We start from the raw sequence: 124591 nt of genomic DNA, 5'->3' as shown, positions 1-124591 counted from the left end.
ACAAGAATGGAAGGTATGGGGATTTATCCACCACATGCACCATTCCTGCCCGATAATCGGTCTTCGATTCCAAAAGCTAACTCTTTTAAATTTATTTTAAATGGCTCATTCAACTCTATGTTAATATGTTATCTACGGGACATGCATCCTATGATTTAATTTCAATGTGAATCCTAAATGTGTATTTTGATTTCTTGATTTGTCTGGATTCAATCTAAGTGCAAGTTCTCCTAAGATTCTAATCTCATAGAAGATCCTAAGTGATTTAATTAAAAATTTACAATAAAATTAAAATACAAAACACCACAATTTGTTGTGGTGCCGACTCGCGGTTGGTATGCCATCTGACATCCAAGCTGCCTACGTACCCAAGCCTCACTGGGATCAGAGTCGACGTAGTTCGGTGCACCTAAGCTAAGCTACATATGCCTAACTCAACTAGGACACCGACTTAGACGGATTTGACTGTTTCAACAGTTTTAAGAGGAATTATTTAATTCAAGTTGAGGATTTTATTATCTTAGGATTTCATCTAAGATGCTATATGATTCTTATCTGAATGCAAGTTGTCCCTTAGACTAATGCAGGTTTTGCCTACATCCTAGTTTACTAGGCTTGTCCTAGGGAAAGATCGGGTGACTAGTGTAACTAGACATATGGTACGGTTGCTATTCATAGCAAGCGTCCGTGATGAGGCTGGACTCCTAACTCTAGGACTCCCTAAAACCTAAGACACGGCACGACACCAGTGTTCCTAAATTGGGCTCTAATGGTTCTTAGATTGGAAACCATAATCCAATGGTTCCGAAAGACACAAGATAAATCGATTTAAGTTCTCGAGGTTAATGAGTTTCAGATTTCGAAGATTTTCAGTTTCTAGACATTTAAGGATTACCAATGGTTCTAGGGTTCACCAATTTCGGCCTTGAATGGCATCCAAAGGAGGGAATCGTGCGCTCTTTCCTTGTGCAATTTAATACTTAGGTTATAGCATCTTATTGCCTGGCAGAATCTCAGGATTTCCGTGGACAATAACCTCGGAGCCAACAACATGCTATAACTTAAATATTCAAATTGTCAAAGATCAAGTTGCAATTGGGATACGATTATGGATGCACTGGCCATTTTTCCAGGAAAATCTAAAGATCCTAAAATTTCTGTTTCAATGGATTAAGGAGTGAACATGTGACAGAATTTTAAAGTTCTTTAGGAATTTTTATATGATTTTCAATTAATTTCGAATTTTCCATGGATTTTATCAATTTTAAGCATATGAGCGGTTTTACAAGTGAAATTGTTGCAAATAAATTCGAAATGATTTGAAATTTCTACAGCAGCAAGATGAAAATGTATGTAGCTTACAGGATGAGTTTTGCATATTTTTACATTAAATTCACATTTAATCTTGATTAAACCATTAAATGTCCAGATTGCACAATTAACACATAAACTAGTAGAAATATAACTCTAAATTCTATGAAATTTCTACAGAAATACTATATGAATCAAAATAGCATGCAGTGAGATTTTCATGAATTTTAGAAATTATTTACTACCAATTTCGGATTTTACAATTTCCAGACCAGATTATAAATTAACACTACATCCCATATTAAAACAGATCCAAATAACACGAAAACTTTACAGTAACAAGTAATATGGAAGATAAGACTACTGTAAAAATTTTATGAATTTTAATGATGATCTGATGTTAGTAAAAAGTCTCCTAAAATCTGATAAGTTTCAAAGAAAATATTAAATAATATACCAAATAAACTCCACAAATCTTTATAAATTCATGGTAAAATGAATCAGTAACATATTATTTTCCCACGAAATTTCATTAATTTTAGAATCTGTTTGGTATATAATTTAATTTTTCTTCGTCAAAAGATGTTTTTTGAAGAGTTTTCCATTTTTAAAACACAATTTGCGGAAAAAATCAGAAAAATTCGGAAAAATACAGAAATATTTTGAGAACAATGCACCTACCTGTGGTGAAGATCTCCGCCCAATCCAAAAAAATATAAAAAATCCTGCCGCCGCCGATCCGCTCCGCCGTCTTTCGCTTTCTCTGGAGTGTTTAGAGGGAGTGATTGAGGGAGTGAAGAGATAATGGAAGAAGAATATTAGGGAGAGGGATGGAAGAATATATTGAGGAAAGGGATTGGAGGGAGTGATTAGAAGAGATAATGGAAGAGAAAGAGATAATGGAAGATAAATTTCTTTTTTTTTCTTTTTATGGATGGGAAGGAAGATATATATAGGGAGAGAAAGAGAGAGAGAGAGATATGTTGGTGGAGAGCTCATCATGTTGTCCCTCTTAGTGGAGAATCCATCATTATTGTTCTTAGTGGAGGGCCCATCATGTTTCTTAGTGGAGAATCCATCATTATTGTTCTTAGTGGAGGGCCCATCATGTTTCTTAGTGGAGAATCCATCATTATTGTTCTTAGTGGAGGGCCCATCATGTTGTCTTAGTGGAGAGCTACCATCATTGCTCTTCATAAGAGGCCTCACAAGAGGCCCCATTGAGGCCCCACAACGCGGGCCCCACAACGCGGGCCCCACAACGTGGGCCCCACAACGCGGGCCCCACAATGTGGGCCCCCGGTTGATTCAATTTTAAACAAATGTTCAATGCGGGCCCACCAAACGGGTACAAATTCTCCCTTGCTCGGATTCTCACGAATAACCCTTCTCCGCACTTTAGCGGAAAAAAATCAGAACATTGCAGAAATGACCAGAAAGATTTGAGAAAGCGTAAGGGACGAACACCGGAATAGAAAACACTGAAAAATTGACAGCGAAACCCTAATTTCTTTTTTAATCAAAGCAGAGCAAAATGGGGTGTCTACAGATGCCCCTCTTTGGTAGAGATGACGTAGTCATCGAATACCAAAGTCAAAATGACAGAACCATTTTGCGTAGCTTTAATCGACAAAAGACTCTACGGAACCTAGACGCAAGCATTTACTACCTAATGTAAAACCCAAAACGAAGTCCTAGAATTGGAATGTAGTAAAAAAATCCCGCTGCGGTGCCGCTCGACATCACATTTATATGATGTTCAAAGAGAAAAGACCATTTTTGAATGGACTCAGAATGAAATACCATATTTTTACGGCTTCCAAGGAAATGAGACATCACATTTGTATGATGCTCAAAGAGAGTAAGAGACCATAGTTGTATGGACCTGAAGAGAATGGAATACCGTATTTTTACGGAGTTCCAAAGAAATGAGGTATCATATTTGTATGATGCTCAAAGAGAATAAGAGAACGTAGTTGTATGGACTCGAAGAGAATGGAACACCGTATTTTTTACGGAGTTCCAAGGAAATGAGGTATCATATTTGTATGATGCTCAAAGAGAATAAGAGAACATTTTTGAATGGACTCAGAAGAGAATGGAATACCGTATTTTTACGGAGTTCCAAAGAAATGAGGTATCATATTTGTATGATGCTCAAAGAGAATAAGAGAACATTTTTGAATGGACTCAGAAGAGAATGGAATACCGTATTTTTTACGGAGTTCCAAGGAAATGAGGTATCATATTTGTATGATGCTCAAAGAGAATAAGAGAACATTTTTGAATGGACTCAGAAGAGAATGGAATACCGTATTTTTTACGGAGTTCCAAGGAAATGAGGTATCATATTTGTATGATGCTCAAAGAGAATAAGAGAACATTTTTGAATGGATTTAGAAGAGAATGGAATACCGTATTTTTACGGAGTTCCAAGGAAATGAGGTATCATATTTGTATGATGCTCAAAGGGAATAAGAGAACATTTTTTAATGGACTCAGAATGAAATACCGTATTTTTACGGCTTCAATCTTCGGTTGAGATTAATGAATTTGGAGGTTTTTTTATGAATTTGAATTTGACGTAGAATTGGATTTGATGAATTTGGGGAATTTGAATTTGACGTAGGATTGGAGTTGATGAATTTTGGGATTTTGAATTTTGACGTAGAATTGGACTTGATGAATTTTGGGAATTTGAATTTAACGTAGAATTGGATTTGATGAATTACGGAATTCCAAGGAAATGAGGTATCATATTTGTATGATGCTCAAAGAGAATAAGAGAACATTTTTGAATGGACTTAGAAGAAAATGGAATACCGTATTTTTACGGAGTTCCAAGGAAATGAGATATCATATTTGTATGATGTTCAAAGAAAGAAGACCACTTTCAAATGGACTCAGAGAGTATATGATAACAGAGATTATCAGGAAAGGGGGAACTGGAATCTCCAATTAACAATTTTGGAAGCAAATGATTCAATACCACCATGCAGCAAAGGTCTTTCAAGGCTTGAATATGAGATGCCACTTTATTAGCAACCTGCCCCAGTTTAAGGCCTTCTAACCTTCTTCTATTCATTGACCAGAGATCATTCTTGCAACGATTTTTCACCATTCGTGACAGTCGCACCTTTTCCAAGTTTCTCGGAATCCGTTAATGAACCTGCCTTCAGAGTGATTGCACCCTACAACAATTCTTTAAAATAGCATTTGTAAATTTTTCTAAAAATAGAACCACAGACATTGGTAATAAAAAGACAAAATAAGAAAGATTACTCAAGTGATCTCGTGATGCTTCTGACTTATCAGTATTTTCTTTTGGGTTAGGTTAGCCTCTTTTAAAGAATGTTTCTCCACTGATAAACATCTTCACTTATTTTTTAAGACAGTGATACTTCATATATCCTTCTATCAACTTTCGGATTGTTTTGAAATTAATGCCCTTAGTTTCGGGAATCATTGTTATTTTTGCCTGACCTACTGAGAGTTCAGAGGTCGATGTAATTCTTCTGGCGTGAACCCCATCTTACCACGACCAAGTATTCCTTTTTAGATTTTCAACTTGGCGGACCGTTCAACCTTAACTTTTGCCTGAATCGCCTTTTAGGTTTTCAACTCAGCAGGCTACCCCCTTAACTTTTGCCTAAGCTGCCTTTTCAGGTTTTCAACTTAGCAGAGGAATGATCCTGAATTTTGCCTAGATCGCCTTTTCAGGTTTTCAATCTAGCGGATTTTCAAGCTCCATTTTTTTTTTTTTTTTTTTTTTTTTTTTTGAACACCAAAAGGACTTTACAGGTGAGGTAGAGCTTTTCAAAGAATGGCTTAAGGTTTTGCAAGAGTTTCGACCGAACCTGTGAACAGGTTGCCTACGTATCCCAGTGTAGGAATCAGGTCATGCGTAGTTCAGGGGAATGCCCCTAGTACATTGGGTTTTGAAGGAAAATTTTATGTAGGCTCGAAAGGGTTTGCAAAAGGTTATATATTTTTTGATTTTGGGTTATGAATTTGGGTTTTATTCGGCCAAAAGACGGCCTTCTGGTGTTCAAGCATAGAACCTCTTGAGTTGATCAAGATTTGTTGGTTCCGGCAATATTTCTCCATTTAAATTACGGAGCTTGACGGCTTTTCCGGGTAAGATTTGGTCCACGATGTATGGCCCTGACCAATTAGGCTTGAATTTGCCTCTTGGGTCAAGCACTGGTGCTCGATTTTCTTTTAGAACAAGATTGCCTTCTTCGAGATCTCTGATTTTAACCTTTTTATTAAAAGCCCGGGCTATTCTGCGCTGATAACCCTGCACATGGTAAAGTGCTTTTAACCTCTTTTCATCTAGCATGTTCAGCTCTTTATATCTGGCGTCTGCCCATTCATTTTCTGGCAACTTGACTTCAGTCAATACTCGGAGCGAAGGTACACGGATCTCCACAGGTAGCACTGCTTCCATACCATAAACAAGAGAGTAAGGGGTTGCCCCAGTTGAAGCTCTAATTGATGTTCTGTAAGCCCACAATGCGTACGGCAACTTATTCGACCAATCCTTATAAGTTTCTGACATCTTGCTAATGATAGTCTTGACATTTTTGTTTGCAGCTTCCACCGCTCCATTTGTCTGCGGCCGATAAGGTGAAGATTTATGATGCTTAATCTTGAACTCTTCGCAAAGAGTGATAACTTCTTTCTTGAAATGAGATCCGTTATCTGAGATAAGTTCATGGGGAATTCCATATCTGCATATGATGTTGGTTCGTATGAATTTAGCAACTGATGCGGATGTAAGCTTTGCATAAGAAGCGGCCTCAACCCACTTAGTGAAGTAGTCAATTGCAACGAGTATGTACTCGTGACCACTAGATGACTTAGGGGAAATTTTGCCAATAATGTCAATTCCCCAAACCGAAAACGGCCAAGGAGAAGTAAGAGAATGCAATTCGGTAGGTGGTACATGGATGAGATTCGCATGTATCTGACATTTATAGCATTTCTTCACAAATGTGTGACAATCTGCTTCCAATGTTGGCCAATAGTACCCCAGACGTAGGATCTTCTTTGACAACATCTTCCCATTCATATGAGGTCCACACACCCCTTCATGAACATCTGCGAGAATTTCTTCTGCCTGATCTTCAGTGACACATAAGAGTTGAATTCCGTCGAAGGACCGTCGATACAGCTCTCCTCCACAAATGACAAAGTTAGCCGCCAATCTCTGCAAAGTCCTTATCTCCTTATTCGACGCCTCATTGGGATGCCCCTGGCCTGAGATGTAGTTCTTTATGTCCGTATACCATGGTTTACCATCGGGACATCTTGCAGCTATCTCTATAGCATCAACATATGCAGGAGCCCATTGCTCTTGAACCGTGATGGGCCTCATTTTCATATTGTGAGGTATGTCAATCATAGAAGCTAACGTCGCTAAGGCATCGGCGAATCTATTCTTCAACCTTGGCAAATAACTGAAAGTGATGTGCTGGAATTGCTTAGCGAGAATATCCAAGTATTCATGATATGGCAGCAACTTTTCTTCTTTGGTTCTCCATTCTCCTTGGGTTTGGCAAATGATTAACATTGAATCTCCATATACGTCAAGATTCTCTATGCCTAAGGCCAATGCTGCCTCAAGCCCAACAATGCATGCTTCATACTCTGCCATATTGTTGGTGCAATTGAATTGTAACTTAACTGCAAGGGGAACATGCTCATTTCGGGGTGACACAAGCAATGCCCCTACTCCTTGCCCTGTTTGGTTTGCTGCTCCATCAAAATAGAGGGTCCAACCAGTTTCTGGATATTCATCTTCTACCATCATGATCTCTTCATCTGGGAACATCGTCTTGAAAGGCTGATTTTCTTCTCGGGGTGCTTCTGCCAATTGTTCAGCAATGACTCGGCCCTTTACTGATTTTTGGGTTACATGGGTGATGTCAAACTCAGACAACAACAATAACCATCTGGCAGTCCTGCCTGTCAAGGCTGGTTTTTCAAAGAGATATTTCAGAGGATCCATCCTTGACAGGAGCAAGACCTTATGTGATAAAATGTAATGCCTGAGTCGCTGAGTAGCCCAAACCAAGGCTAAGCAGGTTTTTTCTAGGACAGTATACTTCTGTTCATACTCCAACATCTTCTTGCTAAGATAATACACAGCCTTTTCATGCTTGGTTTCTGGATCTTGCTGCGCTAACATACAACCCATTGTGGTTTCTGTTACTGACAAATAAAGCAGCAATGGATGTCCCGGTATCACTGGTGCTACTATCGGTGGTTCAGACAAACTCTGCTTTATCTTTTCAAAGGCCTGCTGACATTCCTCTGTCCATTCTTTGGAAGAGTTCTTCTTTAAAAGCTTAAAGATAGGTTCACAAGTTGATGTCAGATGAGCGATGAATCGCCTTAGGAACTGTATCCTTCCTAGGAATCCCCGAATTTCCTTCTCGGTTCTAGGCGGCGGCATCTCCTGGATAGCCTTAATCTTCTGAGGATCCACCTCTATACCCCTTTGACTCACCATGAATCCTAACAACTTACCAGAGGTAACCCCGAATACACACTTGCTAGGATTCAGGCGAAGCTGGTATTTGAGTATTCTTTCAAAGAACTTCTTGAGGTTCGGGATGTGATCCCTCCTTTCCCTAGCTTTTACAATCATATCATCGACATAAACTTCGACTTCTCTATGTATCATGTCATGGAGTAAGGCTGTAGCTGCTCTTTGATACGTCGCACCAGCATTCTTAAGACCAAATGGCATTACCCGATAGCAATATGTCCCCCATTGTGTAATGAACGAGGTCTTAGCCATGTCCTCGGGTGCCATCTTAATTTGATTGTAGCCCGAGAAACCATCCATGAAAGATAGTAATTCATGCCCGGCCGTATTGTCCACCAAGATATCGATATGTGGTAGAGGGAAATCATCTTTTGGACTTGCCTTGTTCAAATCCCTAAAATCTACACACATTCTCACCTTTCCATCTTTCTTTGGTACAGGTACTATATTTGCGAGCCATTCTGGATATTCCACCACTTGCAGAAATCCAGCATTCAACTGCTTAGTAACCTCTTCTTCTACTTTCAGGACCCACTCAGGCTTCATTCTCCTTAGCTTCTGCTTTTTAGGTTTAATCCCAGGCAACAAAGGTAGCTTGTGTTGAACAATGTCTTCGCTCAACCCGGGCATATCTTTGTAGGACCAGGCAAAAACTTCTTTATATTCCTTAAGTAGGTTTATTAATTCATCGCGCTCTTCAGATGATAGAGTATTTCCAATTCGTATTTCCTGTATTAAATCTTCTGTTCCGATGTTTATAATTTCGATTTCATCTTTAAGAGGCTGGGCTCGGCGCTCCTCCTCTTGTTTGAGCATATGCTGTAATTCAAAGGGAGTTTCGTCGATCCCCTCTTCCTCGTCTGAGGAGGGAGTGTTATCATTATTATTAAAGTCAGAAGCAAACACAGAGACATACTGAGAATCAGATTTCATTGAATTGAAAGAAGTTACATCATTATCATTGGACTCATCCTGAACAGGCTCAGGATTCACATAGTAAATAAACTCAGAAAATGACTCGCCTGGACTAGGCACTGACACCGATTCACTCGACTTGACTAGACTTGACTTAGCAATATAATAAGGTGGAAAAACATCAGAACTCCAGTTTGAAAGATTTTCTGTTGCAGGTGCAATCTGACTCTGAGGTTCAGTAAAGGTATCATTACTCTGAATAACTGCCACCAGCACATCTTCACAGTCAGTCTCTTCTTGCTTTTTAGAATGATCTAAAACGGGCAACTCCTGACAAACAACATCAGGCACATCTTCTTCGAACAAAGACCCCAACATATCTGGCTCAAGGCAGACTATCCAATCCTCAACAGTTTTTTCAACACAATATACCGGCGGTTCTGTTTCTGGGAGAGCAAGGCCACTGAATATTTCAAAACCTGGTATCATGATCCCTGTTACTGAGTCATACCATGGTTCAGAAAACCCATAGTATGGAGAAGTCTCACCTTCTTTGATAAAGTGACCATTCATTGATAAGGAATATGGAGTCATCGGGAGTATCCTTCCAGTGCGGCGGATTTCTTCCTTCAATTTCAACAATTCTTTCATGGATTCCTCCTCCTCCTCAGTAGGTATATACCCAAGACCGAAAGCTCCAGAGTTTGCTTTGATTGGGCGCCAGTGAGACGCTTTGCTTGGATCACGGCCTAAATTCATACCCGGAAAGTAGTTCATTTTTCTCATCATCTTGGCAACCACAGGACTGATGGCAAAAGGCAAATACAACTCCTCCCGAGAGGCATCTTCATAGGAAATAGCAGTAACATCGAATGCGAAACCATTCAAGTTGTAATCATCTGCTTTTGTAACTGGCAGAATCCGAGTTTCTCCTGTTATCTGCCCTATTTCTGGCTCTTCGTCGCCTCTGACAGTGATCAATTTTCCTTCTTTAATGAACTTCAGTTTTTGATGAAGGGTTGAGGCAACAACACCTTCCTTATGCAACCAGGGTCGTCCCAGAAGTATATTGAACGAGGCCTTGATATCAATAACTTGAAATTCCACCTCAAATTCTTGACCGCCTATAACGATCCTGGTGGTAAGGACTCCGACCACATTTCTGCGGGTATTGTCATATGCGAGGATACCAAGGGTTGATTCGGCAAAATCAGTGGGACCGAAACCCAAGGTAATGGCAGTTCTTAATGGACATACATTCAACGCGGATCCATTATCTACCAGCACAGACGGTACTTTCTTGCCTTCGCAAACAACAGTGACATGAAGAGCTCTAGCATGATTCCGACCTTGAGGAGGCAGCTCCTGGTCTGAGAAACTAATGGCCCTGGTGGCGTGTGTCAGAGCGACAACTTCAGCTAGTTGCTCTGGAGATATTTCTGAGGACACCTGTGTGGTATTCAGTTCTTTCAACACAGCCTCTCTGTGTTTCTTCGATGCTATCAACAACCCCCAAACAGATATGACAGCCTGAGTTTTCTTCAACTGCTGAACAACTTCATCATCTGGGTCCTTCACGTATTGCGGCTCCTCTCCTCGAGCCAATGCCCCTGGATTTTCGACTCTTAATTCAGCAGGTTTGAAAATTCTTCCACCCCTTGTCACATGTCTGACTTCATCCAATTCTGGCTCACCATAGGTGATAATTTGAGGGACTTGTGGCTCATAGGTGATTACCAAGGGAGGTACAGACTCCCTCAGGTATGATTCATCACAGAAGATGATTTGGGGTTCAGAAACGGGTTCTAAAGCACATATGAGGGTGAGAGGGTCAAACTCAGGATCTCCTATGGTTATGGCATTAACGGCATCGGGAGGATTAGCATGACCAGGTAGCGGGTTTTGGGTAACATTGGGTCTTGGCTGGAATGCAATGACTTTTTCATCAATAAGTTTTTGGATTCTGAATTTCAAAGCGATGCAATTGTCTGTAAGATGACCAGGACCCCTGTGATACTCACAGTGTAGGTCGGCTCGCCAATTGGCAGGTAAAGGATTGGGGGGAGGCCGGGTGGCAGGTAGGGTTATGCGACCTGAAGCCAGACATTGCTTAAGCACCTCTGAAGATGGAATGGGAAGAGGAGTAAATTCTACCCGGGCTTGTTGCCGAGGTGCGGTCGCGGGTTGAACATAGTCCATTACTAGAGGTTCTTGGGATTTAGAGGATTGAGCATTAGAACGGGAGATACTACTGACTTGGGCTGGTGGGGATTTTTTGAAATCTCTAGGATTTGGGTTGCTACGGTTGAATACACCTTGAGCCATAGCCTCCTCTATCTGGGTGCCAGCCACAATGAAGTGTTTGAAGTCTGGATAGTATTGCAATGACATGTGATACTGGAGCTGGGGGGAAATATTTTTCATGATTATCTGGACTTGCTCCTCCTCAGACGGGCGCTCCATCATCTGAGCTGCTATTCTCCTCCATCTTTTCACAAAAATCAGAAAGGATTCTCTCGAGTCTTGTTTTGTTCTCTCTAAATCCTTTCTAGTGATTTCTGTCCCGTCATCATATTTGAACTGCCTGATGAATTGCTCACCGATATCCTTCCATGTCCTGTAACGAGTCTTGTCCAATATCATGAACCACCTCCTGGCAACCTTGGTCAGGGAAACCGGGAACAATTGAGCCATTTGCTCAGAAGATAAGCCTTGAGGCTGACACATGATGGTGAACATTTGCAAATGTGTAATTGGACAACCCACACCATCATATTTATCAAAGTCCGGCATTTGAAAATTGGCTGGGAGACGGATTTCTGGGAACAGTGTGAGATCACTCGGATTGAAACCACCTTGGTCTTGAAATTGGATGTCTTGTACCTTCCTGGTAAGACTTTCTAATTTTTCCATAACAGACTTATCAACCATGGACTGAGAAGGGTTACTGTGGTCCTGACTGTACTGCTCTTTTTCCAGATCTTCTTCAATTTTATCAGTAATGGGGATAAACGCCGGCTGGGCAGGTGCGACTGAAGTAGCTGTATGGTGCATGGGCCTTTTATCTTTGGACAACGATTGTCCGAACTTCTCAGAAAGCTGAGCCTTGATAACTTGGTTCTCTTCCTTGAGTTCTTGAAGCTGCCGGAGAATCAAGGTAAGAGTATCGGTGATAGCAGCGAGTGGAGGACTGTCCTGGTTTTCTGCCATTGGTGAGGATGAGGACGGGAAAGAATGAGATGCTGGGGTTCTCAGAGAAGGTGGCGGGGATACAGATTTCCTCTGTAATCGAGAAGAGACCCGAACCCAAGGAGTATTAGGGTTAGCTATGGTGTCTACGGCCCTGTAATATTTGAAAGACATATTTAAAATCAGAAAGAAGTAGACACTGATGTATGCATAGACGAAGATACTGAAAGGAAAAGGTGAACTTTTATTGATAGATCATTAAAGCTTGAGTACATGGTTCGATCTTTCAAAGATAGACTGATAAGAGAAAACATGACATTAAGCACTCTTTCTAGACTTCTTCTTTGGACGACTATCTTCCTCAACTGACTCCTTGAAAGATTTGATGACTCGAACATCCCAAGCAGATGAAACGGCTTTGACAATCTTGGGCTTGAGATCCTCAGGCGGATAGAAATGACGAAGGGGAGGCACAATGGATTGCTCCCTTCCATACTGACGCTGAATCCTGGCAGGAATATAAAAGGAAGTCTTTTTGAGGCCAAGAAGGCGAACGTAGTTAGCTTCTCCAGTATTGAAGACAGCTTCTTGGATTCCAGGGATTTGCCAATAAATCTGATCTTCATGGCGAGAACTCAACCACTCAGCCCAATCGCCTTTATGATTGAAAGAAACATCATGACGCCATTCACTGAAGGTGTATAACGTATGATCAAAATGCACAGGAGCTGCAATTTTTAGCTTGTGGCATAACCACACGTGAAGTAATGCAGGACATCCTGAGAAGGACCCAACAAAAGATCGAACATAAGAGCCTGGACCTGAGCTGGCACGAAGACGAGCCATCTCATCCAATCCATTGAAGGTTTCTGCAAGCATAATAGGAATTGGATTGGCGCCACGATCCATCTGATCAACGAGGTCCAAGAGAACAGCTGACGCACAGCGAGAAGGCTGGACAGTGAGGAACCTAGCAAAGGAGCAGAATCTCAGAGCGCGACCTCGGGCTTTTTGAATATCAACAGCACCAATATGCCCAACAGGAGGGTAAATGTCAATCAGTTGTTGCATGGACACTTCCTGGTCTTTGATGAAAGAGTTCATGGATTCATCTGGATTATTCATCAAGCGAAGGAACAAAGGACGATAATCCGACACGTAAGATGGCTTCACCAGAGGGCCATCTACAGGATATTCCAATAAGGCACACCATTCTTCAAAGGTGGGACACATTTCTTGGTTGCCAAAACGGAAGACATGATGATCGGGATCCCAACACTCTGATGCAGCATAGAGTAATCCCCAATCGAGCTTGATGGTGGCCACGTAACCGAAGAGATTTTTCTCTTGCTCACTTATGGCATAGATATGGGATTCTCTTAATGTACCACGGATCCAATCAAGAATTGTACGAGTAGACATGGTGTCTGTAAGCCAGGAGAAAGGATACAGGGATAATCAGGATTACATGAACATGAGATTAGGATGAGTTCCTACCAATATAAAGGAAGTATGGATACTCGATCGAATCAGATAATATAAGATTAAAAATCGTACGATCGAGATGAGATGAGATAGCATAAGATTGCTTTCAACGGATGGATCATGAATGACTAATCCTATGAGATCTTTGGAAATGAATGGGATTTAAATCCTAACCCCAAAGGGAAAGTTTTTTAATCTTTGCACATTTTATCAGTGTTACCTGAAGGCATCAACCCTAATCCTAATCTAGCGGAGTGGAGAGAGGATCTCGACTCATGACTTTGTTTGTGTACCTAGGACCGATCGTAGCCATTAGAAGATGGTCTACGGCCTAATCTAGACACAAATAGGTAGGATATCCTAAACTAGGCTCACACACGTGATGCACATGTGTTCGTATACTACATGCATGTGTGGGTTAATCTAGGGGTAAGGCCAAGAGTTCCCTTAGCGCGAATCCCTGTTCGATATACTGTACCAGTGTCCGGCGTATCAGTACGTGAACAAGAGATCCGTTTACGTACCATAAAGGTACTAGGCTAAGGGTGGAATGCTTCTCTAGCACAGAGGCACCAGGTGATGAAATCCCAGTCAACCATGCTAGATAACACTCCGGGTTCCTAAAATAGGACGTGTGTGCATGTGAGATGCAGGGGTTTAGATGAAAGTGATGTAAGTGTGTGCAATAAGTTCGCGCAATCTATGATGCCTTCAGGTTTTGTTAGATTAAGTTTGAGTATATGTGATGAGAAAATAAAGCATACAAACTAATCTAACAAGCATAAAAGAGATAGAGTTTTCATGAGCCAGTTAAAATAGATTCAAATGAGTTATCCTTTGGAATTGTAATGAAGTTAGGTGGTCCCCAGCAGAGTCGCCAGACTGTGGGACACGATCCCGCGAGAGGGGTGGGGCGCGAGCCGCCATGCACTCTCTTGGTCTCTAATACCCACGCGATTGGCGTGTGCTTCTTAGTGTTGATTTAGATTCGTCTTTTATGTGAACTTGGGATCACTAAGGCAATCCGAATTCCACATAAAAGAGACTGACAGAGTCGCCACCTAGATATGGGATCTAGGACCCGTAATTAACCAGAAATCTAGACTCGCTACCTGGTAACAAGAATGGAAGGTATGGGGATTTATCCACCACATGCACCATTCCTGCCCGATAATCGGTCTTCGATTCCAAAAGCTAACTCTTTTAAATTTATTTTAAATGGCTCATTCAACTCTATGTTAATATGTTATCTACGGGACATGCATCCTATGATTTAATTTCAATGTGAATCCTAAATGTGTATTTTGATTTCTTGATTTGTCTGGATTCAATCTAAGTGCAAGTTCTCCTAAGATTCTAATCTCATAGAAGATCCTAAGTGATTTAATTAAAAATTTACAATAAAATTAAAATACAAAACACCACAATTTGTTGTGGTGCCGACTCGCGGTTGGTATGCCATCTGACATCCAAGCTGCCTACGTACCCAAGCCTCACTGGGATCAGAGTCGACGTAGTTCGGTGCACCTAAGCTAAGCTACATATGCCTAACTCAACTAGGACACCGACTTAGACGGATTTGACTGTTTCAACAGTTTTAAGAGGAATTATTTAATTCAAGTTGAGGATTTTATTATCTTAGGATTTCATCTAAGATGCTATATGATTCTTATCTGAATGCAAGTTGTCCCTTAGACTAATGCAGGTTTTGCCTACATCCTAGTTTACTAGGCTTGTCCTAGGGAAAGATCGGGTGACTAGTGTAACTAGACATATGGTACGGTTGCTATTCATAGCAAGCGTCCGTGATGAGGCTGGACTCCTAACTCTAGGACTCCCTAAAACCTAAGACACGGCACGACACCAGTGTTCCTAAATTGGGCTCTAATGGTTCTTAGATTGGAAACCATAATCCAATGGTTCCGAAAGACACAAGATAAATCGATTTAAGTTCTCGAGGTTAATGAGTTTCAGATTTCGAAGATTTTCAGTTTCTAGACATTTAAGGATTACCAATGGTTCTAGGGTTCACCAATTTCGGCCTTGAATGGCATCCAAAGGAGGGAATCGTGCGCTCTTTCCTTGTGCAATTTAATACTTAGGTTATAGCATCTTATTGCCTGGCAGAATCTCAGGATTTCCGTGGACAATAACCTCGGAGCCAACAACATGCTATAACTTAAATATTCAAATTGTCAAAGATCAAGTTGCAATTGGGATACGATTATGGATGCACTGGCCATTTTTCCAGGAAAATCTAAAGATCCTAAAATTTCTGTTTCAATGGATTAAGGAGTGAACATGTGACAGAATTTTAAAGTTCTTTAGGAATTTTTATATGATTTTCAATTAATTTCGAATTTTCCATGGATTTTATCAATTTTAAGCATATGAGCGGTTTTACAAGTGAAATTGTTGCAAATAAATTCGAAATGATTTGAAATTTCTACAGCAGCAAGATGAAAATGTATGTAGCTTACAGGATGAGTTTTGCATATTTTTACATTAAATTCACATTTAATCTTGATTAAACCATTAAATGTCCAGATTGCACAATTAACACATAAACTAGTAGAAATATAACTCTAAATTCTATGAAATTTCTACAGAAATACTATATGAATCAAAATAGCATGCAGTGAGATTTTCATGAATTTTAGAAATTATTTACTACCAATTTCGGATTTTACAATTTCCAGACCAGATTATAAATTAACACTACATCCCATATTAAAACAGATCCAAATAACACGAAAACTTTACAGTAACAAGTAATATGGAAGATAAGACTACTGTAAAAATTTTATGAATTTTAATGATGATCTGATGTTAGTAAAAAGTCTCCTAAAATCTGATAAGTTTCAAAGAAAATATTAAATAATATACCAAATAAACTCCACAAATCTTTATAAATTCATGGTAAAATGAATCAGTAACATATTATTTTCCCACGAAATTTCATTAATTTTAGAATCTGTTTGGTATATAATTTAATTTTTCTTCGTCAAAAGATGTTTTTTGAAGAGTTTTCCATTTTTAAAACACAATTTGCGGAAAAAATCAGAAAAATTCGGAAAAATACAGAAATATTTTGAGAACAATGCACCTACCTGTGGTGAAGATCTCCGCCCAATCCAAAAAAATATAAAAAATCCTGCCGCCGCCGATCCGCTCCGCCGTCTTTCGCTTTCTCTGGAGTGTTTAGAGGGAGTGATTGAGGGAGTGAAGAGATAATGGAAGAAGAATATTAGGGAGAGGGATGGAAGAATATATTGAGGAAAGGGATTGGAGGGAGTGATTAGAAGAGATAATGGAAGAGAAAGAGATAATGGAAGATAAATTTCTTTTTTTTTCTTTTTATGGATGGGAAGGAAGATATATATAGGGAGAGAAAGAGAGAGAGAGAGATATGTTGGTGGAGAGCTCATCATGTTGTCCCTCTTAGTGGAGAATCCATCATTATTGTTCTTAGTGGAGGGCCCATCATGTTTCTTAGTGGAGAATCCATCATTATTGTTCTTAGTGGAGGGCCCATCATGTTTCTTAGTGGAGAATCCATCATTATTGTTCTTAGTGGAGGGCCCATCATGTTGTCTTAGTGGAGAGCTACCATCATTGCTCTTCATAAGAGGCCTCACAAGAGGCCCCATTGAGGCCCCACAACGCGGGCCCCACAACGCGGGCCCCACAATGTGGGCCCCCGGTTGATTCAATTTTAAACAAATGTTCAATGCGGGCCCACCAAACGGGTACAAATTCTCCCTTGCTCGGATTCTCACGAATAACCCTTCTCCGCACTTTAGCGGAAAAAAATCAGAACATTGCAGAAATGACCAGAAAGATTTGAGAAAGCGTAAGGGACGAACACCGGAATAGAAAACACTGAAAAATTGACAGCGAAACCCTAATTTCTTTTTTAATCAAAGCAGAGCAAAATGGGGTGTCTACACATCCATTTGACGAGCCACAATGTAAATAGGTTGTGCCCCAAGAATTTTAGGGGTGGGATTATGATATTCGGGCCCTCGACCGCACCTAAGCTTAGGTGCGGTTGACCGCACAATCTTATTCCTATATATATATGAGGAAACTATTGGTGCGCTTAAGCTCACCAAACTTATGGTGAGCTTAAGCGCCCAATCACATGGGGGCCCACTTTGTTAGGATGATCCAAAGCATTCATTTGAAAGTCCCTTACATAGATGGGGGGTGTACCAAAAATTAGCTCCATAGGATCATCCTAACTCCTCCATTTGTGAAGGACAAAAATGGACAGACACATTTTTTCTCCTCCACAAATGGAAGGGTTAGGATGATCCTATGGAGCTGATTTTTGGTACACCGCCTATCTATCATAAGGCCTTGCAAATGAATGGTTTGGATCACCACAGAAAATGTTGGACCCATGTGATTGGGGAGCTTAAGCGCACCATAAGTTTGGTGCGCTTAAGCTCACCAACAGTTTCCTATATATATATATATATAGAGAGAGAGAGAGAGAGGAAAAGGATTGTACGCTTGAGCGTACCAAGCTTATGGTACGCTCGAGTGCCCAATCACATATGAGCCCACTTTGTTACGATGATCCAAAGCATTCATTTGAAAGGCCCTATCATAGATAGGGTGTGTACCAAAAATCAGCTCCATAGGATCATCCTAACCCATCCATTTGTGGAGGGCAAAATGGACAGACCACAAATCTGCCTATTTTTGCCCTCCACTTTTGGAGGGGTTAGGATGAATCAATGGAGCTGATTTTTGCGTACACACCCTATCTATGATAGGGCTTTGCAAATGAATGCTTTGGATCACCACAAAAAAAGTGGGACCCATGTGATTGGGGCATTCGAGCGTACCATAAGCTTGGTACGCTCGAGTGTACAATCCTTTTCCTCATATATATATATATATATATATGAACTGCATAGTCTGCATGTTATGGAAACCTCTAAAGATTGGGAAGGCTAGGGTCATCATGCGGAAATAATTTTTCTGGGCAAATCCTATCTAGGGCCATAGGATGATCAAAACCATCCATTTGACGAGCCACAATGTAAATAGGTTGTGCCCCAAGAATTTTAGGGGTGGGATTATGATATTCCCACACCCCGTTGATTTTTAGAGTTTTTATATGGTGTAAGCTTGCTGCTTGCATAGTCAAGTATTTTTCAAAAGTACTACATTGCACACCATAGGATGATCCAAACCATTCTTGATGGGCCACAATGTAAATAGGTTTTGCCCCAAAAAATCATTACCATAAGATGATCCCAGCCTTCTGATCAACAGAGGAACCACATGTTATGGAAACCTCTATAAATAAGAAGGCTAGAATCATCCTATGGACATAGTTTTTGGGGCACAACCTATTTAGGGCTATAGGATGATCCAAATTGTGCATTAATTTGATGGGCCTCAATGTAACTAGGTTGTACCATTCAAAAAAAAAAATGTAAGTAGGTTGTGCCCCAAAAATTATGCTCTATAGATTGGAAGGCTAGGATCATCCTATGAAATTGATTTTTTTGGGCACAACCTCTTTACATTGTGGCCCATCAAATGGACAGTTTGGATCATCTTATGGTGTAGGCCATACGTACTCTTCCTGCATCTCTTTGCCTCCCTCTCTCACGAGTGGATTAGGGAAATAGAACATGGTTTTTCGTTTTGGGAGTAACAGGTATAATTGTCATTTTGAACTTTGAAACGCCTTCCGTATGCTTTCCGTCAAGAGATACCCACTTTGCAAAGGGAAATGATTTCTGCGCTCTAGTGTTTTGATAAACATGCGCTCCACTTGCCCCTTTAAATACTGCACGACAAACAAGTGAGCGCATGTTTATCAAAACATTGGAGTGCTGAAATCATATCACTTTGCAAAATATGGCCAAATACCATTAGGGCCCGTTTGGGTACCCCTTGGATTTGGATTTGGAGGTGAATTTGGATTTCCAAAATCCATGGACTTGAAATCAAGAATTTTAAAATTCATAAATTTATAAATAATACTGTTTGGATGACCACGGATAGATTTGGATTTCAAATTTAAATTATTTTTTTGTTTGTTTGGATGCTCTTTGGATTTGAATTTGAAATCTAACAAAACCAAGAAGCCCTAAAATACTTGATATAGGGGCATTTCAGCCATTTTTCATGATCCAGGGGTATTCTAATCATTTCAACCTAGTATTTTGATTATTTTTATGTCATAAGGGTATTTTAGTCATTTTCCATGACTCGGGGTATTTGGTCATTTTCACCCGATACAGGTGTATTCCGGTCATTTTGCATGACCCGGGGGTATTCTAGTCATTTTACCTAATATGGCATATTTTTATTATTTTTATCTCATGAGGGTATTTTTAGTCATTTTAGTCATTTTTCATGAGCAATAGGTCATTTTTACTTGATATAGGGGTATTTCGATAATTTTTCATGATCTTGGAGTATTTTAGTCATTTTACCATATATGAGGTTATTTTTTATCATTTTTATATCATAAGGGTGTTTTAGTCATTTTGCACGACTCGAGGGTATTTTATCATTTTTACCTTGTATAGGGGTATTTTTAGTCATTTTACCTGAAATGGCGTATTTTTATCATTTTTATCTCATGATGGTATTTTTAGTCATTTTAGTCATTTTTTATAAGTCATGGGTCATTTTTACTTGATCTAGGGGTATTTTAGTAATTTTTCATGATATTGGAGTATTTTAGTCATTTTACCCTGTATGAGGTTATTTTGATCATTTTGATGTCATAAGGGTATTAGTTATTTTGCACGACTCAGGGGTATTTTGTCATTTTTACCTGGTATAGGGGTATTTGGGTCATTTTGCCTGACTAAGGTTTTCTAGTCATTTAACCTAATATGATGTATTTTTATCAGTTTTTAATATCATGTGGGTACGTAAGTCATTTAACACTTTTTTGGTATTTTTGGGTCATTTTAACCCCTTACGGGTCAGATTTAGATTTATAAATAACCTCTCGGAGAGACGATTTATAAATCAAAAAAATTACACTAACATGTAAGCCTTTATGACATCTAGATTTGGATTTGAGTGAAATCCACAATATTTACAAATTCCTCATGTTAGTGTAATTTTTTGGATTTATAAATCCTTTCTGCGAGAGGTTATTTATAAATCTAAATCGGACCCGTAAGGGGTTTAAATGTTCAAAATATACCAAAAAAGTGTTAAATGACTTAAGTACCCACATGACATTAAAAACTGATCAAAATACATCGTATTAGGTAAAATGACTAGAAAACCCCCGAGTCAGGCAAAATGACCGAAATACCCCTATACCAGGTAAAAATGACAAAATACCCCCGAGTCGTGCAAAATGACTAAAATACCTTTATGACATAAAAATGATAAAAATAACCTCGTACAGGGTCAAATGCCTTGAATACCCCAATATCATGAAAAATTACTAAAATACCTCAAGATGAAGTTAAAATGATACATGGCTCATAAAAAATGACTAAAAATACCATCATGAGATAAAAATGATAAAAATACGCCATATTAGGTAAAATGACTAGAAATACCCCTATACCAGGTAAAAATGACAAAATACCTCCGAGTCTTGCAAAATGACTAAAATACCCTTATGACATAAAAATGATCAAAATAACCTCATATAGGGTAAAATGACTAAAATACCCCAAGATATTATCGAAATACCCCTATATCAAGTAAAAATGACCTATGGCTCATGAAAATTGACTAAAATGACTAAAAATACCCTCATGAGATAAAAATGATAAAAATACGCCATATTAGGTAAAATGACTAGAATACCCCCGGGTCATGCAAAATGACCGGAATACACCTATACCGGGTGAAAATGACCAAATACCCTGAGTCATGAAAAATGACTAAAACACCCTTATGACATAAAAAATGATCAAAATACCCACATATAGGGTAAAATGACTAGAATACCCTGGATCATGGAAAATGGCTGAAATGCCCCTATATCAAGTATTTTAGGGCTTTTTGGTTTTGTTAGATTTTATATTCAAATCCAAAGAGCATCCAAACAAAAAAAATTAATTGAGATTTGAAATCCAAATCTATACGTGGTCATCCAAACGGCATTATTTATAAATTTATGAATTTTAAAATTCTTGATTTCAAATCCATGGATTTTGAAAATCCAAATTCACCTCCAAATCCAAATCCAAGAGGTATCCAAACGTGCCATTACTCTATTTGCAAATTAGTAAGCTATGTTACTCTTTTTGCAAATACTGCATAATGGAGCATAGACATATGCCGAGAAGCTGTCGAATGATGTCGGGAGGATGTAAAATTAGTTTTTAGACAAAAAAAGGGACGCAAGATATAAATGGATTTGAATGATGTTCTTAAGGTTGATGGATTTTTTAATAAATATTTTGGTAGTTTGTGTAAAAGATAGGTGTAAATTAATGCAAGAGAGATTTTAGGTGAGATTAATGTGAGTTTGGGATTCCCGGGAAGGTAATTTATGGTAAAAACCAAAAAAAGAAGAAGAAAGAAACATGAAACCCAGGGAAGATCGAGGCATCACATCCACACAATTTTTGGTAATTGATGGCTTTGTTGCTTGATCATTTATTTATTAATTCACTGTATTTTGTATAACCACCACCTCTCTATTTATTTTTTCTATATTACAACCTTTTTTTTTAATAAGCTACTTATCTAGAATTTTTCCATGCACGGTCAGTTGTGTAAAGCTGATTTCTAATCTTTCTTAAATGTGTCTTCCTCATGAATGGATCTTTTAAAAAAAAATTAAAGCATACTTCTTTTTTCTTGCCACCGTGCATCGCATGGGTTTCCCACTAGTATAATGTATATTTCAAGAAAAATTACTTAGGCCCACTTCGTTCGAAGATCCAAACCCTTCATTTCTTGAGCCCAATGTAAATAGGCTTTCCCCAAAAATCATCTCCATAGGGTGATCCTGACCCTTTCAATAGGTAGAGAATTACATATAATGTCGTCCATTGACAAATTGGAGGGCTAGATTCATCCAATAGAGATAATTTTTGGGACAGTCTATTTATATTGAGGCCAGACAAATGAATGGCTTCGATCTTTGAACAAGGTTCGCGAACACCATCTAAAATCTTCTATTTTATGCGATATAATAGGTGGGTCCCACATTGTTTGAAGTCCTTCTAGCAATAAAAACAAAAAAAATATGCCCATCTATGCGAAGCTGCCATATACAGTGGGACACCACTGTGTTCGAAGGCCTTTCTGCAACAAACAATAGGTGCACATATGCACTGATGCCATATATATGTACGGTGGGGCCACCTATTATGTGGTATGTGCACCTAATTATGGGACGCCATATAGGATCCGAACAATTCACTTGTTTGGCCCCAATGTAAATAGGTTGTGACCCAAAAATCATCTCCATAGGATGATCCTAACTCCCCTCCTATCTGTAGACACGGTCTTAAATTTCGTCCGAAATCTGAAAATTCGGATTGATTTCGGTCAACCCCGAAACCGAAATCGCAAATACCCGAAACATTAAATGATTTCGACTGAAATTCGAAATTTCGTTTTTTCTTAAATATCGTCCGAAATTTAAGTAAAATCATACGAAAATCTAGATTTTTTAAATTATTTAATATTTTTCCGAAATTTGGTATGAAATAAAATACTTTTTAACGGTTTCTGTTAGAATATGTGAGATCTCATAAGATCTCATTGGTGGATTATATGGAGATCTCACCGTTGGATGATCTTATTATACTAGGCAAGTTGGCTAGTAGAGGTAACCTATATAGATTAGGAAACTAGATTTGATTAGTAATTAGGTTAGAATATTCTACACATATCTCCTTCCATAGTTATCTTAATTTATTTCAATGTTTATCATGTAAGTGCTCTTTATAAGCACCATAAATTCTCTTTGTAATTTATCCAAGATATTCAAGAATAATAGAAATTCTCTAAATTTCTTCATGGTATCAAAGCGGTCGATCCGAGCGACCTGCTGATCACAACATTCGTGAGTGCGTCCTCCGGCGGATGGCCGATCTAGCCATCCGCCGGGTATTGCACCCATCATCAACACTTCTAGTAGTTGCACCAATCCTACATCTTCTTCCTTAGGTTTTCTTTCCCTACTCTTAGGTTGCAGTCCCTGTCCTAGTATTTCGTTCCTTTTGTTTTCCTTGATCTACCATTCTCCATCTCCATAATTGCATACCTTCTTTTGGTATTTCAAAATCCAGTCTTTTGATTAATGCACCCCTTGATTTCATTTTCTATATTTGTAAGCCGAATGGCTATCGATCACCAATGTTTCGATTGAACTAAACCCATATTGATTGAATATGTCAAGTTGCTTGTATATGAGATGAACAAGTATGATTCGCAAAAAGCAAGCAAGACATCATGGATAGTACAAGTGATCTATTGAACGAAAGTGAACAAAGATTGAAGATCCTAGATAGATTGATTGAAGCCATCAACAAAATTGATGAATCAAGCAACCCAGAAGAGAAGCTGCACTCATGAAACTTAGTCTGTATACTCTCTCTTAGTTGATTGTGTATTTGGCACTTAGGGAGTCCTAAAACAAATTTAGATAACTCTAGGAATCACAGTCCCTTTGGTTGATTCAAGTCCGTAGTAAATTTCCTCAAAAATCACTAGTTAAAGTATCCGGAGGAATTACGGACGTCCGGGATATTGGCGGACGTTCGTCTGCACCTCAGAAAAATAACCAAGGAAAATACGGTCGTCCGACAAACTTGCGGACGTCCGTCTGAACCTTGTAATTTCAAATGAAATAACTGAGAGAAATGCGGTCGTCTGGAATTTGGTCGACGTCCGTCCGCACCCAAAGAGGGTGAGTAAAAATAACCGAGAAAACGGCGGTCGTCCGGAATATGGCGGACGTCCGTGGACGGACTTTGGCGCGCGTCTAGAATTCAAACGGCCATATTTTGCGGTCGTCCGGCACTTCGTCCGCGACGCGTTTGAAAGCCAAAAATTAGGTCTTTCTTTGTGACTTGCTATTTAAACAACTTCTTGAGAAACCCTAAAGACAACTCTTGCATTAAGAAACCCTAGCTACCATCTTCAAAGCTTGAAATATTCTCACTTACTCCAATCTTGATATTGAATGTGAGATTCCTCCTCATTGATTTCTCTAGTGTGCCATTACATTAAATCTTCCAAGAGAGATCTTTTTAGGGTTGTTTTCATTTAGTGAAAAGCAAGAGCAATCACTAAGCTTGTACATTTGTATATGCCTATTCAAGAGGCTTGAGAGCTTTTATTCTTTCATCTACAATTTTAAGAGAAAGGTTGCTACCCTTGATGAATTTAAAGACTCGGAGTTTAAAGACTCGGTGAGTTTAAAGACTCGGTTTTGTAAGGAGACTTGAAGCCGGGCATTGTGTGGTCTTCAAATAGTAGATAACCTTGAGTGCGACCTCAAGAAGAGTGTAGTAGGTCTCGTTTGTAGACCGAACCACTATAAATCGTGGTGTTATTGTGGTGTGCCTTCTACTCTCTCTTTCATTATATTCTTGCAATCACATTGGTAACACTCTAACCCTATTTGCATTATAAATACTTGTATAGATAATTATTTCATTGTTTACTAAGAACATAAAACAAGGGTTTTCTAAACTATAATTTTTATAAACTTAATTCACCCCCCCTCTTAGGTTGCCTAGCTTTCAATATTTCCCCTAGTATTTTTAATGCACTCATTTTCTTTCAAGACCCCATATTTGAGTAATGGTAAGCGGCATTGTAGCCAATATTTTTTGTTAGTATTTTTTAAATCAAAATTTAGAGGGAAGATTCAAATTAAAGTTTTCCCTCTCTTATGTGGAAGGCAAAAGTCTTTTGCTTGAATGGGGACTTGAACCCAAGACCTCGATGTGTGTGTGAACATTGTGCTCTCTAAACCAATGCAAAATAAATAGTCCCACATGGGAGCTTGAGAGAATTTTTCTTATCCATATAAGATGGAGAGTTGGAGAAAGGCTTGAGCCTTCAAGTGGCTTTAGAATTTGTTGGGTCTTGGGCTTTTAGAAGAGCACAAGCCCATGTTTAAAAAACACACACGCGCGCGCGCGCCTCGCCTCGCCGGGCCGTGGCCCGTGGCCCGTGGACACACCACCTTAATTGCAAATAACCGTTTAGAATCTCAACGGTCACAAAAATGACTGTTGGGAGAAAAAAATGTTTCTGGCCTTTAAGGGTGTGTTTTAATGGTGGCTCTCCCCAACAGACACTTTCAGGTCTATAAAAGGGGACGAGACAGATTGTTTTATACACAGAAAAATACACAGACGTTTTTGCACTCAAGGTTTTCTGTTCTTCTTCCTCCTTCGTTCCGTTCTTTCTGAGCACAGTTCTGTTGGTGATTCTGGGTGGGCCAGTCAGCGAGTGCACGTGGACTGGGGCCAATTTCGGCTGTTTTATCTTGGAGCGTCGGTTCGCAAATCCCGGTTGCACCGGTAGGGGGCGGATACGATTCTTAAGGAGAGTGACCAGTGGCACGACTCAGCCTTATTCTTTTCAATCCAATTTCCAAAGGGTTTTCAACCAAACAGATAAGTTCTATTTTATTTCTGATTTCCAAACAGAAAGAGTTTTTCATTTCAAGTTGCAGATTTGGGTTCGAATAAACCATAGATCAGATCCATACTCTAACTATTCCAACAGTCTTAAGAATCGTATTAAAACAGATCTGATCTTATGGCTTCTGATCATCAAAACCCAATTTCTGTTCTTCCCATCTCTAGTGAGAATTCCAATCCAAATTCTGTCGTTCGAACACCTGTTGGGAACAGAATTCTCAATATTGTTCCTGATTTTTCAAAAAATCGAACGACTAACTGGTTTGAATTACAAAAGGTGGAAACAACAGATCTTGTTTGCTTTGCAACAAATTGGTGTTGCTTTTGTCCTTACCCAACCAAAATCAAATGAAGAAACTGCTGAATGGGATAATGCAGATTATATCTGCAAAAATCATTTGTTGAATGGTTTGTCAAATGAACTTTATAATATCTATTATTCCTACGAGCATGCTGCTAATCTTTGGAATGCCATAGTAACTAAATATGAATTAGAGGATGCTGGAAATAGGAAATATGTGATAGGAAATTTTTTAGACTTTACTATGGAAGATGTGAAACCTATTTCTGCCCAAATAGATGAGTATCAGTTTATTATTGGTGAATTAGCTAAGGAAGGTATGAAATTACCTGATACATTCGTGACTAGTTCTCTCATTGAGAAATTGCCTTTGTCTTGGAAAGATTTTAAAATCGGAATGAAACACAAGACAAAAGAATGGACCTTAGACCAAGTGGTTGTTCGGGTTAAAATTAAAGAGAAAAACAGACTTAAGGATAAGCAACTAAAGGCCAAAGAGTACACCTCTAGGGCAAATATTGTTGAAACCAAGAATGATGGATCTAAGAATCTGAAACCGAAGAAAGATAAGAACTTCAAGAAATCTGGACCTAAGAAGAAAGGAGTCTGTTTTGAATGTGGGAAACCCGGACACTACAAGAAGGATTGTCGACACCGAAAGACTGGTTCATCCAGTGTTAAGGTTAATCTAACCGAGGCAGATATGATTGCAGCAGTTGTGACTGAGGTGAACTTGGTGGAAAATCCAAAAGAGTGGGTGCTGGATACAGGTGCTACCAAGCACATATGTGGAGAACGAAGTTCCTTCTACAACTTCACTAAAGTTGATGGAGGAGATCAGGTCTATATGGGCAACTCACAGACCTCGAAAGTCATGGGCAAAGGCAAGGTCCTTCTGAAGTTAACTTCAGGAAAGATACTTGCATTGCAAGAAGTGCTGTATGTGACGGATATACAGCGGAACCTGGTGTCTGGCGCGCTCCTCAACAAAAATGGACTGAAGCTCACTTTTGAAGTAGACAAGGCGATCCTTAGTAAAAATAATGTATTTGTAGGAAAGGGCTATAATGCCAATGGTTTGTTTGTACTAAATGTACTTGAAATTATGAATGAAAAACCATCTTCTTCTGCTTACATAGTTGAATCTTTTGATATATGGCATGGTAGACTAGGTCATAGAAGTGCACCTTATATTAAAAGACTTTGCAACTTAGGTTTAATAAATGAAAAGATTGAACCTAGTAAAGAAAAATGTGAAATTTGTGTTGAAGCAAAATTCACTAATAAACCTCACTTTAGAGTTGAAAGAAAAACTGAATTATTAGAGCTAATTCATAGTGATCTAGCTGATTTTAGAAAATTTGAATCTAGAGGAGGTAAAAGGTACTATGTAACCTTTATAGATGACTACTCTAGATACACTAAAGTATACCTTCTTAGATCTAAAAATGAGGTTGAAGAAGCCTTTATCAATTATAAAAATGAAGTGGAAAATCATTTAGATAAAAGAATTAAAAGACTTAGAACAGATAGAGGAACAGAATACTCTATAACTAAGTTCTGTGATGATAATGGTATTATCCATGAAACCACAGCCCCGTACCAACCTGAATCAAATGGTATAGCAGAACGGATGAACAGAATCTTAAAGGATATGTTCAATGCTATGTTAATAAGTTTTGGTTTACCCTTAAACTTGTGGGGGGAAGCACTCTTGGTGGCGTGTTATATATATAACAGGATACCTCCAAAGAAGAAGGGTCAAATACCATATGATTTATGGCATAACAAGATGCCTAGTTTATCGCACTTAAGAGTTTGGGGTTGCTTGGCTAAGGTTGGAATACCTGAACCTAAGAAAAGAAAATTAGGACCTAAAACTTGTGACTGTGTATTCATAGGATATGCTCAAAATAGTACTGCCTATAGATTTCTGGTTTTGAAATCAATTGAAAATATCCTAGAATATAACACTATAATTGAATCTAGGGATGTTGAGTTCTTTGAACATCACTTACCTATGAAGAAAGAAATTCCTAAAGAACCTAGTAATGTTTCAAAAAATCAATCTGAAACTGAAAAGGAATTGGACTCTGAGTTTCAAGAACTCAGAAGAAGTAAAAGACAAAGGAAAGAAACAAATCTAGGTGATAAGATGTTCACCTATCTAATAGATAAATATCCTGTAACTTATACTGAAGCTGTAACTTCTCCAGATGCTGTATTCTGGAAAGAAGCTATAAAAAGTGAACTAGACTCCATAATAGAAAATCACACTTGGGAACTAGTGGACCTTCCTCCTGGAACTAAAGCACTAGATAGCAAGTGGATATTTAAAAAGAAGCTAAGACCTGATGCGACAATTGATAAGTTTAAAGCAAGGCTAGTAGCTAAAGGCTTTAGACAAAAGAAGGATATAGACTACTTTGATACTTATTCTCATGTTGCTAGGTTGTCCACCATTAGGATTTTATTAGCTATAGCTTCTATTCATAAATTGGTAATACATCAAATGGATGTAAAAACAGCTTTCTTAAATGGAGATTTAGATGAAGAAATCTACATTAAACAACCTGAAGGATTCATTGTAACTGGACATGAAAATAAAGTTTGTAAATTAATTAAGTCACTATATGGCTTAAAACAAGCACCTAAACAGTGGAATGACAAATTTGATAGTGTCTTAATTACAAATGGCTATAAGATAAATGAATCTGATAAATGTGTTTATAGTAAGTTTAATGGTGATGAAGGTGTGATTTTGTGTGTATATGTAGATGATATACTGATTATGGGTACTAGTTTGAACATAGTTAAATCTACTAAGAGATTTTTAATGTCAAACTTTGAAACCAAAGATATGGGTGAAGCTGATATAATTCTAGGAATGAAAATCATTAGAAAAGAAAATGAAATAATATTGTTTCAGTCTCACTATGTGGAAAAAATTCTTAGGAAGTTTGGACAATATGATAGTTCACCTGCAAAGACACCTTTAGATTGTCAGGTTCACCTAAAGAAAAACAAAGGTGAGTTGGTATCCCAAAAGGAATACTCAAGTATTATAGGTTCAGTGTCATATTTAATGAAATGTACTAGACCTGACATTGCACTAGCAGTTGGAAAACTCAATTAACACACACATAGACCAGGACATGAACACTGGCGGGCTTTGACTAGGTTGTTGAGGTACTTAAAAGGTACAATGAACTTTGGACTGCATTTTAGGGGGTTTCCTGCTGTCTTAGAAGGCTATAGTGATGCGAATTGGATCTCTGATTCAAGAGATTCAGTGTCTACCAGTGGATATGTATTCACCCTTGGTGGTGGTGCGATTTCTTGGAAATCGGTTAAACAAACATGTAGTACAAGTTCCACTATGGAAGCAGAATTTATAGCCTTAGCCCTAGCAGGAGCTGAAGCCGAATGGCTCAGGAATTTTATGGCAGATGTGCCTTTATGGCCAAGGCCAGTTCCCTCGGTGTTTCTACACTGTGACTGCCAAGCTGCTTTAGCCAAGGCAAAAAATAAGACCTATAATGGCAAAAGAAAGCATATTCGCCTGAGGCATAATTTGGTAAAGCAATACTTGAGTGAGGGAACAATAGCACTCGACTTTGTAAGGTCGGAGAGGAATCTGGCAGATCCTCTGACAAAGCCACAGATAAACAAGGTGGTTTATGAGGCATCGCAAGGAATGGGGTTAAAGCTCGTAGCATGAACCATTAGTGATGGACACCCAACCAATGTGAAAGGAGATCCCTGGAATTTGGTTCAATGGGTACTAACAAGTCACCGGATGGTTTGTTAACACTATCACCCCCTACTCCTAGGTGCAAAATGTTGGAAGATAGTGTTCACTGCAAATGAGAAAGGATGAGTTATATGCTCTTAATCAGTTCATAACCTATATTGGGTGGTATGTTACTTTCAGTGCATACTTGATGACTGACCTAAGTGAATGTGGAAGTAAGGCCGCCTCCTATGAGAATTTGACGAGTAATTCTCTAGAACATTCATGAGAACCAAGAGGGGAACAAGGCCAAAATGTTCCAAAACTGTGATTGAATCACCAAGGAATCGATGGTAGGGTGTGGGTGACAGGTTAGTCGGTTACACCTACGAGGAAAGGTTGAAGGAGTCTAACTCTACCCGTACTCGGTAACGTAATCTGTTTATCCTAAATATCGGTTGAAGTCCAAAAGACACCGGTATGAATCCGCTCTATTATTCTAATGTGCTCAGATACTTCCGTTTTCAAAACTGTAACTGTATTTTGAATCTTGTGGGGGATTGTTAGTATTTTTTAAATCAAAATTTAGAGGGAAGACTCAAATTAAAGTTTTCCCTCTCTTATGTGGAAGGCAAAAGTCTTTTGCTTGAATGGGGACTTGAACCCAAGACCTCGATGTGTGTGTGAACATTGTGCTCTCTAAACCAAGGCAAAATAAATAGTCCCACATGGGAGCTTGAGAGAATTTTTCTTATCCATATAAGATGAAGAGTTGGAGAAAGGCTTGAGCCTTCAACGGGCTTTAGAATTTGTTGGGTCTTGGGCTTTTAGAAGAGCACAAGCCCATGTTTAAAAAACACACACGCGCGCGTGCGCCTCGCCTCGCCTCGCTGGGCCTGGCCGGGCCGTGGCCATGGCCCGTGGCCCGTGGTCCGAGGTCCGAGGTCCGGGTTCGGGTTTGGGTTTGAGACCCGGGTTCGGGTTTGGGTTTAAATGAAAAGGTTATTTTTATTGCAAAAAACCGTTTTGATTTTTACCCTATGGTTTTGATATGGACACACCACCTTAATTGCAAATAACCGTTTAGAATCTCAACGGTCACAAAAATGACTGTTGGGAGAAAAAAAACATTTCTGGCCTTTAAGGGTGTGTTTTAATGGTGGCTCTCCCCAACAGACACTTTCAGGTCTATAAAAGGGGACGAGACAGATTGTTTTATACACAGAAAAATACACAGACGTTTTTGCACTCAAGGTTTTCTGTTCTTCTTCCTCCTTCGTTCCGTTCTTTCTGAGCACAGTTCTATTGGTGATTCTGGGTGGGCCAATCAGCGAGTGCACGTGGACTGGGGCCAATTTCGGCTGTTTTATCTTGGAGCGTCGGTTCGCAAATCCCGGTTGCACCGGTAGGGGGCGGATACGATTCTTAAGGAGAGTGACCAGTGGGACGACTCAGCCTTATTCTTTTCAATCCAATTTCCAAAGGGTTTTCAACCAAACAGATAAGTTCTATTTTATTTCTGATTTCCAAACAGAAAGAGTTTTTCATTTCAAGTTGTAGATTTTTTGGGTTCGAATAAACCATAGATCAGATCCATACTCTAACTATTCCAACATTTTTAATGCACTCATTTTCTTTCAAGACCCCATATTTGAGTAATGGTAAGCGGCATTGTAGCCAATACCGTTATGTGCGCTAAAGCCAAATTTATTTTTTTGGGATCTTGTAGCCTCAAAAATTTCATATTTGTCGACTAGGATCTGCTTTTAGAAAATAAGTCGCTCACAATCCTAAAACAAACTTCAGTTACTTTTCTCTTTTAAAATTTTTAAAATGACATAATTACCAACTAATATCCCTCTCCACGGTTCACTCCCACTACCAATACTAACATCCCTCTCCACGGTTCACTCCCACAACCAATGCTCTCTCTCTCTCTCTCTCTCTCTCTCTCTCTCTCTCTCTCTCTCTCTCAAGTGAACCCTTGGTGGGGCAAACAACTGAATTGTTTAGGTGATGTGATATATTCACCCTCCTTTTCTTCACCATGCCAACCCATCTAGTGTATTCCTAGTTAGTAAAACTCCGTTTTAAACGGCGTTTTTTTGAAGAAAAAAAACTCGTTTTATTGGTGTGCCGTTTAATACTCGATTAAAACTTTTACGATGAAAAAAACTCTGTTTTTTTAGGGCAAATGTTTTAAACACGTTTAAAATGCGTTTTAAACCTTTTAAACACATTTTTTTGGCCAACTTTCCAATTTTACCCCACCATATTTTGTAAATGACAAAATTGTTAACTCATTTTTTTGTGTTTCCGTTTTTTTGAACCGGTACCATATTAAACTCAGAATTTTTTCTGCCCCATTTTTTTGCCGAATCACATTTTGCTAACTATGAGTGTATTTAAGACAACTCTATATATCATTTCCCTTTGTTTAGATTTTTAAACAAGGTTGGCCCACCATATTTAAAAAAAAATATGTACATCAATGAGGAGACATCATATAATGTATATATTTTGAAAAATCACTTGGGCTCACTTTGTTCAAAGATCCAAACCATTCATTTGTTGGGCCCAACATAAATCAGACTTGCCCCGAAAATCATCTCCATAGGATGATCCTAACTCTTTCAATCTGTAGAGAATTATATACATTGTTGTTCATCTACGACGTGGTTTCAAATTTCGGTTTCGGAATGCGCTTTAGTCCTCACCGAAACTGAAATTTCGGCGAAATCCGATGAAACTGAACAAATTTAGAGAATTTCTATTATTCTTGAATATCTTGGATAAATTACAAAGAGAATTGATGGTGCTTATAAAGAGCACTTACATGATAAACATAGAAATAAATTAAGATTACTATGGAAGGAGATATGTGTAGAATATTCTAACCTAATTACTAATCAAATCTAGTTTCCTAATCTATATAGGTTACCTCTACTAGCCAACTTGCCTAGTATAATAAGATGATCCAACGGTGAGATCTCCATATAATCCTCCAATGAGATCTCACATATTCTAACAGGACCCTCAAACGTATGTGGATTGAAAAATCAAACAATGAAATTCCCCAATAAGAAAATAAAATTTTCTCCCCATATGAAAATAGAATCTTTTGATTTGAAGAGCACTGCTGAAGATTATTGATGAATATCCCCTGATGTTGTTACTGATGATAACCGATACTGAATGCCGAAGAAAACGCCGCTTGTTCATGTGTCGCGAAGAGGGCTTATAAGCCAATAAATCATAGCCTCAAAGGAGCTAGATGATACTCAAGCTTCGATGGGCGAGTAGAAATGGGTCACTATGGACCAATGCCGGAATGGGCAAGAAAGGGGTCAAAATAGACCAATGCCGGAATGGGCAAGAATGAGCCACGATGGGCAAGAATGGGCCACGATGGGCGAGAAATCATGGGTTAGTCAAGTACCGATCCTCATGAAATTTGAGAGCTCAGGCACGAACCTCAAAGAATGGAGGCTCCTCAACTGAGTAGAGTAATAAATTTCAGGCACACACCTCGAAGACGTACCTCAACTGAAATAGGACAAAGAAAAAGGGATGGAGAAGGAAAAAATGACAACAAGCGGCTTAGATGACAGATATCGAGACAATACGTGAAAAACAATTCCAATTTGAGGCGATGGCATTAGAAAGTTCATTAGTAAACTCTCGCGGAGGATACAAGTGGGTGATTGGTTCAATAATCTCCTGCCCAACTCCATATTGGCGCATGATGCGGCTTGGGATATAAAAGGAAGTGTCTTCTAGACCTCTAAAACAAGGGCTTGCCATTCCTACAGTATGTAATCATAAAATTCTATTTCTAACACTCTCCGTGTCGTCTGATATATAAATAAGGACAGATGATATAAGTCAAGCTCTTTATAAGTATTTGTGAATATTCATTATTAAGTATCAGTTTTCTATAGCTTAAAACTAATACTCCTATGCCAATATAATAATTCAGAACATCATTAAAAAAATGATGTAAGCAGTTAGTATTTACATCACTACATCTTGCTGACAGAGCTATTGTCATATATAAGTAGTGACCCTAAGTGACAGTATCTCTAAAAAAAATCATTTTGAGGTCAAATTGCTTATAAAGATGACATAGCAAGTGCCATAAGGTGAGTAAACATGAATGTAAAGCTATGAGGTGAGTGAAGGAATCTGTAAATATGGCAAATGAAATCCCAATCCCTCTGCAATGCATGTGTATATCATGAAATATTTTAAACCAAAATAAAACTGAAATAAAAAAAAATGTCATTTTCCTCTTTTCCAAACAAAATCACATGTTACCCTTGAATATCCCAATTTTAATTACATAGTTCCCAATATATTTCATATACAAGTAATTTGTCATATTACAGCTAGGATAAAGAGATTAGAAATATCCTAAATTTTATAAACCATGGTTGTGCTAACTTTATCTCTCAATAGGCACATATAAAGAGGATTTAATTCATGAAGAAATTAAACAAAATTGGTCAAATATATCAAACACTCACCTGCTCCTCTAACTGATTGGGAAAAAGAATGAACAATTACCATGTCTTGGTATTTATCATGATCATATAATCTTTTAATATTTGTAAGAAAGCATGACCATGTCTTGTATGAGGACACTCCATGGACAATTTAAATACCGGAATAAGGAATTTGCAACAACGCTATTTGAACTCCAAATCAGCTAGAATTTGATTTCAACTATGATAAGAAGGATCTAAACAAATTTCGAACAAGGGTAGTTAAAATTAAATAAGCTGGTTGACCTCATTTTTTTATTTAATCTATCCTATTTATAGGCCAAACAAGGATACTAAAAGAACTGATATGAGCACCGCTATTTTACTAATTACACAATCTCATCTCGACTCATGTCCTCAGCCATGATCCTTATCTTTTTTATAACAACAAATGTAAATCAAAGTTCAGACCCCAACTTGGTGAAAAATAGAGCATGGGAGTATACAATACATGTACTCATGGGTAGCTAGCTCCAAAAATCAAGATAGACATCAAACACATAGATTTCTATGGGAAACAAATCAAGCGCTCTAAAAAATAGGTGATTAATAACATCCAAAGAGAATGAAGTCCACTCGTTTCATTGGCATCAAAACTATTGAAATAATCTTATTATGTCTTAAAAATATTCTCAATCACAAAGCTGAAAGCAAGGATTGCAATTTATAACTAAGATTTAATCTTTGAAACTTCATACAATACAGAATATGAAATCAAATTGATAATGAAAATGGAAAGAGATATGACACAAATCTAAAATAAAACAAAACCTAAACCAGAAACAGTTTTGTTGAGAGGAGAAGAGATTAGAGAGAAAAGGAAGAAGTGGGGTTTACTCCCCCTTACTTTAGTATTTATATATAAAGAGAACATACAAAGACCACTATGCCCTTAGGCTATGCAATACACCTTCTAACACTCCCCCTCAAGCTGGAATGTATATATTGTACATTTCAAGCTTGTTACATATGTCACTCAATTTTGTATAGCTTAAGGGCTTTGTGAACACATCTGCTAACTGATCAGCAGATCTCGTGAAAGAAACATGAATCTCGTCTCTTTGTATCCTTTGGCGAATGAAGTGGCAATCAACCTCTATATGCTTGGTTCTCTCATGAAAGACCGGATTCGTAGCTATATGAATTGCAGCTTTATTGTCACAATACAGCTGAGCTGGAGTAGATGAAGAGAAACCAATCTGTGAAAGGAGAGAACGTAACCAAATAAGTTCCCCGCTAGTATGAGACATAGCACGATACTCTGATTCGGCACTCGACTTGGAGACTATGTCCTGCTTCTTACTTTTCCACGACACTAGATTGCCACCAACAAAGGTGCAATATCTAGTGGTAGATCTCCTATCTGCTGGAGATCCTGCCCAGTCTGCATCACAGAAGCCTTCTACCCGGGTATGACCATGCTTCTTGAATACGAGTCATTTCCCTGGTACTTCTTTCAAGTAGTGAAGAATCTGAATCACTGCTGCCCAGTGAGAAGTACAGGGTGAGCTCATATGTTGGCTGACTGAGCCAACAGCAAATGATATATCTGGACGAGTGACTGTAAGATATAAGAGCTTACCCACCAGCCTCCTATATCTGTGTAAGCCCAAGGGTCTACTCTCCTATCTTGTTTTGCTGATTCTAAACATAATTGATTATGTTATTGAATACTAATCAATTTGCCTTGAAGTGTTGTGTTTAAGATAGGATTGATCATTGAAGAAACCAACACACTACATGGTCATGCTTGAAGATGTACCACACAAGAGTCAAATGAGCTAAGTGGAGCTCACATCATCTCTCAAGCAAGCATACACAAGATGGAAGACCAATTGAAGACCAAGACTAAAAGAGAAGTTGAGGTTTACCTAGAATTCAATGTACATCTTTTCTCCTTAGATTTCTAAGTCAAGGCAAAGTATTTTTAAATAGTTTTTCAAAATCACTTAAGAACTTAAAAGGTTTAGTGAATGGTTATGTGGTGGACCAACATGTTGGGACCCTCATAAACATTCCAAAATTATCATAGGAGTTGAGTTCCAAAAGCCCAAAATCAAATAAGCAATAAAAACTAAAAAATCTGCTTATTTTAGGCTTCTCGGAGCTCCGAGCTCGGAACTCCGAGAGTTTCCCTTGGAACTCCGAGAAATGGTCCAGTAGTATTTTTCACTTCTGGTCATTTTCTCGGAACTCCGAGAAATGGTCCAGTAGAATTTTTCCATTCTCTAGCCGTTCTCTCGGAACTCCGAGAAATTGTCTCGGAGCTCCGAGAATGGTTCTCGGAACTCCGAGAACCTCATGACAGCACAGAAAAGAGCCGTTGGGATTTAAATTGAATTTTGATTTTTGATATTAACACCCCTAAACGGTCATATTTTGTCAAGTGCTATAAAAACACATTCAAGAGGATTATTTCCTCTCTCTTCAATATTTGAAAAATCATCCTTAAGCTTTCAAACACTTGCAAATCCTTTGAGCTTGAGAATTTGTTTTTCTTCTCCCCAAACTTGCCTTGCAACTTGCAAATCTTTTGAGTTTGGATTTAGAGCTTTCACTTGCAACCACTATTGAAGAGCAATCAAGGGACTACAAAGTGCATCAAGCTTTCAAGAGAAGCCAAGCTTTCATCTTCTATTTCTTGTAAAGGTGGCTAGGGCATCCTATCTTAATACCCTAGAGAGCAATCGCTTAGAACTCGGCGAAGAAGGAGAGTCGGTGTAAAGGTGTAAGGGCATCCTCATTTAATATCCCTTGGAAGTGTAATCGCCTCGGAGCTGGGCATCGTGGACGTCTCGCATAGTGGAAAACCTTAAGGACGATCTTAAGAAGAGTGGAGTAGGGCTTTACCCGAACCACTATATATCGGTGTGTTCTTTCTTTTTCTTGCACTTTCATTCTTGATTTTGGTTTGGCATTTCATTTTATTTTTTATCTCATTTGAACTAACCAAAATCTAATCAAGAGAAGAAAATTCAAACTAGGTTCATTACTTAGATTTTAAAAAGGCATAATTTTAGTGTTATAATCAATTCACCCCCCCCTCTTGTTAATTTCAATTGGTATCAGAGCCTCGTCTCTACTTTATTTAAAAACCCTAACCGGTCTAGAGAAAAGATTCTAAAAATGGCAAACTATCCTCAACACCATGAAGGTTACTCAAACACTAGGCCACCTTATTTTGATGGAACAAATTATGGATTTTGAAAAACCAAAATGAAAACCTTTTTAACCCAAGATTACCAAATGTGGAGAGCCATTAATAATGAATACACATTACCCACTAAAAATCTAAACGATTGGACCGAAGCCGAACAACAAGCCTCAAACTACAATGCCAAAGCCATGAATTCCCTAATTTGTGCTTTGTCACCCGGTGAATTCAATAGAGTGTCAAATTTAAATTCGGCTAAGGAAATTTGGGACACCTTAGAAGTCACCCATGAGGGAACCAACCAAGTTAAAGAATCTAAAATGAATCATCTATTTAGGCAATGTGAACTCTTTCAAATGACACCCGATGAAACTATTGCCGACATGTACACTAGATTCATTAACCTTGTATATGGACTAAGGAGACTTGGAAAACAATTTTCAAATAGAGATTTAGTGACCAAAATCCTTAGATCCCTACCTTTGTCATGGGAATCCAAAACCTCGGCAATCACCGAAGCGAAGGACATGAATACATTGAACCTAGATGAACTAATAGGGTCCTTGATAACCCATGAGATGATCTTCAAAATAAAAGCACCCGAAATTGAAAATAAAATTGAAAAAGGAAAAGGTATTGCTTTTGCTTGTAATGTAGGTGATAACAAAGAGGCAAAGGAAGACATGGAAGATGAAGTTGCCCTCCTAACAAGAAGGATCAAGTTTTTGCAAAGGAATATGGGAGGCATGAAAAATAGAATAACCAATCCTCCATTCAAGAAGAAAGAAGAGCTCGGTGACGGATCTTCTCAACCCCGATGCTACGGTTGCAAGAAGCTTGGACACATTCGCCCGGATTGTCCACTCAACAATGAGCCTACCTCAAATAATCGCTTCAAGAGAAGAGAAGGCAAGAAAGGAATGACCGCCACATGGGATGAGGAAATTGAAAGTGAAGGCGAACAAAATGATGGAGAAGATTGCTTGATAGCAAAAAATGTTTGCTTCATGGCCTCAACAAACGACAATCAAGAGGTAAATACTTTAAATGATGTCATTGTTTTAAAAGAAGTTCTAGATTCCTTGCAAAATGCACATGATGAACTTGAAATTGAATTTGATAAAAATGCACCACTTGAAAATTCTCTTTCTAACATGACAAAAGAATTTGGTTGGTTAAAGAAAGACCATGAATTTTTGGATGATGAAAATGAAAAATATAAAGTTGAAATTCATGATTTAAATGCTACCATCAAAATCTTAAATGAAAATCGACAAGAACTATCTATTGAAAACAACAAGCTAAAGCATGAAAATAGTAAACTGTCTTATGAATATGATGAACTAAAGAAACTTTTTGAAAAATTTGAGCATTGTTCATTAAAATTGGATAGGCTTGTTAATATTCAAAGAATGTCACATGATAAAAGTGGACTTGGACATAAATGGAATACTACAATATCAAACTATAAAAACAAATTTGTAAAGGCTTCTTCTAGTGGTACTAAAACTTGTTTTTATTGTGGTCTAGAAGGACATTATAACTTTGCTTGCATATATGCTAAACAAGATAAAATCAAATTGAACTCCAAAGTGAAAACAAATGAACTTAGCAAGATTAGAAAGATTTGGGTACCTAAAGGATCTCACTTACCTATTCATATGTAGGTATGCCTTAAAAGCCATAACAAGAAGAACACATGGTACTTTGATAGTGGATGCTCTAGACACATGACAGGAGACCTCACTCAATTTGCATCCCTATCACTCAAGGATGGTGGAGACGTTACCTTTGGAGATGATAGGAAAGGAAAAGTCAAAGGAGAAGGCACCATAGGTAACTCTACCTCTCCCATACATGATGTACTTTATGTTGATGGCTTATCCCATAATCTTATTAGCATTAATCAATTGTGTGACAATGGTTTTGAAGTAGTCTTCAACCCTGACAAATGCATTGTTAAAAATAAGAAAGATGAAAAAGTGAAATTCATAAGTTCTAGAGACAATAACATTTACACTATTGGACTAGATGATCTTAGACTCCAAAATGTGACTTATCTTAATGCCATTATGTGGACCCCGATCCGAGAGCGAGGCGGCGGGGGACGAGCCCCACACGCTAAGGCTCACTGGATCATCCACGTGAATGGAGAGCTCTACCAAGGAACTCTCGAAAGAAGTGCCTCTCACAGCATGAGTGGCGATACAAAGGGAGATACCTCTCGATTCGGGAACTAGCCCAGATTCGAGGCGTACCTTAAACAAAGAAGAGTCGCCATCCAAGGAAGTGGGCCAAGGATCCCATACTATGCTCTGTTGCAACGGATAACCAGAGATATAAAAGAGGGTTCGTGCCTGGTTACGAATTCGGAAGGTCTGAAGAGCACCTCATCCGCCCAAGTGCAAGCACCTGGTCTCTTATGCCATTTGTTATTGATTTTGAAGAGTTTTGAGCGAAAGTCATATGAAATGAGAACATATATCTCTGAGAAGACGTCTACCTAATCATGCATGTCTTAGAGATGAATAATAAGCACACATAAAAGAAATGAAAGATGCGTCACCTAAGCAAAACTAGGTTATAAGTGACATGCCTAATGGGTGTCTAAGTTCTGGTGTGCAAACACATGCATGTTACAGCTAAATGTATAGGATCTGTACATGAAAGTAAGAAAACACAGCGAAAACATACAACACAAATCAACTCTATACCTGACTGGACAAAATGAGTCCTAACTCTAATGCGACCTGACTCGAACCAAGATGGCCGTCCATCCCAGCTGCTCTACGTATCCCAGCCTCGGGAAGAATCGGAGTCAACATAGTTCGATGACCTATTCTAACTACGATGCCTAACCATCTAGAACCGCTATCCTAAACTCGATTCCACTAGACTCGACTGATTTTTAAAGATTTTTGCACAATTGCTTAAATTCAAGTGAATTGTAATTTTTAGGACTCTCTATATGCCCTAACTAATGCAAGTTGATTAGCCTTAAGCTAATGCAGGTGGGTCCTACATCCTATGTGTAACTAGGCTGTGCAACCTAATGAAAACCATGGGCTGACTATATGCTTCCTAGTCTAGCCATCGGTTCAACTAAGTGTCTAACCGATCAACTTGAGGCCTCCTAACTCTAGGGACACTCACACGATAGGAAACACCATATCAATACAAATCAGGACAGACTCCTAACTCTAAAACACCTCAAACATCTAGGACAGACTCCTAACTCTCGGGGAAGATCTTTTTGAAAAGGTTTTGAAGTTTTTTGTATTTTTTGGAGATTTGAAATGTTTATTTTTAAAGGTTTGGCTGGACTTGGGATGTGGATCCCAAGCTGCACTACGTACCCCATGAAAAGGGATCAAGCCAACGTAGTTCGGAAACAGATTTTCCTAACTACTCTTAAAAGACTCAGATTTTTGAGGATTTTTGGTTTTTAGATGTTTTTGAATTTTCAAGTGTTTTTGAAATTTTTGAATGTTTTTGAGTTTTTGACACAAGAGGACAAATCCCTATCATCATAAGGGGAGGACAGACTCCTGATATCCCGCAAATGTTGGACAGCATCCTATGCTTTGCGGGGGAATGAACAGAAACACGACTCTGCAAGGGTTGGACAGCATCCTATACCTTGCAGGAGCGGATAAAAATCACATGATTTGACGAGAGGTTGGATAAAATCCTAACCCCTATGATGATAGAATTTGATTCTTGAACAAGAGGACTGACTCTCTAGACTAAGGATGGATTCCTATGCTAGTAGACTATCAAACCAAAATAAAGCTCACAAGTAATAAGGAAAAAAAAAGACATGTGCATATTTGGCAAAGGAAAAACACCCAGCCGGGCCGGACAGCTACCTAGCCCTAGGGTGCAACAAATGTGCAACCCAATACCCATAAGGATAGGGGTATGTTGCCAAGCCGAGTAAGGTGTTCTCCCAAAACTAAACGACGCACAAAGAGGAGGTTTAGCAAGAGAATGAGACTGGGTAAGTTGGGTAGGCCTACTAAACAAAAGAGGGGAGTGCTACTTGGATTGAGCGAGTCCCCTAAAGATAGGCTTGAAATGATAAAGGAAAGAAACCTGAAAGACTTAAACAGTCTCATAAAATGAAGAAAAGATTAGAAGGGAAAACACTACTAGGACTATGCAAGTCCTCTAAAATAATGGGCTCGGGATGACTCCTTCATAGCCCTTGCAATGAGAGGGGATTCTAGTATCTAAAACAGAAATCTATAAGACTGTGTTAGTCTATCAAAGAGAGAAGAAAAGGCTACCAGATAATCGCAAATTCCATTCTATTCTTATAAAAATAAATCAAGTGCTAAGCAAAGAAGAATTTTCAATAAAAAAAATCTATAACAATCATAAAATGATAAACAACATTAATTAGTCCAGACCAGCCGCTGGATAGCCTAATAAAGTAAAAAATATTAATATCAAACACTTCTATACCGAACCACAAACACCACCCCAATATGGGGATGAAATCAGATGATGCTAAAGTAATCATCTGATATCATATACACATGATAATATTTCTATATCCCGCCTTGAAATCAGACAGTACTCATGTCGATAATATCGAATAGAGTAGTCATCTGATCTCCTTCTTCCTATTAAACAATTTATTTAGATAAAAAGGAATGAGTATAATAAACTTTGAGATAATCTCACCTGAACAATCCATTTATTACCGTCTTCGAACCCTAACTCAAAGCTTAGTATGAAAGAGAAGTATTAAATTTATAAATACTGGACTATAGGCTTAATTTTGGAAATTCTTATCGAAATCTTCTCAAATTTTATTTCAAAGTACTCTTTATTCAGTTTTTTTTATATATTTATCAAGACAAAGAAAAATGATTTTCTCTGCACGAGACATAGCTTGTCTCCCTAAACAGGGGCTCTAGATGACTCTTTCATCGCCCTGGCAATGAGAATGACCTTATGCTTTAAGGGATACAAAAGACTGGGCAAGTCTTAAAATAAACGAGGGGAGTGCTACTTGGACTAAGCGAGTCCCCTAAGGATGGGCTTGGGCTAGCGCCTTCATCGCCCTATGCGATGATATGCAAGGAAAGACAAATGACTAAGAAGGATATCTAAAAGACCAGAAACTCTCTATATAAGGAAAGAGAATGAAAAGAGTACTACCATAGCTAGGTAAGTCCTTCTAAAAGAATGGGCTTGGGCTAACGCCTTCATCGCCCTATGCAATGATAAGGCTACTAAATGACAACAGCAGGTTGGATCAAGGGGAAATTGTGTTTAATTCTTCAAGGTTTTGATCATCTCCAACCAATGCTTCCATACTAGAAGATCTACAAGTAAAGTAGAACACTGCACTCATCATAGAATCAATGAGCACCACGAAGGAATACATAATCACCAACAGAGGTCCCTCCCATATCCTGGAAGACCCATCTCCATAGCCCAGAGTCTTCACTCGATGCTCAAACAACCCCTCCACAAAAGCCATCCCGATCGTGGATCCAAGAAATATCAGAAGCCCCACATGAGTCTGACCCTTTATCAGAAAAACTGACCTAACTAAAGCCTGTGGTCCTGATACCTCCTCCAAAACAGATATGACACTGGCAAGACTACAGACAATAATCGCATGAGCGAAAACCACTTAAAATACAACTGCCACTACAAATGCGGGGTAGAGAATTAGCTCCGAAGGAAAACCTAACATTGCAAATGTGTTGCAGACAGTGACCAAGAGAACAAGAAACAAGACTAGGCAACCCACAACCATCATACACACCCATAGATATGTTGAAAATACACGCCTCCAGATTTTGATAACAACAGCAAAGAACTTGGAAGTAACAACCTTTCTACCAGAATATGTGCAGGCTACTAAGTAGACAATCGCGACTTTGGATAACAGAGAGAATGAGATGAATAGAGGGAAACAGAATATGTGGGAGACAACCATTTCAGATAAACGTTGGCAGGACTGCTTGACTATATGATTCAAAGGAAGTCCACTCGACCGAGCGATCAACAAAAATCTAATGGATAATCTCTTTACAAAGGACTGATTGACTAGTGCATTTGAGAGGATGATTGCAGATATGGGGCAAATAAGCACTGCCACTATCACCATGAAACCTATGGAATTAAAACGAAGGATCCTAATGGTTTCTCTCAAGATCTCCAGTGCATTCATTGAGTAAAAACGTTGGCCTGAACCAATGCTCTGCGGGATACCACATCCAGAGAATTCGAATTTCGGGCTCTGTAACCCTGATTCTTCAGATTCTTCATTTTCCGAAGAATCCAAAGCAACTCTACAAATATTTCCACTAGAAACCTCCATCTTTTACAAGATCTTCACAATCCAAAGTATATTTCAAACATACACCAGAAACTTCTGTAGAATCAAACGCTTAATCTACATTAGCTGACTCTCAACATAACGAATTCTTGTTTCTCGGAAAGATTTCTCACTGTGTATATCCAATTTGTCTAAACAAACTTCCAGTACCCAAGAACATCGAAGAAACTCTCCATTTACAAGATCTATGGAGGATTCAACGAAAATGCAGATAGAGATCGATAAAATCTCCGCATTCAAATTTACATCACACGGCAAGAAAAAAAAAAGAAGCATGAAAACGAGATTTATACGATGTTCTGTTCAAAAAAATGCGTTAGATCTATAAAAATTTCAACGAGAATTGCAGGTAAAAAGAGAAAAAGAACCAGATCTGGAGAAGAGAATGACCTGATTTTTTTTTACGAATTCAACGCAAGATCTGATTCCCTTACTCTTCCACCGTGATAGCCAATCAAAGAACTTCGATTCCCGGAGCACACCGGAGAAGATGATCGGAACACACTTTCTCTCTCTTTCTTTCTCACAGATCTAGTAAACTTGTGGGAAAAGATGATCGGCCGGAGCTCAAGCTCACCGGAGGAGGTGGATTTGCCGGAGAAGAAAGGGAGAGAGATTAGGGTTTATGAATTTAGGGAAAATTACAAATCTAAGAATTTCAGAGGAGCTAGGGTTTAGATCTTGATAATAGAATAGGTTACAAAGGTTTGTGGAAGAAGAATCTGGTCAAAAAATGATCGTAATCTCACCGGATTTAGATCGGAAAAGAAGCATGAAAGGTTAGGTTTTCTCAGCTGAAGTTAGAGTTACAGAGTAATGGCTGAAGAGGATAATCGGACATCATGGTGAAAATGAACGAAATTCCAGTGACCTTGCCGGAGAAAATGGATCATGACCGGAGCTTCGCTGGAAAACAAACGGAGAAGAAGAGGGAAATGGATCTAGGGTTTCAGATTTTCTCTTTTTCTCTCTGAGATTTTTCCTAAATTTTCAGACGAAAATGAACTCTCTCCCTGCCCTTGCCCAATGGATTCCTTTTATATTAAAGTGATAAATTCGACCTTTTTTCTTATTTGGACAACCACTTTTCGGATAATCCACTCCTCTTTTGCTATACTATACCCTACTACACTATGAACTATACTCATCTTGATGGGCAAAACTCCACGGATTTCAACGAAATTTTGCAGAGACCTACAGGGAATCCTAACCTACCTTGGGATGAAATTTGGAGTGTTAAAATATTGGTTTGGTTAGGTTTTGCTCAAACATGAGAGGTTTAGGGTATGGTCAAAATGAGGTGTCTACACATTAGTGAAGATTCTTAGTTGTTGCATAGGAGGTTGGGTCATGCCGGAATGGATCTCATTTCGACCCTCTCCTCAAAAGAAATTGTTAGAGGATTGCCTAAGTTCAAATACACCAAAGATCACATTTGTAGAACTTGTCAATTAGGGAAACAATTGAAGAGCTCATTTGCCTCTAAAAATATGATTTCAACCACCTACCCCTTGCAACTACTTCATATGGATCTTTTTGGACCAATGAAGACAAGTAGCCTAGGTGGAAAGAGGTACGTGTTTGTAGTTGTGGATGACTACTCACGATTTACATGGGTCATATTTTTAGCACATAAAGATGAAACCTATGACAATTTTCTTAAGTTGTGTAATCAAATACAAAATGAAAAAGGTATTGCCATATCTTACATTAGGAGTGACTATGGAACGGAATTTGAAAATGTTCACTTTGACACATACTGTAATGAACATGGCATCAAACACAATTTTTCGGCACCTAGGACACCTCAACAAAATGGGGTTGTAGAAAAAAAGAATCGAACCCTCCAAGAAATGGCTAGAACAATGTTGCATGAAAATGATCTCCCTAGATACTTTTGGGCGGAGGCGGTTAGCACCGCTTGCTATATCATAAATAGGGTATATATAAGGCCAATTTCGAAGAAAACACCTTATGAGCTTTGGAAAAACTTGAAACCAAATATAAGCTATTTTAGAGTGTTTGGTTGTAAATGCTATATCTTGAACATTAAAGATAACCTACACAAATTTGATAAGAAGTCGGATGATGGCATATTCTTAGGGTATTCTACACATAGCAAGGCATATAGAGTGTTTAATAGAAGAACCCTAGTTGTAGAAGAATTTATACATGTTACATTTAATGAGAGAGAGCCAACACCTCAAGAAATGCCACATGATGAGGATGAACCTATTGAATACCTCTCACCTAAGACAAATGCTCCTCCCCATGCATCTACAAGTAATACATTACCTAGTGAGGAAGTAGAAAATGAAGATGATGACTCATTACCTAGGGATAGGAGAATATTGGTAGATCATCCTGAATCCCAAATCTTAGGTGATGCCACATCGCCAGTAAGAACTAGATCATACTATCGAAGTGTGAGTAACAACTTGGCGTTCCTATCCGAATTAGAGCCTAAGTCCATCAAGGAAGCCGAAAAGGAGGAATATTGGTTGATGGCAATGCAAGAAGAGTTGAGTCAATTCGAAAAGAACAAGGTATGGAGGCTAGTGCCTAGGCCTAGTGACCATCCAGTCATTGGCACGAGATGGGTGTATAGAAACAAATTGGATGAAAATAGAATTATCACTAGAAATAAAGCTAGGCTTGTAGCACAAGGGTACAATCAGGAGGAGGGAATAGACTATGATGAGACATTTGCTCCTGTTGCCCGTATGGAAGCTATTAGGATACTATTGGCATATGCATCTCATAAAGGATTTAAACTATATCAAATGGATGTCAAAAGTGCCTTCCTAAATGGCTATATCCAAGAGGAAGTGTATGTTGAGCAACCTCCAGGTTTTGAAGACTACAAACATCCAAATCATGTCTTCAGGCTTGATAAAGCTTTATATGGATTAAAGCAAGCTCCTAGAGCTTGGTATGAGAGGCTTTGCACATTCCTAGTGGAAAAAGGTTTTGAGATGAGAAAGGTGGATAAAACATTATTTATCAAAAGAGAAAAACAGGATATCCTCCTTGTCCAGATTTATGTGGATGACACCATCTGTGGCTCAACAAATCAAAAAATGTGTGATGAATTTGCAACTCTAATGAAAAATGAATTTGAAATGAGCATGATGGGTGAGTTAACCTATTTCTTAGGACTCCAAATTAAACAATACCAAAACGGGATATTTATAAATCAAGAAAAATATACAAAGGAGTTATTAAAGAAGTATGGCATGGATAGCAGTAAGACATCAAGAATTCCCATGAGTACAACTGCTAAGTTAGAAAATGATGAATTTGGCAAATCTGTGGACCAAAAGATGTATAGGGGTATGATAGGGAGCATACTCTATTTGACAGCCAGCAGACCAGACATTATGTTTACTGTCTGTCTCTGTGCTCAATTTCAATCGGATCCAAAGGAGTCTCACCTATCGGCAGTCAAGAAGATCTTCAAGTACTTAAGAGGAACCCAAAGTCTGGGACTATGGTATGAAAGATCTACTGCCTTCACTCTCATTGGATATTCAGATGCAGACTTCGCTGGATATAGAGTGGATAGGAAAAGCACTAGTGGGACTTGTCAATTCTTGGGCAAATCACTTGTTTCATTGTTTAGCAAGAAATAAAATTCAGTAGCCCTCTCCACAACAGAAGCAGAATATGTGGCAGCTGGAGCTTGCTGTGCACAAGTCCTATGGATGAAAAGCATATTGATGGACTATGAAATTAAAATGGAAAATATTCTCATCCAATGTGACAATACTAGTGCTATAAGCTTAACAAAGAACCCCATACAACACTCAAGAACAAAACATATTGAGATTAGGCACCACTTCATTAGAGATCACTCACAAAAAGGGGATATTTGCTTAAAATATATCAACACTGAGGATCAATTGGCGGATATCTTTACAAAACCCCTTAGTGATGATAGAATTTATTATATCCGAAGTGCCTTGAACATTTGGAGTGCGGATCAAGTCAAAGAAATTGCCAAATAAATACTTTGTGCCTTTCAACAGCTTATCTATAAAGTATACATATATATCATCCTTGTTTGGTAGTATCTGCATGAATGAGATGTCAAACATTAATCTTAAAAATCACTCAATTGGTACACTTAGCCTTCTTAGTTTTCTAAGATGGAGATGTACCTTAACCTTAATTAAAATACCTAACAATTTGACAATATGTCAACATCTCGATCATGAACAGGTATATGTGCATTACTTGGCTACATATTTTATACCATAAGCATTGATTTAGGGGGAGTACTTAACTCAATCTTTATTCACTCTTAATTGCTATACATTTTAGTTCACCATTTCTGTCGATGACAAAAGGGGGAGAAGTTTGAAATTGATTATTTATTCAATTGCCTATATGCGCTATATGCTTTTACTTTTTATCATTTATCAGTGTGCATATATTGAGAGGGAGTTCCTGCATTCACTTGCCTATTATGTCACTCCACACACTCCTCATAATCGATTTTGTTTGTCATCATCAAAAAGGGGGAGATTGTAAGCCCAAGGGAACTCTCCTAACTTGTTTTGATGATTCTAAACATAATTGATTATGTTATTGAATACTAATCAATTTGCCTTGAAGTGTTGTATTTAAGATAGGATTGATCATTGAATAAACCAACACACTGCATGGTCATGCTTGAAGATGTACCACACAAGAGTCAAATGAGCTAAGTGGAGCTCACATCATCTCTCAAGCAAGCATACACAAGATGGAAGACCAATTGAAGATCAAGACTAAAAGAGAAGTTGAGGTTTACCTAGAATTCAATGTACATCTTTTCTCCTTAGATTTCTAAGTCAAGGCAAAGTGTTTTTAAATAGTTTTTCAAAATCACTTAAGAACTTAAAAGGTTTAGTGAATGGTTATGTGGTGGACCAACATGTTGGGACCCTCATAAACATTCCAAAATTATCATAGGAGTTGAGTTCCAAAAGCCCAAAATCAAATAAGCAATAAAAACTAAAAAATCTGCTTATTTTAAGCTTCTCAGAACTCCGAGAAATGGTCCAGTAGTATTTTTCACTTCTGGTCATTTTCTCAGAACTCCGAGAAATGGTCCAGTAGAATTTTTCCATTCTCTGGCCGTTCTCTCGGAACTCCGAGAAATTGTCTCGGAACTCCGAGAACCTCGCGACAGCACAGAAAAGAGCCGTTGGGATTTAAATTTAATTTTGATTTTTGATATTAACACCCCTAAACGGTCATATTTTGTCAAGTGCTATAAAAACACATTCAAGAGGATTATTTCCTCTCTCTTGAATATTTGAAAAATCATCCTTAAGCTTTCAAACACTTGCAAATCCTTTGAGCTTGAGAATTTATTTTTCTTCTCCCCAAACTTGCCTTGCAACTTGCAAATCTTTTGAGTTTGGATTTAGAGCTTTCACTTGCAACCACTATTGAAGAGCAATCAAGGGACTACAAAGTGCATCAAGCTTTCAAGAGAAGCCAAGCTATTCATCTTCTATTTCTTGTAAAGGTGGCTAGGGGATCCTATCTTAATACCCTAGAGAGCAATCGCTTAGAACTCGGCGAAGAAGGAGAGTCGGTGTAACGGTGTAAGGGCGTCCTCATTTAATATCCCTTGGAAGTGTAATCACCTCGGAGCCGGGCATCGTGGAGGTCTCGCATAGTGGAAAACCTTAAGGACGATCTTAAGAAGAGTGGAGTAGGGCTTTGCCCAAACCACTATATATCGGTGTGTTCTTTCTTTTTCTTGCACTTTCATTCTTGATTTTGGTTTGGCATTTCATTTTATTTTTGATCTCATTTGAACTAACCAAAATCTAATCAAGAGAAGAAAATTCAAACTAGGTTCATTACTTAGATTTTAAAAAGGCATAATTTTAGTGTTATAATCAATTCACCCCCCTCTTGTTAATTTCAATCTGCCGGGTCATCTAATAAATCTCCTTCTTCTGGAATAAGTTTCCCATTTGGGTCCATGGGAGCAGACGCAGGTTTCACTCCAAGGTGACCTGTCTCCTCAAGAAGATCTAGTACATATTTCCTCTGTGAGAGGGAGAGACCTCTAGTAGAATATGCAACCTCAATGCCAAGAAAGTATCTGAGACGACCCAAATCTTTGGTTGAAAACTCGTTCTGCAAGAAGGTTTTCAACTTGCGTATCCCCTCTGAATCATTGCCTGTAATGATGATGTCATCGACATATACTATCAATAGCACACAACCAGTGGTGGAATGAGAACTGAAGACGGAGTGATCAACTGCACATTGCTTCATGTCATAGTGCATGATAGCATCACTGAATCGTCCAAACCAGGCTCTAGGAGACTGCTTGAGACCGTTTATAGACTTCTGCAACCGACATACTGAGGAGGACATCGCCCCCTGAGCAACATACCCAGGAGGTTGCTCCATATACACCTCCTCAGTAAGCTCACCATGTAAAAAGGCATTCTTGACATCTAACTGATGCAGAGGCCAGTCATGTGTAACTGCAAGAGATAGAAGAACACGAATAGACAGAATCTTAGCCACCAGCAAAAAAGTCTCTAAATAATCAACACCAAAGGTCTGAGTATAGCCTTTTGCCACCAACCACGCCTTAAGGCCCTCAATAGTACCGTCAGGTAAGTGTTTGACAGCATAAACCCAGCGACAACCAACCGGTCGAGCCCCAGGAGGAAGAGGAACTAACTCCCATGTCTTATTGGCCTGGAGGGCCTCCATCTCAAGATCCATGACCGCACGCCATCCCGAATGATCAAGTGCAGCTGGCAAAGACTGTGGCAAAGAAACAGAGGACAAAGAGGAAACAAAACTCTGAAACATCGGGGTGAGAGAATCATATGAAATAACAGAGGAAATAGGGTGAGCAGTACTGTGAGAACGAGTACGAGAAGCAATGGGAGAATCTGAAGTAGGAGTAGGAGAGATAGGTACCTGAGATGTGGGGGGTGTGATCTCCGGCTGCAAACACGATGGCGCAGGCGGAGGAGGATGAGCTGTAGATCTCGGCCGACAAGGATATGTCTGCGGAGGAGCGGAAGGAGGAGCCTCAGTAGCCTCAGGAGCCTGTAGTGAAGAGGAGGGATCACAAACAAGAATAGTCTCAGGAACTAATACAGGAGGGGAGAGGAGAGGAGCTGGAAGGGTGGGGAGGGGAAGAGGAAGGTCCGAGTCAGGAACTGTGGAAGGAGTTTCATGAGAAGATACAAAGTAGGACTTAGACTCGAAGAATGTGACATCGGCAGACACAAAGGACCGACACAGGCGAGGACTGTAACAGTGATAACCTTTCTGGGTACGGGAGTACCCAAGAAAGATGCATCGTTCAACCCGAGGGTCTTGCTTCTCAAAGCCAGGACCAAGGTGGTGAACAAAACAAGCACACCCAAAGACCCTAGGGGTGATAGGAAAGGGGTCATGACCAGGGTATAACACATCAAAGGGGGAAGAGCCACCAAGAACCGAGGATGGAAGCCGGTTGGCAAGGTGGCATGCAGTAAGAACAGCATCACCCCAATAGCTCTTGGGAACTCGCATCTGAATAAGAAGAGAGCGAGCCCCATCAAGTAAAGAGCGCATCTTCCTTTCAGCCACACCATTCTGCTGAGAGGTGTGAGCATAGGAAGACTGATGGAGAATACCCCGACTGGAAAGAAAATCTTGGAACCCATGGGTAGTGGAGAAATATTCTCTAGCATTATCTGTGCGCAAGCATTTTAGGGTACAATCAAACTGATTTGTAACCTCAGAATGAAAAGTACGAAAAGCAGAGAAAACCTCAGAACGATCGTGAAGGAAATACAGCCAAGTCATGCGAGAATAGTCATCAATGAAAACAACAAAATATCTATATCCAAAAATAGAAGGAGTTCTCAGGGGACCCCATACATCAGAGTGCACTAAAGCAAAAGGGTATGAGGCCCGACTAACAAGCCTAGAGGCAAAAGACACACGGTGGTGTTTTCCAAGTTCACAGGCCTCGCACTGAAAAGACTGAATAGGAACAGAAACTATAGAGGTGCGCCGTAAGCGCTCAATGCATGGATGACCAAGGCGGCACTGTCACTGGTAGGCATCGACAGAACTGTGTAAAATGGTACGGGGGGGACCTCCATCCAGACGATACAACCCATATACCTCACGTCCTTTACCAATCGTCTTCCCAGTCGCAAGATCCTGTAATAAGCAATAAGATGGATAAAATGAGACATAGCAGTTATGATATTTAGTGAGCTGACTGACTGAAAGTAAGTTAAAGGGAGACTGGGGAACACAAAGCTCAGAGGAGAGGGTAAGACCAGGGTAGGGAGAGGTACTCCCTGTATCAGAAATGAGAGTAGTACGGCCATCGGCGAGGGTCATAGACTGAGAGGAAAGAGGGTGAAAAGACCTGAGTGATGATAGAGTACCTGCCACATGGTTTGAGGCTCCCATAATCAATGATCCAGGAGCTCGAGCTACTAAGAAGAGAGGCAGGAGTGCTATCTGGCTGTGTAAAGCCAGCACTGGGAGGATGGGCAGCTAAGCGTAGGCGCTGGAGCTCATCATAGTCGGCCTGAGTGAAAGACGGTACAGCTGGGCTGGAGCCAGAGGAAGATGATCGAGGATCAGAGTCTTCCAGAGTAGAAAGGTGCGCTGATCGCCCGAACTGAGATGGCGGCGGGGGACGACGCTCAGGATGTAGCACATAACAGGTCTCATCACGGTGGCCCTCGCGCCGGCAATGTGTACAATATGGACGAGGTCGGCCACCATATCCCCTGCCACTAGAGAAATCCGTACCCATGGTACGTCCGCCACAGCTAGAGTCACGGCCACGGCCTCGACCAAACACCCCACCACCACGGGCAGGACGATCTCCTACTGCATATGCCGCGGTAGCATGACCATAAAAAACAGCAGGAGTAAGAGAGGCTCCACCTAGACACTGTTGTGCCTGCTGATAGACCTCCTCGAGGGAAGGCATAGTGCCAGAACCATAAATATGCTGGCAAAAAAACATAAACTCGGGGCCCAAGGTCTCGAGAAACTGAACAACTCGAAGCTGATCCCGCTGCCAAGCGGCGACGGCTAAGTCTGTCATCAAGGGCAGAAAAATGTCGAGCTGCTGACAATGAGAGACGAACTGACCATAGTATGTAGAAAGAGGGGTGTCACCACGCCGAAGATGCATCCACTCAGAATATGTGGCACTAATACGGGAGAGGTTACCGACGCCTGAAAACATAACTGCAGTATGATCCCAAATCCTCTTTGCAGTCGGAAGCTGCATCATAGTCCCTGAAATCTGTGGGATCATACTCTGCCAGAGTAAACTACGGATATGAGCATCATCCATTTCCCACTGCTCATAAGTGGGATCCAAAGCCGCAGGAGGGTCATGACGTATGGTGTAGACCTTCCTTTTGGCAATGAGATAAACTTCCACCGCCACTTTCCAATTCATGTAATTGGAACCATCAAGCTTGACCGTGGTCATCGGGAGGAAGGAGGCATCACCCGATGAAGGGGAAATAGGGGTAGAAGAAGAAGATGTTTGCCCGAGAGAGGGATTGTCTACAATAGGAGGATCCATAGAAGGAACGAAGGCGAAATATACAACACACGACGTCAAAGTAAGGGACAAGAGAAATGAGAAGGCCTCTAGAGCATAAAGAGACCACTATGTGTGGTGAGAGAATGTGGCGCGACTCCGACGAATAAGAGGAGAAAATAAAAGACATAATAGGGCCTCTAGGGCATAAATGGAGAAGATGAAAGGTCGGAGTCGCGGAGCGAAGAAGAAAAGAGGGGCGGAAGAAATTTAGACCATAGAGAGAAAGAGGGTTAGAACTTAGGGTGGGAGGGTTAGGGATTTAAGGTTTTATGAGGGATAGGAAATGGGATTAGTAGGGAAAAATGAGGGTTTTAATGAGGGAAAGGAAGGGAAGGGTGAAAATAGGAAGAAAGAGGAAGAGATTGGGGTGGAAGAGAGAGAGAGAGCGAGGGAGGAGGAGCAGGAGCAGGGGCGGAAAAAAAAAATTGGCTGGGGCGAGTGGGAAGGGTGGGCGAGAAGAAGGAGAAGAAGGAGGAGCGTGATGGAAGGAGGGAGGGAGGAGAGAAGAATGAGAAGGGGAGCTTCTCCAATGGTCCCTAGGGCACAAAAACCCCTACGGCTCTGATACCATGTTGAGAGGAGAAGAGATTAGAGAGAAAAGGAAGAAGTGGGGTTTACGCCCCCTTACTTTAGTATTTATATATAAAGAGAACATACAAAGACCACTATGCCCTTAGGCTATGCAATACACCTTCTAACAAGTTTTAACTAAAGCAAAAATAAAACTCATATAAAGAATAATCAAGGGAAACACATAGGGAATTACACTTTTTCCTTGAATTATTTCATAGTACCTTCCTCCTTCAATCCTATGCTCTTTTCTGCAAAATTTCTATGTATGATGAACTGATTTAGGCTTTCCTTGCTCAGATTTGAGAAATTCCAAAGAAATTGAAGAATGTCCCGCTCGATCGAACAATTGACGAAATTTGGCCGGAATCTATGATGAATAATAAAGAAAAAGGAACCTATGACCGGCCGGAAGCTCGGATCTGCCGGTAGGAACGATCTCGCCGGAGCTAGGGTTTAGTCAGAGAAGATGAGTTTGGGGCTTGATTAAGGGTTTTAAAAGAAGTTTTTTTTTTTATATGGCTGGAATGTGAAATGAAGTGAAGAGAATAAAGACGTGTAGTAAGGTTCACACGAAGACGATAGGGAATTGGCCGGAATCTGGTCAGGCTCGTCGGAGAAGAAGGATTGAACAGATTAGGGTTGGATCACACGAGCTCTACTCTCTCTCTCTCTCTCTCTCTCTCTCTCTCTCTCTCTCTTGCTTTTCCCTCTCTCTCTCTCTCTCTAAAAGATTAGAAAATCTTGATTAAAATTAAATAAGGAGGTTAGCTTGGTATTTATAGGCAATATAGGCTGTGGATAATGGCACAACAAATGGATTAGGCGCGCGGTTTTTGCGCGAAAAATTGATGGGTGCGCCACGGATTCTTGTCCTATTCGGCCAGTGCACGTCCTTTCCGGGATAAATTCGCCCCCATCTCAGGATAAATTCAACCCTCTTCTGAACTTGTACCACGACACTGTCTTAGCTCGTTCACTAGGCAAACGTGCTCAGATCTTGACGAAATTTTGCGGACACCTTGGTAAGACCCCAACCGAGCTTAGGGTTAATTTTGGGGTTTTAAAACATTGGTTCGGTGGGATTTTGCTCAAACAAGGGAGGTTTAGGGTACGGTCAAAATGGGGTGTCTACAGGAATGTTCATCAACATGGGGACCATGACCATGTGGGTCCCCTCTTGCAGTTAACAAAATCAACGGTCTCAATCAGGGTCACATGTGCCATCTAAGACCTTGGATTGATCGTTAGAATCAAATTCTAATGATCATTGTTTAGATGGTGATCTGTAAAGGGCATGCTCGGCAACCATGAAAAATTATTCCATAGAATATTTGTAGGCCTAGTTGTGAGAGATGGACAAAGATATAAGAGAGGGAGATACACCATAGAACATTTGTAGGCCCAATTGTGAGGGATGAACAAAGATGGAAGAGCAGGAGATACTTGACAGAACAAAGATATGTGAGAGAGCAAGAGAAATCCCCAAAAGCAATGAACTTTCTTGGCCTATTTTCAGGGGCTTTTCATCCCCCCAATACACACAAAAATAAATTAATTAATTAACCAGAGATATGAATTCCTAATTCAACTCCTCATTTCTATCCATGCGATAGATAAAAAGTAGCCACTATTTTTAGAAGGCTTATATTAAAACCAATTTCCTAGCTGCCCATAATATGGACGGGGAAATGATAAATCCGCACCTATTCTTACATGGGACAGCCAACTCCAGTGTAAGTGGCAGTCAGGGCCGTTGAGTCCTTCCCACTTGAAGTAAATCAGCCCCTTTGCAGTCATAGATACACCATGTGGCTGTCCCGAGTAAACAAAATGAGGCAGATATGTCACTTCCCTATGCATGGGTATAAAATGGTGGGCCCCACCTCATCAAAGCCCCCACTTATGGTTGGAAATTTTTTTATTTTGGCAAATAATTTTCATGCAAAATGAGTTTAGAAAAGGGAAATGTTATCAGCACTACTCTATTTTGATGAGGGCACTCCTCACTTTTATTAAAAGTAAGGTATGGCCCGCACCATAGGATGATCTAAACCGTCCATTAGATGGGCCACAACCTAAATAGGTTGCGCCCCAAAAATCATTTCCATAGGTTGATCCTAACCCTCCAATCTAATGGACAGTTTGGATCAACCTATGGAAATGATTTTTGTGGCCCAACCTATTTAGGCCGTGGCCCATCTAATGGACAATTTGGATCGTCCTATGGTGCGAGCCATAACGTACTTTTAATAAAGTGAGGACTGCCCTCATCAAAATACAGTGGTGCTGACAACATTTCCCTTAGAAAATGCTAGAAAATTTATTTTCTTTTAAAAAAAAATTTCCAATAATACAAGGTTAAAGAGAAATTCATTACATATGAAGGACTTCAAAGACCTGATCGCTGAGAAGTTTTGCTGAAGAGTCCCAGACATTTCCCAGAGTAATTCAGTCTGCTACACTTCTCTAGAGCGACCAACTGTCCGCAAAGTCCACCTGGGATTTCCGGGTGAATGTAGAGAGAATTCATTCAACAACATCCTGAGGCCACCTTAGTGGAGGTCAATTTCCATGGAAAGAAATTCAAGGGATTAATGTGTTGGAACCTGAGAACAGGTTTCATTGGTTTTGAGTTTGGTTACTGGTTTGCCCAGGACATAAAGGAGTCCTTTCTCTTAACCAGGGGTCAATCCAAAGCCTCACAAATTCAATATTTCCAATGACCAATGCATTCCCGCCATCACAACTCTGCTGCAAATCTTGTATTCCTATCTTCCAATATTTCCAAAGGAATTTTCTTTGATAGAGGAGTTCATACCCATTGCTCGTTTCTAATACAGCTGTGAATGAACAAAATGTAGCTGTATACACCACTAATAAGATCAAAGACCTTAAAAAAATCAACCTGGCTGAACTATAAACAAGGCAAAATTAAAATGTACACACCACTAATAAGATTAAGACCTAAAAAATCAATCAGCCTGAACTCTAAACAAGGCCTAATAGATGTCTTGCTACGATCATTGGATGCAGGTCTGATCAGCAGTAACAGGTAAAACTTTTTTTGCCAGCCAGATAAATGCAACCACCCCCCCCACACACACACACCAAAAAAAAATGATGCACCCATTGCAGATGTGAGGCCTGGAAACCAACTCTTAGATCTGTTTGGATTGCATGAAAAATATATCTTTTGGAAAATAAATTCTTAGGAAAAGTGTTTTGTCTCAACCCTTTAGAGGCAAATGATATAGTTATGGCTTATTTGGGGGGATATCATCATAAATTTAAGGTCCATCTAAATAAGACTTGAACTGTTGTGGTAAATGTTGCGTTTTCATTTGTAATTAAACAATGGGAAACTAAGAGATTTTTGAAAAAAACATTTCTTTTCCGAACTTGTCCAAAAAATTCCTGAAATCCAAACAAGGCTAGGAAAGAATCCAACACTTGCTCTTCTAAAAAAATTTCTTTGGACAATGAAAGTTGTCAGACAGAATCAAGCCCATTGATCGTACAGACGAATTCAAGTCTAATCCAACCCTGTTTGACCCACCTTGACTGGATGGTCCCACGGCTAAGATCTACTAGGGCTCTTTTAAGGTCCCTCCAAGAGAAGCTAAAGCAATATCAACTCAATATCATCCCCAATAATAATTAAATAAGGGCATCAGAATCTATACCTAGATTAAGACACAGCCAAGGCTAAAATGCTTGCATCTTTATTTGAAGCAACAGACAACAGCTACCATAATGACATGAAACAAAACTCAATATGGTCTTTCTTGATGGTCTTCAACAGTCTACTGAATTAAGAAAAGATAAGTCATTTGAATTGATGTAAAGACATTTTCTATGTACTCAACTTGGGCGAAACCAGGGTTCCAGAGTAAAGGGTCATGCTCCAAAACATCCATCCTTTTCCCCTACCAAATGGTATCTCAATGCTGGTAAACCTGTTGTCATCAAGATTGTACGCACCAAATTCTTTTACTTCACCGTCAATGATGGTAAAAACTCCAAGATGTCCCCAAGGCCCTAGAACTCTTATAGGATGCTCTGGCTGCTCATGAATCAAAGTAAATACTTTGGTCCAAACAATATCCTGATGGTCCTTCAACAACCATATCTCAGTAATTTCTTCATCCACAAAAGTAAGGTGTTCTCCCAATGTTATTAGAAACCAATAATTAGGATCATTTTCACTGTAGATAATTGGACCTGAGATCTTCCGAAACTTCTCATCCTTAAGATCAAAAGAAACTATGTACATAGAGTGCGGTGAACAAAAATTAAAATCTACCATCCAATATAAAACTCCATTCACACACACAGCATCACCCGCAAGTGGATCAGGCACGCTTTCAATCGCCCTCCATGACTCGGTACCAAGAGTAAGAATTTCACCCACAAATATATCTTCATCAGATGAATCACAATAGAAAAATCGAATCACTTTATATTCCTTGGTTAGGGGATGAAATCCAAACGCACCTGCTTCTGTAAATGGATAATGTTTTCGAAATATTTTGTAATCCTGTGTAATTGGATTGCATAAGTAGATTAACTCCTGTTGTTGTGATTGGTAGGATTGATCGTCCGGGCAATTGGAATAACATAGCAAACCATTACTAGAACCCCACATACTCTGAAGACCTAGTGCATATCCACAAAGCACACCAATCTTCGTTGTCTTGAATCTACCTTCCTCTTCCTCCATGATGTACATGTTTTGATCAAGAGAATTTCCGATGAGGTATGTGGGCTTTTGGATTGTCTGCTTAAGCTGGACGTCAATGAAACCAGGGCTATTGACTATATCACACCAGAGTTTACAAACACACCTGACTTTTACAAGAGATATGGCAGGCAACAAGGACAAGATGTTGAAAATGATCTCATATGGGAAATCTTGGAATCCTCTCCCAATGATGGAAACGTCCATACTTTTCCTTCCAGCTTGGGCCATTAACTCCTAAGCATTTAACAGGAAGTTCATAAAAATATATCCTGCAAATACACAATAAGACTGTACTATTAAAAAACAGAACTAAACATAGTTCTTTTTTACAAAGTGAGCAAGAGAACCAAATAAAACTCAACGTTTTTAAGAAATTTTTAGAGAAAACAAGTTAGGAAACAACTGAACAAGTAGGGGTGATCTATCTAAATTCTAAGCAATAAAAAAGTAAACATTTTGTAAAACTATCTCAAAAGATCTGCAAGAAACATATAAGAACTATAAATTTATATTGCGTGACATCGTATGTTTTAATAATGTCCATATGTAGGCTGGTGACCGGTTAGCTTTGGGTGTTACTCGTTCCCAAGAATTACAGACATGATTGAATCTAGTAAGGTGAGCATTTGGGGTCACGACTCCAAAAAAATTGCTTCATCTTAATAAGGTTGCAGTCATGGGTAATGAATATGTATGTCCCTACATGACTAGGGCATGTGCTAGGACCATGTAATGGGTGCATTACCACCAATTCGTAACGCCAGCTTTTATGCCCAGCTATTGACTTCAGAGTTTGTTGCAAACAAAGGCACACTAAGTGGAGGCTATAAATTGGAACATATGCCACTATGGATTGAGGGTGACAATTAGGTGACAATGTTTGTTCCAAAAACCAGTAGAGTGACAAACGTCGCAAGGCCTACAATTGTATCACACTGCATGCATTTATTTTGTGATCAATTTTAAAGAACATGTGAAGTACTCAAATTTATAATACATATTTTTTGCAGTCCAATAATTTAAGTGACACATCTCAAAATACAAACCAATCACTAAGCGAGAGAGAGAGAGACCACAACAATTCATCCCAGATAGCATAAAAAGTGGACGTAATAACTACATATTTGAAAATAGTTGATGAGAGTTTGTGAATTGCCACGCAAAAGGGTTGGTACCATAGCTACATGAGAGCCATGTGGCTCCTCCTATCGATTACTTGATGCCTTAGGAAAGGATATGTTTTACGCATGCAATATAGATTAATGTGCACATAATCACTAGGTTAATCATTGACTCGCCCATAGTCGACTTGGCTTGGCCTATCTAGTCAATAAAAAACTTAGTAACGAGTCACTGGCTAAACTAGGTGAACCCAATTTTGCTTAAGGTAAGTTCTTGACTGTTTATGGGTTTTTAATTATAGGTTTTGCTAGCGAGTGCCCTAAGGGGGCACTCGTTAAGGTGCTTTGGAAAAGAAATTGTACACATGTTTTGATAGAAAATCCAAAAAACATTTGTAGAAGTCTCAAACAACGTGAAAATTGATTGTAAAATTTCTTTTCCAAAGCACCTTAACGAGCAAAACCCTTTAATTATTAGTGTAGATTTTCATGAGACTTTGCACGACCCACATAAAACATCTTGCACCTAGATTCCATTGAATAACCAATGCTCAACATATGGTTGAGCAAACACACCCATATTGAAAGCTGTCAGACTGGCTGGTCAGCGGCAATAGGTGGATGCCACATGGTGAGTTTCATAGGGGCTTGCCAAATTTTTTTCATTTTATTAATTTAAGATCTCTAATAGCCTATGATTTAGCCGACACTTCGAATTTATTGCTAACACAAGTGTCCTGCCATGTCCGACACGACACGCGTGTCCACCTGTGTCGACACTCCTTTGGACACTTTTAAATGTACTGCTGCAAGTGAGGAAGCACAGGTACTCTCCCAGGGCTCCCGCACCCGCACCCGACACGCATGGGGTGCGGGTACGTCCGGGTACGCCCCGGGTACGTACCCCATTTGTTTTAAAAAAAAAAAAAACCCAGTTTTGGCGGTTGGGTGCGCACCACGCGTACTAAGTAAATGTCTTTACTATTTTATTGTCCATTTACTTAAGATTTACATGTAAATAACGGAATACCCCCCTTTTGGATTTATTAAAAATAGTTTCAAGACCCAAATCTAAAAGGAAAAAAAGCCAACTCTCAAGTTCTAGTACAAAATTCAAAGAAAAATGGTCGGGTCAAAATTTTAACTTTCTTAACTTCCAAACGGTGGGGTATTTTTCAAATTTTAAAAATTCATAAAATCTATTTTGTCCAAACATTATTAAATCCCAAAAGTCAGGTAAAAAAAATCTCATAATTTGGTCTCTAAAAATTATTCATCTTGTCAGGCACTGGTCAACACACTGGTCAAAGACTTTTTTTTCTAATGAATGATGTATTGATGCCTCATGTTATGAAATATGGAACTTAATCACTTATGAAATGAAGAGTAATATTAGAATTTTCCATTTTGGTGATGTTATTGTTATTTGATTGCTCTACAATTATTATTTTTTTAATTTTTATAAATATATAATAAAATATTAAAATATATTATTATATTCGGCGAACCCGAACGTACCCGCACCCGGTTTTTTTGGCAAATCACGTACCCGTGTCGTGTCGTACCCGCACCCCGTACCCGTGCTTCCTAGGTTAGAATTAATGTGGGTGTGTGGACACATTTTTGTCTCATGTCAAGTGTGACATTCTGTTTTATTATTGCATATTGTGTTATAAACTCTTTTTAGCTCTTCTTTAACTAATATTTGTTGTTGTATCATATATACTTTCTATTTTAGTCGTATCAAAGTTTCTAAATGTTGGGGTTTGTAGTGTCCCGCAATCTATGTCCGTGTCCACAAATCATATCTAATAGCCAAACTTTAATAATAGATTCTAACCCGCAAGAGGGAAAGATAATCCCCTTGCAATTCGAAGCTCCATTTTTTGCTACATAAGAAATACTTCATTGGTGAAGGAAAAAATACAAGAGTTAGCGTAGGCCAAGGCTTAGAGCCAAAGAAAAAAAAAAATTACAAAAGATGGAGCATAGATTGGGAATCTATAATAAGGCATTTCATTGGCGTCATCGGCAAGCTGATGAATGGAGCCAAAAAGACTACTATTACTGCACAAGCAATGATTTGCGAGAAAACCCTATTTAAATATTGATGTGATCCGACCTTCCCGGCAGACCATCTTTAGGGACTTTCCATTTATATAGTTTTTTTTTTATTTATCTTGGGCTTTATATTTCATTATATTGTTATTAAGGGCCTAGATGTGGGGGCTGTCCACATCACCTAGGGCCCATCACCACCTCACCACTATCCCTTTACCTTGACCATGATTTCCATTTCGACCTTTAAGCTTTAGCCTACTTGTAGGGTATCAAATCTTGTCCATTTGTCTTGATTTTGGAGTTATTAAAAAAGTTTTTCGATTACCTATCTAACGAGCTCGAGATGATGCAATTCGGATGTGATTTGAGGAAGTGATGGACTATTTATGGGGGCAATATATGTTTATGATGGGATTTTTATTTCAGAGTTGTTTTGCTTTAAGTGTAAAGGTAATTAAGTCTTTTGTTAACTTAAGTCCAAGTTATAACATATCTTATTGGTTTATGGAGGGCCCACATTCTCACTTAAAACTCATTTAAAAGGCCTAAGGGACAGAAGTCTCAAGTTTTTGGAGAAATTGTGAGCAACCATTGGACGCCCGGGTTAGGGTTTCTTTCTTCCCCTCTTCTCCTTCTCCTTCTCCTTCCCTTCTTTCTTCTCTCTCTCCTACTTTCTTTCTCCTTCTCTTCTCTTTTCCTTCCTCCTCCTCTCTTCTTCTTTCTATCTTTCTTTTCCTTTTACCTCTCCTTATCTCCCTGTTGACTGCAAACAGTAGGTTGCTATTCGACAGTGCCAAGGGATTGTTCATAGCAGATAACTTCCCTATCGTATCGACCAAAAAAATAAATAAATAAACTTCCCCTATTACCTCCTCCTTTCTCCTTTGGTCTTCCCCATGTTCTCCCTTAGTTGTTGGCATCTTCCTCTTTCAACAGTCCAAATCTGTAACCTTCTGACAGTAGGTTTACCTCCTGGTTTTCCTCTGATTTGTCCCTCCTCATTGGACAACCAGCTATTAGAGCTGCTACCCCTAACCATTATTCCTGCTTCCTCCATCTGGACTTCCTTGCTAAGACTAGAGTTAGAGCAATTTCTAGTCCAAATCTGTAACCTTCTGTCAGTAGGTTTACCGCTTGGTTTTCCTCTGATTTGTCCCTCCTCATTGGACAACCAGCTATTAGAGTTGCTACCCCTAACCATTTTTCCTGCTTCCTCCATCTGGACCTCCTCGTTAAGACTACAGTTAGAGCAATTTATAGTCCATCTTCATCTAATTGTGGCTGCTACATGCTGCACTTGATGTCCAGTGTGTTCCACTGCTGTTTTCACCATTTTCCCGCCATCACTATATCTTACCAATGGCTGGCTTAGATCCATTGACAGATCGAGCCAATGCGATTGCTCCTCCTCTGGGGCCTTTACACCACAGGATTTGAGGATGACATGCACATCATTGTGTGAAACCTTGCCTATTTCTTCTTGTCATATCCCTTCAGTTAGCCTCATCCGCTCACCCCCATATCTGTTTTGACATTATCCTACTGTAGTTAGGTGTTGAGGACCTAGTCTTGTTTACTTTTGCATTATTTTGGATTGTTCTAAACCCTGTCACATGGCTAACCTTATCTATTGATCTGATTTCAGATGATGTGATATTATTGTTGCATGCTTACTTGGATTGAATTAAGTTTGTTGATGACTTGTCTTTAAAGCTAACACATGTGTGAAGACCCTAGTTCAGACTTGATCAAATTTCTGAATGTTATTTGGGACTGTTAATGCTTATTTTAAACTAAACTATAGACACCTTGAGCCCCAAAATCAAATCGGAGCTCTCCAACCATGCCCTAGAAGACATGGTGCGCTAATAGGATTCATGAGACCCGTTAAAATAAAAAAAGAAGCAACCTTCTATTCTTTGATATTCCGACTTTAAAATTAAAAGAGACAAACATTCTTTCTTTTTTTATTAAATTTGGAAATCAGTATCCTCTAAACTTAGACCATAGATGCACCCTTACCCTAAGTTTTTCCCATAAAAGAAAACGAATGTGACAGGAAAAGAGTTGACTGCTAGATGTAGATAATTTGAATTGAAGGAGGACGCAATGGTCAATCATGACATCTTAATGAATTATAGTAGTGATTACTGATCATGGTTTTAAATTTTGACCGAAATCCGAAATTTCGGACCGAAATCACCCAAAACCGAAACGGTCATTTATTTCGGCCGAAATTTCGGTTTATCCGAAATTTTCCCCAAAATATCTGTTTTTTTTTTAATATTAATTTAATATTTCGCCGAAATTTAATATTGAATAAAATATTAATTTCGGGTTTTGTACCAGATTTCGACCGAAATTTCGAAATTTCAAGGTCCGAAACCGAAATTTTAAACCTTGTTACTGATTAGTGAGAAACAAAAATACACAATCCAGCAAAATTTTACAACGCATTCAATAGTTTAAAATGACATTTGGAACTTCTTTTAGTACCACATCTTATGGTGTATGTGAAGACAAAGGTTGTACAAGAAATGAAAAGTTCAGGCACAAGATATTATAACTTTTTCAGTAAATGAGAATAGAGAAACTAGTAACGATATAGTCTAATAACTTCTAAATTCTCTTTCCACCACAAATAACTTTCCCCAACCATGTGATCATGCAAGGACAAGGATGTTTTTCTATTTGCAATCGCAACTAATCTACATTTCATACAAGATTGTTCTTGCAACTAGCTCTATCTATACAAGATCACATTACATTCCTTTATACCACCTACCATGTTTTATGGAAGATATTGGAATCTCTGTCACAAATATTGCCGAAAAATTGAATTTCTCGCTAGAAAATACGAGATTTTGACTAAACGATATAAACACAAGAAGTTGAATTTCTTGTGAATTTATAGCGAAATATCACGATGAATTGAGGGCTTGACTTTAAAATATATCTTGATCTTCTCATTTACTTTAAAAATCTCCCGAACATCCTAAAACCTTCAGCCTAACCCGAATTTTGGGTTAAAAATTGTATATATTTGATATTTTACCGCTTTTTCCCGATATAAACCTGAAAAAAATAATTTTTTTTTTTAAATATCCCGATATTTTCCCTTGCCGAGAAATTCCTGAGAACAATATTTGTGACAGATTGGAATGTAACTAGCTCTCTTCCTTTGTTGCAGAGCTAATATAACACGGAATTCGTCGGAATCTCCTATTTAATAATATGAAAAAAGCATGATACATCAGTTATATGTATACATCAATTTGATGTAGAACCGTCAATATATTATTAATGATAACTGACAAAATTTTAAGGCACTGCCTCAACTTGAGATATGTCACTCTAAACGGCATGAAGTAGTCAATCAATTGAAAGTTGGTGAGAACAGCATTTTCATGAGAACAACATGACAAGGCAACACAAAGGAAGAGAGAAGGGAGAGGAAAAAGAAGTTAAGGATGACCAACCAAGAGAGGTTGGTGATTTTTTAGAATGAAAATGGGAACAAAAGAAGATGGAATGCCTATGGAAAAGTGTATAGAGGATAGAAAATAAATCCAACAAATGAGGATTGACCTGGTGTTGTCGAGCTGTTGTCGAGCTTTCATAGGAGTCAATAATGTTTTCTTTGCGTGGTGGGAGGGGGTTTGGGTTCATGGCATCAATAACCATTGGTAGCGGTTGGGAACATAGGTCGCTCGGTCTTCCCTTTTCTTTTCGTTTTTCCGGGAAAAATACTGATACACCCCTCAACTATGGCCAAATTCCACTTCTAACCCTGTGGTATCAAAGGTACCAAAGACACCCCCTTAGTTTTCAATAATGCTTGTTGTGTGATGGGGTGGACGGGAACGAAGAAATTGTTAGGGAGTGTCTTTGATGAATTTTGAACTATAGCATGAAAAGTCAGGGGGGTCTACTTAAAAATGTCATAAAGTTGAGGGGGTGCTTTGGCACCTTCGATACCACGGGGTTAGAAGTGGAATCTGGCCATAGTTGAGGGGGTGTATCTGTATTTTTTCCTTCTTTTTTTGAAAGGTAATGTATTTGAAGGATTACTAGCTAGGGAAACCATGGTCATAAATTCCACAGAAACAGGCACGAATCAACTGAAATGTTTCCAATTCCATGTTGATGACGAAGAGTACACACAGTAGGACCAAATATTCTAGCAACTTTTAAATTAGAGCAGAATCATGAATTTGTGAGCTCTTCTTGATGGATTCTTCATAAAATTGTTTGAAATTCAGCAAGGGCATGCTGAATTTCAGTAAAGATGGATGAAACCTTGATTTTCAAGTCAAAAGATGCTGAAATTCCATGGGGGAGCTTGATTACCAAGCTCATTTCTCTCTTGGACGAAAATTCTACAAGAAAATCCTCTTTTGAGAGAGGTTTTCCTCCAAATCCCACTAGATCTAAGATCTAGATACAATTCTCTTTTCAAATTCAAATTCAAAATATAAACCTTTTACAAACGGAAGGAAAAGTCCCTTTTATAGACCACTTACAAGCAAAATGACTTAACTACGCATAAGTGGAGGGAAATGACCAAAGATGACCAAAAAGTACCATGAGTAACCACAAAATAACCAAACTACTCCTACTAATGAAAAAGACCACAAAAACATATGAGTAGCATAATGACAAGCATGACCCTAGACGAAACCAAAACAACACTACCCTAAGAGGTATCAAAGGCCGATGTAGAAAATCTAGGGGATGCTCCTCATCAAATTCCCCTTCTTGAAAGAACTTGTCTTCGAGATCCCATCAGAGAGAGGTGAGGCACCGTAGGCCCAAGCTCGGCAGCCTCCCAACTTAAGGCGTCATCCAAGGAGGTAGTGGAATTTGGCTCTCTACACTTACTATTTATCAACCTCAGTCTCACGAGAAAGAGACATGATTCGTAATACAAAGAAAAAAGATATTTGAAATAAACCTAAGCTTGGTGAAAGTGAAATTTGGAGATAGAACAATTCCTTATGTCGTGTATCCCCGATTGATGCAGAGAAGATAAGAAAGGGCGGGCTGCAATAGGAGATGGAGGCATTCAGAGGCTTGAGAATGATTGACCAAGGATCGGGGGGGCTGAGGCGGAGAGCTGTTGGGAGGATTGTTGGATGAAGGAGGCTCAAGAGACCAAGGAACCCTAATCACAGAGAATATCTCTCCTCCAAACCTTCCCCTCTGAAGTGGGTCAGTCTGGTTCGAATCAAGGAACTGAATTCAGTTCTATAGGGTAGCGTTCGCCCGACTAAAAGAAACGAAAGCCTTTCCAACTAGCGAAGGCATTCCAAGAAGCAACTTCCTATGGGAGGGTCCCCTATTGATGAATCACTCGAAAGGAATTTCACTGCTCCGTTGGATGAGTGCCAAATGGCACAATCTGGACCATTGATGTAAAGTCAAAGGCCTATACCTAGGGGAGTCCCCATCATTTGGGGATCAACTCTCAAACTTGTAAGCTTCTCCATGTTGCAGTACAAAGCATGCTTCGCCATCTCACTCTAGTGTGCGCTGTACTAATTGATGTTATGCGGGATTACAATATGGGGTTCTGGTGGACTGTTTGTTTGCAAAGGCCGGAGGATTGGAATAATGTTTTTGGTGTTATTGGACAGAATTGTTGCCATTTCCCCACACCTCATTTTCCAGAATATGAGATTATGAGCTGCAGAACGCTTTCAGCTGGAATTTGAGCAATGAACGCAGAATTTGTGCTGATTACGCCCCTAATCCCGCCTCTGGAGTTCTTCCTTTTTCGGGTTGTCTGGAGCGACGAGGGCAGCTTGCCCTATTATGTAAGGGTGAAGACCTATTACGTAAGGGGGGCGCCACCTCCTATCCATGGCGCGTCCATCTTGCTTATCCAACAGGCACATACAAAGTAACAGGAATATCTCTGGTAGTCAGTCCATTTCCATCAGCCAGCTGGGGGGAGCGAGAAGCATGGGATATGTCTGGTGTTCCTTCCATCAATCATCCGGATCTACGATGTCCTTGCTACCCCTGTTAGTGTAGCGGCATTCCCTTGTCGTCTTGTTTCCGGTTTGTCTTGATTTCTGATTGATGAACAAGAATGAAAATGAAACTATTGGATTTTGTGACTCGGCCCTCGCCCTCGGCTAAGTGTTCTTTGGACCCTTCGCCCGCGCGCCACTAGTGGAAGCAAGCTACCCCTACTGAAAAACGGATGTGCGCGACATACTAAGAAGGGCGTGCGTTTAGGGGCGCCTTACAATTGGCTTCTTCAACAGATGCTGGTGGATCAACTTGGCTGGCTAAAGTTATAAGTTTGTGGGAGCGAGCGGAGCGAGGTTGCACTCGCCATCTAAGACTTGCGTAATCAACTTCGTTCACCATAAGGCCTTGAACTAGAGATGAAGAAAAGGCCTTTAAAAACAGCCCTCAGCCTTACATGGCTCGATACGTCTTATGTTCCGACACTCCAACCCTCACCCCAAACAATGGCAACTAGTCCTCCATCTACCGATCCATCCCTTGCTCTGGGTACCACCTCTCCCTCTCCCGAGGGCATCTGGTAATGGTACCCTTCTTGGTACGAGGCTTCTGGCCCAGTCTGAGGGCGAGTGCCACTGGAGAGTTGGCCAAGTCAATTGCCCTCCCTCCTCTTTTCTCCGATGGGGCCTCCATGTCGAGCAACTCCTCTATTCGAATTGCCTTACCGTACCGAGATTCAAAAGCTGAAATTTCACCTCTCCCATCAATAGGTTTAACCAGAGCATTTTTAACACGACCCAAATAAGCCTCATTCAGCCTGACAGTAGGTCTCCGCTAGGGTAAAAAAATGTAGATGATCCACTCCACTAGTAGTAGTAGTAACCCATTGAAGGTGCTCGTATGTGAAATGGCTAGTAATGCCCGTGAAGATAGGATAACATACGAGTAGAATAAAGGTGCAGGCATCATTAATGGAAAACTACAAGAACACAATCCCCTCAAGGATAGCACAAAAGCTGGAAAGATCGTCACGTACTCCTCTTGGATTGGCATGATAAATGAAGATAACACCAATCCAATATCAACATCAATACGATCATCTGCTGATAGCTCTCAGTATGCTCAATTGGGTCCTCAATATGGCAATCCTCCACAGTAGCCTCCTGCTCAACTAACTCTGGTAGTGTCGCATCAGTCACTACATTCTCTAACTCTGTCTTTGCAGGATCTACAATAAGCTTTGTGACAAGTTCAGCATCGACATGCTCCATAGTATGCTCAACATTAAGGGTGTCAATTTTGGCTCGGGCTCGTAAGCTCGCTCGAGCTCGGCTCGAAAAAAGCTCGGCTCGAGCTCGGCTCGAATCCTTAACGAGCCGAGCCGAGCCGGCTTGCCAGGCTCGTTAAGCTTAACGAGCCGAGCCCGATTTAGGCCAGGCTCGGCTCGGCTCGGCTCGTTAAAGCTCGTTAATAAAAACCGTATAAAATAATAGTAATAAATATAATAAAGTAGAAACAGCTGAGGCGTAATTATCATAAGTCGTAACTTTTTTCCGTAATTTCCGTAATTGTCATAACGTCGGAACTTCTGTTGGTAAATTTTTAGTAATTGTAATAACTTTTTAACTTCAATCGGTAATTTTCCATTTAAAACTATACACATTCAGCTATTCACTTTTTTTTCCGTAATGATTACTTTTTTTCTTTTTTTGCTTTTGCTAGCGGCGTTTGCATGTGCGAGAATCTCTGCAAAAATGATGTTCACATGCCCGAGAAATGCAATAGTAGAAGTTTGCTAGCAAATTTCTTTTTAATATAACGCAACCAGCCAAGCTCGATAAGGCTCGCGAGCGGCTCGCGAGCCAAGCCGAGCCCTGACCGAGCCGAGCCTAGTTCGAGCCCGAGCCGAGCCCGAGCCTAACCTTTGACCTTAACGAGCCGAGCCGAGCCTGGCAAAGCTCGGCTCGGCTCGGCTCGTTTACACCCCTACTCAACATCATCAAATGAATCATAAATTTCACTCCTTTAGAATGATATGGCTGCACTAGGCTCATCACTACACTCCTGAAGTGTCTGGCTGCACTAGGCTCATCACTACTGCACTAGGCCCACGCCCATCTAATCCTACCTTATCTAACAAAAAAATGGATTTTTTCTTTACAATGAATGTTTTTTTCCTTAATTTTTCCAGGACAGTTTTTTTTTTTAATTATTTTAATAGTTTAGTTTTCTCGCATCCCTCCCTGCATTTACTTCCCACTCTTGCAACCTTAGTGCAAGACAATTTAGAGAGTCAAATAGGAGATCAAATGTGACCAGGAATAGCTACAATATGATGTCAAAATTAAGTAATGTACTTTCATGGGCCCCACATGACTCATGCTAGCAGGGGAAGGTATTTCCAAGCTTAAGGAAGGAATTTCAAATATCAATTGAAGATATTGTGCTCTGCCCTTGGTCTCAACTAGATGAGCACAACCTCAGGAAATATAGTCCCTTCAATTGTCTTGCAAGTTAAGACAGTGGAACTGATTGGTCAACACTTGCTCTTTATCTTTGACACTAGTAAATGTTCTCTACACGGTGTCCATTTATCTTGATGTATATTACATATTATTTTACAAGATATTGTGAATGGTGCTCAACATGATCAGACATGGTTTCTCTACCTTTACTCATTTATTGTAAGCATCTATGACCTACTGACAAGCATTCATCCAAGTTCAGAAATTAAGGGATGTTGACCACAAAATATTAGTCTATGTTGGGTTTTGACAAATATGTGGGTTGTATATCTCTCAAATCCATGAGTCTAACCCCTATAGTTATCTGAACCAATCATCTTCTGAGGGACCAATCTTTCGAATTTCCAGCAACACCAGGAAGATACTTGAGTCTTCTCTTTATAAAGTCTTCCCTATACTCGTGTATTGTAGGCATCTATAACTTACTGAGAAGAATTCATCCTATGCTCAGAAGGTTAAGGTGTGTTGACAACAAAATGGCACTCACTTATTGAGTTTTGACCAATATGTAGGCTATATCTCCTCAAGTTCATGAATCTAACCCCTCTAGTAATCTGAGCACATCATCTCTAAGGACCAATCTTGCAAATTGTCAACAACACTTGCAGACCCATTCAAAAAAAAAGACATTTAATTGTTCTCTTTATAACGTCTACGTAAAATGCTAGGTTCAATTTAAATCATAAGTTCATAACAAAAAAGCAAGGGTATCATTCCTAAAATATGACATAAATTTTTTGTTGGCACAAGAAGGGCAGAAATGTTTAGACTGAGTTTGAGGACTTACATCCTTTGAGAAGGTCTAAATTGGTTGGCATGAACAAAGTGCTATAGTACTCAAACTCATTGTTAAGAACTTTATGCCCGAAGGGTGTGTGTGTGTGTGTGTGTGTGTGTGGTGGACTCATGAATGAAGAAGAACAGAGAGCCATGGTTCAAATATCAGCACACATGCCCTAATAGAAGAATCAAGAACCTTAGATTGAAGAAACAGGACCTTGGTTTTTGCAATAGTAAGGAAAAAAACGAATAGCAGAGATCAAAATGAAAGATTCTTCATGAACAGAATTAGAAAAGAAGAAAAAGAAAAATACAGCAAAGTAACATAGGCTAACATGAGAAATTCTCCATAATTATGACAGTAATTTGGCCAAGTTGAAGGTAAGAAAGATTAGAACTCACCTCTTTCTCTCTCTAGGGTCCACCTGACAAGGAGGAGATGGAGGGGGCAGTAGGGGAGAGAGCAAGAGAAATCCCTAAAAAAGATGATAAAAAGGGGAAATTGATTAAACACAACCACTTTTTAATAATTGCACAAACCCAACTTGTCTTTTCATTTTTAATTGGTTTGGACTACAACTTCCACCGTATAAAAACTGTCCAGTATTTTTTTTTTAATTACTGTACAGACCACACCATAGGATTATCTAAACCATCCATTTGATGGACCACAACTTAAATAGGTTGTGCCCAAAAAATCATCTCCATAGGATGATCCCAATTCTAAGGTGAGGTCCCTTACAGTATTTGTTGAAAAATACAAGACTACACGGGGTTTTCACCGTATAAAAACTCCTCTACTATAGGGCTGGCAACGGGGCGGGGCAGGGCCGAATGTTGCATTCCCCGTCCCCAGGGTTTTCACCATATAAAAACTGTTCAAAGCCAACATATGTCTCTCTCTCTATATATATATAGAGAAAGAGAGAGAACGGTTTCTACACACAAGTGTAGATAAGTTATCTACATACTAGCTTAAAATACAGTTGAGGGCATATTGTTTGGGTGATCCAAACTATTCATTTGATTGGCTCTCACATAGATAGGGTGTCCACAAAAAATCAGCTCCATAGGATCATCCTAACCCTTCGAACCGTGGAGGCAAAATATGGACAGATTTATGAAGGTTTATACACGTCCATTTTAACTCCACAAATCGTAGGGTTGGGATGATCCTATGGAGCTGATTTTTTGTGGACACCCTATCTATATGAGAGCCAATCAAATGAATGGTTTGGATCACCCAAACAATATGCCCTTCACTATATTTTAAGTAGACCTGGCAAACGGGTGGGTCGGGCCGGGTCAACCCGCGGGTGATGCGGGTGCGGGTCCACGGGTCGGGTGAGAAAATGACCCGCATTTTGGCGGGTCAAAATTTACGTGACCCGCGCGGCCCGCGGGTGGCCGGGTCAACCCGCGGGTCACCCGCAAATATGCCGCAAATATGGGATTGTAATAATTATTTTGATTTGACAGCCTCTATTTGCCCGTAATTGTCATAACCTCCAATATGTGATTTGGTATTTTTTTTGTAATTTTAAAATTTTATAACCCTTTCTAGGTAACTTTTCATTCAAAACTTTATAATTTAGCTAATTTACTTTTTGTGGTGTAATGATTACTTTTTTACATTTTCTAGGAACATTTTAGCAACATTTGGATGCGCGCATCTTTGCATACACAAAGGCCACTTGCCGAGAAATTGCCAAAGGAGAAGCTTGATAGCAAATTCTAATAAAATAAAAACCACATTTAAATGTTATCAACACTACTGGGCACTCTCACTTTTATGTATGGCCCACACCATAGGATGATCCAAACCGTCCATTAGTTGGGCCATAGCCTAAATAGGTTATGCTCCAAAAATCATTTCCATAGGATGATCCTATCCCTCCAATCTGAATATTAGAGGGTTGATCCTAACCCTCTATAGATCGGAGGGATAGAATCAACCGATGGAAATAATTTTGGGGCATAACCTATTTAGGGTATGGCCCATCTAATGGACGGTTTGGAACTTTGGATAATCCTACGGTGCAGGACATACCGTACTTTTTATAAAGTGAGGAGTTACTCATAAAAAACAAACAGCAGTGATGATAACATTCTCAAAAAGATTAAAAAATACTGTAAAAATGCGGGTGCCCGCGGGTTGGTTTTTGACGGGTCACGGAAACTTAGACCCGTGCCCGCAAATTTGCGGGTGGGCCGGGTTGACCCGCGGGCACGGGTCACTTTTCCGAAATTTCATTTTTCGCCATTTACCAAATTTCAATTAAATGCCATATTTATTATAAAAAAAAAAGTGTTACAAAATTTCGGAATTTCGAACCAAATTACCAAATTTCGGCTTTCGGTGGGGTCCGAAACGGTTACCGAAACCGAAATTTTAAACCATGATTCTAACACTCCCTAAACCTTATTGGAATACATTTGGAGTTAGAAAACACATTTGAGCCTCTCTTGATTCAAGATTAAGGATTGGATTAGGAATTTCATTTTATATCTTTTTCATCCATCCATTGTAGCCTCTTGAAGGCATTTTGTTTTCTTTCTTTCTTTGATCATCAATTGTATTTGGAAAGTGCTCGGAGATGCGTAGCCATCTTCATGGGCAAGTGTTGGGAGACGAGTAGCCATCTCCAACGGTGAGCTGTGAGGAGCACAGCCAACCTCGGATTGTAATCAGTTTATTCATCACCCTTAAGAGGATTGGTTTAGTGAAGCCATCAAAGACCTTAGTGGAGTTGATGTTGGACTTAGTGTAGATCTAAGGACCAAACCACTATAAAATCCTGGTGCACTTACATTCTCTTTTCTATTCTTTACTTGCACTCTCTACTTTCTCTTTTCTATTCTTTACTTTGTGCACTTGGTGTTTTATCTTCTTTGTGCTTTATTTATTCTAACCTTTCTCTTGTGCGCTTAAGTGTTATATTTCTTATTTGTTTTTTATTTATAAACAAACATCTAAAAAGAGCAAGAAATTTTTGTAAAACCCAACTCACCCTCCTCTTGGGTTACCAAACCAGGATTCCAATTGGTATCAGAGCTTGGGGCTCTTGTGTTGCAAATTTAACTGGTTAGAGTTAAAAGATCAAATCAGGTGGCGACCTTTCCCTTAAACCTAGAGGGTCGTTCTACTACTAGGCCTCCCTACTTTGTTTGAACAAATTATGAGTAATGGAAAGCTAGGATGAAAAATATATCTTTTCCAAGATTTTCGCATTAAAAAAAAATCATCCAATTAAGTAGGGTATACCGAACCTAACAAAGACTTGAACCTTTGGACCAGAAGTGAACAATTGGCCTCTAACCAAAATGCCAAGGCAATGAATGCCTTGATTTGTGCCTTGTCCCCGGAAGAGTTTAACCATGTATCATCCTTAGGAACCGCTAAGGACATATGGGACTTGCTAGATGTTACTCATGAAAGAACAAACCAAGTCGAAGAAACTAAAATGAACTTTTGTTTAGAAAATATGAGTTATTTGAAATGGAACCTAATGAACTACAGCGGATCTACATACTTGGTTCACAAACATAAAATTGGTCTAAAAGGCTTAGGTAAACAATTCTCTAACACAGAATTGGTAAACAAAGTGTTAAGATCCCTACCTAAGGATTAGGAATCCAAAGTAACCTCTACTATTGAAGAAAAATATCTATCTAAATTATGCTAGAAGAACTAAGGGGTTCCTTAATTACACATGAAATGATGTTTAAGGGCATAAACACTTTAAATGAGACTAAAAAGGGAAAAGAGAAAATTGAACTCGCCTTTAAAGACAAATCTTCAAGTGAGTCCGAAAGTGAAAATGAACAAGAACTCTTGAAGAAATTAAAAAAATTATGGAGAAAGAAAGGAAAAGGAGGAAAGCGAAAGTGAAAATGAAAAAGAGGTTCAAATGCAGCAAGAAGGGACATATCAAGCAAGAGTGCCCAATATCCAAATCGTCCCCCTCTAAAGGCAAAGAAAAAGTGAAAGATTGAAAGAAGAAGAAAGGCGTGGTTACCACTTGGAGTGACTCGGAAAATGAAGAAGCTAAAAGCCCAAGTGGAGAGGATGCAAACATATGTTTCATGACACTCACCCAAGAAGATGATGCAAGTATGAATAATAATAGTGATAGTGAGTTAGAAGTTTTTAAAATGAATTGTTAAATATGTTAGAGAAACAAGTTTCAAATAATCAAGTTCTTAGAAATGCCTATGTAGAAATTGGAGAAGAACTTGAAGCTTTGAAAAATGTGTCTTCTTCCATTTCTCAAGTAGAAGAACACTTGGAAAATCAAAAACTTCTGAATAAATCACTTAAGAATGTTTTAGATGAACTTAGATGACAAATTGGAAAATTTGAGAATAAGGCAAGTTCTTCCAAATGTTTTGAAGAAGAAAAGAATGAATTTGTAAAACATATCAGTCTTCTTCAAATTGAAAATGAGACTTGTGTTGTGAAAGTTGCCTTGTCTCTCACTGTCTAGTATGAATTTTTCTTTAATTGTGTTGTGAAAGTTGCCTTGTTTCTCACTATCTAGTAGGAAGCTAAATTAGAAACAAGTTTTTTAAATTTTGTAAAACCTATGAAATAAATAGGGAAGCGAGCAGCAGTTTTCTCTTGAAGGGAGGGTCTCTGTGTGGCGACTACAAAGAGGAGATAACAAAGAAAAAGAGACAGAAAGAGAAAAAGGAAGAGAGGAGTACTTCTTGGGTTTTTTGCTATTGGCGTTTTCTCAAGTTTTGTCAGGTTTCTCTTATATACAGTCTTGGCTGAGAAGCAAGGGAAAAGGTTGCGGGTTTGTGGGTTTGGGTTAATCCATTGTAATCCTTGTATTTTGTTTTCTCGTAGTAGAAAATCGTGGTCTTTCCCGTGGACGTAGGCATCTTGGCTGAACCATGTAAAATCTCGGTGTTCATCTTGTGGCTTGTGTTTATCTTTGCTTTTTCATTTATTTGTGCACAATCAGATTGGATTTGCCTAGCAGATTTTCTCAACAAGTGGTATCAAAGCTCGGGTTGGAACAATCATTGAGGCCAGGTGGAGTGATCATAGGTGTTATAATTGGATCGATATTACGGTGATTGTCGAAGGGTAGAAAGATTATTTGAGAAATTATTGTTCAAGGTGGAGCTCCGCAACGAGGGTGGTTTAAGATGGCGGTAAAATCAGTTCCTACTCAATTTAACATCAATAGGTTTAACGGAAAGGTTACCTTCACCCTATGGTAGATGAGGGTGAAGGACATCCTTGTTCAATGTGGCTTGGCTAAAGAGTTGAAGGAAAAGGATAGGAAGCCAAAGAAGATGACAAATATCGGGTGAAACGGATGCTATCGTCTAGTCAGGGACGTGGTAGCTAGTGTTCCTAAGATCTCGATGGATAGTTGGAAACGAAGTAGCGCGCGCATCCACAAGGTCTCTTTCACAATTAGTGAAAAAGACGAGTTTCCAGGTTGCAGAAAATGGTGAGGAGGTGACGGTACCTGCGATGGGGAGGACGGATCAAGATCCCTCTCCATGATTGACTAGGTGAATCAACGAGTTGGCAGCTACACATGTGCATTGGCTATATTGATCAAGTTGAGAGGAGTCGGAACTACGATGATTCAATGGTGGGTAGCTGGTACTTCCGAAGGCCAATGAGGGTTTGCGGCGACAAGACCGGTGACTACATCAATAGAAAATCGTCAGGTGGGAGGAAACAAGCCAAGGGGGAGCTTGTTGTGAAAGTTGCCTTATTTCCCATAGTTTAGTGGTAAGCTAAATTAGAAACAAGTTTTTAGGTTTTGTAAAACCCATGAAATAAGTAGGCAAGAGAGAGGTATTTTTCTCTTGACAAGAGGCTATTTGCGTGGCGGAGAGAGAGAGAGAGAGAGAGAGATTTCTTGGGGGGAGGGGGGGGGGTTCTCTTGGGTTTTTTTTGTGTTTCTCTTGTGTACGGCTTTAGTTGAGAAGCAAGGGAAAGGGCTGCAGGTTTGTGGGTTTGGGTTAATCTATTGTGGTCCTTCTATATTGTTTTCTCATGGTGGAAGAACGTGTTCTCGCTCGTGGACATAGTCAGGACCATGTAAAATTTGTCTTCATCTTGTGGCTTGTGTTTATCTTTGCTTTTCCATTTATTATTAGTGCATGATCAGATCGGATTTGTCCAGCAGATTTTATCAACAAATTGGATGCTGGGATTCTCTGATTGACTTGATTTTGGGCCATCGAGATCCAGCATAAAGGCTTGGATCAATCAAAGATGGGGCCTACCATGATAATACAGGGAATACCTTACTGTACTACAATCAGGTCACGCCCTACCGAAGCATTCCTCACCAGCTAACGATGTTTACAGCATACCAAGAAAGATTGTTATTGAGAATATTGCGACCCCACTGTTAGGTGGTGACCTAACAGTTGTCCATTGTAAGTGCACCATAATTCAGTACTGATGCCTATTGGATTAATGTGGCAAGCAAATTGCATGTTCGTGTGCAAGATTTTCTACCTATGCACACATCTTTGCATGGATTCATCTTATATGAAAAAATGATAAAATAAACCGCTTTTTTGGGGCCCACATTTGCCACTTGTATGCGAAGCATTGATCCAACGCGCCAATTTCATTCTGATCACCTTGATTGGATGATCGAAGCCCATCAATCCATCAAGCATCGTTTAGGGTGCTACTGAGAAAAGATACACATTTTTTTTGTAACCCTTTATCTTACTCATGGAAGTTCATTTGGCATGAGACCAAGACCATACGGTGTCACCTCATGATGCTGTGCAAGATCAACGGTCCCTATCATACCTCTCTTGGTGGGACCCAAAAATTGATCCTTAGTGTTGATCAAGACACGGGCAATATGTATGCCACGTGCCCATTGATTAGCCGCGAAAATACATACATGCACATATATATATATATATATATAGACACACACACAAGGATTGGAAGGATTGGATAAATGGGATGGTCCATGGAAGGGAAGGAATAGTTGGGTCCTTGGCATAATTAAAGAGAATAAGAAAAGGTGGTATTTCCATTGCTTTTGTATACCATAAAGTGTTGAAACAGGTTGGAGTCGGCCCCTCTTCTTTTTGCTTTGCATAATGCAAAACCAGCTTTTGCCACCACAGGTTATCATCACCCATCAGCCTTAACCACTTTCTTCTTTTCCTCTTCCAGAGCATAGGAACCCACTATAACACTTGATTCTGTAACAAATAAACCCCCTACCCATTTGATCTTTACACCCACATGAGCAATAAAGAGCTAGTGTAAAACCCCATGGGCATTTGTACCCTAGTTGGTAGGACTCATGGTTTCTGTTGCCAAACTGGTCACATAACACATGATAGAGTAAACATCTCAGCTTCATAGTTCACTTCCTCCATTGATATTACAGGAAAGAATTCAAATGACCCAAGAAGGTTTCAAAATAAAAATGCAAAATGGCAAGTAAAAAAGGGAGAGGAAGCCATTCAACAGTTTTCCAAGTCATCTGCATCATTTATTTCAAAGGCTGAAACATGGAAAAGAATAGTTAAACAACTATTAGAGTCAAAAGGGAAAAAAATGATACACTCATTTTTAGAAAAACTATTGACTCTCAACAGTCCCACAATTTCTCAAACTAAATTACACAACAGAGAAAATCAGAAGTAAGAAAACAGAAACTAAATTCCAGTTTATCACCCAAATCAACATGAATAAAAACAAGAAAAAGAATAAGTTTTTTTTTTCTTTACCCGTAGAAAAATCAATAGAGGAAGGGAGAAGAGAAATTATCAGTGAGCCATGGCAACTGGAGGTGAGAAACAAATGCTCCTCTGACTTGGGAATGCAAGCATTGCAGTGTGATCCAAGAAATCCTTAAGTTCAACCACAGACTGTAAAATCGTCCTAAGATCATCAGCGCGCGAAAACCCATTGACACCTACATGCCGGACTGCATAGAGATAAAAGGTGATACATCCCTTTCTAAACTTAAACCTCGCCATTTCGCACCCAGAAAGCCCTTTGATGAGCTTCTTATTTACTTCTCCGAGTGGAATTAACGATGGCCAGAGGCGGTCTACGTCCGATTTCATGGTTTCGGATTCGAAAATGAAGAGGAGAACTTTGGATTTTTTGGTGCCTAAGCCTAGGGTGAGGGTGTGCCAGGCATGGTGGGCTAAGATTGTGAAGTTGGTAGGGAGGAAAGTGATGGTTGAAGGGAAGGGAAAGGGGGTGTTGGGTTGTTGGTTGTAGTGGGAAGGTGGGAGGGAGAGGAGGCGTAAGAGTTCGAGGGGAATGGCGCGTCGGACTGTGAAGGATTTTACGATGAATTGGCCGCCGAATCGGAGGCCTTTTACGTCAGAGCTCGGCTTGAAAGAAGGATCTGTTGTTGATTTGTTGGATTGTTGTTGTTGTTGTTGGTTTGGGTTTTGGTGTTTCTGTTTCTTCTTCTCTTTCTCTCCCATGATATGGGAGGTATTTCTGGTGGTGGTGGTGGTGGTGGTGGTAGAGGTTTTGTTTTGTTTGATGATCAATCACTGAGGGGTTTTGGTGAGAATGGTCTTCATTCTTTTCTTTTTCTTTTCTATACCATTTCATATAGTCAAAAGGTAAGGGTTCTCTACTTTACACATATATATCTCTCCCTCTCCTTTGCAGATGCAAAGTTTGCTGTAAATGTTGGGTGTTGGGACCGTTACTATCTTAGAGAGTATGCATTTTTTTTTGGACTGAAGTGTATACAACTATAGATTTCCTTATTATTATTATTAGGGAATTGCTAGCATCCATCCAAAAGGCATTTCGCGGCTGGTCTGTCACACGTCATACCAGCCGCGAAAAGCCTTTTGCGATGGACCTTAGCAAATCCCTTATTATTAAAGCATCCTAAAGGAAAGTAGGCTGGCTTTCTTAAAATACACATTTTAACAGCCATGCCACTTCTTTTTCATGTACATATAGATGTATTTCTCGCCCTGTTACTCTGAATTTTTTAGTAATGATTACTCATATGCCATAGAAAACAATCAAAATACAGGCCCATGTTAAATACCTCTTGAATTTGGCAGAGGGTAGAGCATTTACCTAAAGGCCTTCGTATCTTTATGGACTGTTTTGTGGTAGATGTATTTTATAAGGGGATTCAAAAGTGGTTATAGCATGGGCCAAAGGAGTGACAATGGGTCCATGGAAGTTAGCATTTATAATCTTGAGAATTGCTAATCTAAGCAAACTAATTGAACCTCAGTTACAACATCAATGGAGATCGGCCAATTCGGATGCGGGCACCTCGGCTAAGCAAGGCATAGACCGGAGACCGGAGCTAGCTTATTATTAGCGACGGTTTTTACTATTCTATAGTTACTTATCTTTGTGCATCTGTGTTCCTTCCTCTTCTCTGTTTTTCTGTTTTTAGGGGTTAGTTTGTACTTAGTTTTTCCATTGCAACGCAATTAGCTTCTTCGAAAATAGATGTATCTGTAGATTTATATGAAAACGCAGAAAAGTTAAAAAAATATATACAGTCTAGATTTAGCCATGAATACTATGAAAATGAAGGGGGAAACACAAATTTTACCCTTGTTTATGCTGCTAGGATTAAATATTTCAGATGCAAAACATATGTAGAGTTTTGGGGGAAATTGCTGGGCCAGCAATTTGCTTGTAGCAGGTGGTCAAAAATCAGGATTTGATTGAAGAAGATAGGGGGAGTAAAATGTTGTTTTCTTGACAGATGGAACTTCTTCGCTTACTTCAAATGAAACCAATGAAAAATTTCATCTTCACTTTGCTTTTTTGATAGTGATCTATGCCTCGTTTGGTCAGTCTGTTAATCTGCCTTACCTGTTAGAATTTCTTATGGGTGTCTTATAGTTATCGAATTGAGTATTATTCTAATAAAGAACATGATTATAAAGGTATTTCTCAGTGCTGATTAAATCATGGGATTAATTAATAAAAGTGATTTTCATTCAACCTGAATCCGATTTGACAGAATCATACACAGAATATTTTTTCCTTGGAAAATATTTTCCATACTTTTATGTGAATGCATGGAATTTTTTTCTATTCAAATTTTTTCTTCCATCAAAAAAGAATTTTCCAGTGTTTGGTAATCATTTTTTATGGAAAAAAATTTCCAAAATTGAAGGATTTTCTTGTTTTCAGGGAAAACTGCAAACCTACTAGATCCAAGAAATTAATTTTCAATGGAATGCTTTTTTCATGGAAAATACTATCTTCGATAATTTTCTTTTCCCTAAATCAAGACACCCCGTGCAACACAGTAGGACCCATGGTTCAATCACTGAGATCATCATCAGACTCAGTACCTATATGTTTGAAATCCACCCATCAGAGATTGTGACGCCTATTCATTCCAGCTAAAAGGAAACATTTCCATCAAACAACCTCTTCTACATACATATCATCATCTCATCTGCCATGAAATGCCTAAACCTATCAGAGATTGTGAAGCTATTCATTCCACCTAAAAGAACCATGTCCATCAAACCACCTCTTCTACATATATATCAATTCATCTGATATGAGCTTGTCTTTGATTATGGAAAAAAATATTAGCAAAGATACACAAACCTTGAATTTTCTGTATGTTATATCAGGAAATGGTGCCTCAGACCTCACATCAAGGGGTAAGTAAACAATCACCCCAATCACTGGACTTGTATCCATTTTACCAAGAATACTAGTAACAGTAAGGACATCCTAATATACGGACAATTGAAAATCTAATTGGAGCCACAGAATGGACTAGAACTACAGTATTGTAGTTTCAAACACTATTTAAGAACTCCCCGAGTCAATCCTCTACTTGCCCGAGTCGACTCCCTTTATCTTGGATGAGTTCTTGTCTGACTTTGCATTTTGCCCTACTAAGTCGATCAAAACTCCTTTTTATCTTGGCCGAGTTCTTGTCCGAGTTTGCATTTTGCCTACTAATTCATCAAAACTCGCATCTAACATTTACACACAATAGTAGACTCCCTTTTACCTTGGCTGAGTTCCCATACGAGTCTGAATTTTGAAACAAAGGTTTCAAACCCATGTCATTCTTGAGTACGCGGCTAAATCCCTTGTTTCCAAGGACCACCACTAACAGACTGAACATCCTCAAAAAAGAGAATGAATGGAAAAATGTCTGGACCACACTGATGTCTAAGAAGTGGCCCATTGTGGTTTTCAGTTGGAAGCACTAATGTTAAATCCACAGGAAACATGAATTTTTTTAGGAGAAAGCTTAATCCAAAAAATCACCAGGACATCATGGGTCACATCTCTGTAGCCTGTAAAACATTGTCCAACCTGTAATCTATGGTAACAGTACTCGAAATTTAGTGGAGTTCAAGCTACTGATAATTTCTTATATCCGAGATGGAAAATAGTCATGCAAGAATATACAGTTTTATACAAACATTCTCACCATTGCATTTTGATACATGTAACACAGGCCTACCCTAAGTCGAGTTCATGATGGAGATGATTCGGCGCCATCATGGAGAGCACAACAAACGGTGGCTTTGTGATGTCCTTGGTACACTCTGATGGCTTCCCCTGTCGCCATTGTCCATAGTCTTGCAGTTGTATCAGAAGAAGCTGCAATTGAAATTTTTATTTTTTTTAAAAAAGGAAGAAAAACCCTCATTATAAAGGTAATGGAGAATCAACTACAAAGAGAAACAATTAAGAGAACATATGATCCATATTACAAGACTTCGCAAAATGAGTGCAGTGACCTATACCCGTAATTAAGTAAGCCCCATCTACAGAGAAAACACAATCCCATACCCAGCGCTGATGACCTGTGGAGATATGATCCAAAAACACCGAAAATAAAATAAAGATGACTCGAGATGGGGCTAGGTTAGAACAAAAAGATGAAACCATGCAAGGATTCTGATTCAAGATTTACCTGTCAAAGTTTGCTCTAACGTGAAACCGTCAACATTCCATATCTTAACAGTGTGGTCAGAAGATGCAGTGGCCAGATACCTAGAAAAATTCCAATAGATTCATGTAAGAAACCTTACTTGAATCCCTCATAGAAACCCACAAAATATTGTAGAAAATAAATATGTTTGATCTAGATTTAATGGATAAACTTTAAGTAAAGAAGTGCTTCAGGACAAATGAAAATGAGATATTGAACCTGTGAGGTTCACAGAACTCCGGCGACAGTAGACATTTTAGGATGTAGCCATTGTGTGCTTGTAGTTTATGCAGTGGTTCAAAATTCGTCATAGTCTGTAGCGGAAGAGAATTTAGGGTTGCATGAAGAATGATTAAAACTATAATAATATTAAAGGTACAATTCTACTATCAGGAGTGATAGAATGAAGGGCGCCTGCCTTGCAAAAGCCAGTTTCCAGGGCGCCCCCATTGGTCAGTTTCAGCAAAAGTCAAATAAGATGGCACCGAAAATAGAGGATGGCACAGGGAAAAAAACGTAAAGGCTTTGACTTTTGCTAAAACTGACCAATGGGGGCGCCCTTGAAACTGGTTTTTGCAAGGGCGCCCTTCATTCTATAATTTCTCTTCTACATTCTATCATTCCTCTTCAAAAAAAACTAGTGGATTAAAGCTAGCAGCATGCATAAAATTTAAAAACTAAGCACATAGTACAAGGATACCTGTGTTCCGCGTAACAAACGCCAAACATAACAAGTTCCACGATTATTTGCAGCAACAACTAAGCTCCCATCCCACATTACTGTCAGAGACCTCACAGCAGTATCTACCTCTGGAACCTACACAAGCATTCATTTTCAAATTCAATAAATGATGGGTCATGAATACAACAAGAAGGCCTCAGAATCTGAAAGTTCATATCATTGGAAAAGTGCACTACGTCAGTAACTTACCAACTCACAGCTGCATGAATTTGCGGTCAAATCCCATACACGTATATTTCCATTTTGGTCGCCGGATATTAGTTCTGTCTGCAACAGCTCACATAAATGGACAACGCCAATGTCAGATTAATAACCGGAGGTGTTTGTATCTTGATAAAGCATTAAATCAAAGCAAGAATAACCATGCCACAACTTCAGGGAATCAGATGGACATAACATCAGTCGGGTTTAGAAATCATGGGTCTTGGGCTTAGAAGCAGGAATCTTCCCTCGGGGTGCCGCTCCCACCTAGGAACCTCGATTCAGCGCTCCTTAGGAAGGAGCTTCCAGGGAGCGCGACCCCAAAGTGACAGGAACTGCTCTCATGACGCTCTCACCTACTTCTATTACTCCATAAGTCTCACCACTAACTTCCTTGCATCGAACTTCTCCAACTCTTCAAAGTAATTCATTGGAGCAAGCACAAAGGCTTGTGCATCTTCAGAAGGTGTGAGGAACAAGTGTACGTAAATGAAAATGGTGAAGATAGTTAGAAATTACTGCTATTTTATGTACTTAAATTTTGAAAGATACATATAAAAATGGTTTGAAACTATTATTTTTTGATGTGCTTGAATTTTGAAAGATATATAAATAAAATATTACATGCACACTCCCATGGCGCTCCCAAACTTAGACTCTTCTAGACCCCCCGCTTCCCCGCCCCCGCTCCCGCACCCGCTTCGTGCTTCACTCTTGGGTTGGGTAGGGTTTCAGGTTGAAAACCCGACCCAATCACTAGTCGGGTTTAAAGAAGAAAAAAAACCTAAAACCCAATCTGACTCTTGTAGGTGTGCTATGATTTTCATAATGAATGTTTGGAATCTTGGAAGATGAAGTGACAGAGATGGTGCCAAAAGTAAATATAGAGAAGGCCTATGACCATGTGGAATGGGAGTTTGTTAATTTCAAAAAACAATGGGTTTTGGGGCGAAATGGAGAGGTTGAATGAGGGAATGAATGACGAGCTCTTTATTTTCGATTAGGATCAATTGAAGTCGTAAAGATTTCTTTCAGAGCTCGAGGGGCTTGAAGCAAGGGGATCCGCTATTCCCTTCTTGTTCTTGATAGTTGGAGAGGCATTGAATAAGATCGTGGAGAAATCTTGTCAACTTGGTTTTATTGAAGGTGCGTTCATTAGGGAGGTGGGGCACGATTTCCCATCTTCAATTTGTCCACGATACTATTATTTTCTCTATGGCCTATATTGATCAAATTGGTATGCTTCGTACCATTATGAGGTGGTTTGAGGTTGTGTCAAGGTAAAAAGTGAACTTGGGAAAAACCTTTGTAGAGGGGTTGATTCTTCTGTGTCACAGTTGGCAAAAATATTTGGTTGTAGTATGACAGAGGTTCCAAGGACATATCTTAAATTACTTTTTGGTTTGAGTATCCTCTCTAGTGCCCTTGGAACCCAATTATCAAGAACATGGAGAATAAGCATGCAAGTTTGAAGAAACCCTTCTTTCCCTTGGGGACAGATTATTCATATTAAGGCGGTGTAATCTAACTTGCCTATTAACCTATGTCCCTATTTAAAAGCCAGATGTGAGCGGCTAAACACCTTGAGAAGTTGCAAAGTAAATTTCATTAGAAAGGGAACGAATAAGCCAAAAGGATGCATTTAGTAAATTGGGAGGTCGTTTGCTTACCAAAGAAAAGTGGCTGTTTGGGGGTTGGAAATTTGCTGGTTGTTTACCAAATAAGGATCTCCTTGATAAATGGCTTTGGCTGTTTGGCAAGGAAAGAGAATAGTAATTAAGGGTAAATATGAGAAAGGTAAGGATGGGTCAAATATAGTTAGGAAAAAATCAAAGCTCGGGATCTTGAAAAAATAGTTTGTCATGTTCTTGAGCAGTTTACCTGTAGTACTAGGTTTAGGGCGGGGAATGGGAAAAAGGGTGAGATTCCGGCATGATATTTGGTTCAGTTAGTGTCCATTGTTTCAAGCTTTTCTCAACCTCTTTAGGATAATGATAGATCAAAATGTGAGTGTTCATGATTTCGTTTAAAAGAGGATGGGTAGTTTTTAGGAACATTAAGGACCCACAGATTGATTTTTCAGCGTCATCTCATTTGTTTGCCCGAGGATTGCTTTATTTCACAGGCGTCGACAGATCGCACCTCGACATTAGGGTTCTTTCTTCATCAATTCATTTTTTTGTGTGTGAACTTATATTCCCTACGTGAAGTGACCTTCCCTTGGAAGAAGGTTTGTATGGCGCCCATCCCAATCAAGATTCAACAGTTTGGACCGTGATGTTGAAGAATATTATATTGAAGATATACTTAAAAGGAGGTACTCATAAGGCGAACAGGTGTCCGGGTTAGGCTTTGGGTTTTTTAAATGTTTTTTAGGTTGCCCCGACTTCGGTCAAGGAGTTTATGGAGATTTATCAGTTCCGTCATTTGTGTTCTCTGGGTTAGGCTTTGGGAGATGATTCCATTTGAAGTTTTTGGAGCAAGGAGGGAGGGGGGGAGGGGGGGCACATTCTCGGTAGCTTCGTAGGCTCTGTAGGAAACAGAGGGCCAAATCATTGGTCATTGGCGTGATATTCTAGAGATTCGAAATCCTAAAATGTAAACTATTGATGTGATTGAGCTTAACGTTGATGATTCATCCCCTGGCAACCCTGGAGCAAGGAACATTGGAGGCGTCTTTAGGGATAGTGAGGGGACTATATTTTATTCTATTCTGGGTCTGATTGGCCATGCAAATTCTTCAACGGTAAAGGTGACAAGTCTCTGGTTTAGGGAAGCTTGGGGTGGACGGTGAGTCACAGAGTCAGCCAATGTGAATTCTTGGGCGAAGTATATTAGTGCGAGGCCCGTGGTTTTAAATATCCACTGAAACTGGCATAAAACGATCGAATTGTTTCAATTTCCATCCCCACTTAAAGGCATACTGAAATTGAAATGCATCCCAAAACCAAAACTGTAAGTGTATTAGTGGTATACTATGCCAGTATGTATCACATATTTATATTTATATAATTTGCATGTGAAATGTGATGTATGCATTATGCATAAATATTTATATGAATTATTTATGCATAAATATTTATATGAATTATATGTGAAATGTGGTATGTACTGAATTATCTAACATGAGTGACAATGCATGTTACTAGGTGTTCGATGTTGTTAAACCATTATGGATGGTTGTCTTGCTTATGTGATGGTTATTATGTATGTATTTGTGCTTACTCTAGCATTTCCTGAAGTTTCATCTTAAAAAACAATCATTTACAAATGTTTCCGTATGTTTTCGTAATTTAACAAGATTTCCACTGAAATTTCCAACCAAAACCAAAAGATTTATGTTTTCTCGTCAACCGAATCCAAAATTTAAAACCTAAGTGGGGCCATGGAGGTTGGCACGGTACATTGACGAGATCACGGATTTGGTTTGAGGAAGAGATATTGTTTCCACATACATTCCAATGAATGCTAATGGCTCGGCAGATAATTTGGCTAAATTGAGGTTTTCTAGGGATGTGGTCCGAGTCTCCCGCAGATTTTATTTTGTAATTTTTTCTCTTATTTTATTAATAGGGGACTGATATCCACCCGACCATGTTTTGATAATGAGACAAATCCCCTTGTTTTTTAAGAAGTTGTCAAAAGCTATTACAATTCCCAAATAGCTCTCAGCAGCCAATTCGAGACGTGTAAAACAAGGTGATTTGTCCCATTATCAAATCTTTGTGCAGATATCAGTTCCCTAATTCTTTGTCGTCTTTGTCAAAAATAAAAATAATATAACTGCAGCAGTGAAAGAAGCTTCACCTGATTTGGATGTAGAACGACAGTGTTAACAGCTGCACGGCTTTCATATTCCCTTTGACAACCTGGAGCCCTGAAAACGGATTTAAGATGAGAATAAAGCAACAAAAAATGCACAATAATGGGTTTTTTTTGTTTTGAAAGGTTCTGCATAATGATGGGTAGACAAAAATAAGCACAAACTAAATTGTTCATGAGAAAACCCAAAATAGTATCCAGAAGACAGTAGTGTAAATGACCATATTATAATATTTGCAGTCAAAAATAGCATAGAAAACACAAATTAAAATAACTGTTAAATAACTAGCTACCATGGGAGCAACAGTAACAGAGAAGCAGATTTGGCCATTAAAATCAACAATGCATCTTATTCCTGTCAGATTTTTTAATGGTACATTTCAGTCACATATTCATTTCACTGTGATGTGTGAAATGCACAACTTTGTCGAAAGGAGCCTGGTTGGCATTTATTAAAACATTTTCTTACAATAATAGAAGCTGGAAAAAAAATGTGGAATTCGGGTGAAAAAGAAAAAGAAACAGCTATCATGAATTCCTTGAAAACCAAAAATAGATAGAAGACTGTCCACGTCTGGAGGATGCCCCAGAACAGGTAACAGTCTACTTAATTACCACGCTTGGGTTGCTTTCATTTAACAGAACTAAAACAATAAAACAGCTGTAAGAGTTTCAATTTTATCATTGTGTGGGCTACCTCAACAATTAAGAAATCACTGTCAACCACATTCAATTGTCATCTTGGGTAGGAAATGATGAAATCAGAATGAGTGCTATATCAATTTGATACGATATCTATATAAATATGAGTATTTACAAAACCATCAAGATGGTTTACGAGTATCAGTCTAATCAATTATCTGTTATTTTCATTTGAAAAAAAATAGTCTAATCAATTACCCAGAATTGGGTTACTTTTCAATATTGTCTTTATATAGGTTTCTACGAGGACAAAGAAATTACCCACCCTTTTACTTACTGTATTAACCATATTCCGTAATTACATTCACCTAACCTGGAATCCAGATGGAACAATCAGCAATGAAGCTATTGGCTGTCTTTATTCTATGCCCTCTTATCCTCTGCACTAGCAAAAATAGCATGAGCATAATGAACGGGCTCTTTAAGTGATGGGGCTTTGATTGCAAATGAATATATGGATTTCTATCACCGAAGTGGGAGAAGGGGGTTATTTCAGGGTGGATATGTAGAAAACTAATGATAGTGGAATGGGGCTACATGGCGCTCTTGGATAAGTACATTGTGTCGTCAGCTTGGTGCTCAGTATTGGTGAATGGTTCGTCCTGTTGTTTCTTCAAGACTTCTTAGAAGCTTCACCAGGGCGATTGGTTTTAATTTATTTTTTTATTTTTTTGAAAAGTAACAAAATTTTATTAAAACAGCAGCCATAATACAATAAAATGACACGCACAAATAAGTCCAGGGCGATCTGTTGTCCCTCTTTCGCTTCACTATTATGGCTCATCCTCTTTAACCGAATGATTTAAAAGGCAAGGGTTGGCAACCTTATTGAGGTTTTAGGGTGGGTTCCTCAGGGACAGAGATTACTCATTTGCAGCATTTTGACCAGAGACTCATAGGCTTTTGTTTTGAAATATGAATGAGGTGGTGCGGTCCAACCAGAAACCTCATCTTTGAGGAGTATTCAATCGGACACTCACCCATGTCACTTTTTCCTCCTTTTGGATCTAGCCAATCAGACTGCTTTTCCACGAGAAGTGATCGATTAGAAATCCCTTTCTTCCTGAATATGCCTTTATTCGTTTGAAACTTTGTCTAATCCATGGCAAATTTAAGTTCCTTCTTCAGGAACTTCAAGATCAAACAATCCAATGTTCCTCTAACCGATCCAACCCCCCTAGCAAGATCAGTTTCCAGTCTTTGAGCAACAGATTGCTTGCCCTAGTGATAAATATACCTTCACCAGATCTAGTCTTTGATAGTTTGCTTGCTCTGGTGATAAAGATACCTTCACCAGTACTAGTCTTTGAGCAACAGATTTGCCCTAGTGATAAAGATACCTTCACCAATTCTAGTCTTTGAACAGATTGCTCGCCCTGGTGGTAAAGATACCTTCACAAGTTTCCAGACCCTGAGCAATAGATTGCCCGCCCTTGTGATAGAGAGACATTCACCAGATTCCAATCGTTGAGCAATTGATTGCTCGCCCTAGTGACAAAGATACCTTCACCCCTTTCCAATCCTTGAGCAATAGATTGCTCGCCCTAGTGGTAAAGATAATTTCAACGGTTTCTAGTCTTTAGCAATAGATTTCTGGTGATAAAGATATCTTCATCATTTTCTAGTCCCTGAGCAATAGATTGCTCGCCCTAGTGACAAAGATACCTTCATCAGTTTCTGGTCCCTGAGCAATAGATTGCTCAATCTAGTGATAAAGATATCGTCACCAGTTACACTGTTTGAGCAAAAAATTGGTCACCTTAGTGAAAAAGATGCGTTCAACAGTTTCCAACCCTATTTTCCCTTAACATTGACAATCGTTAACCCTAACCCTGGTCCTTTTTATGCTAAAAAGTCTTGATCTGTCTCTGATTCAAGTAATGCCATAAAACCCTACTTGCAGCCCTTAAACCTATATCCTTTCCACCCAAAACTCCCCAATATATCCCCTACTGCCCTACTTTGTCAAAACCCCTAAAAATCAATCCTTTCTTGATCTGTTACAGATCTAAGAAAAGTATAAAACAACCTATGATTTGTGGACACGGACACGGACACGAGTGTCGCGTGTTGACACAGACACGAAGTGTCAGACACGGCGAACTCCCAAAATTTAGAAACGAGGACACGTCTAAAATAGAAAGTACATACAATCATGATTTGTGGACACGGATTCGTGTGCCGAGTTTCGACACGGATATGAGGTATCTGACATGGCAACCCCTAAAAATCTAGAAATAGTGTCACGCTCGTACACATACATACATATAAAGTTATTGACACTTCTAGCATCACACTTAAAAGTGTCTAAAGGAGTGTCAACACCTACGGACACAGGTGTCGTGTCGGACACGACACGACACGTGTGTCGGCAATAAATTCAAAGTGTCGGCCAAATCGTAGAAAACAACCCAAATCCTTCTAGCACTGCCCCTGCTTCTGTTACATGTAACAGTTCTGAAACCTGCTAACAGACCCTAAAAATGTTATGTGTCAATTCTGAAGCCTGTAGCCGCAGTCCTAAACTCTACCACATCAGCCCCCATCATTGCCTCTTCATCTACTAAATCAGTCCCTTTTAGTCTCTGAAAACAGTCCCTTTTAAACGCAACCAACAGTCCCATACTAGAAATGCTAAACAGTCCCTAAACAAAACCTACAAACAGCCTTAAGCCGGTACCCAACCCAGTCCTTAAACCTGTTCACGTACAACCATGGTTTTAAATTTCTGCCGAAACGGGCATAAAATGACTGAAATGTTTCTATTTCCACCCTCACCGAAACCGAAACCCAAACGACTGAAATGAATAAGCCAAAATCATAAGTGTAATAATGATATAATATATCAGTATGTATTGCATAATTATATTTAAATGAATTCTATGAGAAATGGGGGCAAATATTATGTAAAAATATTTATTTGAATTACATGTGAAATTTGGTAGGTATTAAATTATTAGACATACACAACACTGCATGTCACTAGGTTTTGAATGTTTTAAAACTTTTTTTTTTTTTTTTTGAAATGATAATATATTAAAGAAGGTGGGCCGAGATGGACCGCCAAAGATACAAAGATAATACAAAATAATCAAAAACAGCAAAGACAGTAATGGAAACAACAGGACACCACACGTCTCACGGAGGAAGGAAAGCAAAACACTCCAACCCCTCTTTGAAAACACCATATCTTTGTAAAACTATTATGATGATTGTCTTGCTCATGTGATGGGTTTTTTTTTTATTTGAATGGTGCTTATGTGAGGGTTTCTAAGTGTATTCTTATTCTAGCATTTTCTAAAGTTTCATCTTTAAATTTTACCATTTGCATATGTTTCCGTGATGCCACTGAAATTTCCAACTGAAACATTCTGTTCCTGTGCCAACTGAAACCAAAATTTAAAACCTTACCTACAGCCTTATGACACCTGTCAAAGCCCCTTGACACCCGTCATCAACACTAAACACCAAAACAGTTCGCTTCATGTGATCATAGAAGTTGAGCCAATGGGTGGATTACAACTAATTTTGGGGTTTCCTTTCTTTCTTTGATTTTTCTCCCATCCTAAAATTTCAGGCTGATCCAAAAGTTGTAACTAAATTGAGATCAGATCTAGGCTGTCGATCTCTAAGTTTTTACGGATTTGTGAATATTACCAAATCTAAATTCCAATGGTCTGATTGACCTGATATTTGAAGATCTTCGTCATCTTAACCAATCCTAGCAAATATCCAAAAATTGCGAAAATCCAACAGGTTGGATCTTCTCCAATTCCCTCGACCGGTTACAAAAGTTGTAACTAAATTGAGATCAGATCTAGGCTGTCGATCTCTAAGTTTTTACGGATTTGTGAATATTACCAAATCTAAAATCCAATGGTCTGATTGACCTGATATTTGAAGATCTTCGTCATCTTAACCAATCCTAGCAAATATCCAAAAATTGCGAAAATCCAACAGGTTGGATCTTCTCCAATTCCCTCGACCGGTTACTAATGTTAGTGTGGTTATCCTATTCTGAGAGTTTCCACCTTCCTTGGAACATCTTGCATCAATTTGATAGAGGAGTTACAATATTTAGTTGTTTCCCCTTTTGGTCCAGCATCAATTGGTATCAAAGGCTAGTTTTTTATCCCCTGTGGCAACTAGAACCAGAAGGGCTAACAAGGTGGGACTCACTGATAGTGAAAGAGATTATATACTCTTTAAGCTGGTGGAGAGGATAAAAAACTTTGAGATTCATTGGAGGAAGCGTTTTATGGCAAAGGACAGTCCACAATGTTGGAGGAAAAGGCAAGCAAATTACACCATCACCTAAGACCAATCCTAAGCTTTCCAATGTCAAACAAAGCTCGCAACAACCTCCTACAAGTTGGCTAACTCGTGAGACACTATAACTAGAATAAAACAGATTGGAACCTGTTATGTCCAACAAAAAACATTAACAAAGTGGAGGTGCGAGGTATTGAATTAGAACAAGCAAAGAGAACTAGCCTGTCTGAAGCTATAGAAATATGTGTGGATGTATATTGCAAAGAAAGCGTACAAAAACTTGATTCCTTTGGCGACCACCATTTGATGCAGAACAATACCTAATTTAGGGAAAATCCTACACTCTAATGGGATTAAGACTTTAGGACAGTTTAGGGCTTACGCGGAAAACTAAAAGGACACTTAGCAACTAACCTAGGGCTAAATTAACGCCTAAGTAATCTATGGACAACAGCAATAATGAGACTTAAATAGCATAAATAATTGTAAAGATTGTAATTAAGCATGAACTAAACCTTATACAAATCAATCAAAGCGATAAGGATTCGTAAGATGAATTGATAATAGAAGGATTAGTCTGAAACTAGGCATACGCATGCAACCAATTAAAAGAAGTAAAAGATATTGTAATGCATGTCAATTAGATATAACAAAAGCATAGAAATTAATAATAATCAATGAAGAAAAATATTAAAAAAATGTACAGCAGCAGCAGGAATTTGGTCAAAATAATCCATATTTAGGCCATAGAGGTATTTTGGTAATTTCTACAAATCTGAAAATTGAAGGAAACTGCTGTCCAGATCTTAGGTAAGGTTTTAGATAGGTAAAAGAAAGGTAATTCTAGGGTTTAGGTTCTGATTTGATGGTAGGTTTAGGCTATGGATTTTTAAAAAGGATTTCCGGGCTTGAAAAGAGTGCGAATTTTCAATTGACTGCAAGAGGGGTTTAGAGCTATGGATCTTGGATGCTTTGGCTGAGGTGTAGTCCCAAATAAAGTCCTTCAAAGTCAAAAGATGAAATCTTAAACGATGTAGGAGATATTTGCATTTTGCGTTTTTGTATTTAGGGTTCAAGAGCACAAAAAAAAATTTGAAGAACTAATGACTTACTTGTTTATGGCTGATTTGAGAGGAGAATAGAAGTGGGAAGATGAAAGGGGATTGAGAAGAATGGCTCCAAGCCACCAAGAAGAGAGAAGAGCTTCAATAGCTTCTTTTGCAAAAACGTTAATTCCTTATTCAATATTTAAAAGTCCCTTACATTGCTTTCATAAGATGTATTTATAAGAAAATAAACCCTAGAAGATAACTTAAAACCTAAGCAACTAATCTCAACCATTCATCTAATCCAAAGTAAACTAAGTAAAGTTAAAGATTGACCAAAAATAGTAATCCCGTAATAGACTTATACCACTTCCTAAAAACACTCATAACTTGCTCAAAACACATCCAAATCATGTGATCTTGGGCATGGTTTTAAATTTCGACTGAAATTTTGGATTTCGGTGGGCAGCAAAACCAAAATTATCTGAAATTTCATTTTTTCGTCATTTACCAAATTTCGGACCAAAATTTTGGATTTAGGTCCGAAATTTCGGTAATTTTGGTAATTTCGGTCCGAAATTTCGATTAAATGCCATTATTTATTTTATTTTTTTAGTGTTAAAAAATTTCGGCCTAAATTTCGGAATTTCAATCCGGAATTTCAAACCAAATTACTAAATTTCGGACCAAAATTTCTGATTTCGCCGAAATTTCGGTTTTCGGTGGGGTCCGAAACGGTTACCGAAACCGAAATTTTAAACCATGATCTTGGGCTCATTAGATAGGTAATTGAAAAAACTTTCTAATAATACAAAAAACACACCAAACGGATGAGATTTGATGCCTAAAAAGTAGGCTATAAATAAAATGATGAAAATAGAAAGTAAACAATAAAAAAAAGACGCCCATGTCTGTGGCCCATGCTAGAGTCCCCCGCCATCAGACACGTCCACGTCTACGCTTGTCAACCTTGAATCCACGCCCATTGTTGATGTCCCCATCACTATTCAATCGTGTTTGCATGGAATGATCACTTAATAGAAATGTGTGAATGTATATTGTAGAGAAAGCTTAACAAAATTTGCTTCCTTTGGCGACCACTATTCAACCTTGTTTGCGTGGAATGATTGCTCGTAAAGAGCTCAAATTCAAGTGGCAAACAAAAGCTGTGACTGTTATCCAAACTTAGTTCCGTTAATATTTGGCTTGTTCACATTATTTGTAGATAAACGGTTGCTTAAAAAGTGCCCTGGAAACTTCAAATTGCGATAGAGGCTAGGAGTGATTTACAAATTGCCCAGATAAAATTGGAAAGGTCGAGTGAACTTGCATGGCAACAACAAAAAGAAATATGGATGATAATTGATATGGAAGAAACCTTAACACAAGAGAATGCACAACTGTGATCTACTTTTCATAACATTCTGTGTCTAGCTCATTATTAAAAAAAAAAACATTATGTGTCTAGCTTTAAATTATTTCATAAGCAAATAGAAATTCATTAGGATGGAAAAAAACCATTCAAACAAGGGAAATAGATGTCCATTTTGAGACACCTATTCCTGTCTAGATAATACTCAAGAACTTATGAAAATTGCTTTACAAGATTATTGTACCTCAAATGACATAATCCATCAGACATCTTGTGCCAATACTCCACAACAAAATGGAGTGTTTGAATGCAAGTTGCCAAAATCATGATAATTAATATCCTTGTTAGAAAACACTACTGGGTAGATGTCATACTCCCGGCTTGCTATATCATTAACAGCATGCCTTCATCTGTCTTGGATAATTAAATTTCTTATTCCATTTTGTTTCGTAACATACCATAGTTTAGTTTGTCTCCTCATAGCTTTGGTGGTGCATGTTTTGTTCATAATTGTCTCCTCATAGCTTTGGTGGTGCATGTTTTGTTCATAATTAGGGTCTGGGTCCTAATAACTTATCCCTCGTGCAACAAAGTGTATCTTTTTAGGTTATCCATGTGTTCAAAAGGGGTATCGATGTTATCATCCCAGTGCCCATCGAAATTATGTTTGTGTTAGTGTTGCCTTCTTTGAGGATGCATCTTATTTTTCTGCAAAAGTTAGCATCTTGATGTGGACTTGTACTCAAAAGGACCACAACTCTACTACCAAAGGTTTCAGTTTAAGTTTCAGTATGCATTTTGCTCATGAAGGAAACGAAGGCATGTCGATTTCAGGTAGAAATTACAGTGAAAATCATGCAAAATCATGGAAACATATGTAAATGATAGACATTTAATATGAAACTTCAAGAACTGCAAGAATACACACAAATACACACTCAAAAATCATCATATAAGCAAAAAAAAAACTACCTATAATTGTTTAACAATATCGAACAGAGATGTGTTGTCATGCATGTCTAATAATTCAGTACATATCACATTTCACATGCAATTCATAAAAGGGCAGTGATAAATAGACTCCCCAAATGGATAAATCGACTCCCCATGTGTCTATCTCTCTCCTCTTTCTCTCTCTAACCTAGAGGAGAGAGAAAGACAAATGGGGAGTCGATTTATCATTTTGGGGAGTCGATTTATCACTCCCCTTCATAAAAATATTTATATACAATGCATACACAACATTTCACATGCAATTCATATAAATATAATTATGTAACACATACACGCATCGTATATCACTAATACATTTACGGTTTTAGTTTCGATATGCGTATAAAGTGGGGATAAAAACAGAAATGTTTCGGTCATTTTGTATCGGTTTCGGTATAAAAACAGAAATATTTCAGTCCCTTCGTCTTGGTTTCGGTAAAAATTTAAAACCATGCTTCCACTGTGTCCTCTTGCACTCAACATTGCATTACTAATTTTGAGTCCTTTAATCTTATTTGAATATTTGAGTCCTTTAATCTTATGTATCCTGTATATCATTCTTTTTCCTTGCCACGGTCTTCTATTCCTATTCCCATGTCATATCAGCAGCCTAGGATGTATTTCAAGTGGAAAGGTGCATAAATGAGGAGATGAGATGAAAGTCATTCATAAAAATAACATTTGGCAGTTGACAGATATCCCTTTAAGGAAATAGGGTGCGAGATGCCGTTGGGTGCAGGCAGTTAAATATCACATTGATGACACTGCAAAGCAATTAAGGGCTAGGCTTGCTGCCAAGGGTTATACTCAAACCTTTGGTGAGGATTATTTTGAAACTTTCTGGCCAGTTGCTTGCCTAAACACACTGAGGATACTCATTTTAGAAGTTGTGTTTGATAAGTTGACCTCTGTATCAAGTTGATAACAATAATGCTTTCTAACATGGTGAATTGCAAGAAGGGGCTTATATGAAGCAACTGTTAGGTTATGTTGCTCGGGGAGAGAGTAAGCTGAAAAATATCATTTATAGTTTGAAAAAATCTCCTCGAGCATGGTTTGATAAATTTAGTAAGGTAATTGTAATCAAGGTTTTAACATTCAGTTTCGGTTTTGTAACTTTTGTCACCACATTTCACATGCGATTCCTATAAATATAATTATGTAACACACACTGATCTGGTATACCGTACACCAATAATACACATACGTTTATGGTCTTGGTATGCGTTTTGGTATGGATGGAAATGCAAATATGTCAGTAATTTTGTGACAGTTTCGGTGGAAATTTAAAACCATGAGTGATATATGGGTTTGAAAGTACTTATTCTGATCATTCCGTATTTATTCGTTAGCAACAGTTGGTGGTGATACCAGTGATGTATGTTGGCATCATTGTCACTGGTAGACGACATCACTGTCACTGGGAGTGATCAAGGTGGTGTCGTTGATCTGAAGTGTCACTTGTCCAAACATTTGAAGAGAAAAGATCTTGCTCATATAAGGTACTTAGGCATTGAAGTGGCCCAATCCAAAGGAGTTAGCCTCTTACCAGAGAGGGATGTTAGGATCTAATTCTAAACTAGTTGAAATGCTGAGGGATCCTAATACAAAGATCAATGCAGGTAAGGGTCAACAATATACTGATCATGGATAGTGTAGAAGATTGATTGTAAGTTTGATTTAGTTAACGGTCACTCAGCTTGGCATAACCTTTGCAGTTGGGGTGTTTAGTTAGTTTAACCACTCACCAAGAAAACAGCAGTGGGATGGTTTGTAGAATTTTGATATATCTGAAAAGATAATTTAGGCAAAGGTTTTCTATATAGACCATCTGGCGGATTGAACATTAAAAGTTTTTCTGATGCTGATAGGTCTAAGGATCAGAATAATCGGAGGTCCACATTTGAATATTGTATATTTGTAGCTGGAAATTTCGTAACGTGGAGGAGCAAGAAACAAAATGTTGTAGCCAACCCAATGTTGAAATTGACCATAGACCAATAGCTCATACGTTGTGTGAAACGATGAGGATTAAGCCTTTTACATGGCTTTATTGTTCCAAGTCTTATGAATATGTATTGATGTATTGTGATTTGTGACAATCAGGCGGCCATCTACATTCCCAACTATCTTGTCTTTTGTGAAAGAATCACACACATTGAGGTTCACTATCATGTCATTCCATCAGAGACACAGTCATGAGTAAGAAAATCGGTACTCTGATGATGAGTTCACTAAGGGGCTAGATATTAGTCAGTTTCAAATAATTTATAATAAGCTGTGCATGGATGAAATCTTGAGGGTGTGTTAAAAGAAGTGTGATTGTAAGCATATTTACCCAATAAGGGTATTTTGGATATTTTGAGTTTCTAATCGACACACTCCACCCTATTCCTCTCTTCTATCCTCCACTCTTTCTACCTATTCTTTTCCTTATGAAATGAACAGTCTCGACTGAATCTTGGAAATGAATTTGATGATAGAAAGAAATCAGCCTACTTCCACGGTCGACTTCCAGTGAAATCGGATTGACAGCAGGCCCACAACTTCTTCAATGCCCGAAAGGTCAAATGAAGCTCATCTGCCAGCATGCGGCGGCGGCCAGAAATCCAGTCTCGCCGAAGAACAGAAGCCAAAGGCTAATCAGTAGATTGAATCACAGTTAGCAAAACGTGATTTGGCAAAAAAACGGGAAGGCAAAAATTTGAGTTTAATACAGTATAGATTAAAAAAGCGTAGTAAAAACGGAAACACAAGAAAATAAGTGTAAAATTTTGTCATTTACAAAATATGGTGGGCGTAAAATTGGAATGTTGGCCAAAAAATCATGTTTAAAATGTTTTTAAACGCGTTTAAAACGTTTGCCTCAAAAGACGGAGTTTTTTTCTTTGTAAAAGCTTTTTTTTTTAATGGCAGATAGATTCATTAAAAGAAAGGGACCGAGAAGGACCGTGGAAAGGTGTACAATCAAGAAAAAAACGATAAAGACATACAGAAAGAACTGAGGAAGAAAATTGAACAATTCGAGGCTTTCTTTGTGCACCCCAGCTCTCGCCAGACTATCTGCTTCGCCATTGGCAGATTTTATTTTATTTTAAATCGCCATTGGCAGATTTAAACGGAGTATTAAATGGCACACCAATAAAACGCGTTTTTTTCAAAAACAAAAACGGCGTTTGAAACGGAGTATTGCTAACTATGGTTTGAATCAATCAAAGATGGGACCCATCTGATGTACTGGACGTGCCTCATTAGATTACATTGGGGTTGTGCACTATTAAAGAGGAAGATAAAGATATTACACTACATTGCAACGCTATTATCAGAGAGAGAGAGAGTGAGAGAGAGAGAGAACTCTCAAACCTAATCCTAACCCGATCCGTACACTTTTCTATATCCCCCCTCTCTCTCGCTTTTCTTTAGATTTGTCTCGATCAAATCTCACCCAGGAATCAGAAGATAGATGGAAATCAGCCTCCTTCCATGATCAACTTTTGATTAACTTTAATTGACCGCAGCTGCTTCAATGGTTGAAAAGTCATTCAAAGCTCATTTGCATACGCAGTGCTGTGGACGGAAATCCAATCTAACCAACAAATGGAAGCCAGAGGCTGAGGAAGCTGCTTCTGCATGTGACGATTAAACGGGGTATGGGGCGGATTCACATTGTGTTGTCGCCAGAAAATATGGTGGAGACCTGACAAAAGCTGCATTGGAGTTTACGTGAAGGATCGAAGGCGGTCATTGTGATGGATACCAACTCTCAGGGTTTCAAGATACGACTGTCGAATGGGTCCCACCTTTGACTCATCTAAACTATTCACTAGATAAGTCTTGCTTCGAAAACGAATCATCCAAACTCAACATCAAATAATGTGTAGTTTTTGTTGATATTTACACAATAAAACATCTTAAGAAAGGTCTAACGAATGAGCAGTTTGCATAAGTCAAAGTAAGACCTGCTACATATGATATTGCTACCCCCTTTTCGAGCATTTCCACCTTTTGCTTGTCATTTCCTAAAAATTGGTTGCATTTCCACCCTCTTTTTATTTGAGTATTCAGAAAACGATAAACAAAAGGTGGTGAAAATGCTAGAGTGAGAGAAGACACAGCCATGTGTTTTTAACATCACCATCGTAACAGAAAAGAGGGGGTAGACAACATGGGTAAATAGTACCATTATAAGAGAGAGTATATGAGATTGAGGGGATTATTTTTACTGCTTAATTTGATTAGAGGGAGAAAAGGAGAAAGGAAGTAGCTAGAGAGGGAGGATGGCATCTGTAAATACAATAATTGGCAAAGAGAGATGGAGAGAGAGAGAGTAAGAGAGGAGATTTTTTATTTCTAATGATGATGATGAGAGAAAGTGGATAAAGAGAATAAGAGAGAGAATATAGCATAGTCGCCAGTATGGATTCAATAATTTGGTTAAAATGCAAAGTCAGCAGGAATCAGAAGGACCCACTCAAAGACACGCTTCCACATGCCCATCCTCAATTAATGTATTATGTAGATTTAAGTACTACCATAGAGAAATGTTCCTTTATACTATGTAAATAAACTATAGTAAGCCAGTTATGGTACCTCAAATCCCAAATTTTTACTGTACCATCTTCAGAACCCGAATACATCCAATTGCCATCACATTGAAACCCCACCGCCATAACATTGCTAGTGTGTGAATCATAGCTTATCACCTGATATTGAAACACAGGAAGTATAACAGTGCAAGTACAAAATAGAACAAATAACAATAAAACTTTGGCAGAAATGAAGAATTCTTAAAAAGAAAAGACGTACTGGTTGAGGGCTATTTGAGTTAACTTCATATAACTTAATGTGAGGGTTTCCAGCTGCAGCCAGGTACTGCTTATCAGGAGTTATTTCCAGGCGATTAACTTGCTGCACATATAAAGCTCAGAAAAATCAGATTTCACTCGTGGCAAAAATAAAATTATCAAAGATACGCCCAAAAGCTCAGGAATTTGGAAAGCACATATATAGTATATGAACCAGAGTTTTAAAACAGTGCCCGATCGGGCATGCTCTTGAAAAAGGCACCACCCTTGATATTTGATCCAACAGCAGCCCCTTAAAAAGATGAAAAAGGGGGCTGCTGTTGGATCAAATATCAAGGGCGGCACTCTTTTACCAGATCATGCCTGATCGGGCACCATATAATTTCTCTATAAACCATTACCATATCTGAAAAATCTTTGATCTTATATCAAAAAGACCAACATGACACCGATATGTCAAGACAAATCGAAGGACAATCAGCATAAGAAGATAGTTGATTTTATGATTTAAAGTTGCAAACCAGATAAAAAAAAGGAAAAACAGATTAATGTTCTTGCAATGAAGATAGGTTTTGTTAGCTTCACAGTCACATTTATATTTACTTCATTTCTTTACTTACCGTGATTTTTTTCTATGAAATATATTAGGAAGAGGATAAAGGAAAGAGAGATGGGACAAGATGACCCCATGAAGAGAAAAAGAAAACTCGAAAGAAAGAGGAGACACCCGAAAAAACCGACTATAAAAGAGGTCCCAAATCCATACTCGAAACAGGCATATCCATTCATTCCTTTCTTGCAAAAGAATCTGCCATGTCGTCATTTCTCAGGATATGCTTATATCAAACGGATTGAGCTCCCTTCCCAAATTGAGAACTTCAAAAATAATATTTGTTACTCATATGCTTAGCACTGAATATGAAAGTGTTGTTACTAGTTTTTACCACACGTTCACTATGTCAACAATGCCAACAGCTACATAGATTATCTCGGTGACAGCCAAAGTTCAACTTCCCATAAGAATCCTCCTTCCTATAGCAACAAAGTTCCTAATAGCTTTTGAGTTCTCTTGTTCTTTCTTTTCCCTCTTTCTGAATGATCATACCTAGAAACCAACTCAACATTGAGCAAACTCTATGACAGGAAATAATTTCAAAATTTTAAAGTTCAATCTGCCTTCGTTGGCAATGGAATTTTCAGCTCAGGTGCATAAGGAAAGAAAGGGAGCTCCTAGAATAGATGAGAGGGATAAGGTTACCACATACGTTACAACTTTAGCAGGTGAGAAATTTTGTTCCTTTCTTCTTTTAACTGGTATTGTTTTTTTGTAATCGGTTGGTAGAAAATTTATCCGAAGGAAAAACAATATGCAAGAAGGTTTACAAAAGGAGAAGGATTCATTTGGTTTGCAACTTCTTTTGCCTCCGTGGATTGAGAACACTACTAGCACAATTTCTTGGACTACGGTGTATGTGAAAATCTTTTGGCTTATCGTAGAGACCATTGAAGGGAGGTTTAAGATCCTCTAGAGCACTAATCTTGTCGTTATCTCCCACATCATATTGAGGTCTTTATGCGATTCCAGTTCATTTGTACAACTACATGATAGACCTGTAAGATCTCCATGATAAAGAAAGAATCCTCTCCCCTTTGATAATCTCCTATCTATGAATTGGAGGTCCAATTCCAACTCTCCTTCTCTTCAGCAACCCTAGAATTTCTTTCAAACAACATGCTGATAAAATCCCAGTTGAAGAAAACAAAATGTGCAAGGTCTCAATCTCAAATGAAATTTCTTTGTTCTATGAACACTATCATGTAGCCTTTCTTATAAATATGTTTTTTGGGAAATTTTGTTTTAGATATCCGTTGTTCACCAATTCAATGTGTGATAGCTCAGAAATTTAAGAATAAAAAATTGGCAGAATTCATCCCTACCTGAACCAATCCAATCCAAGCAAATTAAATAACCGACATGTCAAATGACAGATATCAGAGAAAACTAACAGCTTCTGACAAAAAACCCATCAAAACTACCAATAATATATATATATATATATATATATATATATATATAGGAGAACTGTTTCTAAGCTCGAGCTTAGATAGCTTATCTGAGCTCGAGCATCCAAAACTCATGTGGGCCCACATTTTTTGGGTGATCCAGAGCATTCATCTGAAAGGCCGTTACATAGATAGCGTGTGTACCAAAAAACAGGTCCATAAGATCATCCTAACCCATCCAAAAGTGGAGGGGGAAATGGACAGATACTGTTTCTCCACAAATCTGCCCATTTTTTCCCTCCACAAATGGAAGGTTTAGGATGATCCTAACCCTTGAATTTTTGTGGACACCCTATCTATGTAAGGGCCTTTCAAATGAATGCTTTGGGTCACCCCAAAAATGTGGGCCCACACAGTTTCTGAGCTCGAGCTCAGATACTGTTTTCCACGCACTCACGGAGCATGAAATTAAGCCCAAATATTCCGTTTGTTATTTCCCAACTACAAATCTCATAAACACATTCTGTAAATTAATTCCGACAAGCATATAATCAAAATTCTAATGACCACAAAAAAATGATAGAAAACTTGAATTAATAAAATTAACAAACTTACCGAATCCTGGTACTGAAGGGTGCGATAACACCGTCCGCTCTTAGCTTCCCAAAACCTAATAGTGTGATCATATCCCGCAGTCGCCAGGATCACCGAAGGTTGACTCATCTCAATCGCCAGCCCAACTAATCAACAATAGATATAATAAGACAAAAAAAGGGATGAAAAGGCAAAATAATCTATAGAAGAAGAAAATAAAAAGGAAAGCGAAAATTTTAGTTACCCTTCAATTCTCAATCCATTCTATATCCTGCATTTCAAAATTCATCAAATCAGTAAAATTATTCACTATAGAACCCTAATCTCTTTTACAATAATAAATCTAACAGAGAAAAAAGAATAAAGAATCCATCTCATTTATATAAAACAAAAGATCTCAACAGCACAATCAAATGATATAGGAGTTTATGAAAGCTTTCAGAATTGTAAACTGAATTTTGAGAATCTCCTTAAAGAACAGAAGATTAAACCACTTGATCACAAAGAAATTCAAAAACATATAAAATATCACTGAATCAAGGCTCGATTTTCACAGAAAAAGGAAAATCTGAAAATTTTAGGGAATTGGACTTTTACTCATTTCAGAAACAAAAGATCGATGGAAACCCTAAATCCCCAATTTTTCTTCTTTTTCCTCTTCTGACATGTAAACGTTTTGGGTTTTGAAGAGTTCTTCTTCGATCTCAGTATGGAGAAATGGAAAAGAGCAAGGGACATGCCCTTGAAGTATAGATGGGCCCACTAAAACTTGCGGCGTGGCATAATTTGCCAGTATATTCTTTTTACTTGGGATAGTCACAATCGAGGGAGTTGTCCCAGGTAAAAAAGGGGGGTTGAATATATCATATCCATTTGCCTTAGCAAGATGCTAACTTGCGCGGATATGCGTGCAAGTGTGTAACATGGGTCGGGCTCAACCCGATTTCGGCTTGGGTTGGGTTGCGTTGATCTTTAGGGTTGATCTTAGGTGATCTTTAGGCTTTCTCTTGGGTTCTCTTGGGCCTTTTCTCGGATTACTCTCTTGTACAGTCGTTGTTGAGTAGACATGGGAGGGATTAAGGTTTGCATGTTATGCCCGTTGTAATTTTTGTAATTATGCTTTCTCATAGTGGAAGATTGTGTTATCACCCATGGATGTAGGCACCTGGGTCGAACCACATAAAATCTTGGGGTGCATCTTGCGGCTTGCTTTTATTTTTACTACTCCGTCTAGCTTGCTTTTATTCTTACTACTCCGTCTATTTTGGCATGATCGGATCAAATTTTTCCTGGTGGATCTCTCAAGGATTCTAGTTGTTGTTTCGCACACAAGGAAAAAAATACATCGTTGTGGACCTGATTTTTCAGGTTATCTTTAAAACATGGATTTTGGGAAGAGTAGTGCTAGGGAAACCGAAAGCGGACCGAACAAATTATTTCAGGTCACAACATCACTAGTGATGTGAGCAATTACTTAAGTTCAGGGAAATCATAAAAAGTAAATTTTTCTTTAACACATGGCATATTCTCATTGCAGGTCCCGTTTTAGGCTTGAATTCAGCTATTTTATAGCAAAAATATCCTGAAATCCACAGCTTGAAGCTGGTCATTTCTGCAGTAGAAGAAAATGATGTGTAGACCTAGAGCAGGACCTAAAACGGGACCTGCAATGAGAATATGCCATGTGTTAAAGAAAAAACTACTTTTTATGATTTCCCTAAACTTAAAGGAATTGCTCACGTCACTAATGATGTTGCGGCGTGAAGTAATTTGTTCGGTCCGCTTTTAGGTCCTACTCTCGGTTTCTGCCTAGCATTACTCTAAAACTAATTCTATCCATGCGAAAGATAAAAAGTAGCCCCAATTTTTAGGTGGCTTATTAAAACCAATTTCCTAACTACCCATTATATGCCAATTTCCTAACTGCCCATAATATGCACGGGAAATGAAAAATCCGCCCCTTTTCTTTACATGGGACAGCCAACTCCGGTGTATGTGGCAATTAGGGCCGTTGAGTCCTTCTCATTGGAGTAAATCAGCCCCTTCGCAGTCATAGATACACCAGAGGTGGCTGTCCCGAGTAAAACAAAAGGAGGCAAATAAATCACTCCCCTATGCATGGGTATAAAATGGTGGGCCCCACCTCATCAAAGCCCCCTCGTATGGTTGGAACTTTTTTTTATTTTCGCCAATAATTTTCACGCAAAATGAGTTTAGAAAATGCTAGAAAAAAAATTTTCTTTTAAAAAAATCTAATAAAAAATTTCCAATAATACAAGGCCAGAGAGAAATTCATTCAATCACATATGAAGGACTTCAAAGACCTGATCGCTTTGAAGTTTTGCTGATGAGTCCCAGACATTTCCCAGAGTAATTCAGTCTGCTACACTTCTCTAGAGTGACCAACTGTCCGCGAAGACCACCTGGGATTTGTGGTTTGATTAATGTGTTGGAACCTGAGAACAGGTTTCATTGGTTTTGAGTTTGGTTTCTGGTTTGCCCAGAACATAAAGGAGTCCTTTCTCTTAACCAGGGGTCAATCCAAAGCCTCACAAATTCAATATTTCCAATGACTAATGCATTCCCGCCATCACAACTTTGCTGCAAATCTTGTATTCCTATCTTCCAATATTTCCAAAGGAATTTTCTTTGAATCCTTTCACAGTTGTTTGTGATAGAGGAGTTCATACCCATTGCTCGTTTCTAATACAGCTGTGAATGAACAACATGTAGCTGTATGCATCAGTAATAAGATCAAAGACCTAAAAAAATCAACCTGGCTGAACTATAAACAAGGCAAAATTAAAATGTACACACCACTAACAAGATTAAGACCTAAAAAATCAATCCGCCTGAACTCTAAACAAGGCCTAATAGATCAAGAGGCTACGATCATTGGATGAAGGTGTGATCAGCAGTAACAGGTACCCCCGGAAAAAAAAAATGATGCACCCATCGCAGATGTGAGGCCTGGAAACCAACCCTTAGCTCTGTTTGGATTGCAGGAAAAATATATCTTTTGGAAAATAAATTCTTAGGAAAAGTGTTTTGTCTCAACCCTTTAGAGGCAAATGATATAGTTATGGCTTATTGGGGAGGATATCATTATAAATTTAAGGTCCATCTAAATAAAACTTGAACTGTTGTGGTACTGGTACATGTTGCGTTTTCATTTGTAATTAAACAATGGAAAACTAAGAGATTTTTGAAAAACATTTCTTTTCCGAACTTGTCCAGAAAATTCCTGAAATCCAAACAGGACTAGGAAAGAATCCAACACTGGCTCTTTTAAAAAAAATTCTTTGGACAATGAAATTTGTCAGACAGAATCGAGCCCATTGATCGTACAGACGAATTCAAGTCTAATCCAACCCTGTTTGACCCACCTAGACTGGATGATCCCACGCCTAAGATCTACTAGGGCTCTTTTAAGGTTCCTCCAAGAGAAGCTAAAGCAATATCAACTCAAAATCATCCCCAATAATAATTAAATAAGGGCATCAGAATCTATACCTAGATGAAGACACCGCCAAGGCTAAAATGCTTGCATCTTTATTTGAAGCAACAGACAACAGCTACCATAATGACATCAAACAAAACTCAATATGGTCTTTCTTGATGGTCTTCAACAGTCTGTACCCAAAAAGGGGTTTCTTTAACACTAAAAAAAAGAGAGAAAAATAAGTGTTACCAACTACTGAATTAAGAAAAGATAAGTCATTTGAATTAAGATGTAAAGACGGTTTCTATGTACTCAACTTGGGCGAAACCAGGGTTCCTGAGTAAAGGGGCATGTTCCAAAACATCCATGCGTTTCCCCCACCAAATGGTATCTCAATGCTGGTAAACCTGTTGTCATCAAAATTGTACACACCAAATTCTTTTACATCACCGTCAATGATGGTAAAAACTCCATGATGTCCCCAAGGCCCTAGAACTATTATAGGATGCTCTGGCTGCTCATGAATCAGAGTAAATACTTTGGTCCAAACAATATCCTGATGGTCCTTCAACAACCATATCTCATTAATTTCAGCATCCACAAAAGCAAGGTGTTCTCCCAATGTTTTTAGATACCAATAATTAGGAACATTTTCACTGTAGATAATTGGACCTGAGATCTTCCGAAACTTCTCATCCTTAAGATCAAAAGAAACTATGTACATAGATTGCGGTGAACAAAAATCAAAATCTACCATCCAATATAAAACTCCATTCACACACATAGCATCATCACCCGAAAGTGGATCAGGCACGCTTTCAATCGCTCTCCATGACTCGGTACCAAGAGTAAGAATTTCACCCACAAATATATCTTCATCAGATGAATCACAATAGAAAAATCGAATCACTTTATATTCCTTGGTTAGGGGATGAAATCCAAACGCACCTGCTTCGGTAAATGGATAATGTTTTCTAAATATTTTGTAATCCTGTGTAATTGGATTGCATAAGTAGATTAACTCCTGTTGTTGTGATTGATTGGATTGATCGTCCGGGAAATTGGAATAACATAGCAAACCATTACTAGAACCCCACATACTCTGAAGACCTAGTGCATATCCACAAAGCACACCAATCTTCGTTGTCTTGGATCTACCTTCCTCTTCCTCCATGATGTACACGTTTTGATCAAGAGAATTTTGGATGAGGTATGTGGGCTTTTGGATTGTCTGATTAAGCTGGACGTCAATGAAACCAGGGCTATTGATTATATCACACCAGAGTTTACAAACACACCTGACTTTTACAAGAGATATGGCAGGCAACCAGGACAAGATGTTGAAAATGATCTCATATGGGAAATCTTGGAATCCTCTCCCGATGATGGAAACGTCAATACTTTTCCTTCTAGCTTGGGCCATTAACTCCTAAGCATTTAACAGGAAGTCCATAAGAAATATATCTTGCAAATACACAATATGACCGTACTTTTAAAAAACAGAACTAAACATAGTTCTTTTTTACCCAGTGAGCAAGAGAACCAAATAAAACTCTATGTTTTTAAGGAATTGTTAGAGAAAACATGTTAGGAAACAACTGAACAAGTAGGGATGATCTATCTAATTCTAAGCAATAAAAAAGTACGCATTTTGTAAAACTATCTCGAAAGATCTGCAAGAAACATATAAGAACTATAAATTAAAATCACGTGACATCGTATGAGTTAATAATGTCCATATGTAGGCTGGTGACCGGTTAGCTTTGGGTGTTACTCGTTCCCAAGAATTACAGACATGCAGGAATCTAGTAAGGTGAGCATTTGGGGTCACGACACCAAAAAAATTGCTTTATCTTAATAAGGTTGCAGTCATGGGTAATGAATATCTATGTCCTTACATGACTAGTGCATGTGCTAGGACCATGTAATGGGTGCATTACCACCAATTCGTAAGGCCAGCTTTTATGCCCAGCTATTGACTTCAGAGTTTGTTGCAAACAAAGGGACACTAAGTGGAGGCTCTAAATTGGAACATATGCCACTATGGATTGAGGGTGACAATTGAGTGACAATGTTTGTTCCAAAAACCAGTAGAGTGACAAACGTCGCAAGGCCTACAAATTGTATCACACTGCATGCATTTATTTTATGATTAATTTTAAAGAACATGTGAAGTACTCAAATTTATAATACATATTTTTTGCAGTCCAATAATTTAAGTGACACATCTCAAAATACAAATCAATCACTAAGCACGTGAGTGAAGAATATATATATATATATATATATATATATATATATATATATATATATGAGGATAGAGTTGCTGCGCTCGAGCACAGAAACAAGGGGGTGGGGCCATTGGAGGGGTGATCCTAACCATTCATTTGGAAGTCCCCATCATGGATGGGGGGCCTACCAAAAATCAGCTCCATTGGATCACCAATGGGTGTCCATTTGTGGGGCCAAAAATGGACAGATACTGTTTGTCCACAAATCTGTCCATTTTTTGCCCCACAAATGGACACCCTAAGGTGATCCAATGGAGCTGATTTTTGGTGGACACCCTACCCATGAAAGGGCCCATCAAATGAATGTTTTGGATCCCACCCAAAATGTGGCCCCACCCTGTCTCTGTGCTCGAGCGCAGCTAAGCTTAGCTGCACTCGAGCGCAGCAACTCTATCCTCACACACAGTATAAAACCCTGTGCGATGCACGGGCCGACAAAGAACTGTACGGACCACATCATCGGTTGATCCAAACCGTCCATGTGATGGAACACAACATAAATAGGTTGTGCCAGTAAAATCATTTCCATAGGCTGATCCTAGCCCTCCAATCTATAGAGGTCTCCATAATTGTTGTTCCTCTTAAGGTGCCCGGAATTCGTCAATATTTTTAAAGGTGTCCTGAATCCGTAGTATTATGTAATATGTTCACAAAAATCCGTAGTATTATGCAACATATACACCCAATTTGTAATTTTGCATAGAAAAAACGTCACATATGTTGACTTTGTGGACAAAATATATAATAAAAAAATCATAAAGAAGGATAAGATAGGTATTGTGATGGGGGCAGGATTGAAAATATGGACCTTTAATGGGTGCCTTTGTTAAGAAAAGCAAAAAAAGGTGATGTGTAATTCTCACAGATTTTTCAAAAAATTCAAAAAATTCTCTGCTTTTCTCTTCTATATATATATATATATATATATATATATATATATATATATATATATATATATATATATAGAGAGAGAGAGAGAGAGACCACAACAATCCATCCCAGATAGCGTAAAAAGTGGACGTAAGAACTACATATTTGAAAATAGTTCATGAGAGTTTGTGAATTGCCAGGCAAAAGGGTTGGTACCATAGCTACATGAGAGCCATGTGGCTTCTCCTATCGATTACTTGATGCCTTAAGAAAGGATATGCTTTAGGCATGCAATATAGATTAATGTGCACATAATCACTACGTTAATCATTGACTCGCCCATAGTCGACTTGGCTTGGCCTATCAAGTCAATAAAAAACTTAGTAACTAGTCACTGGCTAAACTAGGTGAACCCAATTTTGCTTAAGGTAAGTTCTTGACTGTTTATGGGTTTTTAATTATAGGTTTTGCTAACAAGTGCCTAAGGGCACTCGTTAAGGTGCTTTGGAAAAGAAATTTTACACATGTTTTGATAGAAAATCCAAAAAAAAATTGTAGAAGTCTCAAACATCCAAAAAAATTCCTTTTAATATATTCTGGTCGAGGTCCGCCTTAACCCCAGCTTGCCTATCAAAAAAAAAGTCTCAAACAACGTGAAAATTGATTGTAAAATTTCTTTTCCAAAGCACCTTATCGAGCAAAACCCTTTAATTTTATTTTTTTTTGAAAGATGACATATTTTATTGATACTAAAATAATTACAAAGGGGACAAGAGGTCCCACTTAACATTACATAGTATCGGAAAGGGCTGACAAAGGTATACCCTGAGTCAAACCAGTGATGTTTTAACCCTCAAAGGAGCAGGAACTTTCCCCGACCTGTTCATACCAAAACCTTGTAGTAAACATTCAACCTTCGTTTTCCTACCATCAGGGGAGTTCAGGGAATCTATCCTGATTACCGAACAAACCCAAGCACATTGGACACATTTCTATTATCCACCTCGATCAGGCCCCCAGCCTAATGACACCCTCAAACAGTGACAAAACTGTGTCAACTAAGGAGAGCATTTACCAAGATCATCAAGGAGACTTTGCAGAAAGGGCATCGATAAATTCCCCGATTCTGGATTCCTGTTCAGAAACCCTGGGCTTCTTCAAGCTTCAATCTCTTCCTCCAAATAGGAAATAGCCATCTCCTTCGAGACGTCCCATGTTCTCTTCCGATTTCTACTATTCTCTAGAAATCTGTTAATGGAGGCTAATCTTTCATCATAGGCCATCCTTCTTATCTTATGAAGGATGTTTTCAGCAGCATGATTTCCGTAAATAAATTTCTCTTACGCCCCCCTGGGCATGATGAGGATTCCTGCTGCCCGGAAGCCAGACTATCCATCCTTACTTACAAAAAATACAAAGTCTGCATTTAAATCATTACAATCCAGATAACTCATTAAATAACGCATCAAATAATATGCTTTACCGCCTTATGAATAGACCAGAAAGGTCACTGAAAGTGACCCCATCCGAAACCTCTTGCCAAGACAATTAATTTCCTTTAAGCGAAACGTCCCTTCTCAGGGTCTTTTCGCATCTTCCCAAGAAAGACCCCCTCCCACTACCAAAATTCAGAAGGACCGAGAAAGGTGAGTAATCAGCTAAAAGTCAAAGCCTAAGCCCCAAACCATTTAGAGTGGGCCACAGAGTAGAATAGTTTCCAAAACATAATACACCCCTAAACATACAGTCGTACGTGATATAATCCGTCTTCGTCGCAGGATCCACCGATACAAAATAACTAGAGAGGACCCAAGCTACCTGACTTGAGAATTTTTCGGAATTTCAACAAACTACTATTTAGTTTTCTAGCTCCAGTCTTTAATACCAAAGATTTTCTAAACAAATTCATAAGGAGACTTTCCAGAAATCTAGACCCCATAATTCCATGGGCACGAGGAAGTTTAGTTCGAGAGCAAGGGCGAAACGAACTGGGGTTGCTAATAGATACAGCCAAAGAAGCATTCTTAGGCCCCACCAACCATTCAGAAGCGTCTGCAGGCCTAATTATAGGTCCCAGCACACCTTTGTTAGAGACAATTAATGGCAAACTCTCGGATGACCCGCCAGGATTGATTGGATTTATGAATTTGAAATTTGAATCCCCTACGGGATCCAACAGTAATTAGTGTAGATTTTCATGAAACTTTGCACGACCCACATATAGCATCTTACGCCTAGATTACCATTGACTAACCAATGCTCAACATATGGTTGAGCAAACACACCCATATCGAAAGCTGTCAGACTGGGTGGTCAGCGGCAATAGGTGGATGCCACATGCCGAGTTTCAAAGGGGCTTGCGAAATTTTTTTCATTTTATTAATTTAAGATCTTTAATAGCCTATGATTTAGCCGACACTTCGAATTTATTGCTGACACACGTGTCCTGCCGTGTCCGACACGGCAGGCGTGTCCACCTGTGTCGACACTCCTTTACACTTTTAAATGTACTGCTACAAGTGTTAAAATAATGTGGGTGTGTGGACACATTTTTGTCTCATGTCAAGTATGACATTCTGTTTTATATTGTATAGTGTCATAAACTCTTTTTAGCTCTTCTTTAACTAATATTTGTTGCTGTATCATATATACTTTCTATTTTAGTCGTATCCCAGTTTCTAAATTTTGGAGTTTGTAGTGTCCGACAATCCGTGTCCGTGTCTACAGATCATAGCTAATAGCCAAACTTTAACAGTAGATTCTAACCCATAAGAGGGAAAGATAATCCCCTTACAAGTTTCGAGAAAATTTATAAGATTCCCTCACCCAAGTTGCAATTCAAAGCTCCATTTTTTGCTACATAAGAAAGACTTCATTGCTGAAGGACAAAATACAAGAGTTAGTGTAGGCCAAGGCCTAACAACAGAGCCAAAGAATTTTTTTTTTTACAAAAGACGGAGCATAGATTGGGAATCTATAATGAGGCATTTCATTGGAGTCATTGGCAAGCTGATGAATGGAGCCAAAAAGACTATTACTATTATGCACAAGCAATGATTTCCAAAAAATTTCCATGCGAGAAAACCCTATTTAAATATTGATGTGATCCGGCCTTCCCTGCAGACCATCTTTAGGGACTTTCCATTTATATAGTTTTTTTACTTATCTTGGGCTTTATATTTCATTATATTGTTATTAAGGAGCCTAGATGTGGGGGCTGTCCACATCACCTAGGGCCCATCACCACCTCACCACTGTCCCTTTACCTTGACCATGATTTCCATTTCGACCTTTAAGCTTTAGCCTACTTGTAGGGTATCAAATCTTATCCATTTGTCTTGATTTTGGTGTTATAAAAAAAGTTTTACGATTACCTATCTAACGAGCCCAAGATGATGCAATTCGGATGTGATTTGAGGAAGTTATGGACTATTTATGGGGGCAGTATATGTTTATGATGGGATTTTGGTTTCAGAGTTGTTTTGCTTTAAGTGTGAAGGTAATTAAGTCTTTTGTTATAACTTAAGTCCAGGTTATAACATATCTTATTGGTTTATGGAGGGCCCACATTCTCACTTAAAACTCATTTAAAAGGCCTAAGGGACAGAAGTCTCAAGTTCTTGGAGAAATTGTGAGCAACCATTGGACGCCCAGGTTAGGGTTTCTTTCTTCCCCTCTTCTCCTTCCCCTTCCGTTCTTTCTTCTTTTTCTCTCCTTCTCTTCTCTTTTCCTTCCTCCTCCTCCTCTCTTCTTCTTTCTATCTTTCTTTTCCTTTTATCTCTCCTTACCTCCCTGTTGACTGCAAACAGTAGGTTGCTATTCGACAGTGTCAAGGGATTGTTCATAGCAGATAACTTCCCCTATTTTATCGACCAAAAAAATAAATAGATAAACTTCCCTATTCCCTCCTCCTTTCTCCTTTGGTCTTCCGCATGTTTTCCCTTAGTTGTTGGCATCTTCCTCTTTCGACAGTCCAAATCTGTAACCTTCTGACAGTAGGTTTACCTCCTGGTTTTCCTCTGATTTGTCCCTCCTCATTGGACAACCAGCTATTAGAGCTGCTACCCCTAACCATTATTCCTGCTTCCTCCATCTGGACTTCCTTGCTAAGCCTAGAGTTAGAGCAATTTCTAGTCCAAATCTGTAACCTTCTGTCAGTAGGTTTACCTCTTGGTTTTCCTCTGATTTGTCCCTCATTGGACAACCAGCTATTAGAGTTGCTACCCCTAACCATTTCTCCTGCTTCCTCCATCTGGACTTCCTCGCTAAGACTACAGTTAGAGCAATTTATAGTCCATCTTCATCTAATTGTGGCTGCTACATGCTGCACTTGATGTCCAGTGTGTTCCACTGCTGTTTTCACCATTTTCCCGCCATCACTATATCGTACCAATGGCTGGCTTAGATCCATTGACAGATCGGGCCAACGCGATTGCTCCTCCTCTGGGGCCTTTACACCACAGGATTTGAGGATGACATGCACATCATTGGGTGAGACCTTGCCTATTTCTTCTTGTCATATCCCTTCAGTTAGCCTCATCCGCTCACCCCCATATCTGTTTTGACACTATCCTACCGTAGTTAGGTGTTGAGGACCTAGTCTTGTTTACTTTGAATTATTTTGGATTGTTCTAAACCCTGTCACATGGCTAACCTTATCTATTGATCTAATTTCAGATGATATGATATTATTGTTGCATGCTTACTTGGATTGAATTAAGTTTGTTGATGACTTGTCTTTAAAGCTAACATATGTGTGAAGACCCTAGTTCAGACTTGATCAAATTTCTGAATGTTATTTGGGACTGTAAATGCTTATTTTAAACTAAACTATAGACACCATGAGCCCCAAAATCAAATCGGAGCTCTCCAACCTTGCCTTAGAAGACATGGTGCGCTAATAGGATTCATGAGACCCGTTAAAATAAAAAAGAAGCAGCCTTCTATTCTTTGATATTCCGACATTAAAATTAAAAGAGACAAACATTCATTTTTTTATTAAATTTGGAAATCAGTATCCTCTAAACTTAGACCATAGATGCACCCTAACCCTGAGTTTTTCCCATAAAAGAAAACGAATGTGACAGGAAAAGAGTTCATTGCTAGATATAGATAATTTGAATTGAAGGAGGATGCAATGGTCAATCATGACATCTTAATGAATTATAGTAGTGATTACTGATTAGTGAGAAACAAAAATACACAAGCTAGCAAAACTTTACAAGGCATTCAATAGTTTAAAATGACATTTGGAACTTCTTATAGTACCACATGTTATGGTGTATGTGAAGACAAAGGTTGTACAAGAAATGAAAAGTTTAGGCACAAGATATTATAACTTTTTCGGTAAATGAGAATAGAGAAACTAATAACGATACAGTCTAATAACTTCTAAATTCTCTTTCCACCACAAATAACTTTCCCCAACCATGTGATCATGCAAGGACAAGGATGTTTTTCTATTTGCAATCGCAACTTCTCTACATTTCGTACGAGATTGTTCTTGCAACTAGCTCTATCTATACAAGATCACATTACATTCCTTTATACCACCTACCATGTTTATGGAAGATATTGGAATCTCTGTCACAAATATCGCAGAAAAATTGAATTTCTCGCTAGAAAATCACGAGATTTTGACTAAACGATATAAACACAAGAAGCTGAGTTTCTTGTGGATTTATAGCGAAATATCGCAATGAATTGAGGGCTTGACTTTAAAATATATCTTGATCTTCTCATTTACTCTAAAAATCTCCCGAACATCCTAAAGCCTTCGGCCTACCCTAATTTCGGGTTAAAAATTGTATATATTTGATATTTTACCGCTTTTTCCCAATATAAACCCGAAAAAAAAAATATTTTTTTTAAAATATCCCGAGATTTTCCCTTGCCGAGAAATTCTCGAGAACAATATTTGTGACAGATTGGAATGTAACTAGCTCTCTTCCTTTGTTGCGGAGCTAATATAACACGGAATTCGTCGGAATCTCCTATTTAATAATATGAAATAAGCATGATACATCAGTTATATGTATACATCAATTTGATGTAAAATGATCAATATATTCTTAATGATAACTGACAAGATTTTAAGGCACTGCCTCAAGTTGAGATATGTCACTCTAAACGGCATGAAGTAGTCAATCAATTGACAGTTGATGAGAACAGCATTTTCATGAGAACAGCATGACAAAGCAACACAGAGAGAAGGAAGAGGAAAAAGATGTTAAGGATGACCAACCAAGAGAGGTTGATGATTTTTTTAGAATGAAAATGGGAACGTGGAATGGCTATGGAAAAGTTTATAGAGGATAGGAAATAAATGATTTTTTTAGAATGGAAATGGGAACGTGGAATGGCTATGGAAAAGTGTATAGAGGATAGGAAATAAATCCAACAAATGAGGATTGATCTGGTGTTGTCGAGCTTTCACAGGAGTCAATAATGTTTTTTTTTTGGGTGGTGGGAGGGGGTTTGGGTTCATGCATCAGTAACCATTGATAGCGGTTGGGAACATAGGTCGCTTGGTCTTCCCTTTTCTTTTCGTTTTTTCGGGAAAAATATATATACACCCCTCAACTATGGCCAAATTCCACTTCTAATCCTGTGGTATCAAAGGTACCAAAGACACCCCCTTAGTTTTCAATAATGCTTGTTATGTGACGGGGTGGACGGGAACAAAGAAATTGTCACGGGGTGTCTTTGATGAATTTAGAACTATATGGTGAAAAGTTAGGGGGGTCTACTTTAAAATGTCAGAAAGTTGAGGGGGTGTCTTTGGCACCTTCGATACCACGGGGTTAGAAGTGGAATTTGGCCATAGTTGAGGGGGTGTATCTGTATTTTTTTATAGGTAATGTATTTGAAGGATTACTAGCTAGGGAAACCATGATCATAAATTCCACCGAAACAGGCACGAATCAACCGAAATGTTTCCAATTCCATGTTGATGACGAAGAGTACACACAGTAGGACCAAAAATTCTAGCAACTTTTAAATTAGAGCAGAATCATGAATTTGTGAGCTCTTCTTGATGGATTCTTCATAAAAATGTTTGAAATTCAGCAATAAAGATGGATGAAACCTTGATTTTCAAGTCAAAAGATGCTGAAATTCCATGGAGGAGCTTGATTTCCAAGCTCATTTTTCTCTTGGACGAAAATTCTACAAGAAAATCCTCTTTTGAGAGAGGTTTTCCTCCAAATCCCACTAGATCTAAGATCTAGATACAATTCTCTTTTCAAATTCAAATTCAAAATATAAACCTTTTACAAACGGAAGGAAAAGTCCCTTTTATAGACCACTTACAAGCAAAATGACTTAACTACGCATAAGTGTAGGGAAATGACCAAAAAGTACCATGAGTAGCCACAAAATAACCAAACTACTCCTACTAATGAAAAAGACCACTAAAACATATGAGTAGCATAATTACAAGCATGAGCCTAGACGAAACCAAAACAACACTACCCTAAGAGGTATCAAAGGCCGGTGTAGAAAATCTAGGGATGCTCCTGCATCAAATTCCCCTTCTTTAAAGAACTTGTCTTTGAGATCCCCATCAGAGAGAGGCGAGGCACCGTAGGCCCAAGCTCGGCAGCCTCCCAACTTGAGGCGTCAGCCAAGGAGGTAGTAGAATTTGGCTCTCTACATTTACTATTTATCGACCTCGGTCTCACAAGAAAGAGACACGATTCGTAATACAAAGAGAAAAGATTTTTGAAATAAACCTACGCTTGGTGAAAGTGAAATTTGGAGATAGAACAATTCCTTCTGTCGTGTATCCCCGATTGATGTAGAGAAGATAAGAAAGGGCGAGCTGCAATAGGAGATGGAGGCATTTAGAGGCTTGAGAATGATCGACCAAGGATAGGGCGGCTGAGGCGGAGAGCTGTTAGGAGGATTGTTGGATGAAGGAGGCTCAAGAGACCAAGGAACCCTAATCACAGAGAATATCTCTCCTCCAAACCTTCCCCTCTGAAGTGGGTCAGTCTGGTTCGAATCAAGGAACTGAATTCTATTCTATAGGGTAGCGTTCGCCCGACTAAAAGAAACGAAAGCCTTTCCAACTAGCGAAGGCATTCCAAGAAGCAACTTCCGATGGGAGGGTCCCCTATTGATGAATCACCCGAAAGGAATTTCACTGCTCCGTTGGATGGGTGCCAAATGGCACAATCTGGACCATTGATGTAAAGTCAAAGGCCTATACATAGGGGAGTCCCAATCATTTGGGGATCAACTCTCAAACTTGTAAGCTTCTCCATGTTGCAATACAAAGCATGTTTCTCCATCTCACTCTAGCGTGCGCGGTACTAATTGATGTTATGCGGGATTACAATATGCGGTTTTGGTGGATTGTTTGTTTGTGAAGGCCGGAGGATTGGAATAATGTTTTTGGTGTTATTGGACAGAATTGTTGCCATTTGCCCACGCCTCATTTTCCAGAATATGAGATTATGAGCTGCAGAACACTTTCAGCTGGAATTTGAGCATTGAATGCACAATTTGTTCTGATTACGCACCTAACCCCGCCTCTGGAGTTCTTCCTTCTTCGGGTCGTCTAGAGCGACGAGGGCAGCTTGCCCTATTATGTAAGGGTGGAGACCTATTACGTAGGGGGGGGTTCCTATCCATGGCGCATCCATCTTGCTTGTCCAACAGGCACAGACAAAGTAACAGGAATATCTCCTGTAGTCAGTCCATTTCCATCAGCCAGCTGGGGGGAGCGAGAAGCATGGGATATGTCTGGTGTTCCTTCCATCAATCATCCGGATCTACGCCGTCCTTGCTACCCATATTAGTGTAGCGGCATTCCCTTGTCGTCTTGTTCCGGTTTGTCTTGATTTCTGATTGATGAACAAGAATGAAAATGAAACTATTGGATTTTGTGACTCGGCCCTCGCCCTCGGCTACGTGTTCTTTGGACCCTTCGCCCGCTCGCCACTAGTGGAAGCAAGCTACCCCTACTGAAAAACGGATGTGCGCGACATACTAAGAAGGGTGCGTGTTTAGGGGACCTTACAATTGGCATCTTCAACAGATGCTGGTGGATCAACTCGGCTGGCTAAAGTTATAAGTTTGTGGGAGCGAGGTTGCACTCGCCATCTAAGACTCGCGTAATCAACTTCGTTCACCATAAGGCCTTGAACTAGAGATGAAGAAAAGGCCTTTAAAAACACCCCCCAGCCTTACTTGGCTCGATACGACTAATGTTCCGACACTCCAACCCTCACCCTGAACAATGGCAACTAGTCCTCCATCTACCGATCCATCCCTTGCTCCGGGTACCACCTCTCCCTCCCCCGAGGGCATCTGGTAATGGTACCCTTCTTGATACGAGGCTTCTGGCCTAGCCTGAGGGCGGGTGCCACTGGAGAGTTGGCCAGGTCAATCACCCTCCCTCCTCTTTTCTCCGATGGGGCCTCCATGTCGAGCAACTCCTCTATTCGAATTGCCTTACAGTACCGAGATTCAGAAGCTGAAATTTCACCTCTCCCATCAATAGGTTTAGCCAAAGCATTTATAACATGACCCAAATAAGCCTCATTCAGCCTAACAGTAGGACTCCGCTAGGGTAAAAAAATGTAGATGAGTATCCCATCGAAGGTGCTCGTATGTGAAATGGCTAGTAATGCCCGTGAAGATAGGATAACATACGAGTGGAATAAAGGTGCAGGCATCATTAATGGAAAACCACAAGAACACAATCCCCTCATGGATAGCACAAAAGCTGGAAAGATCGTCCCATACTCCTCTTGGATTGGCATGATAAATGAAGATAACTGATAACACCAATCCAAGATCAGCATCAATACGATCATCTGCTGATAACTCATCTGACTCAGTATGCTCAGTCGGGTCCTCAATATGGCAATCCTCCACAGTAGACTCCTGCTCACCTAACTCTGGTAGTGTCGCATCAGTCACTACACTCTCTAACTCTGTCTCTGCAGGATCTACAATAAGCTTTGTGACAAGCTCAGCATCGACATGCTCCGTAGTATGCTCAACATCATCAAATGAATCATCAATTTCACTCCTATAGAATGATATGGCTGCACTAGGCTCATCACTACACTCCTGAAGTGTCTGGTTGTACTAGGCTGTATTAGGTTTGTATCACAATTTTGGAAGAGCATACACAAGGCATTGGGGACTAAGCTAAATTGTAACAAGGCACAGGCAAATGGCCAATCCGAAGAGACAAATCAGATCCTAGAGGATATGTTGAGAGCCTGCTTTATTGATTTTCAGGGCTCATGGGACAAGCAGTTACCCTTACTTAGTAGAGTTCGCCTATAATAACAGTTATCAGGCGAGTATTCAGATGGCCCCGTATAAGGCCTTGTATGGCAGGAAGTGCAGATCCCCGATTTCCTGGGATGATGTGGGAGAGAGGAAATTGTTAAGACCAGATATCTTAAAATAGAAAGCAGAGAAAGTATAGTTGATTAGAGAGCACCTTTGCGTAACCCAGAGCCGCCAAAAGAGCTATGCAGACTCCAGGTGGAAGGCATTAGAATTTGAAGTTGGCGACCATGTTTTTTTCAGGGTCTCTCCTACTAAGGGAGTGATGAGGTTTGGGATCCGAGGCAGGTTGAGTCCCAAGTATGTGGGACACTTCCAGAGAAAGGATCGGGACAGTGGCTTATCGATTGGCATTGCCACCCTCCTTAGTGGGCGTTCAAAATGTATTCTAGGTCTCTATGTTGATGAAGTACATCTTAGATCCAAGCAATGTCATAGACCCAACCCGCTCCGATTGAGAGAAGACTTGACCTATGACGAGCAGCCTGTGCGTATCATAGATAGGAAAGATCAAGTGTTGCAGCAGCGCACTATCTTTTATGTGAAGGTTCAGTTGAGAAACCACACCGAGAGAGAGAGACCACCTGGGAGTTGGAAGAAGAAATGAAGGAAAAGTACCCCTATCTCTTCCCAAGATACTAACTTCCACTATTAAATTTTGAGGACAAAATTTTTCGAAGGGGGAGAATAAAATACCCCAAAACGGATTACATAAGGATATTTTGGGGAATTTTAAAAGTTTGAAGGGGTAATTCAGTTAATTAACAATAAACCTAGGGTTCCCCATACAAATACACCATTAACCCTTGATTTACATCACTTTTCTCCAGAGCAAACCCTAGAGGAAGAGAGAACGGTGGACGAATAAGGAATCTAGCATTTGAGAACCGATCTTTGAGGTAAGAAACTGGAATTGATCATCCTAGATAGTCTAATATTAATGAGCTTTCATAGAAGATATGATTTATGGTTAGATTCTCGAACGAGAGGCCCAAATCTAGTTGCCAAACGTCATTCGATGAGGTTTTCGTAGTTTTTGTGGGATCCGCAGGGATCTTTCCACTACAGTCCTACGGAGAAACTGTTTAGACCCATTCTGTCGAGAACAAACGTGATCTTAATCATGGCTTTCAAAAATGCTTTTAATTTTGTTGAATTGCATGCTTGATCCATCTGCGGTAGGAATCTAGTTCACACGTTGAATTCTAGCTCATTCCATTATAATGTTGTTTTTCAGATTTCGAGGAGTAAGGCGGGGTACCAGGGCGAGTGGCAGATTTGGCCGATAGGACAATCTTCAGTTGTTATTTCTTTATCAGATATGCGATCTTTAGTTATTTTATTTTGGATATTCATAACTTTTGATGATTAAATTCCATATAGACTAATTTATAATTTGATTAATGAAGAAATGTCAAAAGAAAACTCAAAAACATGAAAAAAACAATGGAATTTTCATTTAATTTCTTTACATGATAAAATAAAATATTAAAGAACACCCACAACCAAAGTTATGAAAAAGAAACTCTGAGAGAAAACAAAAATGGGTTAACAGGGAATTATCGGATAGTACTAACCTCTGCACAAAAGAATTCATCCAAGAAAAGATACAATCCATTAAAGAATAAAAAGAACAGATATTAAAACGAAAGATTCTTCATGAACAGAGCGAGAAAAGAAGTAATAGAAGAAGAAAGTGAAATGTATAGGTACTGACAAGAAAAATACAGCAGATAACAGGGACTGGCAAGAGAAATTCTCCATAACAGAGAGCAATTTATCCAAGACGAAGGTAAAGAAGGAGGAACAGAAATCACCTTGCTAGGGTTTCTTGATTTCCGGGATGCGAATTTCTTCTCGTTCGTCAGAATTTAACGCCTTTTTAACGTTTAGAGGGGTGTGAATTATCCTACAGGGGGTGCGAATTTACCATTGGCCGACTAGTCATAGTACTGTAAATACAATAGAGGGGGCTATCCAAAATTTGAAAAAAAACGGGGGGCAATTGTATCACTTTCACCGAGTCATTCTTCGATTGGGTCCCACCTTCGTACCTAAAGTTTTCCTCGAGCCATTCTCATTTTTGAGAGGCCTTATGCACACTAACACCCATAACAAACCGAGCACTTCCAGCGCAATAAGTGGAACTTTTACCTAATTCTTCAAATGAACAATAATATGGGATGCAAATTTGTCCGATGATGATCGATTCATGGTCTGCATAGTTCACCCCCAAGTAAAGCTATTTTGGAAGCCATGAAACAAATTTCCATGGAAAATAAGTTTATCAAGTTGTAGGAGAGGGGCAAGGAGGGTGGGATGGGGAGAGAGATGAGTGGGAATGAGAGATGATGCCAAGTTGCTGAGAAATAAGGAAAGAAAAAACTAGTCAAACTCTTTTTTTCCTTATTTTTCAGCAACTTGGCATCATCTCCTCTCTCATTCCCACTGAATTCTCTCTCTCTCTCTCCCCCCTATCCGTCTCTCACCACATTGTAATCTAATATTCCATGTAAAAATATTTCATGCCTGCCAAATATGGTCTAAGTGTTTGTTTGACGTATGAAAATAAGATTTAAGAACAATCCATAATATGACATTCACACTGCCCAAATGAGTGCAAACACAGTGGACAGCTAATAGATCACGAACCAGAGGGGTCCACCATGATCCCGCATGGACCCACTAAGTGGGCCAAAGCAAGGTCATATCATTGTTTCGAGGAATGTAGTTAGCAAAACTCCATTTTTGTGTTTTATTGGTGTGCTTTTTAAAACTCGGTCTAAAACTTTCACAACAAATAAAACTCCTTTTTTTTTAGGCAAACATTTTAAACAAGTTTAAAATGTGTTTTAAACACATTTTTTTGGGCCAACTTTCCAATTTTACTTGCACCATATTTTGTAAATGACAAAATTCTAAACTCATTTTTTTGTGTTTCCGTTATTTTACTACGTTTTTCTGAACAAGTACCTGTAAGCCCAATGGTTTTTACCTTGGCATTCCCATCTTGTTTTGATGATTCCAATTCACAAGTGATCATTTATCACTAATGTGTTTGTTTGTCTAAGTTGTAGATCTTGATAAAGTAAGATCAAGGATGCTTGGATTGAAGGCCAAGAAGCCCACATTGGACCACTAATTGGAAGGCCAAAGTCATCAAGCAAGAAGTCATGAAGACTTGAAGACATGAAGAAATTAATATTGAAGACCATTTTTTAAATGTAATTGATCCAAACCTAGATTAGGTTTTTAGAGGCATAATTAAGGTAATCTCACACACCCTAAATAAACAAGTGATTGTATTTGTGGAGTTCCAACACCTTGGAACCCTCATAGCAATCCCATCTTGGTTGAGAACTGGAAGCCCAAAAACAGAATTGAAAATCTGCTCTGCATAGGCTTCTCGGAACTCCGAGAGTTTTTCTCGGAACTCCGAGAAATGGTCCAGTAGACTTTTTTCAATTTCTGTGTGGCTTCTCGGAACTCCGAGATTTTTTCTCGGAACTCCGAGAACACTCCAACGGTCTGAAAAAGAGCCGTTTGGAATTTTGCTGGAATTACCGTAATGCCACTGAACGGTCATATTTTGTTTTTCCTATAAATATGGGTGTTCTAAACATACA

At 39.0% G+C, this 124591-nt stretch overlaps 5 protein-coding genes and 1 pseudogene across 7 annotated transcripts in view; 1 reads left to right on the top strand and 5 right to left on the bottom strand.

The window, feature by feature from the left end:
• The window catches only part of LOC143878870 (uncharacterized), a 43920-nt gene extending 13816 nt beyond the window's left edge, over positions 1-30104 (top strand). Inside the window, exons 2-5 of the mRNA XM_077381083.1 lie at positions 26191-27546; positions 28600-29136; positions 29242-29412; positions 29773-30104. Coding sequence (XP_077237198.1) covers positions 26191-27546; positions 28600-29136; positions 29242-29412; positions 29773-30104 — 2396 coding nt within the window. The remainder of the gene's footprint in view (positions 1-26190; positions 27547-28599; positions 29137-29241; positions 29413-29772) is intronic.
• Positions 30105-43080: 12976 nt separating this feature from the next.
• Positions 43081-44157, bottom strand: LOC143878869 (uncharacterized; annotated as a pseudogene).
• A 13900-nt stretch (positions 44158-58057) lies between these two features.
• LOC143878526 (putative F-box protein At1g32420) lies at positions 58058-72071 on the bottom strand. 2 transcript variants are annotated; one of them, XM_077380798.1, is made up of 2 exons: positions 71962-72071; positions 58058-59365 (listed from the first exon to the last, which is right to left on the bottom strand). In XM_077380798.1, exon 2 carries the CDS (start codon positions 59322-59324, stop codon positions 58209-58211), a length of 1116 nt encoding a protein of 371 aa, XP_077236913.1. In that variant the 5' UTR covers positions 59325-59365; positions 71962-72071; the 3' UTR covers positions 58058-58208. The 2 variants fall into 2 exon arrangements, with proteins under 2 accessions (XP_077236913.1, XP_077236914.1); XM_077380799.1 differs by lacking the exon at positions 71962-72071 and adding an exon at positions 71567-71767.
• Positions 72072-78533: 6462 nt separating this feature from the next.
• On the bottom strand, positions 78534-80159 carry LOC143878525 (uncharacterized). Its single transcript, XM_077380796.1, has 2 exons — positions 79303-80159; positions 78534-79076 (listed from the first exon to the last, which is right to left on the bottom strand). The coding sequence occupies exon 1, from the start codon at positions 80014-80016 to the stop codon at positions 79342-79344; it is 675 nt and encodes a 224-aa protein (XP_077236911.1). The 5' UTR covers positions 80017-80159; the 3' UTR covers positions 78534-79076; positions 79303-79341.
• A 2742-nt stretch (positions 80160-82901) lies between these two features.
• LOC143880154 (target of rapamycin complex subunit LST8) lies at positions 82902-104787 on the bottom strand. Its single transcript, XM_077382932.1, has 12 exons — positions 104649-104787; positions 104296-104322; positions 104073-104197; positions 101455-101556; positions 101239-101351; positions 88249-88318; positions 84430-84507; positions 84199-84315; positions 83718-83812; positions 83481-83560; positions 83311-83370; positions 82902-83164 (listed from the first exon to the last, which is right to left on the bottom strand). Exons 3-12 carry the CDS (start codon positions 104178-104180, stop codon positions 83037-83039), a joined length of 951 nt encoding a protein of 316 aa, XP_077239047.1. The 5' UTR covers positions 104181-104197; positions 104296-104322; positions 104649-104787; the 3' UTR covers positions 82902-83036.
• Positions 104788-106272: 1485 nt separating this feature from the next.
• On the bottom strand, positions 106273-123320 carry LOC143880153 (putative F-box protein At1g32420). 2 transcript variants are annotated; one of them, XM_077382931.1, is made up of 4 exons: positions 122683-123320; positions 107811-108922; positions 107565-107712; positions 106273-106763 (listed from the first exon to the last, which is right to left on the bottom strand). In XM_077382931.1, the coding sequence occupies exons 2-3, from the start codon at positions 108914-108916 to the stop codon at positions 107652-107654; spliced, it is 1167 nt and encodes a 388-aa protein (XP_077239046.1). In that variant the 5' UTR covers positions 108917-108922; positions 122683-123320; the 3' UTR covers positions 106273-106763; positions 107565-107651. The 2 variants fall into 2 exon arrangements, with proteins under 2 accessions (XP_077239046.1, XP_077239045.1); XM_077382930.1 differs by having other exon boundaries at positions 122783-123319.
• Between the last annotated feature and the right edge of the window lie 1271 nt (positions 123321-124591).

Source organism: Tasmannia lanceolata, unplaced genomic scaffold (genome assembly GCF_043159265.1).
Source record: "Tasmannia lanceolata isolate RefF3 unplaced genomic scaffold, GAP_Taslan_0.1 ptg000006l, whole genome shotgun sequence".
NCBI classification, from domain to species: Eukaryota; Viridiplantae; Streptophyta; class Magnoliopsida; order Canellales; family Winteraceae; genus Tasmannia; species Tasmannia lanceolata.
The sequence above is the reverse complement of the archived record's forward strand: the minus strand, read 5'-3'. Positions and strand labels throughout refer to the sequence as shown.

Bases quoted from the DNA above. Each gene is read 5' to 3' on its own strand.
- LOC143880154 (XM_077382932.1), bottom strand. From the start codon at position 104,180: ATGAGTCAACCTTCGGTGATCCTGGCGACTGCGGGATATGATCACACT. The intron at 101,352-101,454 runs GTACGTCTTTTC...TTTCAATATCAG, and splicing joins ACTCAAATAGCCCTCAACCA to GTGATAAGCTATGATTCACA. The intron at 84,508-88,248 runs GTGAAGCTTCTT...GAGCTGTTGCAG, and splicing joins TCGTTCTACATCCAAATCAG to ACAGAACTAATATCCGGCGA.
- LOC143878526 (XM_077380798.1), bottom strand. From the start codon at position 59,324: ATGGCCCAAGCTGGAAGGAAAAGTATGGACGTTTCCATCATTGGGAGA.
- LOC143880153 (XM_077382931.1), bottom strand. From the start codon at position 108,916: ATGGCCCAAGCTAGAAGGAAAAGTATTGACGTTTCCATCATCGGGAGA. The intron at 107,713-107,810 runs GTTGAGTACATA...TCTTTTTTTTAG, and splicing joins GGAACCCTGGTTTCGCCCAA to TGTTAAAGAAACCCCTTTTT.
- LOC143878525 (XM_077380796.1), bottom strand. From the start codon at position 80,016: ATGGGAGAGAAAGAGAAGAAGAAACAGAAACACCAAAACCCAAACCAA.